The sequence below is a fragment of the Theobroma cacao genome, chromosome 2 (genome assembly GCF_053813885.1).
Source record: "Theobroma cacao isolate CCN51 chromosome 2, ASM5381388v1, whole genome shotgun sequence".
Lineage (NCBI taxonomy): Eukaryota > Viridiplantae > Streptophyta > Magnoliopsida > Malvales > Malvaceae > Theobroma > Theobroma cacao.
Window position 1 is genome coordinate 40,705,151 of NC_142640.1, and position 119,924 is coordinate 40,825,074.

Consider the following 119,924-nt stretch of genomic DNA (forward strand, 5'->3'; position numbering starts at 1 on the left):
TTTCAAGTTTGCTGGCATGAAATTCAAACTGGGTTATGGTAGGTCTTACAATGATAAAGAGAATCAAGCCTCATGGGGTTCGGCCCAAACACCATATTCTTGGGTTAAATCAACCCCACTGCCTGAGCCATAGACTAAAAGGAAACAAAGCCAAGCCCATATAAAGGCCCAGTCACTAACACAGTGCGACTGTATATAAACAAAAATCAGGTAAGGGAACCAAAAAAAAAAAAAAAAAACCAGTGGCAGAAGCCATGAAATTTCTACTAGAATTTGTTTTCGCTCTCCATTGCGCTTTCTAAAATTCCGCTTTGGCAGTTTTTTCTTCGATTAGGGTTTCATCTGAGTTCTTCAGGCTAATCGGAAAATTTCAAGTTCCAATAGTGGTCGTTTGGCCTGGGTTAAACCCTAGAAGACTCCTCGCAAAGCCTCGAGATGGTTAGTTTTCTTCTTTCTATAGCTTCCTTTTCTGCCTCTCAGTTTCTCTAAGTACTTTACTTATTTTTGTGGAATTTTCTGTTTTTTAATCAGATAATTGTTTTTCAATGTCTATACTTTTACTGGTTAATTTACAGGCAACTCTTGCTGATTCATTTCTTGCGGACCTTGATGAATTATCGGACAACGAAGCCGATGTTCTCGTAAGTTGGAATTATACTTCTCTTTTTCTTTGTGAATTTCAGCTTTTTTTAATTTTCTAATTAATGTTAATAGTGATGTTCATATCAATCTCTTAGGAGGAAGAAAATGATGATGTCACCAACATGGAAGAAGATGTTGATGGTGACCTGGCCGATATTGAAGCCCTTAACTACGATGAGCTGGACAGCGTTTCGAAATTGCAAAAAACTCAGAGATACATTGATATAATGCAGGTTGGTTTCAGGTCTTTACAATTGATTTTCCTTTCACCTTCGCTATTGATTTCTTATATTTAGCATGCTTGGTTGCCTTATATACTATTGTTATAGGGATAAGCTCTGATTTTGTGTGTAAAATGATTTACTGAATCTTCTTGTGCTTAAGTTTGCTTTGACTATTTCCATGCTTAGTTCCCTTTACCATAATGCAGAAAGTGGAAGATGCACTCGAGAAGGGTTCTGATATATCAAATCAGGGAATGGTATTGGAAGATGATCCTGAGTATCAGCTGATTGTGGACTGTAATTCACTATCGGTTGACATTGAGAATGAGATTGTTATTATCCATAATTTTATACGTGATAAGTACCGGTTGAAGTTTCCTGAGCTTGAATCACTTGTACATCATCCGATTGATTATGCTCGTGTAGTGAAAAAGATTGGCAATGAGATGGATTTAACCCTGGTTGATTTGGAAGGACTTTTGCCTTCGGCTATCATTATGGTTGTTTCAGTTACAGCATCGACTACTAGTGGCAAGCCACTTCCAGAAGATGTTCTTCAAAAAACTATTGATGCATGTGATCGTGCTCTTGCTTTAGACATGGCAAAGAAAAAGGTTCTTGATTTTGTAGAAAGTAGAATGGGATATATTGCACCAAATCTTTCTACTATTGTTGGGAGTGCTGTTGCTGCTAAACTTATGGGTACTGCTGGTGGTCTTTCAGCGTTAGCTAAGATGCCTGCTTGTAACGTTCAGCTGCTTGGTGCAAAGAAAAAGACCCTTGCAGGGTTTTCTACTGCAACGTCACAATTTCGTGTTGGTTATATTGAACAGACAGAGATTTTTCAATCTACACCCCCGGCTTTGAGAAGTCGTGCTTGCCGTCTCTTGGCTTCAAAAGCAACACTTGCGGCACGAATAGATTCTACTCGAGGGGATCCATCAGGGAATGCTGGAAGAACTCTGAAGGATGAGATCCATAAGAAAATTGAAAAGTGGCAAGAGCCACCTCCCGCAAAGCAGCCTAAACCCCTTCCTGTTCCTGATTCTGAACCTAAGAAAAAGAGAGGTGGCCGTCGCTTAAGGAAGATGAAGGAGAGGTAGTTTTGTTATTTATTTATTTACTTTAGCATGCTCATTCTTTTTTTTTTAATCTTGTTGTAGGCATTTGGTTGTGCATTTTGCATTTTGCTTGTCTGAGATTATATATATTGTTTTCAGGTATGCTATAACAGACATGAGGAAACTGGCAAACAGGATGCAATTTGGTGTACCTGAGGAGAGCTCCTTAGGTAAAATTTTGTTTTTTACATTTTCTGAAGATTAAAATTTTTAATATTATTTGTAGTTGTGATTGCTGAATTAAAATTTTTAATAGTATTTGTAGTTATGATTGCTGAAAGCTAGTTGTGGGTCTTCAATAGATGTGCAAGCTCTGATTATTTATATGCATGCTCACCTAATTTTTTACATTTTTTCTGTTTATCAAGTGTCTAATTCTGAATCATATCCATCAAGGAGTTAGTTTCTTGTTGCATTTTCTAGGAGGTGGATATGTTAGTAACTTGTTTGAGGATTCAATAATCTATTTCACACTAGTTTCTTACTGTTTAAGTACTTTTTGATATTAGGTGATGGACTCGGTGAAGGCTATGGAATGCTTGGTCAGGCTGGGAGTGGAAAACTGCGTGTATCAGTTGGTCAGAGCAAACTTGCGGCAAAAGTTGCTAAGAAGTAGGTTTTGCTGTTCTGTTTTCTCTTCTTGTTTTAAGACTGCAAGTTTGGAAGTCATTTGTTTTTTCCCTGATCATTTAGTTTCGCTGGGTAGTTTTGGTATTCATTTATCAAACTCAGCCTCGCACATTGTTCTCTTGGGTGATATTTTCTCTTTCCTTCAGGTTCAAGGAAAAGCATGGCGGAAGCAGTGGTGCTACCTCTGGACTGACTTCAAGTTTGGCATTCACACCTGTGCAGGTATTTAGCTTCTTCTAGTTAGACCATGAACTGACAGAGATGTCAGTATTCTGTTGCCTCTTTTTTTTTTACTGCACATTTGACATAGGAAAGGTTTGAGAAGTTTGCTTGCATGGCTTTTATTAGGTGCAAGAAAGGTTTAGTGTTTAGGGCTTAAAACAGGGGTTAAAGAGTTCAGGTTAAGGCTGTTTAAGTTGCTTGAAGCGGAGGTGAAATTACAGAGAAATCCAGATGGGACTAGTTCTTTAAGTCGGTGATTTTACTTTGTTGACTTCAATAATTGGAAACAGTTGTGGGGTTGTGGGAGACCTGCTGTTACAAGGGGAGGGTTTTGGTTAATTTGAAGCAGGTGGCATATGTTATATGTAGAATGTGTTGTATGTAATCAATTTTTGATGATTTATCTTTTAGCCTGAGCGATGTGTATGTAATTTACCTCACTAATTTGACTGCATCTTGAGATGTAACTCGGATGCTTTTAAAATATTGAACTTTAACTTTTGATGATGCTTTTCTCCATTTTCCTTGGAGAGTAAGAGAGGGTCGGCAAAAGTTAAGTTGAACTTCATTTTACATGAATCAAACATGCATTATTTCTTGTGTGTTTGTGTGTCTTGTGTGTGTGTGGCTTAATGATTGGTGTCTGTATGTCTTAGGGGATTGAGCTCACAAACCCTCAAGCTCATGCACATCAGCTTGGCAGTGGAACTCAAAGTACTTATTTCTCTGAGACTGGAACCTTTTCGAAGATCAAAAGGACATGAAGCATACTCCATAGAAGCTCTTGCTGACTGCACACATCATTAGATGGCATCGGTCTAAGGAAATCTGTGTAAATTGTGAAAGTATCACGATTCCTTGAGTTATAGTTTAGCTGATGTTTGATTATGCTGAAGTTACCCATTTGATAGAGTTTAATAGACTGCTATAAAGATGAATCTTTAGCTTAAGGTTTGATTAGCTGCTTCAGTGACATGGAATGTTTGTCCTGCATGAGAGCTGCTGTTCATTCTTTGGCAGTTAATTTTGAGAACACATATTGTAGCCAGGGGAGTAAGAGATAGATCGTGCTTTGCAGGTTTTTCTGGTTTGAGGTGGTTACTAACTGGGTTTTAAATTTGACTTTGTAGCCTATTGAAGTTGTATACTTAATTGTTTCGTTTTGCTGCTGAAGTTGCCATCTTAGACATATATGGCAGCGGAGGGCAATGAGACGGATACCATTGCTATTATTCTCCTTTTTTTTTTTTTTTTTTTTTTCTCTTTAGCTTCCATTATATCGGTTTATAAAGATGAGAATGTTGCAGTCGTAGATCCCTTTCTTTGTTTCATTTGTTTCTAGTCCCTTTTACTCATGACACCAATTTAGCCTTTGACATTATACATCAGTGTTAAATGAGAAATAATTAATATATGTTTATTTAAGTATATGATTAATCGATTATTGTTAGTTACTCATTGTCTACAATTGGGGTTTAAAAACAGTAGGGCTTACCTGTGTTTTATTTGTTCATACATCTGCGGGGCAATCACTTGTCAAGATTGTAAGAAATTGATTATTTTGGGTACATCATATGATATTGATTATCGTGAAGAATAGTGGCTTAGATGGAACTTCATCTTCTCTTTGATCAGGAGCTTCACAGCTGTCGTTTATGTTATTGGAAACATGTTTTAACATTGGTGATGCAGTTTTTAAATTTTGTCAACCGAATTATTTATATTTACGCAAATTGATAAATAAATTAATTATTAAATGAAAAGGTATCAATGTTTCTTTTAATTTTATTTATATAATTTAAAAGCTATGCTGTCAGTGTATATAACAAGATTAAGAGCACAGACGATTATCATCATGATGCCACAAACCGCGAAAAGTTGCTGTGAAACGACAAAGTCCTATATTTTTATGTTTGTCAAATAGATTAAATTACTAATGCCAGCTCGTGCTCCACATGCCAATCTCTCTTTCTATTACTTTTGTAGATATCGAGGATTACATCCCAATTTTTTTTAACTTTCCAAAGTCCCAATCCCCCACTTTTTTGCTACTACCACTCTGATTTGAGTCGGTTCCTTTTTACTTTGGCTAGGCTTTGTAGGTGGGCCCAAAAATCTATGGGCTTTTCGTTTATGGAAAATTTAAAATAGTACGTTACGTGTATATAGAATTTTTAAAGTGGCCGTCTGTAGATGTAGTTGACTATCCGATTAAGGATGGTTCTCCTCATTCCACGTCAGAAGAAGAAACAGAGTACCAACAACATCAACATATTCGCCGTTTCTAGTGGCGTCCCCATTGGTCCATCATTCGCCGACGCCATACCCTATCCAAAACTCCCAGAGTCCTGTTCACGCCGTTTTTGGTGTCCTTTAAACTTATCCGTAGTTGATAATTCCACGCACGCTCCCAAACTCAATAGAATCGTCAGAAATCTGAAAAGCGCCACTTTTGTGGGGATTTGACTTCTACTTCTCTTTTTTTTTTATTCTTCGTTTACACCTAAACCAGACCATCCTCAGCTTTGACTTCCACGTGGCACCATTCACCTGCACAACTAATTCTGAGAAATGTCACCCAACTGTCGCTTTACTGTCCCCACTCCCCCTACGTTCTTCCTCGGCCTCGGCCTACTTAAAGTGCCTTCTGGCATTGCAGGTTGCTCATGCGATTCGCCAGTAGCCAACCCCTCGTTATCGTCTATAAAAACGGAAAGAAAAAAAAAAATAGGACTAATCTCGTTTCTAATCTCTTGATTGTTAGTCGTTAGATAATCGAGCATGGCGGCGTCTATGAGCATTTCATCGTTGCTTTCTCGTTCCTTGGCTGCTGCTGCTTCTTCTACTCTGCGTTCTAAAGGTTTTTGTATTTGGATTTATTACTTTATTTTTCCGTCCATTTTTTTTCATTGTTTTCTATTGTCTTTTTTTTTTTTTAAAAAAAATTTATTCTAAAACACTGGAAAGTTGAACTCTGACTTTTACGAGATATGAATGTTAGCTACGATTGATCTGATCTTTTTTCGACTTTTGAGGTTCGGTGGAGAATTCTTTTTATTGTGTTTGTTTGGTTGCTCAGAAAATGTAATAATTAGAAAAAAAAGGAAAATCTTTTAATTTTTAAATTTTGCAACGCATTCTTCTATATATCTCTACAATGAAAAGTCTAAGGAACGTGAAACTGAACACTTACATGGAAACTTTCTCCGTAAAGTAAAAAAGAAAAAAGCTTTGATCGAAAGTTTCCTAAACTTTCATTCCCTTTCATTAGTTAAATTGTACCATTAGTACTGCAGATTTGAACAATAAGTTTTTAGCAACCTGATATGTCAAAAAGAATTTGATATAGTAGTGACGAAGTTGCATTTTTTGCATCTGCTTAAAGAGCTAAAATTTTTTTTTTATTGAGTTCTGATTTCTAAGACGCACAGTTAATTAATTTGTATGCATGGAGTACTTTCAAGATTCCAAATTTCTAAAGTCACACATCTTCTTTTTTATTTTCCTGCTAACTGAAATGAACACGTTACGGCAACTCAAGAGCGGGTACCCTTCCCAACCTAAAAGAAAGAAAGAATCCTGATGTAGTAATGTGGAAAACAAGTGCAACTATTACTACCCTGCTTTCCCTTTTCCTTTGGTCTTTCATGTTTTGCAATAAATTTATTGGTTAGTTCTTTTTATTTAAAAGTTTTAATTGCTGTGAGCTGAAAATTAAAATGGGTGTTGACTTGTTATTTTTAGTTCTTCCTCATTAATAAATTATTCTTAGTCAATTGTTGAAATATTATTTTTGTTTTCAGGTAGGATCTCTGAAGTGGGCAGAGTGGTTTCTAGATACGGCACTACTTGTGCTTCTGTGGAGAACCCAAATATTCCTGTCAAAGTGAACCACACTCAGCTTTTGATTAATGGGAACTTTGTTGATTCGGCATCAGGTGAGTTTTTTATTTATTATACATTGTTGTGGATGTAGCTGTGATTGTTTCATGTACGCATGTTACGATTGCTATTCTTCAGCTAATTGTTTACCAAACCTTGCAATACAACAGGGAAAACTTTTCCAACATATGATCCCAGGACAGGGGATGTGATTGCTTATGTTGCTGAAGGTGATACTGAAGATATAAATCGAGCAGTTTCTGCTGCTCGCAAGGCATTTGATGAAGGACCATGGCCAAAGATGACTGCTTATGTAATTCGTAGTTCTTACTTCTTCTGTCATATTAAATAATCTGCAACCCTGTTAAACTCTGTCTATTATCTTCCAGGAAAGATCAATGGTATTGTTCCGATTTGCTGATCTTATTGACAAGCATACAGAGGAACTTGCAATACTTGAGACTTGGGATAACGGAAAGACATATGAACAGGCTGCTAAGATTGAACTACCAATGATCTCACGTCTAATTCGGTACTATGCTGGTCAGTAAAGTCACTGAAAATCACACCCAACATTTTTGCTATCTCCGGTAGTTTGCTAGTATTTTGTTCGCTTTTATGCAATATCTTACGCACTGTATTTTTTGGGTTATTCAGGTTGGGCAGACAAGATTCACGGTCTTACAGTTCCAGCTGATAGTTCACACCATGTGCAAACCATACATGAACCTATTGGTGTTGCTGGTCAAATTATTCCATGGAATTTTCCTCTTCTCATGTTTGCTTGGAAGATTGGGCCTGCCTTAGCGTGTGGCAACACTATCGTTCTTAAGACAGCAGAGCAGACACCATTGTCTGCTCTTTATGCAGCCAAGCTAATTCACGAGGTAGTTTCTTAAGTATATAACCTTTATTTACTTCTTTATCACCACAAGGTTTAGTACCTCATTTTTTTTTTTTTTAGATTTTACCATCAGCACAACCTTAGGCCATGCTTCTGATTTTTAATTTTCTTAAATTTATATCTTAATTTAAATACTTTGATTTCAGATAAACAGTACTTAAAATTCAGTGTTTATTGGTGGTGAAATGTGCAAATATTGTTACATTATTAAGAATATAAATGCAGGTTTTTTAGTGCATGTGGTTGGATAACTTGACAGTTGAATTCCTCAAGTTATGCTTAAACAATTATTTATTTATTTATTCTTGATCTTTCATTCGGTCATTCTCACTGGGAATCATTTTCACAGGCCGGACTTCCTCCAGGTGTTCTAAATGTGGTTTCAGGTTTTGGTCCGACTGCTGGTGCTGCTCTTGCCAGTCATATGGAAGTGGATAAGGTACTTTACATCTTTAAAAGAACTAATCAGTCCTACATTAATTCATGTTTCCTGTCACGTAATCTTGAAGGATTATCAACTTTATCTTTTTTGGGTTCACATACTAATGTCTGCCATGATGGTTCTGAATTCCCTGTCTTTGCATGTATTTTTTTTTATCATGACAGTCATAACTAAGCCAATCTAAAATTAATAAAGCGTTGTGGTATATATATGACAAAATATTTTACCATGTTTTAGCTGATCAATAGCAAAAATATGCATTACAAATATCTATGAAGTTGGAGAAGGAAAGTTTTGTCAGTAAGCTGTTATCATCAACTCTCTTTTAATTTGGCACCTTTGGAGTTAAACCTCAAGTAACAGTTTTCCAGTTGTTGTTTTGTGTTCATGGTTCTTGAAAATCATTAGTTTATTGATTGAAGGAACTCAGTAACAAAGATTGCAATTAAGGCATGCTGAATTCCCCCCTCAACTGTCTCTTTCTGAAGAGTTGATTTGCCACTAATTACTACTGGACAAGTTGATCTCCTTAAAAGATTGGTACACTTGTGGAAATAAAACTATCAACCCTGTGCTAAAATTTCTATATTTTCTGTGTCTGTCAGATAGAATGGGAAGACATGTAACCCAAGTAATATATATTTCATTCCATGACTATTTTAGTGTACCACTGACATCAATGGTTACCATTTACAGCTTGCTTTCACTGGATCAACTCAAACTGGAAAAATTGTCCTTGAGTTGGCTGCAAAAAGCAATCTTAAGCCCGTAACATTGGAGCTCGGAGGAAAATCCCCTTTTATTGTATGCAAGGATGCTGATGTGGACGAGGCAGCTGAGCTGGCCCACTTTGCTCTGTTCTTTAATCAGGTATGTCTGAGTAAAGGCTCTTATAACACCAAACTCAGTTTTGATATCAAGATTTTTTATTGAGGGTAGTTATAAACCATTTGTAGGGACAATGTTGCTGTGCTGGCTCTCGTACATATGTACATGAGAGTGTGTATGATGAGTTTGTAGAGAAGGCAAAGGCACGCGCATTAAACCGTACTGTTGGTGATCCATTCAAGGCAGGAATTGAACAAGGTCCTCAGGTAAATTGACAACCATTTCTTCATGTAGCAGTTCTTATGTCAAGTGACTTTTGATATGGACACTTAAATAGCCTTCAATTTGTAAAGAAACCTCATCCAGAGTTTCTTTTTCTGCATGCGGTCTGTGAATGAGAATTTCCAGTTTACATTATCTAGAACAATGCTAAGCCGTACTTAAGCACCCTTATCTTGAATAGCCAAGAGGAGAATCAATCAAAATGCAGTGTTAATGTTTTGGATTTCTCTCTTGTATTCTTCCATGTTAGCTAAATAGACTGATATGGCTGCATACTTAAATCAGATTGATTCAGAACAATTTGAAAAGATCCTGAGGTACATAAGATCTGGTATTGAAAGTGGAGCAACTCTTGAAACCGGAGGTGAAAGGATTGGGAGCAAGGGCTACTATATTCAGCCCACCGTCTTCTCCAATGTAAAGGTATATTATTTACAACTTCAACTGGAACCAGATTACCAAGAATGCTATTGAAAGATGATACTGGAGATAACTGATAAAACTTTCACTTTTTATCAGGAAGACATGTTGATTGCACAGGATGAGATATTTGGTCCAGTTCAGTCCATCTTGAAATTCAAGTGAGCAATCACCCTTGCATCTATTTTATAAGGGAATTTCGGGTCAACTGATCTTATAATGATTCCTTAATTACAGGGACATCAATGAGGTTATTCGGAGGGCAAATAGTACGAGTTATGGACTGGCTGCCGGTGTGTTTACCAAGGACATAGACACTGCTAACACCGTGACCCGGGCATTGAAAGTGGGAACAGTTTGGATAAATTGCTATGATGTGTTTGATGCAGCTATTCCATTTGGTGGGTACAAGATGAGCGGACAGGGAAGAGAGAAGGGTATTCAGAGTCTTAGCAATTACTTGCAAGTGAAGGCCGTTGTCACTCCCTTGAAGAATCCAGCTTGGATGTAAATCCCTTAACGACTTTGGTCTTTCTTTCTTTCTACCTTAATAATTGAGCTGCTGATGATTCTATCCTAATTCATGCCGAAGAAGCAAAATTCTGTCATAAATTTCTATGCTGGTTGTAGAGAATTTAATGATTCAAAATAAATAATAATTTGTTTTGAGGCCTCCGTCTCCGATTATAGTCAAGCCAGCTGTGCCCAAGGACCTGACGTCGGACTTGCTTATTTGGTCTCATTGTAGCTGGAATCAACCTAATCTGAAAAATGTTCTTTTCTTTTTCTTTAAAATTTTGACACATTTTTTCAATTTGAGATACACATGCTATGTCACAGATCGGAACTTAAATTTAATTTCGTACGATTTTAAATTTTGAAAATAGATTTTAAAAAAGTTTACAAATCACGAGTCTATGTTTTCAAATTTTAATATTAAAAAATATATTCGATAAATGATAAAAGATTCATGTTTATATATATTCAAAATTTACCTATTCTTTTAATAACGCGATATTCATAAGAGTTTTTCTTCTGTTGTAGTGTATATTTTTGTGATAATTACATCAAAACCATCATAACTTCCTTGATGTTACAGTTCAGGCCTCTAGCCATTCTTTTTTTTCTTTTCAAGTACCGCTAGTCTAGCCTGTTACTCAAGATTGAATGCTTCACCACAAGGATAAGGTTGGGCAGCCCTTATGGCCCTATTTAACCCCACTTTATTGTGTCACTAATTGTTCATAATTCACCTGCATCTCATTTACTTATGTTTGGTAAGGGAAAAAATGAAAATAGATGGAAGGAAAAAGATGAAGAAAGAAAAAAATGAATAAGAGGAAATAAAGTTGTGTTTAATAGAAATTTTAGGCTTTATTTAAGTTTATTATAAAAGATAGATTTCAATTTATGAAACAAAATTAGGGTTCGGAAGCAGAAATCTACACACAAAAAAAAATTAACACCCTCACAATATTCATTCAAAAAATAGTACAAATTAATCATGCATTATTTTATTTTAAACTTTGATAAACATATTTGATTTAATTTCTTTAATTATTATTTTTATTGTTCTTTCTCTTTCTTTTTTTTTATTTTACTATTTTTTAAATATTAGAAATTTTTAAAAAAATTTCTGAACACTTTTGATGGAATTTAAGGAAAATTTCCTCACCTTGAGAGTACCCAAAATCTGGTCTTTTATGAAAAATGTTCTAATTTAATCCTTTATTTTTTATTGTTTCCTTTTATTCTTTTCTTTACCATCTATTTTGACGTAATATGTCACGTGAATAAGAAATTCTAATTAGAATTAAATTTGAGGATAGTTAATTTTTTATTAAGATTAATGGTTTGTTTGAGTATAAAATCGATGATTAAGGGATCGTTTGGGTATGATAACATATTAGGGACTTAGTTAAAAAATGACTTTAATTTAAGGCTTTTTTTTGCTATTTAAGCCTTTTGGTTAGAAAAGAAAAGGAGAATGGCTTGAGGATTGTTGACTGTGAAGGAAGTGTTTTTTTTTTTTTTATTGGGTTTTTCTTTATGAATTGTTTGTGACTCGGCTGGCCTGAGTCCTGAATTAAGGTCAGCAATGAGGGAGAGGTGGCTGTTGGTGCAACTTGCCTGCTTTTTTCGTCTTCTGGTTCAGCACTGGACCTGTTACTTTGGTTGGAGGAAGGGACTAGAAGATTCTCGTTTTCTTGTTCAACATTGAATCCACTCAAAGGGGCCAAATCACGTCTCTCATATTTGTTTCTGTAATTTTAATAACCTCTTTGAACTTCGTTGGCTCCAAGAAAACGTCCAAAGGGACCAATGGGATTCATGAAATTATGTTTTAACAAGGTCCAAAAACAAAAGAATGTACAATGAAAATTCAATTGGGTCCAAAAATCTTTGGATATGAGACTTGCCCTTGATAATGTGGCCCAAATCAAGAAGGCCTAAAGACAAAAATAGGTACGACAAATATAAAATAAAATTGGAAATGGAAAGATGATATACAATGAAAATACAAGAATTTAATTAGAAAAGGGGTGTGGATAATTAACTGTAATTGTAATAATAGTAATAAACACATTCCAACAAAATGGGGTCCCTACTGTTGTACTTGTAAGAAGTTTACAGGTCCACTTTTAATCAATTTGTTATGTGATCAATGTTGACATGACCAAATCTTAGAAGCTACATCTAAGTTGGATTCACATTCCTTTTATCTTTTTAATGCAACACATTGGAACTAGTATCACTTTCAACATTGTTTGTGAATTCCATCCTTTAAAAACCCATAAATCACAATTTTATTATTAAATTTAATCACAAATTTGGTAGTAAAATTTACAGAATAATCAAGAAATCTAAGTTTTGAAACAAAAATCAAGTTTCCACAAATATTTGGAACATAATAGTATTCCTCTAAAATAATAGTCCTCTTATGAGATAATTCCTAAACATGAGTTCCTGTGGAAACTACTGCAATTGTTGCACCTATTCCCAACTTCCAGATCACCTCTCTTTTACGTAGGAATATAAGTAGATAAAGTATTTGTTATTTTTTATATACTTGAATCCGAAACCGTTTAGATATCCAATGTCTAAATCTTATTAAAAACTGGCTAAAATTATAAAATACTAGCCAGAATTGAATCCTATTAGTGTATGGATACCTGTTTAATAACTTGGCCCAAAACTTGAATCAAAAATATTTTACATTAATTCATATTTATAAGAAGCTTTACGATATAAACTATAAATATTATACATAATATTTTGTATATGTATAAAATAATATTTATAAATACGTATAATATATTATATATTAATATAATAATATTAATTACTTATATATCAATATGTATAAGTTATACGCACGCTAGCATTTAACTTATTAGTTGGTGTATGATCTCCTTCTAAAAAGAGTAAGGTTTGAATCTTCTTCTTCAAATATATATATATATATATATATATATATATATATATATATATATAATATGTATAAGTTATATATTAATTTTATATAGTATATCAAATATATATGAAGTTTGTATGTATAATGACTAATAAACAATATATTATATAAATAAAGATAATTGATTTTCAAAAAAAATATAAACAAAAATAATAACTAATAAAATTATTAAGTATAGTCATATAAATAAAGTTTGTTATGAGTTATAGCTTCTATCTTTATTATGTTCTCATTTGTATACATAAAATAATTATGTTAATAGCAACACTTTGATATATTCTATTAACATAAACATAAATGAAAATATTAATAATTTTATAAGTTATAATTCTGTAATGTTAAGACAAAATAGAAAGTAAACATACCTATACCTTATAATTAAAAGTTATCTAAAGGAAGAGACAATTGACAGCAATTTGTAGTGCCACATCGACAATTCAATTGGTTGACATGTGTTGCTTTAATTTTGAGCTGAGAGAAACATAAGTCATGTTTTGCCTGATTTTTGGAGGCCTTTTTTTGTCTTTTCTCTTCGATATCCAAAACCTTCCTTCTCTTTGGTTTCTTTGCCTCTCTATTTTCCCTTTATTTTTAACCTTTAGAAGCTTCTCCTCATTCTTTGTGCTTCTTTTTCTTTGTTGTTTTCTTTCTTCTTTCTACTATTTTCTTCAGATTTTCTCTTTTTCTTCTTTTTCTTTGGTTTTTGGTTTTTGCTTTCTATTTGATGTTCTTGAAGCTTAAGAGACAATGGGTTTTTTCCTTTTAAGTTTTTTTTCTTTCTTTTTTATGGGCTCCTTTCTCTGTCTTTAGCTTGTTTTCTTGGTCATTTTTCTTTTAGTTTGTTGGATGCTTTTGCTTCTGATTCGATTTTTCTTTTGCTTCATCATTCAACTTGGTTGATTTCGTGGTTTTGTTTAGTTGTTTTTTTTTTGTTTTTCTTTGTGTGGTATTGCTTTTCTCATTTTAATCCATTTTTTTCTTTTTGTTTGTGGGTTTTGTTTCTATCATTTGTATTTTTTTACAAGTTATGGTCAATTTGCTTCACCATTTGGTATTTGGAGATTTATTATTTGCGTTTTTTTTTCTTTCGAACAGTTACGTTTCTTAGGAATTAGTTCTTTTCTTTGGATGTGTAAGTTTTCTTATAAGTTTCATTGTATCTTTTTGCAGGTTGTGCTCTTTTGTATATTACTTTAAGTTTTCATATTTGATTTTTTTTGTTTTAGTTGTGGGTTTTCTTATTGTATTTGGTTGTACTCTTTTTCTTTTGTTTCATGTGATCGTTATCTTTTTTATATTTTGTCGGGGCATTCATTTTTTGGGTTCTTTATTGTTTTCATTGTTTTTGTTGTTTTACGTTAATTTTATCTGGTTTGTTTGCTTTACCTTCATGTTGTGGGCATTTTGGAGCTATCTTTTTGTTATTGTTTCTTATTGTTTTCTGTTTGAGATTTGTTCTTAAGAGAGATTTGAAATTAAATGGCATCGTTTTGGAGGCAAGGGAAAATGAGTCATTTTTTATTCAAGCGGTGTTGCTTCAGGAAGAAATAGAAGCTGCAAAACGGTAACATTTTGGAGATTGACCAGTTGAATCCTTGAAGTGGGCCCGATTCTCTTGGGCCAATCCAAGTCCAAGGAAGGTATGAATATTTTCCTATGATTTTTTCCTTGCTTTGTGGGTTGTTATGTTAGGCTTTTGAAATTGTTATTATTCTGGCTATTATTTATGCTTTAAAAAATAAAATACATAATACTATGAAATATACTATTTAAATTATACCAATGATAGAATTTTTTAGCTTTAGATGTGAGAAGTCGCAATCTCAAGTTAACTTTCTTAGGTGGGAGATTTGATTAAAATTCCACCTGAACGATGGGAGGGTTTTAATCTTAAGTCTCAATATTTTAACCTAAATAAATATTTCTCTAAAATATTAGTAAAAAAGGAATATTAATAAAATGAAAAAGCATATAATAAAAATAAAATACAAAGAAATAATAAAGTGGTAAATAATAATGATAATGAACATATGGCATAAATAACGATTAATATTGAAATTTGTAGCCTACCACACACCATCTGTGAGACCTCAACCTCTATAGGCTTGTAACTAGGCATAGACGCCATAACACGGGTTAGGGGTAGTTTCGTCATTTCCTCTAATAAGCTCCCAGAATAAATTTTTATTATATTTTAAGGTCTAAATAGGCATAAGACCACATAAATGATGTGTAATGATGAAAACATGAAGAAAACTAGAAGTTTCAATAATTTTCACAATAGGGGCAAAATATTTATTTTTCACCTCAAGTAAAATTTTCTAAGTTTTCATGAACTCGAGCATTTCTAGACCATTATGGACCTTGTCCCAGTATCAAAAGAGTAAAAGATTGCATAAAGGATTGGAAGAGAACAAGCTAATTTGTGGAGGGGCATTTTCGTAATTTAAGTGAAGTGGATAAGCATGGGCTATAAATATCTTGTTCTTCTAGCAGCTTCTTCATTCTCCAGCAGCTTTTCTCCTTCTTCTTCTTCCATCTCACGTTACTTCCATCCTCCATGGAAGCTTGATATGAAACTTTCATAACTTTTTCTCTCTAGCTCTAATTTTCACACCTTTGTGCCCTTTTGACTATAATCCTTGTGCTCTTTCACTTTCTCACTTTAAAACCCTTGAAAAATCCCACTTCCATACTTTCTCTCACTAGCTAGGTGTTTAGAGAGAGAAAAAGAAAGAAAGCCCCTATAATAGCTTGGGAATTGTTGGAAAGAATTTCAAGGTTACAAAGCTATCAAGGTGAGTAGTAAACTAAAGTTGATTTTTAGTGTTGAGAATGATTAGTAAGTAGACTTGCGAATGTTTTGTAGTTGAGGTTATTGTAGACACTAAATTACAGATAAAAAACGGAGTAAAAAATATGTATATAATAAAATTTTAAAAAGAATAATAATAATGAAAAAATGAAAAATGAAAAAAAAAGGGAGAGAGGTACGACTGGCAGGGTGCGGACGCACCCTGCCAGGCACCTCTCTCACCTGCCAGACGCGAATTTTTCGCGTCTGGCAGGGTAGTGGAATTGCCCCCTGATGCCCGGGGACAAGGCAATGGAGAGTGCCCCCTCCAGAGCCCAGAAATCGGGTATAAAGGGGAGGGGGATCCGAGCAACCCAGGGGGGGGGGGGGAAATAGCAACAAGGAACCTGCAACAAAAAATTCCAGCAGCCACACCAAAAAAATCCACAAAAGAAATCGGAGGATCTGGCGCAAGGGGAAGGAGCACCAAACGGAGGAAGAGAGAGAGGAGCGGCGGCTGGCGCGGCACCAGATCTGGAAATGACGCAGTGCCAGCGATAGTGAGGATCCACGCCGCAAGGAGGAGCTCGCCGGCGGAGAAGGAACCAGACCATCGACGCCGCCAGATCTGCCGCTGGAAGGAAGAGCCGATCCAAGACAGCTGCGATGCCACCGGTTGGGGGAGAGCCGACTTGACCCACGCCGCAAGGAGGAGCTCGCTAGCGGAGAAGGAACCAGACCATCGACGCCGCCAGATCTGCCGCTGGAAGGAAGAGCCGATCCAGGACAGCTGCCACGTCATCGGTTGGGGAAGCCGACCGTAAGAGTTCGCCGGAGTGAGATTTCTTGCAGGTTGACAGCCAAGGGGGAGTTCGCCGGCGTGAGGAGGGGAAATCCGACAGAGGAAAAGTGTAGAGAGAAGTCAGAGAGTTTATAGGTAGAGAGAGAAAGTGAAAGGGAGAAATGGGAAGAAAAGGAAGAATAGGGGGGTTTTATAGTTAGTGCTTAAAGCTAAACGGTGTCGTTTTGGGGAATACGTTTGGGCAGCTCAAGGACATTCAAAACGACTGCGTTTTGGCTCAGGAAGGCTGAATACTTGGGGCATGCTCACGGGCTTTCTGCCGGACTGATGCGTACTGGGCTAAATCGGGCTTGAATCTTGGGTAAGTTTTAAATATTGGGCTTTTGTTGGTGTTGGTTATGATTATTTTTATATATGTAGCCTTTTGTTAGTAAGATAATGGGAACATAGTATAATAAACATGATTATGTAAATATAAAATAAAAAAAATCAAAAATCAAAATCAATTAAAATCATTAAAATAGAAAACATAAAAAATAGGTAGATAACAAAAACAATAATAATAAAATAATAATATAAATGAATGAAACAAATGGTAGGCTAAAAGATTAAATTAAGAAATTAAAAATTATTAGGTTAAGCGTTAAAATAATAAAATAGGTATGAGAATCAATATTAGAAAGTTAACTTTTTTGAAAATATATATGATTAATAAAATAATAGCCGATGATGGGATAATCGATCGGGATGCGAGAAGTCGCAATCCCGGGTCGATATTCCTTAGGTTTAGAATCCGAATCAAGGCTCCACCAGTACGATGGGAGGGCCTCGATTTCAAGGTTCCGAAATTCTTAATAAATGAAAAGTTTGACTATACCAAAAAAATTACTTGATAAAAATAATAAATAAATAATAAATAATAAATAATAAATAAATAATAATAATTCAAACATATAATAAATAATAAATTTGAAAATATAATATGCATGACATTAAATAAATGAAAATAAATAAATATATAATAGTAAAAAAGAACTAATTCAAAATTAAATATTGAGCATTAAGTGGCATAAACTATAAGAAATGTAAAGATAAAGATAAAAAAAAAAATAATAATAATAAATATATATATGTATAAAATAAGATCTTAAGCATTAGGTTTGAATAAAAATCGCTTATGAAAAATATAATAATAATAAAAATATAAAAATACATAAAAATAGTACGATAAAAAAATATATAATTTTTACTCACTAAAATAACATAGAATTATAAACAATTTGTCTAACTATAAGTGAAAAACAAAGAACTTAGAACAAAAAAATGTAAAGTATAAAAATAATAATAATAATAATAATAATAAATAATAATAGAAAATATGATAATAAAATATATAATAAAATAAAAATAATTAATAATAACAAAAAATATAGATAATTGCATTAGCATAGCATATACGTATTGCATCATACATATCATTGCACATAAATATTTCTGTTTTCGAGTCTAAGCCCCGATGATGGGATCTTTCAGAGATCCTGCGAAGGCGGGTATTTCTCGAAAAGTTCCTTAGGTGAAAAGATGTCCTCGGGTCCCATCAGTATGATGGGAAGGCTCGAGAACCATATTTAATAAAATGCTTTTGCCCGAATTAGGTTCATTATGCACAAAATATTATTTTAAAAAGAAAACGTACGATGACCCCGAAGACGGGAATTATTCGTCGAATTTGCGAAGGCGAGTTTCTCGGATAATTTCCTAGGTGAGAGAATATCCCGAGTCCCACCAGTATGATGGGCGGATTCGGAAAATATCCTCGATAAAAGGTTATTTGTCCGGCATTTTTATCTCACGCCATGCATTTCATCTCGCCACTCATTTGCGTTCCATTTTAGGTTAAATAATAAAAATAATAATTAAGGAAATCTAGTGAAATTAAAAATTAAAGCCCAATATGATGATCTAAAAATGGTACCGTTCATGGAACGGGCGTCCGAGGGGTGCTAATCCTTCCCCGGGCGTAACCGTACTCCCGAACCTAGATCCAGAAAATTGTAGACCGGTTTAAGGTTCTTTTCGGTGGGCTTAAAATTAATTTAAGTTTGCATCGATTAGAATCGAGTCAATAGGTGGCCAATCACACCTAGTAAAAAAAAGATTGGTGGCGACTCCTAGTTTAATTTTTAGTGAGTTTTCACATTCACGTCTAGCGGTCAGGTTCCCGGACCCTCACGTTACGACAGCTGGCGACTCCACTGGGGACCGCCGAGAGTCGAGCCATTAAAAGAATAATAGGTTATCCAAGACTTTAAATAATTCACTGTTTCCTTAATATTAATGATTTGTACTGCATATTTTGTTTGGTACATTAGTTTATTTCGCATTTATTACTTTATTGTTTCTAATACTTGTGGGGATTTAGGGTAAAAAGATGTGAGATTGTTACTTTGAACGCATGATTTCCTTCACACACACAGCACATTTTACATTCATGCATAAACCCTCCACCCGGGTTATGTCCTTTTAGGAGGGAGTTTAGTAGTTACGCTCTCGTGAGGTGATAACCTCCGCACGGGCTAGTGAAGACTCCCACTCAAATTGAACCTAGTCCGTTTGAAGCCTGTAATGGGTGAGGACCGGGGTGCCTTACTAGTCCGTGTGGACGACAGTGAGGAACGATTTGGGAACTTTAGCTCTGTTTATAAAACCCCGCTCAGCATATAGAGTACCGAGAGCAGCTTAACCTTAAAAAGGGCCATACCCGTGAGAATATACCTTATAAATAGGTACACATGAAGGAATTTCTTCCACTCCCTCTATTTTAAATTATGCCCCGAGATAATAAAGTATCGTGGAGTAGACAATAATACCCATGATATTGCTTGTTATTCTCTCATTATTTTTAACATTCCATTATTTCTTTTTACCATACTAACTTAAGTTTATTTTGCTTGTCATGCGCATGTTACATGTTCATTTGCATACATCGTAATTGCATATAGGAGAAATATTGGCTACACAACATTCAACCTAAGAGATCCCAGTTATACCCATGGCATCGTCATCAGCAGGCCCGCTCAACATATACAGAAATGACTATGAGATAGAGTTACAGATGAGGCAGATTCAACAAGAAAAAGGAGATTGTTTGACCCAAGGACATATCTCAATTTTACCCGAGAGAATTCACTTGGATCTTCAGCAGAATGACTTTACAGAGATGGTAGGAATTTGGGAACAATGGAGACGTGCTCACCGAGACAATTTTCAGAACAAGTATGGACACATTGCATGGCTCCTATATGTACCAGTCGATGACCAGATGCTCCGAGCCATTGTCCAGTTTTGGGATCCCTCATATCGTTGCTTTGTCTTTAACAAGGTGGACATGACCCCTACCATAGAAGAATACTCCTCTCTGCTCCGGATAGACCATATGCAGCCTGACAAGATCTATTGGAGGGCCCAGAAGACGGGACACCGACGAAAGTTGGCCAAGTTGTTAGGAATGACTACGGTGGAAGTGGATCAGCATTTGAAGAAGAAAGGAGACACAGAATGCCTTCCGTGGAGTTTCTTGAACGGATATATTAAAAAACACATGGAGGATGAACAAGGTCTCTTGGCTTTTGCGATGGCAATTTACGGCTTAGTGGTCTTCCCGAAGGTTCTAGGTCATGTGGAGGTATCAGTCATAGACTTTTTTGATCAGGTGACAAGGAGCATCAACCCGGCCCCATCCATCTTAGCTGAAACCTTTAGATCCTTGAATTTCTGTCGACGCAAAGGTGAGGGACGATTCATTGGATGTGCTCAACTCCTAACCATATGGATCAAAAGCCACTTCGAATGCAAAGAGAGCAAATTTCGAAAGCTTTATCTGTCTGCGAGTTGTCCTATCCTTGAGTTCTGCGAAAGTGAATGGCCCGACTACAAAAGGAAAGAAGAGTGGGTCGCAAGGCTCCAGAGGTTAATGAGCATTGAAGTGACTTGGAGAGCTCCATGGATGCCACGAATGCAAGTAATGTATAAATGTGGGGATAAGCCATGGGTACCACTGATGGGACCTTGGGGAGCCATCAGCTATGCCCCAATAATGGTACGGAGACAGTTCGGATCTGAGCAGTTCGTGCCCATGACTCACCAGCTCGACCAGTTAGAGTTTACATATGGAGAGCCAGAGACGCTAAAGAGAATTGAGGAAATTGCTCAGGACTGGAAGAAAACTTACCGAGTAGATCAGGGAAGGGTTACTGATGAAGTCACCACAGGATATCATACTTGGCATGACCAAAGGGTGAAAAATGTCATACATCCCCCGAAGAATCCATCCAAATATCCCGTAAACCCAGAACCTCAAGACGTCCTGTTGGAGAGTGAGTTAACGAGGAAAAGACTTGAAAAGGAGATGATGAATATGAAGCGAAGACATGAGGATGAGCTAGAAGAAGTAAAGAAAGAGACTTCAAGAAAGGTACGGGTGGCTTTGAAAGAGCGGGATGAGTGGCAAAGCAAGTTTGAGGAAGTGAGCGTGGCAAATTCTTCTCTGTTGGCCAGAATACAAGAACTCCAAAGTGCCAACAATGCTTTGCAGCACGAGGTACGAAGACAAGGACAAACCATCCAAGAGTTGAAAAATGACTGCGACATGTTGGAAACTGCCATGGAGGGCTATAAGGCACAGTATGAAGCAATAAGGCAAGAATATTTCCAAATGAGGGAAAGAAACAATTCATGCACACAAAGCCTTCAAAGGAAAGAAGCTGAAATGCAATGGATACTGAGACAGATGAGAGAAGTGGCATTTAGAGCTCGAGTAATGGCAGACAAGACCGAAGAACTCAGGCGAGAGATCCTTCCCAAGGATGAATTGAGTGAGCGGTTGATCAGTCACCTCAAGATGGTTAGGGACCAATATGACAAAGTCGGTTTTTCTTTTTGATAGTTATGGATGGTTTCAGACAATGATGTAATTGGATATTTAAGTTTTATGGATGCGGATTTTCTTATGGTTAATGTTGGATGGCCAATATTTTTCCTATTCAAATACATTTCATTTGCATCATAATGCATGATTCAGATAAAAATAATAAATAATAATGCACTCAATATAAAATTCTAACTTATTCCTTGAACTAATAGAACAAAATTCCAGAAAAATAAATTCTCCACAGATACAACACAAGAGCTCGTTCTAAGATCATGGGGGACGAGCATTCAGAGAGGATGGATAAGATTGAGAAGAAGCAAGAAGAAATCATGGGTCAGTTATCAAAAATTTTGGAGTTAATATCTACAGATAAAGGAAAGAAAGCGGCAGGGAGTTCTGGTACACCAGAAGACGTTCAACAGACAGAAACCAATACAGACCCCGTGTATCCACCAGGATTTACACCTCCACCTGCAAGGAATGCTTCTATTCCCATGCCATCCGTGGGTCAATATCCATTTTTTGGGATGCCAATAGGACCACCACCGACTTATGCTCAACAAAGGCCAATTGGAGGGGCAAGTCCTTCAGATCCCATCTCTGTACCTGATTTGGATGATCCAAAGGAACAAGAGAAGCTCAAATGTGGATCCGTTGAATCGAAAGATAATCTCGATACTCATCAAAAATTTGACCTTTTTGAGGAAAGACTGTGCATGGTAGAAGGAATGAGAATGTATTGTTCTATGGATGCAATTGAGCTTTGTCTGGTTCCAGATGTGGTTATATCCCCAAAGTTCAAAGTTCCAGACTTTGAGAAGTATGATGGAACCAAGTGCCCGGTCACACATATCACCATGTATTGTAGAAAGATGGCCGCATATGCTCATGATGACAAACTCTTGATACATTGCTTCCAAGATAGCCTTACTGGTGCTGCAGCAAAATGGTACGTCCAACTGGACCGCAATCGAATCCACACGTGGAAAGACCTTGCTCGGGCGTTTGTAGCTCAGTATAAGCACGTTACAGATATGGCTCCGGATCGCCCTTTTTTACAAAACATGGAGAAGAAAACCACTGAAAGCTTCAAAGAATACGCTCAAAGATGGAGGAATGTGGCCTCTCAAGTTCAGCCACCATTGATTGAGAAAGAAACCACTGTAATGTTTGTTAACACCTTGCGAGCCCCTTACTATGAACAATTGGTTGGTAGTGCCACAAAGAACTTTGCTGATATGGTGATTTCGGGAGAAATGATAGAAACTGCCATTAAGCAAGGGAAGATAGAAGGAGGTGATATGGCAAACACAAGGAAAGGGGGAACTTTCAAGAGGAAAGAAGGAGAAGCCCAAGCCATTACTTCAGGACAACACCAAGGAGGAACATACAACCCTTACCAGCCATACCTACCATACCCCTATTACCCAGCTGTGCACAACACTTCACAAAGCCCATACCCATACCCGCCTATGCCAAATGCCTTCCCTAACCCGTACCCATATAATCCCATCCAACGGACACCTTACCCACCTGCTTCCACACCTGTTACAGCTTCAACCACACAACAAACAACACCTTCAAACAACCATACTACCGGTGAATCAAGAGGATGGCGAAACAAGCAAGAGAAAGTGCAGTTTGAGCCAATTCCAATCCCTTATGCTGAACTCTTCACTCAGTTAGTTGCAAACCATCTAGTAGCACCCTTATACATAGAGCCATTAAAACCTCCGTTCCCGAGATGGTATGACACTTCCGCCCATTGTGATTATCACTATGGAATCGAAGGTCACTCGATTGAGAATTGCACGGCATTCAAGCATAAGGTGCAAGGGTTGATCAAGGCAGGAATCCTGAACTTTGAAAAAAAGACAGAACAGAATGTTAACAACAACCCACTGCCAAATCATGCTGGGGCAGGGGTAAATGCAATCGAAAGGGAGGTGTATGTTAAAAGGAACATTCGGGAAGTGGAAACCTCCATGGAGAAAGTATTTGAAGCCTTGGTAAAAGCCAATATGCTCGAGGTGTGGCTTGAATGTCCTAATGTGAATGACTCACGAGATATCCAAAGACTATGTTGCTTGTACCACAAAGGATGTGTGGGACATTCAATCCAGGATTGTAGTTCTTTCCGGAAGGAAGTGCAAAGAATGATGGACGAATCAAAGATCGAGTTTTATACGGAAGCTTCAGAGTCAGCAGTAAACATGATATCCAAGGAATCCACTCACCCAATGAAGATAAAACCTTTGACCATTTTCTACGAACCAAAAGGGGAGTTTGTGGAGGACAAAAACCGTGCCAAGATGATCATCGAAGTCCCTAAACCCTTCCCTTACAAAGACAACAAAGCTGTCCCATGGAACTACAACTGCAATGTACAAGTGTCAGAAGCGAAGAAATGGATAGCTGAATCTCAAGATGATGCTGCCAATATAACTGGCGTTGGAGGGATTACCCGCAGCGGACGCTGCTATTCACCGGAAGCATTCGAGAATCTCAAGAATGAGAAGGGAAAGGAAAAAGAGCAAAGTCCTAGAGGAGAAGAGGTACAACCTCCGGAATCGACAGATGGCTCAAAAAGATCGGTGACAGAAAAAGAAGCTACAGAGTTCCTCAAGTTCATCAAACATAGTGAGTACAATGTAGTCGAGCAATTGAACCGGTTGCCCGCTCGTATTTCACTACTATCTTTGCTCCTCAGCTCAGAACCACATAGGAACTCTCTGATGAAGATTCTGAACCAAGCATATGTGGATCATGATATCTCAGTTGAAAATTTGGACTACATTGTTGGGAACATTTCGGTGGGTAACATAATATCCTTCAGCGATGAAGAAATCCCTTCTGGAGGTAGAGGAAATTACAAAGCCTTGCACATCACTACCAAGTGTAAAGGTTGTACCGTCGCAAAGGTACTGCTTGACAACGGATCGTCCTTAAATGTGATGCCCATGAGGACCTTGGCCCGTTTACCCATCAACATGTCCTACATGCGAAAGAGTCATATGATCGTAAGAGCTTTCGATGGAACAAGGAGAGAAGTAGTAGGGGACATTGAGATACCGGTAGAAATTGGCCCATGTACCTTTACCATTGAATTCCAGGTTATGGATATTGCTCCTTCATACAATTATTTGTTGGGAAGACCTTGGATACACATGGCTGGGGCCATACCTTCATCTCTTCATCAGAAGGTCAAGTTCATCGTGGAAGGGAAGATTGTCTGTGTTAACGGGGAAGAGGACTTACTCATAAGCAAGCCAGCAGATACGCCTTACGTGGAAGCGGCGGAAGAAGTGCCTGAATGTTCCTTTCGATCCTTCGAGTTCGTTAACACCACGTATGTGGGAGAAGGAACCACACCGCCTATTCCGAGGCTTTCCAAGACCACCAAGATGATTGTCAGTCAGATATTAGGAAAAGGATACCGAGCGGGGGCAGGATTGGGAAAAGAACTACAAGGCATTAGAAGTCCCATACGTACTACCAAAAATGAAGAAAGGTTTGGCCTGGGGTACAAGCCAACTAAGAAGGAAAGAGAAGAAATGATAGCCGAAAGAAGAAAAGAAAGGTTGGCTCGCTTTAAGGGGCATGAGTTGGAAATCCGAGGAATGACATATCCTCATCTTTACAAGACATTCCGATCTGGAGGTTGCATCTTTCCTGAATCACTCACCGTTGGGAACCAAGAATCAGTGTCAGCTTTAGGAGGGACTTTTTCTGATTTATCAATATGTGCAACGGAGGAAGGTGAAGAACAGTCAGGAAATGTGGATGAGATTCCTACTACATACCTTGGGCCACCGAATCTAAAGCTAAGCAACTGGACCACCATGAGTTTACCAGTCACTTGTGATTCAATTTCAAAGTAATGCAAACTAAACATCCATGCTTATGCCCAAAAGCATTAGAATTTTATGTATCGGGCTTTTTATCATTTATCATTTTAATAAATTGACATGCGTAGTGCATTTCTCATATCTCTTCTCATAATTAATCATTTCCATTAGTGTCATTTCATCCCTTTATTTTAACTATTTACCTATACAATAGCTCTACATATTTCAATTCCCTTTACCTTCCAGGATTCCAAATAATGAATGCAAAGATGATAATGACAGTGGTTTTGAAGTTGATTTTGAAAAAGGTACAAGTGTCAGTGAACTTGACAATACAGAAAACGTGGAGGATTATGATTTAACTCCAGACTTGTTAAGACTAGTAGAACAGGAGGGGAGACAAATTGTCCCACATCAAGAGACACTTGAAACAATTAATTTGGGAGATGAAGAAAATAAGAAAGAAGTTAGAATTGGTGTGACGTTGGTGTCAATGGAAAAAGAAAAACTAATAAAGCTACTTCATGAATATGTAGATGTGTTCGCATGGTCTTATCAAGATATGCCAGGACTCAACACAGACATTGTAGCCCATAAACTGCCTTTGAAACCTGAATGCAAACCGATTAAGCAAAAGTTGAGAAGAATGAAACCTGAAATGTTGTTGAAAATTAAAGAAGAAGTGAAAAAGCAGTTCGATGCAGGATTCTTGGAAGTAGCTAAGTACCCTGAATGGGTTGCAAATATTGTCCCAGTTCCTAAGAAAGACGGGAAGGTGAGAATGTGTGTGGATTATCGAGACTTGAATAGAGCTAGCCCAAAAGATAATTTTCCTCTTCCCCACATTGACACCCTTGTTGACAATACTGCCCGCCACTCCATGTTTTCCTTTATGGATGGCTTTTCAGGGTATAACCAAATTAAGATGGCACCAGAGGATAGAGAGAAAACTACCTTCATAACTATGTGGGGGACCTTTTGTTATAAGGTAATGCCATTTGGTTTGAAGAATGCCGGGGCAACTTATCAGCGAGCTATGGTGACTCTCTTCCATGATATGATGCACAAGGAGGTTGAGGTGTATGTGGACGATATGATTGTAAAAGCTCGCAAAACAGAGGACCATGCGACCAATCTTGAAAGATTATTTAAGAGGTTACGAAAATTTCAGCTCAGATTAAATCCGGCAAAGTGCACTTTTGGAGTCACTTCAGGAAAGCTACTGGGTTTCATCGTCAGTGAAAGAGGAATAGAAGTTGACCCAGATAAGGTTCAAGCAATCCGTGATTTGCCCCCTCCCAAGACGCAAAAAGAAGTTAGAGGATTTTTGGGGAGATTAAATTATATAGCCCGGTTCATATCACAACTCACACTCAAATGTGACCCGATCTTCAAACTCCTTCGCAAACACAATCCGGGGGCGTGGAATGAGGAGTGCCAAGTTGCTTTTAACAAAGTTAAAGAATATTTGTTGAGTCCGCCAGTATTGGCACCACCTGTGGTCGGGAGACCCCTCCTCTTATACTTAACGGTAAATGAAGGATCCATGGGATGTGTGTTAGGGCAACATGATGAAACTGGTAAGAAAGAAAGGGCAGTTTACTACTTGAGCAAGAAGTTCACTAAATACGAGTCCAAGTATTCCTCGTTGGAAAAGATGTGTTGTGCTTTAGCATGGACGGCGCATCGACTCAGGCAGTACATGCTATATCATACCACTTGGCTCATTGCGAAGTTGGATCCGATTAAATACATCTTCGAGAAACCTTCTTTATCAGGTAGAGTGGCAAGATGACAAGTGTTATTGTCTGAATATGATATTGTATATGTGTCCCAGAAAGCTATCAAAGGAAGTGCAATAGCAGATTTTCTTGCAGAAAGGGTGGAAGAGGATTATGAACCAATGGAGTTTGAGTTTCCAGATGAGGACTTGATGTCGATATGTCAAACAAGTGGGGAGGAATCAGAGAAAGAGAATTGGAAGATGTTTTTCGACGGAGCTTCGAATGCCTTGGGGCATGGCATAGGGGTCGTGTTAGTGTCACCAGAAGGAGATCATTATCCCGTTATAGCTAAACTCAACTTCTATTGCACCAATAATGTAGCTGAATACGAAGCTTGTGTCATGGGCATTCAAGCAGCAATCGAGAGGAAAATTCACATTTTGGAAGTATATGGGGACTCTGCTTTGGTTATTTATCAGTTGCGAGGAGAATGGGAGACACGTGACTCAAAGTTAGTTCGGTATCACAAGTATGTATCAAAGCTGATTGAAAATTTTGATAAAATTAGCTTCAATCATTTGCCCCGAGAGGAGAACCAAATGGCCGATGCATTAGCCACGCTGGCGGCAATGTTCAAAGTTGGTACCAATGTCAAGATCCAACCCATCATGATTAATCTTCGAGAGTGCCCCGCACACTGCTCTAGTGTAGAAGAAGAAATAGATGGGAAGCCGTGGTACCATGATATTGTGCATTATCTTAAATTTCAGCAGTACCCGGATCAAAGCTCAGAAAATGATAAGAAAACCATTAGAAGGTTGGCAATGAATTTCTTCTTGGATGGGAACATCTTATACAAGAGAAGTAGGGATCAAACGCTTTTGAGATGCGTGGATTCAACCAAAGCTCGGAGAATAGTTGAGGAAGTTCACGAAGGAGTTTGTGGAGCACATGCAAGTGGACATAAGTTGGCGAGACAGGTCATGAGGGCAGGGTATTACTGGCTCACGTTGGAAAAGGATTGTATAGACTTCGCTCGAAAGTGTCACAAGTGTCAGATATATGCGGACCGAATCCACACCCCTGCTAATTCACTGCATGTATTGGCATCACCATGGCCATTCTCAATGTGGGGCATGGATGTGATTGGGTTGATAACCCCGAAGGCATCAAATGGGCATCGGTTTATTCTGGTGGCAATCGACTACTTCACTAAGTGGGTAGAAGCAGCATCTTATGCCAATGTGACCCAGAAAGTGGTATGTAAGTTCATTCAAAAGGAAATAATATGCCGCTATGGTCTCCCAGAAAGGATCATCACGGATAACGCTAGTAACCTCAATGGTTCGATGATGAAAGAGGTTTGTGCCAAGTTCAAGATCAAGCATCACAATTCAACACCTTATCGCCCAAAGATGAATGGAGCAGTGGAAGCAGCCAACAAGAACATCAAAAGGATAATTGAAAAGATGACAGATATATACAAAGATTGGCATGAGAAGTTACCTTTTGCTTTGCATGCTTATCGCACAACAGTCCAAACTTCCACGGGAGCTACACCGTTCTCTTTGGTGTATGGGATGGAAGCAGTTTTGCCAATTGAAGTGGAAATTCCTTCCCTTCGGGTCCTTAAAGAAGTACAGTTGGAAGAAGCCGAATGGGTTAATGCTCGTTATGAGCAATTGAATCTCATAGAAGAAAAAAGGTTGACAGCACTTTGCCATGGGCAGTTATATCAAAAGAGAATGATGAGGGCGTATGACAAGAAGGCACACTCTCGACAGTTCCGAGAAGGAGAATTAGTATTGAAAAGAATTCTCCCGAACCAGCATGATCCTCGTGGGAAATGGACACCGAATTGGGAAGGACCATTCGTGGTGAAGAAAGCTTTTTCAGGAGGAGCACTAATTTTGGCGGAGATGGATGGAAGGGAGTTTTCCAACCCAGTGAATGCCGATGCTGTCAAGAAATATTTTGTATAAAAAAAATAAAAAAAAAAAAGAAAGAAGAAAATTTTCAAGTTGAAAACCTGAAAAGGCAGCTTGAATTTGGGAGATGTGATTAGGGCGAAAACCCGAAAGGGCGGTCTAGACACAAAAAAGGGCCAAATACTACAAAAGCTTAACACAGAAAGGGTGAAGATCATGATCCGAGATGTTCATGCAAAAGACAAGGGAGCTGACAAATATGCCTATTTCGGGATAAAATTTTGAGGCTACTGTTAATATCTATCGAAACAGTCATTAAGAAAGGACTGTATCCCTTTTGTATTAATCAATTTTCCCTTGTTCCTTGTCATTATACTTGATTGTGGAAACTTCACTTTTTTCTAATGAAAAATAGCCTTTCACTCCCAACAATGCCCTCATTTCCATTCTGCCAAAAGAGGAGATATGAGTACATTGCATTGCATTTGCCATAAAATTAGAATGATACTTAATAAAGAGCATGATAAAGTAAGAAACGTTTGCAACATTTTGAAAAAAGGATCGTAATTGACAGGGAATGAAATGGAGTCTAAGAAGAGAAAGAAAGGAATGGAATTAGCAATAGAATGGAGCACAGTAAAAATGTGAAGAGTGATTGGACCATGCATATGGTAGAAGAAGAAAACAGTTATGAGCAATGAATTGAGGAAGACGAGAGATTGGAAAGGAGATCGATTCATCCCCCATTGATCAAAGAAAAGGCTCTAAAAACACTAAAAAGGGAAACTGGTGAAGATGAATTGACATGTTCAAAGTTTTAAAACAATTGAAAAAAAGGAAAATTTATCTCTAAAATCATATGAATTTCAGATGAGGAATTGGTTATTTTTCACCATTTCAAAAAAATGAAAAAGTTTCGTTGCCTCAGTTTTGAGGAGTTTGTTTTAAAGTCTCGTTGCCTCATTTTTGAGGAGTTCATTTTTAAAGTCTCGTTGCCTCATTTTTGAGGAGTTCATTTTTAAAGTCTCGTTGCCTCATTTTTGAGGAGTTCATTTTTAAAGTCTTGTCGCTTCAGTTTTGAGGAATTTATTAAAAAATAAAAAAATAAAAAAAATAAAAATAAAAATAAAAATAAAAAATAATAATAATAATAAATATAAAAAAAATATATATATAAAAAATAAATAATAAAATAATAAAAAATTATAATTAAATAATAATAATAATAATAAAATAAAATAAAATAAAAAATATATATATATATAATAATAAAAAGTTGATAAGGGAATTAAAGAATTTAGTCAAATACAGTGTCTACGTCTTTGCACTATTTCGAATTTTCGAAATGCTCAAAGAGGGGCAGCTGTAGACACTAAATTACAGATAAAAAACAGAGTAAAAAATATGTATATAATAAAATTTTAAAAAGAATAATAATAATGAAAAAATGAAAAATGAAAAAAAAAAGGGAGAGAGGTACGACTGGCAGGGTGCGGACGCACCCTGCCAGGCACCTCTCTCACCTGCCAGACGCGAATTTTTCGCGTCTGGCAGGGTAGTGGAATTGCCCCCTGATGCCCGGGGACAAGGCAATGGAGAGTGCCCCCTCCAGAGCCCAGAAATCGGGTATAAAGGGGAGGGGGATCCGAGCAACCCAGGGGGGGGGGGAAATAGCAACAAGGAACCTGCAACAAAAAATTCCAGCAGCCACACCAAAAAAATCCACAAAAGAAATCGGAGGATCTGGCGCAAGGGGAAGGAGCACCGAACGGAGGAAGAGAGAGAGGAGCGGCGGCTGGCGCGGCACCAGATCTGGAAATGACGCAGTGCCAGCGACAGTGAGGATCCACGCCGCAAGGAGGAGCTCGCCGGCGGAGAAGGAACCAGACCATCGACGCCGCCAGATCTGCCGCTGGAAGGAAGAGCCGATCCAGGACAGCTGCGATGCCACCGGTTGGGGGAGAGCCGACTTGACCCACGCCGCAAGGAGGAGCTCGCCAGCGGAGAAGGAACCAGACCATTGACGCCGTCAGATCTGCCGCTGGAAGGAAGAGCCGATCCAGGACAGTTGCCACGTCACCGGTTGGGGAAGCCGACCGTAAGAGTTCGCCGGAGTGAGATTTCTTGCAGGTTGACAGCCAAGGGGGAGTTCGCCGGCGTGAGGAGGGGAAATCCGACAGAGGAAAAGTGTAGAGAGAAGTCAGAGAGTTTATAGGTAGAGAGAGAAAGTGAAAGGGAGAAATGGGAAGAAAAGGAAGAATAGGGGGGTTTTATAGTTAGTGCTTAAAGCTAAACGGTGTCGTTTTGGGGAATACGTTTGGGCAGCTCAAGGACATTCAAAACGACTGCGTTTTGGCTCAGGAAGGCTGAATACTTGGGGCATGCTCACGGGCTTTCTGCCGGACTGATGCGTACTGGGCTAAATCGGGCTTGAATCTTGGGTAAGTTTTAAATATTGGGCTTTTGTTGGTGTTGGTTATGATTATTTTTATATATGTAGCCTTTTGTTAGTAAGATAATGGGAACATAGTATAATAAACATGATTATGTAAATATAAAATAAAAAAAATCAAAAATCAAAATCAATTAAAATCATTAAAATAGAAAACATAAAAAATAGGTAGATAACAAAAACAATAATAATAAAATAATAATATAAATGAATGAAACAAATGGTAGGCTAAAAGATTAAATTAAGAAATTAAAAATTATTAGGTTAAGCGTTAAAATAATAAAATAGGTATGAGAATCAATATTAGAAAGTTAACTTTTTTGAAAATATATATGATTAATAAAATAATAGCCGATGATGGGATAATCGATCGGGATGCGAGAAGTCGCAATCCCGGGTCGATATTCCTTAGGTTCAGAATCCGAATCAAGGCTCCACCAGTACGATGGGAGGGCCTCGATTTCAAGGTTCCGAAATTCTTAATAAATGAAAAGTTTGACTATACCAAAAAAATTACTTGATAAAAATAATAAATAAATAATAAATAATAAATAAATAATAATAATTCAAACATATAATAAATAATAAATTTGAAAATATAATATGCATGACATTAAATAAATGAAAATAAATAAATATATAATAGTAAAAAAGAACTAATTCAAAATTAAATATTGAGCATTAAGTGGCATAAACTATAAGAAATGTAAAGATAAAGATAAAAAAAAATAATAATAAATATATATATGTATAAAATAAGATCTTAAGCATTAGGTTTGAATAAAAATCGCTTATGAAAAATATAATAATAATAAAAATATAAAAATACATAAAAATAGTACGATAAAAAAATATATAATTTTTACTCACTAAAATAACATAGAATTATAAACAATTTGTCTAACTATAAGTGAAAAACAAAGAACTTAGAACAAAAAAATGTAAAGTATAAAAATAATAATAATAATAATAATAAGAAATAATAATAGGAAATATGATAATAAAATATATAATAAAATAAAAATAATTAATAATAACAAAAAATATAGATAATTGCATTAGCATAGCATATACGTATTGCATCATACATATCATTGCACATAAATATTTCTGTTTTCGAGTCTAAGCCCCGATGATGGGATCTTTCGGGGATCCTGCGAAGGCGGGTATTTCTCGAAAAGTTCCTTAGGTGAAAAGATGTCCTCGGGTCCCACCAGTATGATGGGAGGGCTCGAGAACCATCTTTAATAAAAGGCTTTTGCCCGAATTAGGTTCATTATGCACAAAATATTATTTTAAAAAGAAAACGTACGATGACCCCGAAGACGGGAATTATTCGTCGAATTTGCGAAGGCGAGTTTCTCGGATAATTCCCTAGGTGAGAGAATATCCCGAGTCCCACCAGTATGACGGGCGGATTCGGAAAATATCCTCGATAAAAGGTTATTTGTCCGGCATTTTTATCTCACGCCATGCATTTCATCTCGCCACTCATTTGCGTTCCATTTTAGGTTAAATAATAAAAATAATAATTAAGGAAATCTAGTGAAATTAAAAATTAAAGCCCAATATGATGATCTAAAAATGGTACCGTTCATGGAACGGGCGTCCGAGGGGTGCTAATCCTTCCCCGGGCGTAACCGTACTCCCGAACCTAGATCCAGAAAATTGTAGACCGGTTTAAGGTTCTTTTCGGTGGGCTTAAAATTAATTTAAGTTTGCATCGATTAGAATCGAGTCAATAGGTGGCCAATCACACCTAGTAAAAAAAAGATTGGTGGCGACTCCTAGTTTAATTTTTAGTGAGTTTTCACATTCACGTCTAGCGGTCGGGTTCCCGGACCCTCACGTTACGACAGTTATCCACTCATTTTAGAGTGATTAGGGTAGTGAAAATAGATAGCCATTTAAATGGCAATTGAAAGCTAGCTAAGAGATAGCTTTTAGGGTTTATAGTATGTGAATTAACATAATGGTGATGCTAATGTAATGGTAGGTTCCAACGAAGCTCTATCGCCCCATTTGGACCATTAGGGAAGTTAAAGTCGATTAAAGGTCCAACAACATACCGGTGAGTGGACTTGAATTTCAAAATTTATTTTGGGAATGTGAATGCAATTGTACAAATATTTGAAAGATTTTATCCAATTTTTCTTTAAAAATGTACCTTGGGAACAAGCCTTCGGTGAAGTGATTTTATATTGTGAAAATGTGCTATACAATGGTTTATGTGTTATCACAATATGATAATATGTATGATATGCATTGGGTGCTTCTTTGTATGTTAATGTGGACCTAGCTATATGCGAGTAGGAGTGCGCATAAGTCAATGATGACCTGACTATGTGCGAGTGGGAGTGCGTATAAGTCGATGATGACCCTACTATGTGCGAGTGAGAGTGCGCATAAGTCAATGATGACCCAGCCATGTGTTAATGGGGAGTGCACATGAGCTGATGATGATGGGAGAGTGTGCATGATGATGAATATATATATATATATATATATATATATATATATATATATATATATATATATATACACACACATGTATAGATATGTGTGTTATAGAAAGTTCATGAATATGTATATGGTTGAAATGCAAGTGAAATTTAACATGTTAAACTTTGGAAAATTATATTACTTTCATGTTGTGTTGGTCATGTGAACAGGGTGGCCTTTGCTTAAGGGAATGAGGAATTTTTGCTGGTGCCCTGTTTCTCTCTGCAGCGAGAAACTCCCGAGTTTGGAGGGGTGGTCTTGGTAGGAATCTCGCTGAAGCGAGAAAGTTACTGTAGCTCCTCGTTGTAGCGAGATTCATTCTCGTTGCAGCGAGAAACTTTCTGTTTTGTGACCAAAATTTTGCTGAAGCGAGATTGAATCTCGCTGCAGCAAAAAACTTTCTGTTTTGCTCTTCATTTGGTTTGGTTGCTATCTTATTTTTCATTTCTTTGGTACCATAGTTGAGCATGGACTTCCAACATTAAGGAATAAATGAATTAAGTTTAAAATGAGGAGGTTTGGGTAAGAAACCCTCGGCTAGTTGATAATTTAAGTCAAGTGTCGTTGCAACGAGAATGCTTTTCCACTGCAGTGAGGACCCGTCGTTTCATTGAACTTGTTTGTGTATTACTGAAGCTCTCATTCTTCAAATTCTTTGTTACGTATGGATTCATCATTATCAAGTGAATAACTATTTTAAGGGTCTAATGAGGGGTTTTACTAAGAATGAAACTAAATTGCATTGTTTTGAAATAAATGCATCATGATTTTCAAATTTTTCGTTATTGTTGCTTGTTCCCTTCCTTGTTCACTCACTAGGTTTATACTCACTGTTTTCAATTTCATATTTTCAGATCATGAGGCAGCTGGTAACTAGGTCGAGGTGTCTTCGTATATTCGACCCTTAGTAGGTGTCTTGGCATTCAACAGTTGTACATTCGTTCGAGTCTCTCCTCTGGAAGTTGAGTACTCTTTTGTTGTGTATAGACAGACCCAATGTAAATTATTAATACATATGTTTAGACAACACATGTATATTAGATTGTTAATGCCATTATGAGTTGGCAATGAATAGCATTATCTTGATTTTAAATTATGAAATATGACTTTAGAAATTTTGATGGAATGATAAACAGGTCATATCAGTAGGCTTGCTTGGGCTTAGTGGGCTACGTCCATTAGGCCCATGCACCTGTCATGGTCCGAAATTTGGGTCGTGACACCATCATTTAGTTATAAAAGATCATTTGCATCCATTTGGATATATTTTGTACGCGAGTTAAGGCTTTGATGATGGAACTTTTTGAGAAAGCTTGTGAAAGTGAATTCGCTTGGAAAATTCCTTAAGTGAAAGAATATCTTTGAATCTCACCAATATGATGGAAGGGTCTGAAGAATATTCTTAATAGAAGGCTTTTACTCGTACTAGGGTATGCATTCATGAAAATATTGTTTTTGCCTACAAATGATTTTCCCAATGATGAGATTTGCTTGATAAGCTTACCAAGGCGAGTTTTCTCAAGTAATTCCTTAGGTGAGAAAGTTTCCCGGGTTCTACTAGTATAATGAGCGGATTTGAGAAATATTCTTAATAAAAGGTTTTCATTTGACATTTATCGAGATTCATACCATGCCTTTCATAATGACATCATGTGCACATCATACCATGGTAGAGTGCAATCAGTCTATTTTCTTTAATGAGATTCAATTGCTCATAGTGGGCATTGACCCATTTTGCTTCCTCTAGTTTTACTTCTTTAATGGCTTTTAAAGAAAGAATCTTTACCTCAATCGGCAATATTGCTTCCATCCCATATACTAGTGAGAATAGGGTAGCTCTTGTAGATGTTTGTATGGCTGTAGAATATGCATGTAGGGCAAAATACAGATTTTCATGCCAATCTTTATACACCTCAGTCATCTTCCTAATTGTCTTCTTGATATTCTTGTTAGTTGCTTCTATCGCTCCATTCATTTTTGGGTGATATGGTGTCGAATTGTGGTGCTTGATTTTGAACTTAACGCATACTTCTGTTATCATCGACCCATTCAGATTACTAGCATTGCTTGTGATGATCCTTACTGGAATCCATATCGACAGATTATCACCTTCATGATGAACTTACATATCACTTTTTGCATCACATTGGCATAAAAAGCTGTTTTTACTAATTTTATGAAAAATATTAATTGCTACCAAAATGAAACCGATGTTCATTTGATGTCTTTGGGGTTATTAATCTAATCACATCTATTCCTTACATTGAGAAAGGCCATGGTGATGTCAAAAGATACAACCGGACTGAAGAAGTGTGGATTTTATTTGCATATATCTGGCATTTGTGACATTTTCAAGCGAAATTTATGCAATTTGCTTTTACGATAAGCCTACAGTATCTTGCTCTCATGATTTACCAAGCCAACATATGCCCACTTGCTATTCATGTGTTTGATCCATTGGAATATTCATGTGCTTGAATTAAAATATATATTCTTACAAGTTGAGATGTTAAAATACTTAGTCTAGGAACAATTCTTGAAAAATGTCTTATGTTTGTGTTTAATGATTATTTCAAGATTAACTTCTTGATTGTGCATATGAAATTATGATGAACTGTTTCAACTTCATGAGAAATATTCTTGGTTCATCTATCATTTTAGTCAAGTCACATACTTCATGATATCTTATCTTGCTTGACCTTAAGATTTAAAGTCTATAACTTGACTTTGATTATGCTTTTGAATGAAAAATTTAAATTGTCAAGTTAGATCATGATATATATTGTGTTGACATGGTTGAAGAATCTTTTGAATGTGCTTTTGAGTGTTAACTATGTCCTCCATGAGCTTAAATGATTACATGATTTGAATACTTGTGTGCATCCAACATTAGCTTACAGGCTACCATAAATGACTTAGTTTAAGATAAAAAATGACCTATAGCTTGAGTTAGCAATGAATATCTAATGAGCCTTAATTGAATACTTATTTCTTGAATCCTAACAGTTGGTATTCATTGATACTTGGATACTTACATTAGATATATTCATGAGTTGAGTGGTTTATTTATAATATTTCATAACAATTGGTATCACTCATGAATCATGGATCATAAAGAAATTGCATACATGAATAAAATTCAATGCTTGCATATTCTTGATAAATATATGTTTATATGTTTGGAAATTGAACCCTTGCTTGCATTTCAATGAAAATAATTAAAATCATAATTAATAAAGATGGCTATGTTATTACATGTGATCATACTTGTACCTACTTGATCATAAAATCCTCATATATTATTACAATAAGTGCAAAATGCCTTGACAATACTTCATTAATAATGATATTGTCTTGATGAGAAACCTTTCCCTTGAATTAATAGTCTTATACATATTTTGGATAACACTTAATTGAAATGCTTGTGTGAAAATATTGTGGAAAAGAGATTACCAAAAAAAGACTAAATGATGATATTCTCATGATAACATGCTATTGTTGAGAAAATTCTCTCTTAAATTGTTATTCTTATATAATTTAGAGAATTTCTTTAACATGTTTGATTGATAGTTCTCAGACAATGCATGATGAAAATTGAAAAAGATGCTCAATAAAAAATGATATCTTGGATATGCATTGAAACTAATGTGCATACACTTCTTGAAATAATGAGTATTTGAAACATATATTGAGTATTTATTTAAATACTCATGCTTTACTAGTTCTTTGAATATATGAGTATGAGATTGTTATATATGTTGAATATTCTATTTAAATACTCATCTATCATATGATCATTATTTATTCCCATATTTACCTCATAATCCATCTAAGGAAAAGTAAAATTATGTTTTGATGTGATTAACTATTTAATCTTTTCTCCTTGTTGGAATTGATCGAATGAATGGTTAAGGGAGAGTTGATCATTGACATTATCCTATGATTCTTAAGCACTAGAAATCTTTAATAATGAGCTTGGTAAAATCTCAATAATTGGTGTTCTTCTTTGTTGGTAATATCTCTTAAACACCATATTAAACTTGTGTTTAATAATGTATCACATTTGTACTTGAATGATAATTGCTATGCTTGTCACTATACTTGGTTTTTTTTTTTTTTTGAACTTAGGGGAAGAAGGATTCGAACCTTATTTTTTAAACAGGGAGATCATACACTAACCAATAAGCCAAATGCTTGGGTGCTCGTCACTATACTTGGTTGTAAACTTAATTTGTTTCCTTATTAATAACTTACATTCTCATGCTACTTGATTATTTGTTTGAATAAATATGTGAACATTCTAGTATATAGAGTTGCACATATATTACTAAATCATGTTCACATTATGTGTGTACTTATAAATGGCCTATAATGGTTTATGCTAATCTATATATATACATATCCAACTTAAACTTAAAGGATGAAATGTCTACACTTTGCTTATAAATGTATAATCTATATGTGGCATTCTTGATGATGACTTATATTGTGCCTTGATTGAAATGGTTGGATATACTTATTCACGCTTTATTTGAATATCTTGAGTAGAAATATGTTATGACTTACTTTTACATATTGCTCCTTGGATATGCTAAATAAGTTTATTTCCTTTTGCCTTGCATGAATATATATTGATTAGAAATATATCTTGATTTAATGCTTTCAAACTATGATGAATGAATATTTTTCTTGATCACTTAATTTAAATATCTTAAATGGAAATATATCATGACTTTGGATTGATGGTTAAGAATGTTGATTTTAATGCTTATTTATTTGATGATTATAATTGACCTTTATCTCTTGAGTTTAAGTGCTTAAAATTTGCTTTTCTTAACCTTTTTAATATAACAAGAAGGAGGAGAAGGCTTATAAGCATATCAAAATGCTCTTGAGTTATTTAAAGGTTGAAACTTATTTTAAAAACATCATGCATATGTTGAGAGGGAGATTCTTAAAGTTTTTACTCATTTCTTACCCTTCTCACTTGAATTTTAGTTTCTTAAATGTTTTCAAATAAAGGCATAAAGACTAATAGATTTACGGGAAGCTTTCAAGAAATTTCAAATGCAAATATGCTCATGATTTTGTCATATCAAAAAGGGGGAGATTGTTAATATTGAAATATCTTATGTTTTGATTTGACAAAATAGCATGACATCTTGGTTTTAATGACAAGTATTTGAAATTGTCTACATCATATTTTTACCCTCTTGACATCATACTACAATTGTTTGAAAAGCCATGGATCATTAAAAAAAAATCAAAAGCTTCCAAACATTGAATATTCAGTAAAGGAAACAAAGAGTAAACATGCCTTACCTTGATTTTAGATCACAAGGAAGAAGCAAAGATGAAATAGCTAAAGTGAAGCGCCAAGATAACAATAAATCTTAAGGAAATAAAGCTTCAGAGAATCCAAGAAGAGCATTAATCGATCCTATGGCAAAATGGGCAAGAATGGACAAGGAAACATGATATGAGACAGCCATAGTCGATTCTTTAAAAAAGGCAATCGATCCTTAAGTAGTGATCACATGAAACTTAAACATTTGTGAAGTTGTAGTCGATCTTCCTCGAGTGCCAGTCGATCCTTGACTAGAATAGAATGAAAATTCAAGTTAGAAGGAGCTCTAATCGATCCTAATCATGTAACAATCGATCCTTGAACAATAATGTCACATAAAACTCAATTTCAAGGAGACCTAGTCGATCTTCAAGGCATGGAAGTTGATCTTCAAGTCTATAACTTCAAAGTTGCACACTTTCTAGAGTTGGATCGAGCATATGATGAATTTAGTTGACTATAAAAAACTCTAATCAAAGATTTTTGAAGAACATAGTTGATCTTTGGAGCATGGTAGTCAATCCTCAAGCTTCAACAATAAGCAGATTTGATTCAAACTTGTGTCTAACAACTTTAAACATCCTTGGAACTATAAATATACTTATTTTAGTCATTTTGAAGGAAGAGAAGACCAACACTTCATTTGAAAACCCTAGAGAGACTTTTAAGCCTTTCTTTCTCTTTAACTTTCATCTTAGTCTTCCAACAAGCATTCAAAAACCATAAAAGCTCACTTACTCATTTGATAATCCTTGAGTTGAAATTTGTGAGATTGTTTCTTCTTTTTGTACATAAAGCTTAAACCTTTAACACTCAACCTTTGTAGAGGCATTCTTGCTATTCTTGTACTCATCTTGTAAAGGTTCTAGCTTAACCTTGAAAAGCTATTTGTAGGTTTGTATTGGAGTCCGTTAAAAACTATTCTTGAAGGGTTCTGCTTGCGCTCGTGAAAAAGCGTTGTTGAAGGTTTTGCTTGCTCTCGTGAAAAAAATATTGTGAGGGTTTAATGCTTGTTCTCATAAAAACACATTTCTTTAAGTGGATTTGAAATTCCTTGGTTTCAAAAGGAATGGATGTAAGCACGGAAGAAAATCAAACCACTATAAAATCTTTGTACTTGCCAAAAGATTTGATTTTTACACTTGTTTTAAAGGATTTTTTTTTTAAATACCAATTCACCCTCTCTTGATATATATTGCTTTGAGCTTATACTACTAACAAGAGTCATTTCTATTGTCAACCTTGTTTGCACATATACCAGAGGTGGGCCCATCAGTAAAGACATTCTATAAAATGGCTATGGTCTTATTTGAGGTGCTAAAGATTGTGGATTTCCTACTTGTGGTGGGGTAACTCCTATCGAATAAACAGGCTTTACATTGCCGCCATGTGGTTATATGTCTTTTGGGGTACTAGAGCCTCCTGCCACACTTTTCCTTTTGTCTGTGGATAACATTTCTAGAATCTTGGTCAAATGGCCCATAATCTCTTCTTGTTTTTTATATCAATTTTGTCCATTCTTTCTGATTGTTTGTCCCCTATGACCTTAGAATGGAATCTTATGTTGTATTTGTGAGGAATTTGGCTCTTTGGAATTTTGTTCTGTCAATTTATTCTTAATCATTTTTATAATTATGAGTTAAAATCTTTATTAGTTTTTTTTTCTTTTTAACCAAAATTTAGAAATTGATAATGACAATGGTTAAATTGTCGTATTTCTCTTATGCCCTTTATTGAGTAAATCATGCTAATGTAATGTTAATGCAAGTGGAAAATATTAGCCATCCAACAACAATTACTATAAGAAATCCTAGTCAATAAAAGTTAAACATCCAATTACATCCATCTTTAAATATTTACATCATAGATTTCAAAAGAAACGACTAGCTTGATTGTTTTGGTTTCGCACTAGCTTGAGGCGATCCATTAGACGCTCACTGAATTCATCTTTTGGAATAATCTCCCACTTGAGTGCCTCAATCTTGTTGGCCATCTCCCTTGTTTTGAAAGCCATTTCATTTATAATTCTACCTCATAATTGTTCCTATCCTTGTTGAGTGAGCTTGCCGATGATGAGGCCATAGATGTGATCAGAGTTCATTCGGTTAACAGTTGTTGTATGGCTAATACTTCCCCTACATGCATTATGATTGATGCAAATGAGTGTATATGAAACAAAAATGACAATGAAAATAAATTCAAGTTAGTATGGTGAATATGATCAATGGAAATTAAATTAACTTGCATTTTGAAAAAATTGTGATTAATATCATGCGGATTTATCACACCGTCAGATGCTATCTACTCCACGATTCTTATTATTATAGTTCATATGTGCCTAATTTAAGGGTATACTCTCACGGGTGAAGCTTTACTTAGGGGAAAGCTACTCATGGCATTCTATATGCTGAGTTTGGATTTGAATGGAGCTTAAGGTTCTCAAATTATTCCTCACTGTTGTCTACTCCACTGGAGATATCGTTTAAATACAATTAATTAACTAAACCGCCATCTTGTTCATGTTATAATTCAAAACAAACTAATTGAAAGATTCTAATAAAGAAGATTGGATAACATGAACCTAAGTTTCAACATCCATCTTTGCACCAAAAGTTTCTAGTACATTAATGAATGAAATCATCTTCAAGACATGTTCTCGAAGTGGACTACCTTACATCGTTTTAGTATAAATAATACTAGATTTTGTCTCATTCAGCAATTATACCTACTTCTTAATTTAAATTTCAATCTTTGTTAGATACTCTTACGAATGATTGTAAATGTTATTTATGTAATAATTAAAAATTATTTAAAATAACAAATGACGACAATGATAGTCATTATGTCTAAGCATTATTTTTTATTTACAAATGAGATAAATACTATTAATATTTGTAATGGCAACATAGAAGTATAATGAACAAATTATATGTATTTGTCAACAATTTTTTATAAATTATTAATATTTATAATAAAAAGTATTTTTAACGATAATCATTTGATACAAGTAGAATTCTTATTTACAAATTGAATAAATACTATTAATATTATAATAAAAATAAAAATAGCTATGGAAAAATATAATGAACAAATAAATATGTATTCTTCGATAAAAAATTTCTCCAAAACATTTGTGCTTTTACAAATATTGTAGATTATTTTATTATTTTCTTTCAATTTCAAAATTAATTTCTTGCTACATTTATTAGGTAAAATTTCATGAAGAAACATATAATATAAAACAAAGTTGTACATCTAATAATAAAGAAATTTAAAAATTGAGGGGTGACGGCCATCACCATCCATCACCCCCTTTACTTCGCCCTTGCTTAAAATGTAAGCATAGTAAGTTTATGGTGGGAAGATTCACGAAAAATGAATAAGACAAGAGTTTACTATGATAATACGACAAGGAAAAGAAATCTAAGTAAGATGATAAAATGTATTTAAGCGATATGCAATATTAATTGTATACAATATATGATCAATATTATAATATTCCGAGTCCAAGCATCAATATTTCTGAGTCTAAGCATCAATATTGACCCAACAATTTTTTAGAATTAAATCACATAATCCTCAAAATCTTAAATTCTAATTATTAATATATAATGACTGACTTAAATCTTTAAACAAAATTTAATACTCATGTTTACATTTGATATGAAATGAAATATCATAAATGTTTTTTCTTTACGCTAATATCGTGAATACAAAAATGTTGGATACATGCTTGATGGGTCATGATTAGTTAATTAAAGATATATATGTAGACACACACGTTTCGTTGGTTCATCAATTAAGAATTAATGTGTTTGGAGCTTGGGTAAACAATTTGTAATAAGTAGTAGCATCTTGTTAAGGAGTAACTTGAATTAGGATTGACAATAATAAGTAGATCATAGAGTTGAATATTCCCATTCCCAGTTTTTCTGGAAAAGAGAGAGAGAGAGCGGGTAATCATTGGACCAAGCGCCCAACTGTGCTATAGCACGAGAAGCTGTTGAAGAGAATTATGACAACTTGACTCTAACCTTACATTTACAATATGAAATGGCATGCTTCAATGGCGTTCAAAAGAAAAAAAGAAAAGGTGCATGTAGCCTGAGCACGGGGATCCGAACAAGCACAATTCCACAAGAAGAATAATTGCAACAATGATCGGCAGCAGAAAATTGAATCCAATGGAAACCATGTTTGAGGGGCCTATTCTTCGCCGACCAAAACCACGAGAGAGACAGCAGTGAGTGGAAGCTGGCCAGCTGGGGGCTGAGGGCCAGGCTTTTGGGGTGGGGAACGTGTAATTTTTGACTTTTGCCGCTCTCTTGCAAGTTAGAAAGAATCATCAACAACAGTGTATATAGTTGCACTGCATCTGCATGGCAGACCGATCCAAACTCTGTCAAAAGCTAATTTCTTGGAAGCTTATCATCATCAGTTTACACATACAACTTCTAGTGTTAGTGTGGGGTGTGACAAAAATCATAAAGTATGAAACCCATATACACTCAGCTTCCCTCTTTTTGGGATTTTGACCAATCATTGATTCCTTTCGCAAACATGCAGGTTTTTATGGTCAATAAATTTGGCCATGCATGATTTTTGTCCCTTCGCGTACGCCAAGCGTTCAGTTATCTAGAGCCTTGGACACGCCTGAGGAAAGTATTAATATTTCATGTGTTGATTAAGAAATGTTTTAAATTAGCGATTAAGGCATCTAAGCATCTCGAGGCTGCGCTCTTCCTATTTTCCTGCCTCAATTATCTTAAGCTTCAATTCCTAAATGTTTCGTTATATGTGTTATGTATTTACAAAAGCAAAGGTTGTTGCCTTTTTATGGCAGAAACTCACGTTCCAGCCTCCAGGCCTTGTCTTTCAACTTCCATTTCATATCAGACTAGATTTTGTATTTATTTATTCTTATAACGCTATCAAACTGTTTCTCTCTCTCTCTCTCCCCTCTTTTTTCATTCAATATTAAATTCATGCTCAAAGGTTTTAATTGTTCATTATTAAGTGTAACAATATGAATTTTAGCTTTTTTTTTAAAATTAGATTTGAATTCTCTTTTTTTCGAGTTGAAAAATAAATGATATGATAATATATATTGTCATTAAATTTTTTATTTATATAAATTAGAGGTGTCTATGAGTTGCATTGAACCTCTAAATCTTATGTTTGAGCTTCGACTCAACTCTACTCTACTTGCACAATTAAAATTTATTTATTATTAAAATATTAAAATATTTGAAAATATTTTTACATCGATATTTTAAATATATTTTATAATTAAAATTATCTAAAAACATTTATTTAATAATAAAATAATCTCGAGAGGCGAGTTGAGCCTAAACTTGGAAAAGACCTCACTCGAGTCAGGCCAGGCTTGCGGGCTTGACATGTCTAGTATAAATGGATATACAATAATACCATCAAATAAAATAAGCTCCTTATATTGACATGATAACTTTAATTAATAACGTAAAGTGCAATAACTTATTGAATATATCAATAATAGAGGAAATAATCTATGTGATAGTATGTCTTATTTATAAAAAATATTAGCATGTATTATCATTGAGAAAATCAATACTAAAAAAATACATAAGCCACAAAATGTCTTTCCTTTTTTCCCTTGAAAATGAAAAAAAAAATGTAATCATTTCAATTGTTTGCGTTAGGTAATATTTCATACATTACACATTTAATTTTTTTTATTCTCATAATCTTCTCATAATTAACTACTGGACACGTCGGTAAAGTCTATGTTTCTTAAAATACAAATGTTAGTTTTTTAACATATCAATTACCATTATTATGATTATGAAAGGGTTTTTTTTTGGTAAAAAAATAAATTTGAGATTAAGAAATTCAAATAAGCTTCTCGAGTCGAGAGAATTTATGCAACTAATATTGGGTCAAATTAATTAGGTATCATTTGTGAAAAATATTAAATGTTTGTGCCATGAATTTGGATGGAGATAAAGTACAAAAAGAAAAAGAAAAAGAAAAAAGAAGAGGAGAACAAAGGCAAATGGTGCATTTAGTGAATGAAATTTAGCTAAAAATTCAAAGGACAATCTAACAACACATGGCAACCTGGTCAATCACATGGAAAGAGTACAACTTGGCAAATATCAAATTGTAGGCAGGCCAAAATTTGTACATGGGGTGAGGACAAGTTGCATTAAGTAAAATTATAAAGAAGAGGATAAGGTTGAACCGGGTAATCCCAAGCTCCATGGGGTCCGATCCACATGCCGAATAGTTTATGCTCAATTTCTGTTAAAAGAAAATCCAATAAGGGCTTAGATAGGAACATAACATTGGCATCAGTGTGTGTTCACTGTAGAATAGTCTACAGACAAGGTCAAGGGCTTTACATTGCACCGATTCCCCCACCCATAGCCTTGATATTCTGCAAACATTTCACCCTGACATAAAGCAAAAAAAAGAAATAAAAATTCATTAATTCAGAACCAACCAAAAACCAAAAGGAAAAAAAAAAGTCATGATTTCATCCCAATCCCAAGTTCCCAACCCTAATCGAGGACCTTATCATTTTTATATTGTACTTTAAAAGGAATATATATATATATATATATATGTAATCTTTTTTCATTACTACTATTTATTTGTGCTTTCACACATGAGATTACTGTTAATTAAGATTACTTAAGAGAAAGAAAAGGGGAAAAGACGAAAGACGACAATCCAACCCGCACAAAAAGATGCGTCGTTTGCAAGCAGATTCGTTGTATGACCATATATTTTAACTTTTTCATTCTTTACTTCACATATATTCTGATATTATTCTATATTCTTTACCCAAAGCGGCCCAGCCCCTAGCAAGCATTTTTGCTTTATTACGAGTACCATAAAGGAAGACCAAGATTGTGTGGCCTCTCTCTCTCTGTTTCTCTCTCTGTCTCTCTCTCTCTCTCTCAGAGTAACAAACCCAAGATTTTTGTAACTCTTTTCTCTTTCTTTTATTAGGGCTTTTTGCCTTTTGGGGGTTTTTTTTTTCTCTTCTAAAGAGCAGGGAAAAAAAAAACTGTCTTCTCTATGGCAGAAGAGAGCGGTGCCCCTGTGAGTTGTTCGGATTTGCCCGTTAAAAGGCCGAGAGAAGATGAAGAAAACGGGGTTTCTGCAGCTGCCATGGAAACGGAAGGTGATAAAAGTAACGCTTCCAATAACGTTAAGGAAGCTGATGGGATATCCTCTGTTATTCCTGGATGGTTCTCTGAGATTAACCAAATGTGGCCTGGTACGTTTTTTCTACTCTCCATAATACCGTTTTTTTCCTGTCTGTTCTTCACGTTGTTTGGACAAAGGAGTATAAAAGGTTCACTTCCCTCCTTCTGCTTCGTTTCGTAACCAAACGAGGCTTCTTGGTTCTTGACTCTGTTTTGTTTCATTTTGGTCATTTTTTTCCCCTTACGGCTGTGGGGATTTTTTTTATGTATGTATGTATATGGTTATGCGATCTATTCTAGATGATGGGTGAGTAAATTTCTGTGCTTGTTATTTGGCTTGAACTGTTTTAAAAATGGATTTTTTTTGTTGTGTTTATTTATTTATATAAATTATTCATTCTTCTAACGATATAAATGATTATGAATTCATGGGTTCGTTTGTTTTGAGCTGTTTGAATATCATCAAGTTCTATTTCGTTTATGATATCCAGGGCATGAATATATGCTTATTTCCAAATTTGTTTTCCCCTTTCTATTGTTGTTTCTGAAGTTCCTGGTTAGCTGATATTCATTATCACTCTTTTTGGAAGTTTTTCTATATTGATATCGAGGATGGGATTTCTTCATGGATGTTAATTGTGTCCCACTCGTTTGCACCTCTCATTTAACTTTGTTGTCATTTCTGCCCATTTTGTGAATTCTCATTATCTATAATGAATTCTAGTCTAGGAAGACGACTTCAATAAGATTAACTTCATTTACTATGATAACACTATTTTTTGGTTAACAATCCATTAAAAATGTCAGAGATTCTTGCAGATTTTATTTCTTTTAAAAGACTCTTTAGCCTTGTTAGTAGCAACTAACTGCAGTTGCTTATCTGCAATTGCTTCTATGACAATTTTTCTCTACAACTCCCCTCACGAGGTGTCTTATTGATGTTTTTAGCTGTATATTCAATTGCTTGAATGACAATTGTTCAGTTGCATGTTGTCACTTATGTGTATTTCTTAATTGAAAATGTTTATTATCAGTGTAATAGTTGGGTTGGACTTATATTCAATCATAAATCAATATGTTAATCCATTACTATCTGTCTTGAGTTTATGGATTCTTTTTCTAGAACTAGTAGTTATTATGAGTCAGGTGGAGTCTGAGGCCAGTCTTAGGTTTGCAAGGTATGGGTCTTCTTAGCGAGCACAGGGATTTCTATGTTGCTTGTCATGGAGTTTGATCCCTGTTCCATACCTTAGGCTTTGTAAGTTTCCTTAATTTAAGATAGATATAAGGGAGCAAATTAGATGATTTTTTGCATAAAAGATATTTCTTTAAGTATTTAGAAGAAGACACTCTAATATCTTTTATGAATCATTTTCATACTGAAATATGCAGGAGAGGCACATTCTTTAAAGGTTGAAAAGATCTTATTTCAAGGAAAGTCTGATTACCAGAATGTTATGGTCTTCCAGGTATTTGATGCTCTGAGGAGAATATCACTTTTTTTGGCTTCTGTTTTCCTTGTCTAGTTTCTTCAAGAATTTCCTGTTTTAAAGCGAAATACTAAACATGGTAACTTTTGCAGTCATCAACATATGGGAAGGTCCTTGTTTTGGACGGTGTGATTCAGCTCACAGAGAGGGATGAATGTGCATATCAAGAAATGATTACTCACCTTCCTCTTTGCTCCATTCCAAATCCAAAGAAGGTCTTTCAGCTACTGTATTAGTGTTAATGTTTTATGCATCAGTAGATATCAAAGTCAGGCATTTAGCTGGTTTTAATTAATGAGTAATTTTGTAGCTGATTTTTATGTCATAACGGAACATTTTCAATGAATTCCTTGTCATGTTTTAGATTCATTATGGCTTGAATCCTAAAGTAGTCCTCTCTTTTTATATTCAACTATAGAGGATGCCTGTGGAAGGTGCAAGAGAATGATTGAAAAAAATGTTCGATTTTCATAATTGTATTGACAGGACCATATAATGATTATCGAGATCCATCTGAAATGATTTAATTTGTTTTTTTGACTCAATTTTTGGTTTATTGTTTTCTTTTTTAATTTTGTGGTAAACTTCATCGTTTTGTGTTTGCTATAAAGCCTACAATTATAGTCAAGTGTTAAATGTTTTCTTTTTCTCTACCTTTTTCATGAGAAAGTCTCCACTGCCTGAAGAACCTCTTAAGTTAAAGAAAATATATGAATTGCTGATATTTTACCAGTGAGGGAATTGTTTCTGTTTTATAGTTTTTAGTTGGACTTATTTTACTTATTTGCATAGTCTGTTTTTCCATTTAATGCGTGGCCTTCTGTTGGAGGGTTGCTTTTAAGATTACTCTACATAAGATTGAATTATTTGATAGGCACTGTTATCATACCTGCTTTTCTCTTCAATTCCAACTGATACATATATTTTTTTCACCAGGTTTTGGTTATTGGTGGTGGAGATGGTGGAGTTCTACGGGAAGTTTCTCGTCATTCTTCTGTTGAGCAGATTGACATCTGTGAAATTGATAAGATGGTAGTTGATGTGAGTAGTAAAATGAATATCTTTCTTGCCTTTCATACAGCCTATATAATTCATAATGAGTTGTAATTGATTGATGAAAAGTGGGCCAAGTCATGTTTAGTTCACTGACTTTCTTAACACATTAGGATTTTTCTGCAAAATGCTAGTTTGTCGTTTCTATAAATTTTTACTTAGGCTACAATAATTTAAACCAATTGGCTAGGAGTTTCCAATCATACCTTGACAGAGTCTTGTTCTTATAACAATATGCATCCTTCTCTGTGCTAGGTTTCTAAAGAATTTTTCCCTGATGTAGCTGTTGGTTATGAGGATCCCCGTGTGACCCTTCATATTGGTGATGGTATGGTCTACTATTTTTTGGTGCTTTTATACTCTATTGCATGATATCAATTATTAATGATCTTTTGTATTTCAGGAGTTGCATTTTTGAAGGCTGTTCCAGAAGGTACTTATGATGCCGTTATAGTGGATTCTTCTGACCCAATAGGTAATGCTATATTTGGAAATGGTGCATTGTCTTTTTTGTTCTGAATGGTTTAGCATCTTTAAAATATATGATTCATTATTTATCATCTCAGGTCCGGCACAAGAGCTCTTTGAGAAGCCCTTTTTTGAGTCAGTGGCAAAGGCTCTTCGTCCAGGTGGAGTAGTCTGTACTCAGGCAGAAAGTATCTGGCTACATATGCACATAATTGAGGATATTGTAGCGAACTGCCGCCAAATCTTCAAAGGCTCCGTTAACTATGCATGGACTACGGTTCCTACATACCCAAGGCATATGCTAATGACCTTTCCTTCATCCCATGACCAACTGCTTTCTTTTCTGATTATACCCCCCTCCCCTTATCTTTTCTCTCTGTAGATTTATGTTGTTAATGCCCTCAACTTCAAAGGAGGCTTTCCTCCTTTGAATGAGGGTATATCTTATGCACCCATATAACTATGTGGTGCATTTTCTTGTGTTTGCCTGTCATCATAGAGCCTTTTTTTACTGCCTGTCATCATAGAGCCTTTTGTTTTTGTTCCAGTGGTGTGATTGGTTTCATGCTTTGCTCAACTGAGGGACCTCCTGTTGACTTCAAGCATCCTGTGAACCCTATTGACAGTGATGATAGCTGCTGCAAATCAAAACGACCCCTAAGGTTTTACAACTCTGAGGTGTGACTCTGCTATTTTCTAAATTCCTTGTGCGAGAAAATAATTTGTGATTCACATTTTTTGGCTAAATCTTTACGTTTCCTGATTTCAGATTCATTCGGCTGCTTTCTGTTTGCCATCCTTTGCGAAGAAGGTGATTGATTCAAAACATTAGGGATGGAAATTTTGAAGATCATTTACAAATTTTGAGTTATTGTGGGAGCATTGGTTTTTATCCATGCTTGATGGTCTCATGTAGTGATGAACCTTGGATTTATAAGTTCAATTAATGTTATTGTTATGTGGAAGAGAATTTGTAGTATGATCGTTGAAGGACACTGGTCTTTCTGTTTTCTACCAGTCTACAAGTCCATAAGGGATAATGGTCATTTAGTTGATATAAATGGCTCTTCCTTGACATCATTCATCTGATTCACAACTTTGTGTTATATTCTTTTTTAAATATATACCATGGATGTTTGAGATCGTTCAGTTCTTTAATCAACTTCCATTTTTTTTAAAAAAGAAATATAAAAATGCGGAGTAAGTTAGCTTGGATCTCATGCTTTTCTATATCATATGCCAAACCACCTTCAGAGGTGTGCCTTCCATTCCATGCCCTCTGAAAGGCGAACCCCGAGGTATAAGGGGCGTCAATGGTTTAGGATCTGGAGTTTTTTTGTTCGTAGTCCATACTGATGAAAGGAACATCAACTGGTCTCATTCACATTTTGGGTCAAATATGTTGTACGTTCTTTGTATTACTTGTATGATAACATATTTGTATTTACAAAAGTTATTGAGCTACATCTTAAGACTGTTGGACCCCTGTTTTGCACCACCAGAAGATAAAGAAAATAAAATATTGCTTAAGAAGTAGGCAGATTATTTAAAAAATTTCATACACAGCTTCGACTTGTTTCCCTGCTTCTTCATCAACCCGGTGTAGATTGTGTTCTCTGCGATGATAGAAATGTATCACGCAAGCCATCCACTTCATCACATTCCCCATACAAATCAAGCTAACCTGTATAAGACTTGTCCAGTCTTTCTTATTGCATCCGCCATAGAAGCACACTAACCTTAAACCGGCACCCCATGTGAAGAAAATAAGCATCAACAGAATCCCTTGTCTCTCGCTGCCTCTACAAAAATAAGCCGAGAGTCCCAGAGCATTAGCCCCATGTATCTCCTCTAATATTGAAATCACAATACTCATGTTCCAGATAGCTGCCCATTCCAAGTATTTCGCTAGCAGAGCTATGCAAGTTACTCTAAAAAGTGCTGCAGTGAACACATTATTGAAAAAAGTCCTCACAATAATATAGAAGTTTGTCACTAACCACGCTAATCCGAGTAGGAAACAAGTTGATACCAAGTAAACATATGAAGATGTGACAAGAATGCCTTTACACCTTGCTTTATTGAGAAGTCTTTGTATCATCTCCTTGGGATTAGTTGGTTTCTCTTTGGTATATGTTTTTGCTGTCAAATCAACGGAAACCACCACAGCGCAGAGCTCCAGAAGATGAAGGGGCAGCAGGTGGAGAAGACCCAGTTGTATCAGTTTATAAGAGAAATCATTAGCCATGCTTCTGGTTGCATTGACTGGGATCAGCCAATGACTGAAATAAGCTGGGGGTTGTCGAAAAATCTCCGAGGTTGCGATAAGTGTTCTGTGGAGGATCATTTCATGGAAAAGCATGAAGCAAAGGAGGGGTAGGGAGGCGAGGAAAGAAAGTAGGATGAGGTTGGTATTTTGACAAGGGATTATAAGAGCTTGTTTAAGTATGCTAAACAACTCCAGCGTCTGGTTCTGCATCTCAATCCCTTTCACGTCCAATGGCTTGGGTAGTGGAGAGTTTGAGTTTTATCATTTATGTGGAGGTTTTCGGTCATATACCAGGAACGAGTGTCTTAAGGTCAAACCAGATGGGCATCGAAGCCATTGGTTAAACTCGATCAATTCTTTATTTATTGAAAAGAAAGCTCCATCACTTCCACCAACGAAGTCATCATCATCTAACCATAACCTCTTCTTTTTAATTTTAGTTAAAGTCTCACTCACGGTTTCAGTTGAGGTTTGACAATGTCAGACTTTCGTTGTAGTCGGTGCGAGTAATTGGTACGTAAACCCCTTTTTTCTTTTTTCTTCTTTGTAGTTTATATAAAAACTGCTTAATTTATAAGCTGAACCTATGTATGATCTCTACTTAAACATTTACCAATGTGAACTTACAGGTATTGAAAGTGCAAAATTATACCTTTTAACTTATCACCTCACTTGTCTATCTATATATAATCGTTAATTAATTAACTATATATAAAATTACCAACTTCAAAAGTGTAAATATACTGAATAGAATATATACCTTAACAATTTCTTAAATGAACTATATTATACTTAATTAACGATTTTCTTATTAAATTTAGCTACTTTAAAAACGAGAATCTTTATTCTGTAGTATCGTTAAAGAATAGTAGTGGGTCAGATGGGGATATAGGTAAAGGGGTTGCATGGGCACAAGTCTGGAGCCAAAACCCCTCAAAGTAGACATAGTAGCTTGAAAGTTAAGAATGGTGGGAGCAGGACAGAGAGCAATGTGATAAAGTGCCTTGCTTTATCAATAAATTTTATGAGTCTTCTAACCAAACAAAGGAAGGGTAAAATGCATTCAGACAGAGCAGTGGTGACCTCTGCCACACAAATAGACAATATCAAAGGGAAATAATAGCAATAATATAACACAAATTCTGGCTATTTCTCTTGTTATAACTCAAATAGACAGTATCAACTAGTATTCTCCAGCTAGCAGAGCCAATAGAGGGAAGTAGGAATGGCCCTGAATTCAAAGGGAAATAGTATAACAGAAATTAGAACGGAAAAGTGGTAAGATCTGTATGTAATGATTCAAGTGCTACTTTGCCACTAGAATGCTACCAACATCTCCCAATAAATTAAATGCTGCAACAAGCCATCATAATTTTTATTAGAATATTTAGGCATCTATAAAACTTTAGCTTCTTTTCATGACTGCCCTTTGGTTTCTTCTGCTAATTCCTAGTGCTTACAAAATGGAATAAGAACTTATACATTGACAACTTTACCATCACTCCCTACTTCCTCGTCAACTTTTTTCTCTAAAATCCTCTTCTTGCAATCAAAGAAATATACCACGCAAACCACCCACTTCATCAAATTCCCTACACAAATCAAGCCAGTGAATACAGAGGTGAACACAATGGCTCCAAGCCTCTCACTCCACCTCCCAAAGAGGCAGGGCAACCTGAAGACAATTTCCCATGCAACGAAAACAAGCATCAAAAGAAGTCCACGCCGGGTACTACCCCTGCTAAAATAAGTCGCGAGTTCAAATGCTTCGATCCCATACGTCTCCTCCAATACTGAGATCACAAGAGCCATGTTCCATCCAGCACTCCACTCTGAGTATTTCATCAACAATGCTATAAATATAGTGATATGGAATATGGTTATCAATGAATCCACAAAGTTGTTATTCGAACTATAATAATAGTAGTCTATTACAAAGCCCTTTGACAGAATATAGCAGTTGGTTACAACCCCAACTAATCCAAGTAGAATACAAGTTGACAATAGAAGAACATATATTGATGTAATGAAGGGACCTTTCAACCTTGTTTTCTGTACCAAAATATCTCTGAGGCTGATTGGTTTCTCTCCTGCATATATCATGGATGCTGCATTAACAGTCATGACTATGTTAAGGAGCCCTAGAAGATGATATGGTGCCAGGTAGAGAAGACAGAGTTTAATCCATTCACCAGAAAGATTCCCCCCAGATCTATGCCAATCATCATGCAAGGCAACTGATGATTCCCAGTCATAGTAAAAGGAATCTGAAGGCACGGGTGTGAAGAACTTGAAGGTTTTAAGCAACGTTTGCTGGAGGACAATCTCAAAGAAAACTGAAAGACCGAAGTAAGGAAAGGAGGTGAGAAGGCTGAAGATGATAAAGTTGATATGTTTATGGGGAATTGTAAGAGCTTCTTTGAGTATATCGAGGAATTCACGCTTCTCCTTGGACATAATTTGAGTGTAATCGATCTCCATGTTTCTCATTCTGTAGTTCTATAGCATCTTGAATCGTTTGTTGTTAAAGCAAGATCAAAGTCTTCTCTTTTGGTCTTGCACGAAGACTTCGGGGCCTTTGGGGAGACCCCAAAAGCACGCTCATACAAAGTTATCCACATCCAGTCATTGAATGTGGGTGGTAGAACTTGACTGACCAAACTTAACATACTCATACACTATATTACTTTTGACACCAAACATGATCAAACAAGACAAAATTTCTTTCCGACCCCAGTAAAAAAAAAAAAAAGTGTAAATATATTCTTGATCATATGTAACAGAATTTCCCTGGTCAGAGTTATTGGAAATTGCAATAGGTTATAGAATTTCCACTAGACTTGCACAAATCTACTTGCTGACATTCAGGCTGAATTGATACGCGTTAAAATAAAACCATGGGTCTAAACTGTTGGAAAGAAAGGAACAGTCGGAAGTTTGACTAAAAATTTGAGTAAAATGAGAAATATGTCATTGCAACAAGCTGATTAGACAGAATCATTGGTTCTGCCTAGCATTTCAAAGTTTCAAAGTATGCCGTGCCCCGGAGGCAGTGTGTTGTTGACTTTTGGTGTTACCAAAATGAACAAACCAGCCAACAAAAGTATTCCCACGATAAAGCAACAGAATTGGAGTCAAAGTTTGGAAGGTCTGAATTGTACAACAGACCTAATTCTGTTTTGGAAGCATAATCTGCAAATAGAGAGGAACGTTAATGCTGGCCAATTGTCTGTTGTGCCATTACTTAGGATGCTAACTAATAGTTCCATCTAGAAATTTAAACTGATACATTAGACGCACACAGAATTCAAGTTGAGATTAATTAAGGTGCTCAACAACCCATCATTCAAACTAAAAAATTAAGCTGATAAGTTACAATCATAATGAAATTATGACTCCTAACATTATTCATTTCCAAAAGCAACTTGACAATGTTAATATTCCCAAAATGCTCAATCATTTAACTGATCTAAACGGGGAACAACGAATATCCAGTGTCAACTCTTGCACAAGATTTAAGTACATACTGCTTCAGTTCTGTCAATGATCGACAAGTTTAACATCTCTTCCTACTTCCTCATCATCAACTTTCTTTTCTGAAATTCCCTTCTTGCAATCAAAGAAATATACAACACAAATTACCCACTTCATCGCATTTCCTAAACAAATCAAGCAAGTGTATATAGAAGTGAACAAAACGCTTCCAGTTGCAAGTTCATCACTGCATCCGTAAAAGATGCAGGACAGCCTAATGGTAAGTCCCCACGCAAAGAAAACAAGCATCAAAATTAGTCCTCGCTGGCTACAATCCCTGTTCATATATGCGGCCCACTCCAATGCTTCAATCCCATATTTCTCCTCCAATATCGAAATTACTAAAGCCATGTTCCATCCAGCACTCCACTCTAACAACTTAACCAACAGAATTGTAAAACCAACTCCCCGAACGATGGTTAGCAAAACGTCAACGTATGCGTGATAATCAAAGCTCCTCACCATAATATAGCAGTTGGTGAGAAATCCTGCTAAGCCAATTAGAATAGTAGTTGACAAGAGATGAATATATATTGATGTAATGAAGGGACCTTTTAACCTTGTTTTGCGTACCATCATATCTCTGAAGCTGACTGGTTTCTCCGCGGTATATATCATTGACGCCAAAGGAACAACTACGATTATGTTGAGGAACTCCAGGAGCTGATAAGGTATCAGGTAAAGAAGGCAGAGTTGAATTAATTTAGGGAAAAAATTCGTTGCCAATCTTTCATATTTCCCAAGATAATCGTAGTAATACGAGTACTGTGGACGTTGTTCAAGAAACTTGGCGGTTTCAAGGAATAGTCCCTGGAGAATGATCTCAAAGAAAACCAAGAAGCAGAAAAAAGGAAGGGAGGTGAAAAAACTGAAGACAATGAACTTCTTACTTGTGCACGGAATTGTTAGAGCTTGTTTGAAAATATCAAAGAACTTTAGCTTCTGCTTCAACATAATGCGGGTATAATCCTCCTCCGTGCCCCTCTCTCGCTCACTTTCTATGGCCATTCACTCGAAACAAACCGATTGCCGCTAAGAAAGCTGAAAGTTTTATCAGTAGTGGTTGGAGGACAGGCTAGAGGACTTGACTTTCTGGAGCAACACCTAGGATACGAAGGCATCCTCGCCCATTCATTTGGTCAAAGATGTTGACCTTTGGTGATGTAAAATCACCAAACAATAGCATGATCAAGCAAGGAAACTTCTTTCCTTCCTACCCAAGAAAATAAATTTAGATTCTCATTTTCCGGAATATGAACTGATTGTAGATTAAGACAAAGGGTTGCAAAGATCATTTGTTGCTACTTTTATGATTGTACTGATGAGTGCCGCCTATTGAGGTGCTTGGAGGGAATTTCAAGGAACAATTACTTGGAAAGTGCTCCGGCATTTCTACATCAAGCTTTGCACAAATAATTTACCTCTTTTCAACATCCGGCAAAGGGTTGAGGTAAAAATCAAGTAGAGATTTTTGTGTAGAATTTCATAAGGTTTTCAGTAGAATAAGCTAGTCATGGTAAAACAATTATGGCACTACTTCTTCTCCATGCCTTCGTCACTCACTTTCCTAACAAAATTTAGTGTTACAGAGAAGTAAGAAAGATCAAAGTTTTATCCTAGTGGTTGGAAGGAGTTGCAAGAAGACTTAAGACTTGTATTATAGTGGGGACACCGAAGAATACATTTATTGGTAATGGATTGTTGACCTTGACTGATCTAAACTCACCAAACATAGTCAAGCCAATGAAATCTCTCCTTTCCTTCCTACCCCCAGAAAATTAATGTAACCTCTTGCTTGCGGGGAACGAAAATGATGCTCCTGCTTAAACTAATCAAGTACAGACAAAAGCTTTCAGTGAAATCACGTGGGAAAAGTCAAGGTAAGGAAACAAGGATACATCACAGAGACGAGGGGAAAGGGGCAACTTTTAGTGCCACGGGGCATTGCTTCTTCTTAAGCTTTTCAACTATGACGGTTTGAAACACCATGACAAGGAATGTTGAGCTGAAATTTGCACGTCCAAATTTCCTTTCACAAGGTGAATTTTGAACTTGAACTACCAAGCATAATATTAGCCTTTCTTTTTTTTTTTTTGACCAAGTCCAAGCATATCATTAGTCCTGAAATATCAATTATTGTTATAGTTGTAATGTAAATGGAACAGCAGAACAATCAAATTACACGATAGAAATGGGCCGAAAGGGCAAGTCCAACCATTTACCATTAGCCATATTAACGTATCAAAATTTCTGTGAAATACAGCGGCCAAACGGAATAGCAAATATACAAGAAACCTCCACCCCCCCTCCTCTCAACCCAAATATAAAGGAGGGAAAACGAGGAAAGACACAGCAGAAGGCAGGACCGTTACTTACCACCAACTTTCCTTCAAGCCTTTGCCGATAATCATCACTTAGATGATCAACAATAAAGTTGGTGCAGGTTGTAGCAGCTTCCACGCTGAATGCAACCTTCAAAAACATGTTGTCACAATGGAGACAGAAAAGGTGCCATACCATCAGCTACCAACATGTCTCCAAGCAAATATATGAACATTTACCCATTATCAAAAAATTGTACTAGACAAGACCAAGATAAATTGGTATCGACACCCTCCAGATCAGCTACCATGGAAGCAAAGGTCAAAGCTAGATCAAACTCTTTGTTGCAGAAGAGCACATGCTAAGAAAGGGTCTGCTCTCAGTTTTTGGCAATTGCAGTTTCTAGCTGAATATGAAGCAATACTACAAGTAGATGACGAGAAGCAGAGAAGCTAATAACAGGAGACCAATTAACAGCTTCATCTTCTTAAAAAAATTAGAAGCTTTGTTGCAGATGCATACACCACAACAAGGTTGCAACCAAATTGTTGTTACTAGCAAGTAACTCAAGCTTTTACAATATGCAGGAGCGACGACGAGTAGATGAAGTGGTGCAGAGAAGCAATGAGTGGGGGAAACCATGTGCACTAAGATGCAGTAAAGTGGCGAAAGGATGCTGTTTTACTTCAAAATCACACCTCAAAACAAAACATATAAACCCTTTAGAATCTTCTACCTCATAAAGATAAACTTACCATAGTAACTAAGTAAACATAAAAACGTAACAGATAAATAAAAGTAGATAACAATATGAAGTAAGAAAGGGACCTCCAGTTTCAAATGCTGAAGACAGCAAGCCGACGCAAAACGGTGTCCAAGGCACCCCTTTTGGTGGCTGAAACACTTTGCAGAGTAGAAGCCATGCAAAACCACAAGTTCTAACAACCTCATTGTCACGAAATGAACATAAGTAACATAAATCTCTTTTGCTCACTGAACCTATTAGAACTACAGTATTGCATATTAGTTTGCCATAGATGTCATTTCAGATTTGCTTCAGCTCATGTCCACACTTTAATCTCTGCAAAGGAATGTAAGCAAGCATATCAGATTGACTCTACAAAGCAAGTATCAAAATTAAGATCTATGATTATTAATAATTCAGCACGCATTACTTACCCATTAGCATAAGGTGAATCACGACGAGAATGACGATAAGGAGGTGACCTGCTGTAGCTGCGACCACGACGAGGTGATATGCTGCGGCGCCGAGGAGATCTTCTCCCACGTGGACTATAGCTCCTGCCACAAGATACAAAAAATTTATGAGCAAGGAAAATTAGTTAGTAATTTTTTTCCATAGCCTGCATACACTTGCTCAAATGACCAATCATTAGAAACCAAACAAATTTTACTTAAAATAATAAACCTTTATCAAATTTATTCATATAATAGAAAAATAATAAGCCTTTATCAAATTTATTCATATAATAGAAACCTAGTTGGACACATAGATATATGCAGTACAAAATTGGTGTGCCATACACGTATTAACTAGACACAGATTTATTATTCTTGCAGAAATATGTATTCTAGCACATCAGGCTTCCAAAAAAGGCCAAAGGCTATTGATTCCTAAATTAGTAAGTACGGTGCAGGCATGACTCCAAGTCCACCTTAATAAGCCCTCTCCCAGTTCTCTTATGTTCACTTAAGTGATTTCTCATACAAATAAAAGCCAGGAGAGAAAAAAAAAGCCTTTTGCTTATCATAAGAAAAGGCATTTTGTAATGCACCCTTCGATATTACGGGCTCCTCTACAAACCAAAATGCATAGAAACTGCCATCCTCTACGACCTCCAACGGAAAAACTAAAAGAACCCCTAAACACACCTGCGCCCATACCCATAACTTGGACTCCTACGGCGACGAGGACTGGGGCTTCTGTGTCGCCCACTTCCCAGGCCTCGTGAACCAATGCGCAAGCGGCATTCACGAGCAAAGTGACCAGGTTCACCGCACTCATAACACTTCAAATCCTCACCCCCACCACGGCGACCACCACGGCCTCCGCCACCCTTCGAATTATGAGAAAGTTCCACACGCCAACCACTCTTGCCTTCAAGCAGAAAAAGAAAAATAGTTAGTGAATTTCTTTGAAATGTCAATAAAACAGGATGGATAAGAACTCAGATCATTTGAATGTGAGGATCCAAAAGAACTAAACAGAATTGAGCATGAACTTTAGAATTAATTGTTGGATGAACAACCACAATAAACTAAACAACTAAAACAACAGGCCACCAACTACTAGTAAACAATAGCAACTTGTGTAAATATCAAAGAAAATCAGTAACCAACTCAAACAGTTGGGACATATCTCTAACATATCGAAGCTCAATAGTCAACAGATTTGAAGCATATACAGCACAAAAAGTGAGAAAAACAAAGATAACCAAACATAAAAAAATAAAATAAAATAAAATGATCAACTTGTATAAGGACATATGAATAGAAAACCGCCATATTTCAAAAAGGTATGTGAAATAAAAGATATAAACAAAATAAACACGGAAAACATCAAGATTCATAGTAAAAATTGGAAGAAAAGAATTTATAGTTACCATCCAATTCACGGATTGCATCAATAGCATCCCTTCGATCATCAAACTCAACAAATGCATATCCTGGTGGCCTTCGAGCAACCCATACACTGCATTCATTTCATAAATAACTAACCAATGAAAAACTTGTTACAAATCTCTCAAAGACTTTTTGTCCTGTATGAAATTGTAGGACAAACTAAATAATCATTTAAAGTTAGCAAACCTGAAACTTTTCACAGCTACCATAGATATTTAACCAATAATTTCTGGCGTCTCCATCAAAATTCAATATTTTTCTTTGTTAAAAAAAAAAAGAAAAGAAAAATACCTGCGGAGAACGCCGAAAATCCTGAACTCGTCTTCCAGATCCCTCTCAGTGACCCGAGGATCCAGATTTCCGACATAAACACGAGACATTCTCGTAAATACACTGCACCAACCAAAATAATAATAAACACAAACAAAAAAAGGCTCTAAAGTGAATAACTTTTCCTGGATAAAGAAACAGAAAAATCAAAGGTTTTGAAAATCTATTAGGCTAGTTTAAGAGAGGCTATAGAAAATTAGGGTTTTGTAGGAAATGATCGAAAAAGGAATAGACGCAATTGAGAGAGAAGATGAACCTTGAGGGAATTCCTAGGGCGATTTGACGATAAGAGTGCGATCGAAATTCGAAACGAGGGTGATGAGTGACGGACTAATTAATTTGGCTTTGCTGCAGCCACTAGCAGAGCCCTAAACGTTTGGTTCGCGGAATAGATAGGAATAAAATAAAATAATTATTACGTGAAAATAGAATGAGGTGGGAATAGAATATAATAAGTATTATCTAGTTTGGTATGATAAATAGAATAGAGTAGAAATAATTATTATAATTTATTACAGTGTTTGGTTGGTAACAATAACTTTAAAATAAGAAAAGAATAGAAAATAAAAAGACAAAAATACCTTTTATTATATTTAATTTTTTTATTTTATTTTTTAAATATTAATAATTTATAATTAATTAAAATATTAATAATTAATAATTTAAATATCAATATTTTAATATAATTTAATTACTAATATTTTAATTAATAATATTTTATTTATAATTTAATATTAATATTATTATAATATTAATAATTTTTATTTTTATATTCATTAAAAATTTAATATATTAATAATTTAATAAATAAAACATTAATAGTTTAAAATATTAATATTTAATATTTTAATCATATTAATATTAATAATGTTTAAATTATATATAAAATATTAATATTTTAAATTTTATAAATAATTTATTCTTTTATTTTATTTTTTTCTTTTTTCTTTTTTTCTTTTTCATGGGCCGATCGCCGGAAAGGCGACCGGTGTAACAAAACGCCGATCTGGCTCACCATGTGGCCAGATCTGGCCACTACGGCGCCAGATCGGCGCTTCCCCGTGGCTGGATCTGGCTGTGGAGTGCCAGATCCAACCGTGGGATCTGGTCGGGAAGCACCAGATCTGGCCGTTGAGTGCCAGATCTGGCTAAATCTCCGGCGTAACCTGGTCCGACCATATTCGGTCATAAAATCGCCGTCACAGTCGCTTTCGTCGCAGTCGCCGTCGCTTTCGCTGCCGTCGCCGCCGCCACTAACAGCATCTCCGGCGTTGATGCCACTTAGAGAGAGAATAAGAGAGGAAAAAAAATGAGAAGAGAGAGAAAGAAAAAGGGAAAATGAGAAATATATATATATATATATATATATAGGTCTAGGGTTGTAATATTTTTAAATAATAAGGGCCATTTTAGTCATATCATAATTCAGAGCTATTCCCATGGTCACGAAATAGCAAAAACCATGGGGAACCTCGGGTTTAACTACGCCTGAGTTTTACCCCTTTTGAGAGAATAGCTATTACTAAGTAATAGCTATTCTTTGTGATATTGCCATACCAAACGGAGGTAAGCTACTCCTTTGGGAATAGATAGGGAATAGCTTAGCTATTCCCTGTACCAAACGTGCAGTCGAAGTTTTGTTTCTAATAGTATGTTTGGTTGGGGCAATGGCCTATATTGCTAAGGATTGGTTGTGAAATGGTACAAGGAATAGCTAATCCTGTCAAATAGCTATTCTTCAAAATATTTTATGACACGTTTGGTATAAAAAATAGCTATCTAACCTTTATTCTCAACTAATTTCTAAATTCTTGTTTGGTTTAAAAATTATATGAAGAATAGAAATTCTTCAAGAATCAGAATTCTTTAAAATGGAAGAAAAGTCTGTTTTAAGTATTCTCAACTCTCCTTTAGTTTTATCTATTCCGTGCATCATAAAATAGCTTTAAAATATTTAATGACTAAAATATCCTTATTAGATTTATAAAATTACAACTTGATCCATATAAAATAATTTTTTTCTCATTTTCCTTCTTTTTTTCTCTCTCTTCTCATGTTTTTTCCTCTTTCATTCTCTCTCTAAGTGGCACTCAACACCAAAGATAACGTTGATGGCGGTGACGACGGTAGCGGCAGTAGCGACGACGGTAGCGACAGTAGCGACGACGGTGGTTTCACGTCCGAATATGGTCGGACAAGATTCAAACGGAGATCTAGCCAGATCTAGCACTCAACGGCCATATTTGACCGCAAGAAGCACCGGATCTGGTGTTTCCTGATCAAATCCCACGGTTGGATTTGACACTCCACGGTCAGATCCAACCATGGGGAAGCACCGATCTAGCGTCGTAGTGGCCAAATCCAACACTCAACAGTCAAATCTGGCCGCGGGAAGCACTAGATTTGGTGCTTCTTGACCAGATCCCATGGTTGGATCTAGCACTCCACGGCCAGATCCAGCCATGGGGAAGCTCCGATCTGGCACGGTAGTGGCTAGATCCGGACATATGGTGTGCCAGATCGGTGTTTTATTACACCGGTCACCTTTCCAGTGATCGATGATGAAGAAAAAAGAAAAAGAGAAAAAATAGAATAAAAAAGAAAAAATTATTTGTAAAATTTAAAATATTAATATTTTATATATAATTTAAACATTATTAATATTAATATGATTAAAATATTAAAATATTAAAATATTAATATTTTAAGGTATTAATGTTTTATTTATTAAATTATTAATATATTAAATTTTTAATGAGTATAAATAAAAAATAAAAAATTTAATATTTTAATCATAATAATATTAAATTATAAATAAAATATTATTAATTAAAATATTAATAATTAAATTATACTAAAATATTGATATTTAAATTATTAATTATTAATATTTTAATTAATTATAAATGATTAATATTTAAAAATAAAATAAAAATAAATAATTATATATATAATAAAGGGTATTTTTATCTTTTTATTTTCTATTCCTTTCTTATTCCAAAGATATTATTACAAACCAAATACTGTAATAAGTCATAATAATTATTCATACTCTATTTCATTCATCATACCAAACTACGTAATATTTAATTATATTCTCACTTCATTCTATTCCCACGTAATAACTATTCTATTCTATTCTTATTTATTTCATAAACCAAACGTGCAACTAATATTAAAAAATAGCTAATATCACATTCCTTGCAGTATTAGCTATTTCACAATTAAGAAATAAACTTAAAAAGTAATAAAGATTAAAATACCCCTTACAAGTTTAAAAGATTACATTTTTATTTATATAAAATATTAGTTTTCTCTCTTTCCTCCTCCTTTCTCTTGATTCCAATTTCTAATAAAATATTAATAGTTTAAAATATTAAAAATTAAATTATAAATAAAATACTAATATCTAAATTATCAATTATTAATAAAATAAATTATAAATTAGTATTATTTAAAAATAAATAAGCATAATAACATTTAAATTATATATAAAAGATTAATAATTAAATTATCAATTATTAAAATATTTAAATAAATTAATATTTATTAATATTTAAAAAAAATATTAATCATAATAAGATTGAAATTAAATAAAATATTAATATTTTAAAATATTAATGATTAAGTTATAAATAAAATATTAATATTTAAATTATCTATTATTAATATTTTAAATAAATAATCAATTATTAATATTTTAAATAAATAATCAATTATTAATATTTAAAAATAAAATAAAATAAAAATTAATCATTATAATATTTAAATTAAATAAATTATTAATATTTTAAATATTAATGATTAAATTATAAGTAAAATATTAATATTTAAAATATTAATTATTAATATTTTTATTAAATTATAAATTATTAATATTTAAAAAATCTAATAAAAATAAATAATCATATAAATAATAAAGGATATTTTTGGTTTTTTATTTTTTATTCATTTCTTATTCCAAAGTTATTGTTACTAAACAAATACTGCAATAAGTCATAATAATTATTCCTATTCTATTCCATTCGTCGTACCAAATTAAGTAATAAGTATTTTATTCTATTTTCACCTTATTCTATACCCACATAATAACTAGTCTATTTCATTCTTATCTATTTCGCCAATCAAACATACTCTAAAAGTATGTATATCGTATATGTGATGGCTCGGATCTCGTTGATTAAATTTTGAAAATAAAGCTTAACTATTTTTATAAATTATGGGTACATATTTCTAATTTCAAAGACATATTTAATAGATAATGAAAAATTCATATTTATATATCTGAGACCCATCCTACTTATTATTGATGTGAGATTCGTGATATTCTACCCCACTAATTGTGTGACACCCTCATTGCACTGGTTTTTTATTCATAGAGGATAGGGACTCTTACACTAGTATGAACTTACCTCAATCCTTGTATCTCTTATAAGAGTTCCATATTAGTGAAGATTTGAATCTACTTTAATATCAACACTCAACCTCGTGCGGCTTTAAACTTTACCTTCAAAACCCATATTTATATACCTGAGACTCACTACATTTTTTACTGATGTGAGATCCATGACATTATACCCAATCCAATTGTGTAATGCTTCCGTTGCATTAGCTCTTTATCCGTAGAGAAAAGAAACTCTTACACTAATTCGGATCTATCTTGACCGTTATATCTCCCATGGGAGTCCTATATTAGTGAAGATTTAATTGACTCTGATACCAAATGTTATGAGTTTGAATTTAAGCCTAACATCGTCTTGTGTGGCCTTAAACTCTAAAAATAGAGTTTAAGTAAGCTTATAAATCACAAGACCATGTTACCAACCTAAAAGACATGAAAGATAGATGGTGAAAGATTTATATTTATATACATAGGACTCACCGTATTTCTCACTGATGTGGGATCCGTGATAATATTATTATAAGAATGTGACAAGGGGTAGGGCAACTTCCTTCATTTCCTTAATTGCTATTGTTTTTGGGCCTTGTTTTTCGTTGTTGGGCTTAGATCATTTTGATTGGGCTTTTAGGTCTTTAGCTTAAGATTTTAACCTTTTACCAATAACCACTTTTCATTATTTTATTCTTTAAAGGTAATTTTTTTTTACAAAGTTTTGATCAAAATAACCAAAGAACAACCAAATATAATTTAAATAGTTAGACTTTTGATCTAGCATGTTAAACCACGTTCAATGCAAATGGTTATTATATATCTACTAAAACATTTTTTTGTATATTTTTAATAACACTTTTTGTAAATTTGACTTTATTATATAAATTTTTTACATTATTATGAATAAAAGGGTAAAATCCCAAGACCTTCTAATCACTTTAAAAAGATACTTTGGTCCCTCTTGTTTTAAATTATACTTTTGATCGTTTGATTGTTAACATTGTTAGTTAACAATTAAAAAAAATAAGGATTCAATATCACATAAATATTTTAAAACACAAAATGACCCTTATATCATTTTTTTTTCAATTTAGGCATATTCTTTTTGAAAAAAAAATTGTTCATCCTCTTCTAAAAACCTTGATAAGAAAAAAATAATTAATTGTTAAAAATAAAATTTTGAACACAAACAAAAACTGAAAAAATAAAATAAAAGAAGAAAAGAAATGAAAGACCTTGACAGAAGTAACTTCCATGATATCGATGTTAATGAATCTTTTCCTTTTCAAATGACAGAGGCCAAGAAATATCAATAATTCTTTTGTATTTTTTTTCCCTTTCAAATCAAATTTCCTTTAGTTAAGAAAACTAATATGATTTATCAAATCAAAATACTAGTGGGTATTGTCTCTTTCTCTAGTATTTAGGTAGCAAGTTTGATTTGTCTATAGGTAGATGGTGGATCTGTATGATCTTATAGTAGGTTTTTTTTTGTGCGTGGGTTTAATTCTTGTGATTTTTGAAATCAAATGAAATTTTTTATATTGGTGGAAGGAGGCCTTGTTGATACTATAAAATATTTAAAAGTCTACATAACATGTGGTCTTGTTAATGAGTGGTATTATGAATGCTGTTATTAGGTTTGAGTTTGACAATCATCTAATTGTGATAATATTGGTTTTTTGTATTGACACAAATAGTAAAGGGTGTGATAATCTTTTTGTAAATCACATTAAGCCTAGGTATCCATTTTGCAAGGCAATTAGCACTCACACTGGTTCAAGTTTCTATAGTTTTTTTAGGGGTTGTAGGTTGCGATGCAAAGTCTTTAAACAAAATTAGTGAAAAGTTGAAACAACACTTTGTAACTTCTCCCCAGATGAATACAATAATCTTTATCTTTCAAAAAAAAAAAGGTAAAGTAGTAAGAAAAAGAAATCTAAAAAGAGAAGAGAAAATTATTCAAGTTAAAGAGAAAAGAGGAATTCAAAAAAAAGATGTTGATTATTACAAAATTCTTCAAGTTGATCAAAATGCTAAAAATGAAAATTTGAAAAAAAATGCATTAAAATTTATTTAATTATTTTTATTAAGGTTCTCGGAAGAGTAAAGAGAAAACATATTTTTTTAAGGTAAAATACCCCCACCCCTTTAACTTTTAAGTATAATTCTACGCAAGTCCATTAATATTAGAAATGGACAATTCGTCCTAGAATTCTAAACGCCTTTAACGGGAAGTATGAAATGTTGAAATTACCCACGTATAAATATATCTTAATCTTGTGTTAATGTTTGTTAATCATTGTAGTCCATTTCTTTCCTCGTTCTCCCTATATTTCCTTTGGTTCTCTCATTAATCGCTACATCACTGATTGATTAGGGTTTTTTTTAGCCTTCTACTTCGATTAGCAGCTTCATCCCACAGCAAAATAACCCAAAATCAAACCGTTGTTTAGAATCCTTTAAACCCTGACCTAAATTGAGAAGGTGTAAGATTAGGGTTCATCAATCGTCAAACACTTGTAAGTTCTGTTGTTGTGTTAGGGTTAGTTTTGTGGTTTAGGGATGTTGTTTTTGTTAATGTGGTCCTCATGTGCGGGAATGGGTCTTGTCGTTTAAGGATGGTTTTTACTGATGTGGTCTTCATGTGTGGGAATGGGTTTAGTGGTTTAGGGTTTTTTGTTTGTTGCTAATGTGGTGAGGGTTCGAAAACAAGTGTGGATTAAGGTTTAGGTTTAGGGTTGGGTTGTAACCCATATCTAGAACCTTAAAGTCCTAAATTGGGGAATTAGGATTAGGGATTTTGAAATTACCTGAAATTGAACCCAAACAACTAACCCTAAAACCCTAATTTCCATATCCCTAACCTTAATTCTCTAATTTCCATAACCCTAACCTAATTCCCTAATTTAAGACTTTAAGATAAGGTTCTAAAATTGGAGATTTAGGGATGTTGTTTGGGTTACTTGAACCCATTCAACATCTTTAAATCCCCAATTTTAGAACTCTAATCTTAAATCAATAAATTAGGGAATTAGGGTTTAAGGTTCTAGAAATAGGGATTTTCATATTTGAATTTAGGGTTTTCAAAGTATGTTTTAATTTGGTTGGGGTTTAGGGTTATCATTCAAGTTCAAGTTTATTGTTCAATATTTTAGAGTTACTAACTTATTCTAATCGGGTTTTTCAGGTCTAGACATGGCGTAGATGCTGTATGACTTAATAGTGCACCATGAGGGAAAGGTGATGACCATCAGAGATGTTGATCTAAACAAATATTCCTACATAGAGCTAACGAATGATGTCTTTGAAGTGTTGGTGGACAATTGCAATGTTGGAGTTGGAATGGGTGTCTCCATTACTACAAGGCACCTTAAATCAAAGGAAGTTATAGATTTGAAGAGTGATGGTGATGTGTTGAAGTTGTTTAAAGTTTATAAAGGAATTAAGGAAATTTATCTGTACTTGGACCTGATTCTTGCTATTCCACTACAGATAATGGGATCTGGTAAGTTTTCTGTTGCCAAAAATGCTAGTGCATGTGCCTCTACTAAACTTGTGAATGCTAGTTTAGGTGCTGACAGAGGCAAAATTGGTAAGTCTAATTGTATTATGCTTGATGACTCTACTTCAAGTAGAGATAGTGAAGGCAGAGTTGAACTAGATAGAACTTCAAGTAGAAGTGGTTTAGGTTCAAGTACAAGTAGAGGATTTAGGGTTAGAGGTAGAGATAAAGTTGGTAAAGGCAAAGGTGGTGAAGTACCTTCTGCTACTATTGGTATTAGTAATGAAAAAAATATTGATAAATAAAGTAGTGATTCAGTTGATGGAAATGATGTATCTAATGAAGATATAAACTAGATGCATGAGACAAAAAATGGGGAATCTCAAAGCAACCAGGATAGTGATGTAGAGAATGTTGAGGTTGAAAAAGATACAGAGAATGATGTTTATTCTAATATTGGCATTGATGCAGAGGAAGGGAGCTGGGATAGTGATGAATTTGACAAGGAGGGTCAAGCAATAAATTAGTCCCTAGGCCATACCTTATGTTCATAATGAGAATGAGAATATTGTATTGGCAGAGAACATGTTGTTTACAAGTGTGCAACATTTTAGAGAGGTGATGGTTGATTATATGATCCAAGAAGGAATATAGTTGTATAGAGCAAACAATGAAAAAAATAGATTCAATGTTTTCTACAAAGGAAAGGGCTGTGAGTGGATTGTTCGAGCAAATGTATGTTTAGATAGAAAAACCTTTAAGATCAGGAAATGCATGTACGAACACTTTTGCTTTAGGATCAGTAATAATAATTTTGTTGCTACAAGTGCTTGGATTGTTAATAAACTTGTTGCTTAGTTGTAGTTTGACCCAAATGTGTCATACAATTTGATGCAGTATGAATTACAAGAGAGATATAGAGTGCATGTTTATTCTAAAAAGTTGTATAGGACAAAGAAAATGGCCTGAGAAAAGTTTGAAGGGACTCATGGTAGGTCACATTCTTACATGCACCTGTATGCCCAGATGGTGAAGAATACAAATCTTGGGAGCATAGCCATCATGCAACTAAAGAGGCCTGAGTTGATTATGTACCCAACTTTCAAAAGGTTTTTCTTGTCTTTTGATGCTTTAAGGAAAAGCTTCGACAAAAGGTTTAAGCTTTTCATTAGGCTTGATGGCTACCACCTCAAAGGCCATGTGAAAGGGCTTTGCTATCTACTATTGCCATTAATGGGAATTGTGATATGCTTTTTATTGTTGTTGCTGTGGTGGAGTTGGAGAATGGTGACTCATGGTCTTGGTTTTAGAACTTGGTTAATATTACCGTTGGGGACTTCAACAAACCATTGGTAGTGATGAGTGATGGGCAAAAGGTAAACCTTAAACACCTACTATTTTACATTTAATTAGTTAATTTCAATTACTTATTAACTATTGCTTATTCTTATATGGCAGGGCCTATATGATATAATTATGAAGATAATGCCCCATGCCACTCAAAAAAGGTGTGCTAGGCACCTTTATAACAATTTTAGGCAAAGGTTTTTAAGGTTGGACATGAAGGTGAACTTTCTGAAAGTTGTAAAAACATATAACTAGTGGGATTAGAATAAAGCCTTGATGAAGATTAAAGTTGAAAAAGCAAAGGCATACAACTAGTTGATGGAAAAACCACTCAGATTATGGGCAAGGCATACCTTTGACGCAAGTGTGAAAAGTGACCATGTGACCAACAACATGGCTAAGAGTTTCAACCACTAGATTGGGCTTGTGAGGAGTAAACCTATTCTAGTTTTGTTTGAAGAACTTAAAGTCAAAATAATGAAGAGGTTTTTAATCAGTATGAGAAGGCCTGCACATGGGAAAGGCCAGTGATACCTAAAATTAAGAAAAAGTTGGTTTTGGCCAAGTATAGTGGTAAGTTTTGTAGGGTTGTGTCTACCTCCGATTTTGAGTTTAGTGTGTTTCAAAGTGGCAAGTCGCATGCTGTTAGCTTAGGGGTGAGTAAGGTAACTTGTCCATGTGGTGTTTGGAATATTTCAGTAAGGGTTTAGGAACATATTTCATGTATACACTGATTGGTTGCATATTTCTGAGTTTACTAACTTGTGTTTGGCTGCATTTTAGGTATTCTTTACAAATATGCAATAGCTTAAATAAGTCACATAAGGGGTGATTTATATCAATATTGTTACAACTACTGCTCTAAGGAGAAGTTCATGCAGATGTACAATGAGTACATTCACCCTATACCTAACATCACCATGGCTGAGTTCAGAAAGTAAGTAGATCTAGTGGAGCCTCCACTGCTCCGTCATATACTTGGCAAGCCAAAAAAGAACAGAATAAAGGAACTCAGGGAAGGGCTAGCTAGACATGGCAATGCTAGGAGGAGTAGTACTGTTAAGTGCACTTTATGCTCCTTACTAGGTCATAATAGAACGACTTGTTCTAGGGTTCACATGCAACTTAATAGAAAGGTAATTTATGTTAATTATGCAATTTAGTATTTTACATTACATATGCAATTTAATGCATCTAATACATTCTTTGCATTTTAAATTGTAGCAAAATACCTTGCTTTGATATTGGTCTGTTGGTAATGGTCCATATTTTTTTCCAAGCTTCATTTTGTAAAACTTCTAGTGCTCATGTGCACAAGAGACTTGATGGAATATTGTATAGGACATATTGAAAATCAACGTAAAGACCAGTCTACTTGTTTGCTAAAAAAGCCTTTGCATTGATTGTTATAACATTTGTTATGTTCAAGTATATTATGATTAATTCAAGATAATTGGCAAGACAAAAAAACTCAAGATATTGAAATGCTTGTCTATTTTTCTATCCATTCAATATTTCAATAATTTTGCATTTAATATTTCAACAACTTACAACTTTTGCATCCAATATTTCAATAACTTCCAACAACTTTTATTAAACAAATGACATTTAAAAGCCTGAAACTTTTCTTATTTTTCCTACTCATCTCATCTCTTTGGGGTATTTTACCAAACACCATTAGGGAAGCCTTTTGTAAGTTAAATTCTACTACACAAGTATATGCATCGAATAGACAGTATATAAGCAAGCAGAGTATTAATCCCACAAAGAATTGATCTAAAGTTTTATTAAGTACTAAAATTAGAACAATTTAATCTTATTCAAACAATCAATATCAAATAACTAAATTAACAAACTAAAAATACTTAACCAAAATTTAAACTAAGAAAAATCAAAATAATAATAACTTGAGTAAATATCAAATCAAACAAGCCTAGGACTACAATATCCCTCACATTTCATCTAAATCTTACCTCTCTTCCTTAACTTATTTCAATAAGTTGAATTGCTAACTTAGAGTCCTAAATTATTTATAAAGGTCTCTCAACTCATCTTATAAAAAAATCTATTTTAACCAAAATATAATATCTCCATGTGAATTGAAATTAAAACAGATTCATTAAGTGCAGGTTCTAATCTAGTTACATATGGCCTATAAATATATTCCTATCCTATACGCAAATCAATTAATATGATCATATTTTATCTCAATTTTAGTCTACACTAAACTCCCTTTCCCAAGTTTGTTTAGGTTCCTAAATCAATTTAATTGGTGGCTAAGCAATTAAAAGTATTAAAAACAAATTAGAATAAGCAATTCAATTCCATTAAAAATAAATAAGAAAGAAATTAAAAATTCAAATTACATGTGAGTTTAATTGTAATCCTATAAAAAGAAAATTAGCTACTCATGATTGCAAAGACAAATAACATTATATAAAATTCAACCATTGCGAGTATCGAGAAAAAAAAAGCTAAGGAAGAAAACAAAACAAATATTTACAGCTTTTCTCTCAAAGTTTCAGCCTTGACTTCTAGCTTCTTGAATCTCCAAAAGTTGTCTAACCTAATGTTCTTAAAAAATCCTATTTATACTAATAAACTTAACCTATAGTTCCCTAAGTCAACCTATGATTTAATTAGGCTTAAAAATGTAATGAGAGGCCCAATAATCAATTGTCAGTCTCTAAAAATTACAATTCGCGCCACAATACATCCAGCCATTTTCTAACATGATTTTCTCTATTTTCAAAGCAGAATTGGGTAAAGTACCATTCATAAAAGTTGTAGCTCTACCTCTTAGCTTTCAAATGGTCTAAGAATCGTATTATTTGGAGTTTTGTAGCACAAGTTATGGCTAAAACACTGAAGCATATACATGCAAACTTTCGGATTTTTCAACACCTTACTTTCCAAAATTAAGCCCAATTCCTTTAGTTCCTACAAAAAATAAAAAAACTAATAAATAATAACCAAATTAAAAGAAATAATATAAAATTAAAATAACTCACTTTAAAAAAACTAATTATAAAAAAACTAAAAATAACTAAATTATAATTAAAAATTAAGGACTTAGCTAATATTTAATAACAAAATCGAACTAAAATAATTCTATAAAATAAAATTATCACACCCCCAAACTTAAGATTTTACTGGTCTTCAAGCAATAGAAATTCACAAAAAAAAATGAATATAAAAATCCTTGAACGGGAGATAGAAGTACTAAATCATGATTTCCCAATTTTTTCCTCAGAAATTAACTCAAATTCCAACTTAAAGTAACATATAGCTAATCTCTAAAGTCATGCATCAATTTAAGTGAAAACTTATTTTTCAAATGGACTTTTTGTATGTGTGTGAATAATATCTTACAAAGAATATCATGTAATTCGAATTAGTTTATGCTAAATCTAAGTATAGATTAGTACTAGGACCCCATAAGTTTGCTTTTCATCCCTTTCTCCACTAATGTAGATTAACACTTTTTCAAGGATTAGTAGGTCTTTATGAAGGCCGTGGCACTAAAACATTCTGTTTCAAGGCCGCAGCTCTGAATTTTTTTTTATTTTTTTCTTTTATTATTATTATTTTTTATTTTTTAAGGAATTACAAACATAGACACCTACAAAAGGAAACATAAATTAATTAGAACAATAAAATTACTAAAAAAATTTAAATCAAAAGAAATAAATTGTAACTTGAAAATTAAATAGAAGAAAGATTAAACTGAGTAAGGTTGAGGGCATCCAAGCATTTGGCTCATTGGTTGGTCATAATCCCCCTACCTAAAGAGTAGTGTTCGAATACCCCTTCCCCCAATTATAAAAAAAAAAAAAGTTGAGTAAGATTGAGGAGCTTGTTGGCTCTATTAGTTTTTTATGATAATAAAACATTCCCATTTCATTTGTGTTTAACATTTCCACCTAAGTGTGCAAGACAAAAAGTCATATGGAAATAATAAATCAACCTTTCAAATGTGTATATCAAAAATCATGAAAATGAAGAAAAAACGATTGATCAACAAAAAGGAAGGTATTTAGTTAAATAATGAAGAATGTTGGTTGACTAAAATTTAAATTGGAGAAATGACGGGTTGAAAAGTATTGAGAAATAGAACTGACTTAGTCGACCAAGATGTGAGTTAGTCGACTAAATGCTCTCTGCCAAAATCTGGACTTTAAGACAAAGCCAACTTAGTCGACCAAAAAATGAGTTAGTCGACTAAATGCTCTCTGTCAGAATCTACGACCAGAAAACAAAACCAACTTAGTCGACTAAAAGCTCTTTGTCTGCAATTTGAACCAGAGCACTAAAAGACAGATTAATGGCTAGAACCAACTTTCAACTGTTTTCAACGACCCAAAAACTGCCAAACTGCCATCAGAGTTGTTTCTCCATGTATAAAAGGGTTTTCTAACGGTTAGAAATTAGTTTTTGGAAGTTTTGAAAGAGATTTGAGTCATTAAAAGCTGAAAAACTAGAAAATCTTCTCTGCACCTTTCTGCATTTAAACGCCTATTCTTTGTATTTGTATTCTGCACTCAACCTTGTACCATTTAGATCAACCTGTGATCATAGGTACTTTCTTTTACTTCTCTTCTTGGATTCTTAGAGTGAAGGAGTCACTCTAAGTGGTTGTTTCAAGCTAGGTTTGCTTGAATGTGTTAAGGTTCTAACTTAGCCTCAAAAAGTTAGGTGTTGGATTTTAGTTTAGCCCGTAAAAAACTATTGTGAAAGGTTTTGGCTAAGCCTGGTAAAAGCTATTGTAAAGCTTTTTGAAAGCTTGTGAATTTCACCGGTTCTTAGTGGAATTGTTTAGAAAATTCTTGGTTGGATAATTAAGGTAGTGGATGTAGGTTTTAGACCGAACCACTCTAAATTCTTGCACATTGTCTACTCTATTTTTATTTTCTTTGTTCTGAAAATTAGTTCCTCATCTTGTCAAGAGTCAATTTGTGCTATTCACCCCCATTTAGCACATACAAATGGGACCAACAAAGCTTCCATCTCCAATCTTGAGAAGTGGTCTGCCACCTGATTTTTTGTTCTTTTTTTGTCACGAATCTCTAGATCAAACTTTTGTAGCAAGAGAATCCACTTTATCAATCTTGGTTTAGCATCCTTCTTGGCAATCAAATATTTCATAGTTGAATGGTCAATGTATACTATCACCTTTATCCCCACAAGATAGGAGTAAAATTTGTCAAAAGCTAAAACTACAACCAAAAGCTCCTTTTCTGTTGTGGTATAATTTTTCTGGGCCTCATTCAAAGTCTTGCTAGCATAATAAATGGAATGAAAGATTTTATCCTTCCTTTGTCCCAAAATAACTCCCATCGCAGTCACTTACATTACATATTAATTCAAAAGGGAGAGTCCAATCAAGACTAATTATAATAGGTGTATATATTAATCATTTCTTCAATTCATCAAAAGCCACAAGACATTCATTATCAAAGTTAAATAGCACATCTTTTTCCAATAAACTGAAAAATGGTTTATAAATTTTTGAAAAGTCTTTAATAAATATTCTATAAAAACCAGCATGACCAAGAAAATTTCTAATACCTTGACATTTATTAGGGGTGGTAATTTCTCAGTTGTTTCAATTTTTGCTTTATCTACCTCAATGCCGTAACTAGAGATCTTATGTCCAAGGACAATACCTTATCGCACCATGAAGTAACATTTCTCCCAATTAAGCACCAAATTTGTTTCTTCACATCTCTTGAGTACCTAGCAAGATTTAAAAGATAATCATCAAAATTATTTCCAAAGATAGAAAAATCATCCATAAATATCTCCAAATATTTCTCCACCATGTCTGTGAATATGGCCATCATAAATCTCTAAAAAGTGGTAGGTGCATTACACAATCCAAATGGCATTCTTCTAAAAGCAAAGGCGTTATAAGGACATGTAAATGTACTCTTTTCTTGATCTTCAAGGGCAATAGCAATTTGGTTATAACCAGAATAACCATTTAGGAAGCAATAATATTCCTTACCAGCCAAGCGATCCAACATTTGATCAATGAATGGAAGAAGGAAGTAATCTTTCATTGTAGTTTTGTTGAGCTTGCAGTAGTTTGTGCACACTTTCCATCCAGTCACAGTTCTTGTTACAATAAGGTCATTATTGTCATTGTCAACCACAGTCATTCCCACTTTTTTAGGAACATATTGAATTGGACTTACCCATGAGCTATCAAAAATAGGATAAATTATTTAAGCATCCAACCACTTGATGATTTCTTTCTTGACCACTTCTTTCATGATTGGATTCAATCTTTTTTGTTGTTCAATTGTAGTTTTGTGATTTTCCTCAAGGAGAATTTTGTGCATACAAAAAGAAAGGGTAATTCCGTTAATATCAACTATGGTCCACCCTATTGCTTTCTTGAATTCTTTAAGTGTCCTCAATAACTTCTCCTCTTGCATGTTAGTAAGAGAAGCTGAAATAATAATTGGAAGAGCATAAGATTTTCCAAGAAAAGCATACCTCAAGTGTGTAGGCAGAGGTTTGAGTTCCAAAGTAAGTGGTTCCTCAATGGAGGGCTTAGAAGCTGGCATCAAAGAAACTGAAACATCTAAAGACTCAAATTGATGATTAGTTCTAAATATGGAGTGAGCATTTAACAAATTTGAATATTTAATAAATTCATCATCATCCCTATCAAAATTAACAACTAAACATGCTTCAAGAGGATCATTGGGATATGCTTCTAAGAAAACATTTTATGTAAAGTCATTTACCACACTCACAAGAAAATAATCTTCAGATGTCACAAGCAATTTTAAAGCTTTGAAAATATTTAATGTTACCTGTTGGTCTTAAACTCTCAAAGTGAGCTCACCTTTTTCAACATCAATCAATGCTCTAGCAATTGTTAAGAATGGCCTCCCAAGGATGATTGGAATTTGCTTATTTCTTCCATGTCAAGAATTGTAAAATCAATTGGAAAAATAAATTTATCTACCTTGATAAGAACATCTTCAATAATTCCCCTTGGGTACACATAAGAGTGATTAGCCAGTTGCAAAGTAACAGAAGTGGGTTTGCATTCCCCCAGACCAAGTTTCTCAAAAATTGACCAAGGTATTAAATTGATACTTGCACCTAAATCACTCAAAGATTTTGAAAAAAATAAATTACCAATAATGCAAGGAATTGTGAAACTACTTGGATCTTTAAGTTTTGGTGGCAGTTTATTTTGGAGAATTGCACTACACTCTTCTATAAGGAAGACAATTTCAAACTCACCTAGCTTTCTTTTTTTAGAGAGGATGTCCTTCAAGAACTTGACATAGTTGGGTATTTGTTCCATAGCTTCAGTAAAAGGAATATTTATATGTAGTTTCTTGAAAACATTGATGGACTTTTGAAATTGCCTTTCAAGCTTTTACTTTTGAAGCCTTTGGGGAAAATGTGATGGAGGATTGATGACTTGAGAAGTTCCTTGATTTTCAACCTTGTCATCTTCTTTTTGCTCAACTTCAAGCTCTTTCTCACACATTCTTTCCTTATCAACATGTTCATTCTCATATTCAATTGCTTTTTCATTCACGCCCTCAATTTCTTTTCCACTCCTTAAAGTGATTGCTTGGCATTGTTCCTTACCTTTAGGATTGATTTGTGTGTCACTAGGTAAAGAACCTTGAGGTCTATTGTTTATGGAATTTACAAGCTGTCCCACTTGGGTCTTAAGATTTCTCAAGGAGGCTCATTGACTTTGAATTATAGCATCAGTTTTTGATATATATTGCAAAAGAAGTTCTTCCACTTGAGACTTTTTTTCAAGAATTGGTGGTTTAGCTTGTTGTTGAAAACTAGGAGGCATGATGGGTTTTAGATTTGAAAGCCCTGCATTGTTGTTCCATGAAAAGTTTGGGTGGTTTCACTAACCAAGATTATAAGTATTGGAGTATGGATTATTCTGTTATCTATTGAAGTTCCCCACAAATTGGACTGATTCAAAATTATAAGGACATTGATCATTCGAATGGCCATCTCCACACATCTCACAAACTACAAATGAATTTTAAACTGTATGAACTCCTAATGTGTCAAACTTCTTGAACAATGCAGCCACTTGCGCAGCTACTTAAGCAGTTAAGGTGCCAAGTGCATCAATTTCATAAGCTCCAATAGCTTTCCTCGAACCTGACCTTTCTAAAGGCCATTGGTAATTATTTGAGGCATCTCTTCCAATAGATTATAAGCATCTACAGCATCCGTACTCATTAATGCCTTACCAGTAGTACCATCAATTGTGGCTTTTGTTAACCCAACAGCCCATTGTAAAATGTCTGAACTTGTAACCAATAAAAAATCCCATGATGTGGACATCTTCTCAATAGTTCTTTAAACCTCTCCCAAGCTTTATACAAGGACTCACCATCAAATTATGTGAATGAGGTGATATCGTTCCTCATCTTTGTAGTCTTGGCAGACACAAAAAATTTTGCTTGAAACCTTTGAGCCAAGTTTTCCCATGTAATGATAGACCCATTGGGTAATGAATTAAACCAACTCTTTGCTTTATCCCTTAGAAAAAACGAAAACAGTCTCAATCTAATAGCATCATCATTTACTCCATTGTATTTAAAGGTATCGCAAATCTCCAGAAAATTTACCAAATGAAAATTAAGATCATTATTAGGTAACCTACCAAACTAGACTGAAGACTGAATCATCTGAATGTAAGCTGGTTTAATTTCGAAATTATTTGCATTGATGGAAAGTCTCTTAACGCTTTGGTGCAAACCTTGTTCAAAAGGAACAACATAATCTCGTAGTGCTCTATTTGCTTCGAGAACCAGATTAATGGCATTATTGCCATTGTTATTTTTATCCTTAGCCATTGTCTGATTTAAAACTGCAACTTGCAAATTCTCCTTTCAACGTCTTCTGAAAGTTCTTTCTATCTCAAGATCAAAAGGAACAAGATTCAAGTTATTTCTTCTTTGCATACAATAACCAAAGATATTTACAAGCAAACAAAATCTAATATTAAAACAAGAAAAATAAAATTTGAAGTAAGATTAAATTGCTTGGTATTAATATTAGTAAAAATTCTAGAAACAATTCCCCAGCAACAGTGCCAAAACCTTGTCAATTAAAATTCTACTACTCAAGTAAACGTATCGAATAGACAATATATAAGCAAGCAAAGTATCAATCCCACAAAAAATTGATCTAAAGTTTTACTAATTATTAAAATTAGACCAATTTAATTTTATCCAAACAATCAATATCAAATAACTAAATTAACTGACTAAAAATACTTAACCAAAATTTAAACTAAGAAAAATCAAAATAATAATAACTTGAATAAATATCAAATCAAACAAGCCTAGGATTACAATATCCCTCACACTTTATCTAAATCTTACCTCTCTTTTTTAACTTATTTCAATGGTTTGAATTATTAATTTAGAGTCCTAAATTATTTATAAGGGTTTCTCGACTTATCTTATAAAAATATCTATTTTAACCAAAACACTATATCTCTATATGAATTGAAATTAAAACTGATTCATTAAGTTCAAGCTCTAATCTGGCTACTTATGGCCTATAGGTATATCCCTATCTTTTACGTAAATCAATTAATGTGATCATATGCTATCTCAATTATAGTGTACACTAAACTCCCTTTTCCAAGTTTGTTTAGGTTCCTAAATTAATTTCATTGGTGGTTAAGCAATTAAAAGCATTATAAATAAATTAGAATAAATAATTCAATTCTATTAAAAATAAGTAAGAAAGAGATTAAAAATTCAGATTACATGTGAATTCAATTACAACCCTAGAAAAAGAAAATTAGATACTCATGATTGCAAAGACAAATAACATTTTATAAAAGTCAACTATTACGAGTATCAAAAAGAGTAAAAGCTAAGGAAGAAAACAAAACAAATATTTGTAGCTTTTCTCTCCAAGTTTTAGCCTCAACTTCTAGTTTTTTGAATCTCCAAAAGTTGTCTAACCTAATGTTCTTAAAAATATCCTATTTATACCAATAAGCTTAACCTGTAGTTCCCTAAGTTGACCTATGATTTAATTGGGCTTAAAAGTGTAATGAGAGGCTTAATCATCAATTGTCAATCTTTAAAAATTGTAATTCCCGCCACTAGACATCTAGCTATTTTCCAATATCATTTTCTCTATCTTCGAGGTAGAACTGGGTAAAGTGATCTCATAAAAGTTGTAGCACTGTCTCTTAGGTTTCTAATGGTTTAAGAATCGTATCATTTGGAGTTCTGTAACGTGAGTTATAGCCAAAACACTGAAGCATATACAAGTAGACTTTCGGATCTTTCAACACCTTACTTTCCAAAATTAAGCCAAACTCCTTTAATTCCTACAAAAAAATATAAAAACTAATAAATAATAACCAAGTTAAAAGAAATAAAATTAAATTAAAATAACTCACTTAAAAATAAATTAATTATAAAAATAATTAAAAATAACTAAATTATAATTGAAAATTAAAGACTTAGCTAATATATAATAACAAAATTGGACTAAAATAATTCTATAAAATAGAATTATCACCTTTCAACTTTCATTTTCTCTTCCCTCCAACCTTCATTTTTTTTTTCCTCGTTTCTCAAGTTTCACTCCTACTTTGAAATACTTTGAATCAATTCAAGAACCACAAATGTATGTTATGGAGGAGTTAGAGATCATTTTACAGCTTTTGTTTTTTTAAGCTACCATATCCACTAATTGTTCCATAACATCCATTCATGGTTTTTGAAATGAAAGTTCTCTAGCAAGACTGCTGGCAACAAAAGCTTGAATGGGAAAATCCATCTCTAGTTCTTACTCCTTTTCCTTCATTACTTTTGTTTATTCTTTTGTGGAGTACTAAAAATCAGCAAAAAATCTTGAGCATTTCACCAATAAATTTTGATTTTTAGCTTATACTCTATGGTTCTTGAAATAATCTTTTTCCTTGATTAGTTTCATTATTTTTTTTTTTGTGGAGTGTCAAAAATCAGCAAGAAATCTGTAGCATTTCAACAAAAAATTTGATTTTTTAACTTCTGGTCTGAGGGACTTCTTAGTTTCAACAAGAGCACTTAAAAAGAGGTAAAATTGTCATAAATTTCATCAAATAAATGGAGGTTGACAACAAGACTAACGGTAGGATTTCTTTGTTTAACAGAAGAAAATTGTTTGGGACTAAAGGACTTGCGTGGACCTTTTTTTCATAAACGAGGGTATTTATGTGTAAAACATTTATGTGATATTGACTAACAATGCTAACAATCAAAAGACCAAAAGTATCATTTTAAAATAAGAGAGATCAAAGTATCATTTTAGAATGATTGGAAAGGGTTTTTGGATTTTAACCATGAATAAAATATAATTATAAAGATTACATATATTAATAATCATTGAATCTTAATATTGCTATCAAATATAAACAAAATGCAAGTAAAAGTTTAAAAATAATTGCATTTCTTGAGCTCTTTTCTCCCCCTCCCTCCATGACAAATAGAGTCCAAGAAATAAGTCCAAAAATCATCAAGGCCTAAAAGGGAAGAATAGAGAAGAAGAACAAAAGAATGAAACTTAGGCCAAGAAGAAGAAAGCTAGACAAGAATCGCAAAGCGCACCGTTTCAATTCAAGAGAGCATAGTCGATACGTAACATTTAGAGAAAGAATAGACATACACTAAGTGAAACACATCGTTTCATTAATTAGGATTTAAAAGTTAGTTAAAGAAGTTAGTTATTTTAAGCTTGTACAATTAGCTTTTATACTTGATTAATTAGCCATTGCCCTATGTATATAAGACTGTGAAAGGCATTTTCTTTTCTATAATGAATAAAAAAACTTTCCGTAGAAATTCATGCATCGTTTTACCTTTTTCTTCCATATTTGTCAAGGTATTAGAGCAGTACGACTCACAACCAAACAAATAAAGCATTAATCAATAATGAATTCTTGGACTACTTTGTGCTATTAATATATATATATACATATATATATACATATATACATATATACATATATATATATATATATATATGTAAGAGTATTGATTCTTGTCTTTTATTCCTTTCATTTGTTCATTTTCAATCTTAGCTTGCATCTGTTTGCCTATTAGTTGAGAATATGTCTGAATCATCTGAATCTACACCACGAAGCACTGCTTCTGCTTCATTCACCGAGCTATTACCAACAAATGACCCCCAATCACCATATTACCTACATTGCACTAACCATCCTGGTACAATGATTGCAAACCCCAAACTATCCTCAAACAACTATATAACTTGGAGCTGTTCTTTTTTATTAGCTATATCCATCAAGAACAAAGCTGGATTCATAAATGGCACTATACCCAAGCCTTCAGTTATTGACCCTCTGTATTCAGCATGGAACAAATGCAACAATGTTATAGTGGCCTGGTTATTGGACTTTATCTCTCAACTAATAGCTTCTACCATCTTTTTCATGGATTTTGCTACTGAAATTTGGAACACTTTGAAATAGAACTTTGCCCAACCTGATGATACCCATGTTTGTAATATTCGATATACACTAGGAAGTGTAACTCAGGGAACTAGGACAGTAGACAACTATTTTATAGAATTAAAGGGCATTTATGAGGAATTAAGAAACTATAAGCCACTATCACATTGTGAGTGTGGAAAATGCAATGCTGATTGCTTCAAAAAGTTCTCTAATCAATACCAAAAGGACATGATATTTAGGTTTCTAAACAGTTTGAATGAATCTTTCTCGACCATCAAGTCTCAAATTACCTTTATAGACCCTATACTTATAGTAGACAAAGTTTATAGCATGGTCCTTAGAGAAGAGGCACAAAGAAACATGTTCCTTCAATCTCAACCTTTTCTTGAATCCTCAGCAATGCTTGTAACCACAAATGTTAAGAAGAAACCAAGAAAGGACTTGACATATTCTCACTATGGTAAAAAGAGCCCTGTAAAAAAGAAATGTTACAAGCTAATTAGTTTTCCAAAAGATTTCAAGTTGATTAAAAGGAAGCCATATGTTAAGAAAGGAGCAGTTGTGAATAATGTTTGTGCAGTTACTAAGTAGCAGATAGATGACACTCAAGCTAATCATGTGGGGGAGGAAGGAAGTTCTAATTCTATGTCTCAAATGTCTATGTTTAAGCAGCAGGTTAATAGGTTAATGGATCTTTTAAACGAGAATGGTTTGATCAGCAATGATGGTAAGAGTATCCTGAAAAACACTCAACCCAGCAAACATTCATTTGTCAATTTTGCCTTTGCAGGTATAGTATCTGATCTTCCTTATTTTAACACACACAACAACTTGCCAAATGCATTCAAGCATGTTAACACTGTCATGATTAAACAAGGATATTGGATCATGGACTCAGGTGCAATTGATCATATAGCTTATTCCTTAGACAATTCCATCCAAGTTAATCTAGTAGAAAATTATTTTGTTCAATTACCTAATGATAGGAAAACATTAGTTTCTCATGTAAGGTTAGTCAGAATATGCTCTTCATTGGTCCTATATGATGTCCTCTATGTCTCAAGTTTTAAATTCAATCTGATTTTAGTAGGAAAACTTACCTGCACCAAGAAAAATTGTGTACTATTCATTGACTCACATTGTATTGTTCAGGACATTTTTTCTTGGATAGTGATTGGGGTTGCTAGGGCATCTTCAGGGTTATATCTGATGCAAAATAGAAAAGATGATAAAGACATATCAAAATTTTATTTTGATAAAGTTGTAAAGTTTCCCTCAGTGTTTTTTGTTAATGCTTGTGAACTAGTGGACATATATAAAGGGTTTGATCTTTGGCACTTTAGGCTAGGCCATGCACTTGTAGAAAGAATCAATGTGATTCATCAACTTTATCCAACTATCAATTGTTCAGATGATTTAATTTGTGAAATTTGTCTCTGGCAAAGCAAAAAAGACTTCTTTTTCCTATTCATATTCAGAGTACAAATGTTCCTTTTCAATTGATACATGTTGACATTTAGAGACCCTATGAGGTGCCAACCCTGTTAGAACAAAGATTCTTTGTAGATGACTTTTCTCGTTTTACTTAGGTTTTCTTAATGAGAAACAAGTTTAAGGTTTCAACAATCATTCCTTATTTTAACATTTACGTGCAAAAATATCTTGATTCATCAATTAAGTGTATAAGATCGAATAATGGAAATGAATTTAGCCTTACTGATTTCTTTACCAAATTTGGAATCATTCATCAATTATCTTGTGCAGATATCCCCCAGCAGAATGGTGTGGTTGAAAGAAAACACCAGCACATTCTGATGGTGGCAAGAGCATTTCTACACCAATCAGGTATTCCTTTTCATTTTTTGGGAGATGTAGTCCTTACAACAATACATTTAATAAATAAAGTGCCCACCAAAATACTTAACAACAAATCACTATTCGAATTGTTATATGGAAAACTAACTGTTTATGACTACTTCAAGGTCTTTGGATGCCTATTCTTTGTCTTTACTTTAACAAAAAATAGAAAGAAGTTAGACAAAAGAGTAAGTAAGTGCATATTTCTAAGATATCCAGCTAATGTCAAATGGTATAGGGTATATGATCTCTCTGCACAAAAGATTATGATATCAAGGGACATTGTTTTTCATGAACATGTGTTTCCATTCCACTCATCAAACCATGACTCACAACTACATGCATTTCATCAAACATATGGTGTACATGAAGAATATATTGATTATTTTGATTCCAATACACCATATCAACCTTACCTACACCATATATCACCTGAATTACATTCATTTAAATCACATTCATTTTCTGCAAAACCTTCGGCATCTAATTCAACGATTTTTCCCAAAATTCAGCTTCCAATGATAGTGTGTCACTACCTATAACACTAATAGTACAAATGTAACCAATGTAGAACAAATACAAACACCTATCAGAAAAAGCACAAGACAGAAAGAACCTCTTAAGTGATGTTTATTTTGTTAACTAGCCGTCCCAAACCAATTTTATCACCCTTTATCCAATCACCAAACATCTATCTACTAAACAACTATCACCTGCACATAAGGCATTCATTATTGCCCTATCACATATACATGAACCAAACTCTTATCATCAAGCTGTGAACTATTCTCATTAGAGAGAAACCATGAACCTTGTACTGAAGGCTTTACAAGACAATGGCACTTGGAGCATAGTACTTTTGCCCTCTAACGCATATGTAATTGGCTGTAAATGGGTTTACAAGGTCAAGTTGAAAGCAAATGGTGAAATTGAGAGATATAAGGCAAGGTTGGTTGCCAAAGGGTACAGTCAAGTGGCAGGCTTTGACTACCAAGAAACATTCAACCTTTTAGCAAAACAGTCAACTGTTAGAGTATTTTTTGCTTTAGTTGCAGCAAATGCTTGGTCCTTGTCACAACTAGATGTTAACAATGCCTTCTTTAATGGAGATCTGGATGAGGACATATATATGGAGATACCTCAAGGTTATCATGTTTAGGGGAAGTGTCCTAGATAATCTAAACTTGTCTGCAAATTACGCAAATCATTTTATGGCTTGAAACATGCATCCAGGCAATGGAATGCCAAGCTTACAACATCTCTTTTACAGTTTAGTTTCAAAAGGTCATCAATAGACTGTTCCTTATTTACTATGAAAACTTCTAGTAGAGACTTCATAGCTCTTTTAGTTTATGTAGATGACATCTTGATTAGAAGCACATTTATTCTTGCAATAGCAGAAATAAAGCAATTTCTAAACTCACAGTTTAAACTCAAGGATCTTGGTGACGTCAGATACTCCTTGGACTCGAAATCATGGATATACTAGAAGGAATCACTATAAGTTAAAGGAAGTATACCTTAGATATTCTTGAGGAACACAATACGCTAGGAGCTAAACCAATAAGCACCCAAATTGATTATAATCGCAAACTATAGAAAGCATAGGATGAAGATATCCTTACAGATCCAACCAGATACAGGCAGCTCATAGGTAAACTGCTATATCTCACATTTAGCAGACCTGACATTTCATATGTAGTACAAATGTTGTCACAATTCATGGAAAAGCCTGGCCACATACATCTCATGGCAGCCCATAGAGTGTTAAAATACTTGAAGAATGCTCCTGGACAAGGGATTTTGATGAAGGCAAAGTCAAATTTTCATATATCAGCTTACTCAAACAATAATTGGGCAAGATGCCCTCGTAGTAGAAAATCAATCACTGGATTTAGTGTGTTTATTAGAGACACTTTTGTCAGTTGGAAGTCTAAGAAACAAGCTGTAGTAGCTCGAAGCTATGCTAAATCAAAACATAGATCTATGGCTTCAACATGTTGTGAATTAATATGGTTGAAACATTTACTAATTGATTTTGGGATAAATCATGATGATCCAATTGTTCTATATTCAGACAGTCAATCTGCCATACACATCAGTAAAAATCCAATGTTTCATGAAAGAGCAAAGTATATAGAAATGGATTGCCATTTCATCAAAGAGAAAGTGTTGGCAAGTATAATCACTCCAGCTTACATACCTACTGACTTGCAAGTAGTTGATATTTTCACCAAGGTTTTGTTACCGAAGAAATTCTACTAGCTACTAGACAAGATGAGTGTTCATGACATTCACTCCTCATCTTGAGGAGTGAAAAATAGAGTTCAAGAAATAAGCCCAGAAATCATCAGGCCTAAAAGGAAGAACAGAGGAGAGGAATAACATAATGAAACTCAAGCCAAGAAGTTCAAAGCTGGACAAGAATTGCACGACGCACCATTTTAATTAAAAAGAGCATAGTCTATACGCAACATTTGGAGAAAGAATAGACATACAATAAATGAAACACACCGTTTCACTAATTAGGATTTAAAAGTTAATTGAAGAAGTTAGTTAATTATTTTAAGCTTGTACAGTTAGCTTTTATACTTGATTAATTAGCCATTGCCCTATGTGTGTATAGAACTTTCCTCAGAGATTCATGCCCCGTTTTGCCCTTTCTTCCATATTTGTCACTCCACATGATTAGTTAATTTTAGCTTGCATATTTCTGAGAGGATATGTAAAACTACATTTGTTTGCAAAAGGCATATAACTTGTTTCCTCAAATTTCACAGAAACTGGGTTGGATCGTCAATTAGAAAAGACGTTTTATCAGTCTTCAAATCCTGGTACGTGGCCAGTAATGGGAGCTATGAGTAGTAGGTGAAGTGGTGCAGAGAGCCAAGCAATCATTGGGGGAAGAAACTGTCAGCACTAAGATGCAGTAAAGTATCATAACAAGGGAGCTGTTCCGAAAGACAAGACAAGGAGGTAAATAAAAGTGGGTAAAACTTAGGTAGATCGCACTAAGAAATGAGCAACAGAGCTGAGCTCCCAATTTCATATGCCTAAGACGGCAAGCCAGAACAAAATGGGGACACCTTTGGCAGCTGAAACAATTTTGTAGAGTAGAGGCCACTCAGAACCGATGTTATAAGTTCAAACAACCTTATTGTCAAGAAACAAACATAGAACATTAAATCTCTTTACTCACTGTACCTATTCCAATTACAGTATTGCAAAAACATTATCCAAGGATGTGGTTAACCCAGACTTGTTTCAGGTCAGGTTCTCCCTGCAAAGTGATGTAAGCAAGCGTATCAGGAAAGCATGACAAAGTAAACCCTTCATCTTCCAGTTTACATGGCTAAGCCTTGTCGGTCTTCTTCCGGTGAATGTCAGCTTCAGTCTTCTGCTTTGGAATTGGCTGAATTCGCTGATAAGGATTCCTAGTCAATGTCTCTCCCCTCAAAGCAGCTACATATCGGTCATTGGTATCCTCTTTCCGCTGGAGCTCCCCAAGGTATTCCGCCAATCGCTCTTGGTTTACTTTCCCCATCATCTGATTAACCCAAAAAGGAAAGAAAAAATTGAACTACCAGTAAATACTATCATGGAAATTTCTCTCTATTTGAACATGGGGGGACATATGTTTCAAGATTTGCTAATGAGACAGGCAGGTAAGCATGAATTAAGTTATGTAAAACATTTAATTGATAACTAGTCGAAGAATTAAGCATGGATCTAAACCAAGTTTAGGTTAGACAAAAAGGGGGCGCTTACCAGGGATTCGGGGCGGGCATTTTGGCGCAGCTGGGCCTCCAGCTGAGGGTTGCGGGAGTTCGTGAGCTGCATGACGCCGTAGCCTATGACACCCGGAACGACGCCGCATATGGTTGCGAAGGCCCAGAAGAAGGGCTTCGAATCCCTTGTCCTCCTTACCAGCCACCGCCAAGTCTCGCTCTTTTCCCACAGTATCGACATCCCTCTTTGTCTCTCCCTCTCATCTCTCAGTTGGTCCTTTAATATCCATCCCCAGAGGCCCAGACACTTCATAATTCATAAGCCCATGTGTGGCCTTTTCATATTTATTTTTGTTCAACAAAAATATTGTAGATAAGTTCCTTGGTTACTTAAGCTAGGCAAACGTATATCATATCTCAGGATGATTACGTACAGCAAAAGTTGAGCAAAATTATTTTTGGATAAACGGGATTCTATTCATCCAAAGTTGTAGGCAAGCCTAGTACGGTATGTACAAGCTGCTTATAATAGCAAAATAACGTGTAATTACATCTAGAGTAAAACCAAAAACTATACAAACATGTGTTCCTCTAATCCCCAGACTTGTAAACCGCAACCTGCAATCTTTTTTTAAGCTTTCAAGTCTGCATCTTACCACTTCCTTAATATGATTCACCAACATTGAACTGGAACTAGCCTTTACATCATGAAGCCTCCTATTTCTCTCCAACCAGACAAAGTAAATGCAGACACTCCAAGCTAGCCTGAGCCTACGTGCTATAAATGCCTTTCCTTTTAAGTCTTTGCTACACACATTTGAATTCATTAGGCCAATCTCCAACATGTTTATGAATTCCATACAATTTTAGAACTTGAGCCCCTACCTACTTAGTGTGAGTGCAATTGAAGAATAGTGCTTCCAGGTTTCCAATTCCTTTAAACACAAAAAACACAGTTTATGTTACCATATCAGATTCCTCTTGAGCACATTTATGCTTAGCGGGAAGTTTGTCCAAAATAATCATCCAAGCAATTATGGAATGCCTAGTAATAGCGTATTTGACCCATATAAACTTGCGCCAATCCACTTTCATCAGCATATGCTTGATTTCATCCCAAGTTATGGCTACATAATACTTGGGAGTGGAATTGATCCAATCCCCATACTCTGGACAAAGGGAAGGGTTGTGTTCCTTGGTTTGAGCGATTTCTTCCAGCCCCACCTACTAAAATAAGAAGGTTGAATATGCCATAAGGACCTACCCTTGAGAACATATGCTTGCATCTAAGCGATCCAAATAAATCCCGACTGCGTGAGTAGTGCCCAGAGACTTCTTAAAATGCATGCAATATTCCAAGCCTTAAGATCCTTAACCCCAAACCGCCTTCCATTTTAGAGTGACAGATTTGCTGCCAACTCATCCTTACACAAGTACTCTGCTTATCTCTTCCCTTATAAAAAAAAACAACACACATTTGATTCACTTTTTGAATGATTTGCTGAGGAAGTATAAAATTCCTGCACCAAAAGTTCTGTAAGGTGAATAGCATTGACTTTATCAACTGCAACCTTCCAGCATATGAAAAGGTTCCTCACAGTCTTAACTATTAATCTTGCTTGAAATCTTCTCCAAGAGAGAACCATAGTCTTTCGCAGTCAACTTCTTTGTGGTTAAGGGAACTCTTAAATATCTTATTGGTAAAGTCCTTAGCTTGAACCCACTGCTTAATCTGAATAATTAAGCACAATATTCTGACTTGGACTTGTTAAGTTGAAGACCAGAAACAAGGTAGAACTTATGAAGAACTTTTTGAATGGCTAAAATTGAACTCAAAGACCCTTTGCAAAAGACAATGAGACATCTGCAAGCACAAATGAGTAAGCTGCACCTCCCCCAGTTAAGAGAATCAAAAGCTTTCCTTAAATCGACCTTCAAAGCACATCTACGAGAGAGATCTTCCTATGATAACCATTGACAAGCTCTTGTGCCATTAGAACAATATCAATAAAATCCATACCTTTCACAAATGCACTTTGATTTTTACTAATTATAGCACATAAACATCGCTTTTGTCTATTAGCCAAGATTTTGGATACACATTTGTATAAGATGAAGCAACAAGAAATAGATCTGAAATCAAGTAGGCTACTTGGATTTTGGTTTTCTAGAACCAATGTGATAACTGTAGAATTGAAACCATGTAGCAAATATACTGAGTTAAAAAAAATGGAGAATAGCAAGAATAACATCCTCACCTACAATGTACCAGGCTACTTTAGAAAAGTGAGTATTGTACCCATCTTGTGCTAGAGCCTTGTTATTATGAAGTTAGAATATAGTGTCTCTAATTTCATCTTTAAATATATCATCGACCATGGATGACTTCTTATTTCCAAGAATAGCCCTAAAGAGAGTTTATTCAAGGTTTCCATAGAATTTTCGAGGACATTTGCATCAACTGAGCCGAGCAACCTTTGATAGTACTAAATTGCCTGGTTAAAGATGGATTCAATGGTTCTCAACCTATTTCCAGCTTCATCAACCAAGACCTTCAGAGTATTATAACTCTTTTTAACTTGGACTACCTTATGAAAGAAACCAGTGTTCTGGCCACCCCCTAATTCTAGATTTTTTCCTAAAGAAACTTTCCCCTACTCCTAACAACTTAAATAACTCAGCTGAGAGATGTTTTTCATGTTCCACCATCTCAAAAGTAAGAGATTGGGAAAACATGGTGACCTGGTGAGTTTCTAACTCTCTTGTCAATAACTTTTTCGGATATATTATTAAAATGAGTTATATTAAGGTGCTTCAATTCTACCCTTTTTTTTTAACCAGTACATGAGGGTTACCTTAAGTGGAGCTGCCAGTGATATCTCTATAATATTTAAAAAATTGGATGTCTAGTCTAGAAATTAAAGAACTTGAATGGTTTTGGTGGAGAATTATACTGAGCTTAGAGAGAATTGGACTATAATAAAAAAATTTCAAGAGGAAAATATTCCATAAATGAATCTATCCAACCTTCATTTATATGCGCTCTGTCAAGTTTGCCAGTTAAAAGCTCCTCAAGCCTTTTGTTGCTAGAAGGCATAAAAAATCCAAAATAAGGATGATCAACCGGTTCTACTTATTGTACACATTGCTAAAAATCCAAGATATCAGACCTAGTGGCTTAAGTGCCACTGAAATCAAAACTTTCACTTGGACACAAAATGACACTAAACCCAGTAGCAATCAACCAAGGAGTATTAAACAATGTAAAGGGGTTCTTGTGATAGGAAGAAGAAGCGTTGAAAATAAGTAAAGGATGTATTGGAGGCGACGAAGAGGGAGATCAGAGCAATTTCTGAAGTATTGAGTGTCATGGCAGGTGAAAGAGAATAAGTAGAGAATGTATAAGAGGGCTAGAGAGAGAAGCTCTAAATGAGAGCAACGTCATTTCCAAAAGTGAAGTTCAGGAATTAATTGTGAAGGCTTTATATGTAGTGTAAAAAGTGACAATTACAAGAAAAGGCTTTAACACACGTAATGAATGATATTTTTAAGGAGAGTTTTAATGTTAGGTAACCATTATTTAAAGTTAATGTCGAGTAATGGTTAAATACTCTTTATGTGACTGTTGAAGTAATTAGATGTAATAAAACTTGTGTCACAGCCCAATCTCGGGCCATGACGGGCGCAAGAACCCAATAGGCATAGCCCACTAGGCCCAAGCAAGCCTTCCTATATGAATATGTACATTAGTCCATTTATCATTCATATTTCTTTAAGATCTATACTTAATAATGTTCGAATGCTAATTTCTTTGAAGACAATTTGTAGAACCCAAGTAAATACTCGCACTGGCATCATAAATTAAAATATACATAGATAGTTTGTCAAATGTATCTTAACAATTCACATTAAACATATATCTGCATATACAAAAACCTTAACTGTCAGCGAAGTGACTCTGGGCGACCTACCAAAAAATAGATAAGAGGAAGCACCTCAGCTGAGGAATCCAACTACCTTCGAACCTGAAAACTAAAACATGAAGTTGAAAATAATGAGTATAAACTCAGTGAGTGAACTTAGGAAGGGAATAAGCAAACGATACGGAAAGATTTTGAAAACACGATGCACTTATTTTAAAAATAATGCAATTTAGTTTAATTTCTTGTAAAGCCCTTAATTCAACCCTTGATTATTTAATCCCTTAAGGTGAAGGATTTATAATACACAATAAAGTTGAAAAGAGTGAAAACTACAGCAAATATTCAATCAAGACAAGCAAAACAGAAGGTTTCTCACTACAGCGGAAAGACATTCTATAACATATAGTACAATCACATTTTTAGTTTCATAACTTGTCTATAGCATATATATATATATATACATGTACACCACCGCCGCCTTACTAAACTCATGTGCACTCCCTACATGTACAAGGCAATATCATCATGTGTACTCTCTACACGTACATTTTAATATCATCACACGCACTCTCGCCTACATCATTACCGGCATGTGCACTCCCACACCGCACACCACCGGCATTGTCACGTGCACTCCCACACCGAACGTGCATGGTTATAGCTATTATACAACATTATCACTCAAAGCATAACACACATATCCACATAATATAGGAACACATGAGCTCATCACATTCATATTTCACAACATAAAAACATTTCATCAAGGGCTTGTTCCCATGCAAATTTTAAAAAAAACTAATAAAATATTTCAAGTAGTTCAATCAAGTATATAATCATTTATTCCAAAACATGTGTGAAGTTGTTATAATGTGCAAAGTAATTGTTCTACTTGTATTAGTTGTTTCACATTGAGTAGCTCTCTGCTTATTTTAGTTGTTCATTGTGAAGTAGTATACTTTACTTATTTTAGTTGTTCTACGTGAAGTGGTGCTTCACTTATAATAGTTGTCCTCATTATTCTCTGTATAATATTATGCTGTAAAATAATTCTTTAGAGAATAGGTATCAACCAAAATCAAGTATCTACATTTACCCATTGCATAAGAATTCTTACTTAAAAATAATTCTTATGCATTAATTTAGAAAAAAGTTTTATTTTGTATTATAATGTATTGTACAGTAACACTTCGGGTACTAACGTCATAGATAGTGGCACCTTAGCTAGTAATGCTTCAGGTACTAACATATTATTATCTTCTGTAATATTTGATTGATCATATAACAATATATTTTTCATAAAGTAAGATTCTCAAAATATAAATCATAAAAGGAAAGTTAATCATTGTTTATAAAAACTTTGATTTTATATGCCCTATAAATATGAAGCTTGTATGAACAATTTTCTTCATTTAGATTCCAAACAAAACAAAATTCAAAGAAAGGTTTGCTCTTTTGCAAATATTTTTGAACAAGTAAGTTTTGCTTCTTCTTCCTATAGTTTCTTGTTTGCTTTCTCTTTCTTTTTTTTTTATTTGTATTTTCTTGCTTTTCAAAAAAAATTGAATTTCTTTTGGTTGTTGCCCCTTACATGAAAATTTTTTTTAATTGAAATATGAGATAAGAAAATTTTTAATGCATGAGATTAGGCTTTTTGATTTAAAGAGAATTTGTGTGTGTGTGTGTGTGTGTGTGTGTGTTTAAGTAGATAGATAAATTGTTTGATTTTAGAAGAAAAGCTCAAAATAAGAATTATTTATGTTTCAAAAGAAAATTATCTTGATAAGTAAAAGGAAAAAAAAAATCTTCTTGAAACATGAATTTGTTTCAAGTCATGATTTATAATTTGTAGCTAAAAGTAAAATTACAAAAGCAAAAGTGTAAAAAAACAAGCAAACACAGTAAGAAAATTTTTTTTATTTAATTGACTTTTTGTCTTAAAGCTTGTTTTAATGTTCTTGTTTGTTTTTGAAACTCACAGCCTAAAGCCATAAGCTTTTTCTTTTGAAGCTCCTTTTTGTTTTGAAGTATAGCTATTATTTTATTTTGAAACTCTTGCATGTGTAGCCTTTGATAGGAAAGAGAAACATTAGAATGAAAGAAATAAATAAAAACTAGAGTGAAAGAAGTAAATAAAAGTTGGCCTAGATGTTAGCCTTTTGTTTCTTTTTTTGTTTGCTTACAGCACAAGTTACGGTTCTCTTTCTTTATATATATATAATTGGGTTTTTGAATGTTGAAGCTTGCAACATGCTACGAGCTCTTTCAATTGAAGTGTTACGAGTTTTTTTAAGTACATGTCGCGAGCTCCTTTAAATATATACCGTGAGCTCTTGATCTCTTTTTTTTTTATTTAATCGACTTTTTAAATACTGTATATTTTTTTGGTTTTATTCATTTGTTATTTTTTTATTATATATATAGTAATAATAATAATAAAATCTATAATTTTGATAAATTTTGTTGTTTACTTTGCTAGTTATTTTCTTAACAAATAAATAAATAATAAAAATTATTACGTATGTACACTTATCTCTTTTTCCATAATCATGTTTGTAGGCTTCTTTTTCCATCTTCCTCTATGCTTAGGAGCTATTTCCCTCAAAAAATCCATTACGATCAGCCTGAAAAGTTTGTAACAAGGAAAAAGATTACTTCACATAAAAGGAAAAATAATGATTCTGAAGTAATTCCTCCCAAGAAATTAGAGTAGAAAAGATTGGTGAAATTCTTTTTGTCCTTGAAAATTGGGAAGATGAAATTATTAGAGTGAAAGGAGAAGATCATTTTTAGGAAAAAGTTTGTGCCAGACAAGTTGACGAACATCCCTTTGAACTTGTTAGACATAATTGGAATCGTATATGCTCAAAAGCACCTCGTCTTAAAAGAAGTGGTATCCCAAAACTATCCATTCTATAGTTCAGGTTTGAGCATAGTAAGTTTCCACTTCCTACTACTAATCTAGGCTCCAATTCTCAATTTGTTCATGACTGGGATAAGCTAGTAAATAAGGTGTTGAAGAATCCTACTTATGTTTAACTTCTCCCATCTGTTGGAATACTTGATGTTGTATGTGTCACTTCCAAGCTTAACATTCGTAGAGAGAAAAAGATGGATGTATGGCATGTTATTCTTTCAAGGTGGAGCATTTTATCTCATATTATGATTACAGCATGGGGGGAATTTATTTTCACTTTGGAAGATGTGTGTCTTCTCTTAGAACTTCCTTGTATGGGGAAACATGATTTTCACTCTATCAAGCTTTCTGAAGATGTTGTATTTATTCAAGACTTTTTCTTTGATCTACTCAAAAGTCTAAGTAAAACTTAAAAGGTTGCATGATTCTTTAATTGGGTAGGGGTTCTTTTATAAAAAGTTCAATGCTAAAGGAATTGAAATTGGTTCTCTTGAGTATCCAAACCATGAGCACGAGCTAGTGGCTTTAATAATCTTTTGGTTGGCACGACACATACTCCCAAGGGGTCCAGATGATGATATCTCTTCAATAGTTGTTCCTTAAGTAATAAAAATTGTCAAGGAAGTATGTTTTCCTCTAACTTCACCGTATCTAGGATATTTATATAAAAGACTAGACTTGTACCGACTCAAAACTGTCAAGTCAGCTGGGCATTATAAAGTTTTGACTTATGTAAATGCTTCCTTCATTCAGATGTGCTTGTGGGAAAGGTTTGGTACTTGCACTCTTCTACCTAATGAATATCCTTTGGCATCTTTTTCTGTGAATAACTCTTTATCCAAGAACAATTATAGAGATTGGGCATGGCGTGATTAACTCTCAAGAGGTAATGTTCTTGAAGTGATGGATGTGACAAAAGAATTCAATCTTAGACCTTATGTGCAACTTGTAAATGGATTCGGTGATCTTGGAATTTATTATGACCACCATCCTCTACAATTTGGAAGAATGAGCTCATGAGATATTAACTTTTGTATATGAGTAAATAGTTCCCAATTGCCTTTTATGATTAAGAGTTCTAGTTCTGAAAGAGATAAAGACTTTTGTGCTGTTGAGGTGTATTTTTCCTATAGAATGGCACATCAATTTGGACTTGACCAACTAGCTCCACCTTACTTTTCTTTATCTATCAGTTTTTCTTCTTGTGTTTCTTCATTTCTCATGGCAAGACTTCAATTCCGTTTAGATAAACTTAAGATTTATATTGTCCGAGATTTTGATAGAGTTGGTATCCACACTTCTGGATGGTTTGCTTATTGGAAAGAGTGTTTTGAAGAATAAAGATCTTTTAAGGTGACATTAATCAATTTCAAAGCTCGTCTCTGCACCTCATGTAAGTAATACCGATGTATCCTTGCACTTGATTCTTCTTAAAAAAAATGAAAAATATAACTGAAGAAGAAAATGTTACTCTTCATGCTCTTACTCATCGAACAAAAGATAAAAATGCATATTGAAAGTAAGTTCATATTTTTTTTCTACATTTTTTTTAATCCATTTCCTCATTTTGCTTGTTTTTTTTAAAGAGAATCAATTGCAAGAGTGGAATTTAACTCAATTGAAGAGGAAGAAACTCTTGAAATTAAGACTGGGGAGGAATTATTTGACTTTGAACGTAGTGACGAATCCAATGATGACTCTATTGATGTTGATGAAATTGAAGTTGAGGGAGAGCCAGCCCCTTTTGATGATTTCATTAATTTGGATGTTCTATTTCCTTTTCATGTTCAGAGCTCCACTATAAACTAAGTAGAAACATATTACTATGTTCCTCTAATTGATGTTGTTTCACTTTTTTTCAAACTAAAATCATTCTTACTCCCAAGTTATTCAAGATGAGGTTGTTCCTAACATTGCGGTTATTCCTAGTGTTGAAGTTGTCTTTGAAGCTACTCTGAATGTTAAGGTTATTCATGATATTGGAGTTGATATTGATGATGCTAAAGCTACTCCAATTAATCCTCATGCTTCTTCCTATATAGTGCTAGAATACAAAGATTTCGTTAGTGCTTCTGGTGCTCAAGTGGCACCTACTGAACAAAGTGGTAGGAAAATCAACTTTCATGGTTTTCAAGTTTCATCGAAGTATTTGGAATACTTTGAGCATATTTTCAATATAAAGGGAGAATTTTGGAGTATTTCTTTTGTAAATAATGTAGATGTCATTTGCTTAATGCTGGAAGTATTAGGTAGAGCTTTAGCCATTTTCCATGCTCTATTAATGTGTACTTTACCAGAGGAATTGCAATAGATGTTATGGGATTTTGATGATGCTTGTAACGTTGGATTCAAGTGCCTCAATGGTTGTAGATCTAAAGCCATGGTTTTTCTCATCAAGTCTTCCTTGGAAAATGAGTTAGAAGACATTGCAACGAAGATACCTTCACTAAAAAGGCGTGAAGCTGAAGCGCGAGAACAATTAGATGTATTTGCCAATAATAACTCTTTTATATGGAATAGAATATGTAATTGGCTAGTTTTTTATTTTTTTTATTTAGTACTTTGGTATTGGCATATCATATTTCTTTTTCTTTTGCAATAATAATAATGTTATACACACATTGTGTACTTACTCACGTTTCATATTATTGTATGCGATCAAAAGGTCGTTCTTGTGAGACCTTGTCAAGCTCGATTAAAAGACGATATTATACCGAGTGGTACAACTAAGTTAAATCGAGTCTTGAACTAATTCAAATAGAAATTCTAAGAGAAAATTGAAAATTTTGAAACCCACATAATGGCTTAAAATAGTGATTCGGAGTTCAAGGTCCAGTTTGGAGTCCATCAGGAAAATTGACCGATTAGGGATAAAACGGTCATTTTACCATTTGATGATAAAATGGAGATTTTTAGCCAAGATTTGATCACATTTGACCAAGAGTAATTATATGAAATATAATTATGATTATTGGAGTATAAAATGATGTTTAGCAGTGAAAAAATTATGATTTCGGTACATTTTAGAGTATAGGGGCAAAATTATAATTTTTCCCTCTCAGGGCAAATCGGTAAATTTTTCACCCCAGCACTTGTCAAGGTCAAGGGATTTTATTCATCCTGTAAATGGATAAACATGAGAAATGTGTGGTGGTGAGAGATTGCTTAATGGCTAAGTATGACACATGGACCAATGGAATGGTGACATGTGTCAAAATCTCATCCATTCATTATTTCTTTATAAAAGGCATAAAAATCAGCCCATTTCTCCCATAGTGATCAGCCAAACCAGAAGAGAAGAGAAACCAAGGAAGAACAAGCCCTAGGTGGGAAAAATCAAAGAGAAAGTGTTGGAATTCAAGGAAACAAGCTAGGTAAGTTCAAATTTCTTTAATTCTCCTTGATACCTAGCTTACCCATGCTTTTGTTCTTGATTTTCATGGTTGAATATTGAGTTATAATGATGAATTCAATTCTGAAAAATGGGTATGGAAGAGGAATTGTTGTTGGAATAATTTGATTTTAGACTATGTTAGTGTTTAGGGATAGTTAAGCATAGTTATGAACAAAAACACAAAAGAAATATTCAATTTCTCTAGGGTTCCTTGTTGGTCGAACCATGAGGGCTGAATATCAATGGGGGATTGTTTTATTTCAAGGAAAATGGCTTGGAAAATGATGAATTAAGGTGAAACGGTTATGTAGAAAAATTTTCGGTGCTAGTGCACCAAATGACCGAATTTTTCTATAAGGAACTGTGAGGGTTCTAATGCTGAATTTGGCTTTATTTAAATGGTATGTGGTAAATTAAGGTATTAGAGGAGAAATGGATTAATTTGGAGTGAAATTGGATGCATTGGCCAATTTATCGGATGAAAAATCGACTTAGGCCAATACCAAGTCTAGATGGCTACCCGTGCATTTTTCATTTCATATCATATATATATCGAGCCTAAAATAGCCTCTGACTGTTAGACACAATTTAATTGGAATATGTGTCATGGATTATGGCTAGGTGGTGAGCTATAGGATGCCGGTAAAGGACTATACTCGCGGACTGAAAATAGGAGTATTTTTACTCCTAATACAAGGTGAATGGACTTGCATTTCAAACTTGTTTTGGGGAATATGAAAGATTCTATCCAACTTGTCTTAGAAAATGTACCTTGGGAACAAGCTTTTAGTAAAATGATTTTATATTGTAAAAATGTGCTATACAATGGTTTATGTGTTATCACAATATGATAAAATGTATGATATGCATTGGATGCTTCTTTGCATGTTGATTTGGACCCGGCTATGTGCGAGTAGGAGTGCACATAAGCCGTTGCTGACCCGACTATGTGCGAGTAAGAGTGCACATAAGCAGTTGTTGACCCGACTATGTGCGAGTAGGAGTGCACATAAGCCGTTGCTGACCCAGCTATGTGCGAGTAGGAGTGCACATAAGCCGTTACTGACCCGGCTATGTGGGAGTGAGAGTGCACATAAGTCGTTGCTGACCCGTCTATGTGCGAGTGGGAGTGCACATAAGCCGTTGCTGACCCGTCTATGTGCGAGTGGGAGTGCACATAAGCCGTTGCTGACCCGACTATGTGCGAGTGGGAGTGCACATAAGCCGTTGCTGACCCGGCTATGTGCGAGTGGGAATGCACATAAGCCGTTGCTGACTCGGCTATGTGCGAGTGTGAGTGCACATAAGCCGTTGCTGACCCAGCAATGTGCGAGTGGGAGTGCACATAAGCCGTTACTGACCTAGCTATGTGCGAGTAGGAGTGCACATAAGCTGTTGCTGACCCAGCTATGTGTGAGTGGGAGTGCACATAAGCTGTTGCTGACCCGATTATATGCGCATAAGCCGTTGCTGACTCGGCGATATGCGCATAAGTCGTTGCATATGAGATGATGATGATGGGATGGTGTGCATGTTGATGATGGGTATATGGTTGTAAATGCAAATATGTAAGCATTTGTTTTGTTGAAATTTGGGAGTTTACATGTGTTACATGTTGCTATTGTTATTTTAGCAGGATGACTTGTTTTAAGGGAAAAATGAGACTTTTTCCTTGATGTTCTGGTTCTCGCTGCAGCGAGAATGAAGTTCGCTACAGCGAGAAACTTTCTGTCCATTTTGCCAACTTGTGGGTTTTTGCCATATATCTCATTTCTTTGGTACCATAGTTGAGCATGGATTTTTGTAAAGTGATTTACTCATGTGGGGTTTACATGAGGGGTTTAAAGGAGCTAAAACAATTGCATGGTTTTGAGAAAATGAATGCATCATGATTTCGATAAACATTCTTTATGGTATGCTTGTTCCCATATTGTTCACTCACTGAGTATTGTACTCACGTTTTATTAAAAAAAATTCATGTTTTCATATTAGGTGACTGTTGGACCCTAGATCAAGGAGTCCCCGTAGTGCATCTCCTGGGTATGTGTCTGGCATTCGATAGTAATCCTTTTTATTGTAAATGTCTCCGCTGGAAGTCATGGGTCCTTTTGTAGTGTGAATACGATCTAACAATGTGAATATGTGTATGCAATGTAAATTGCTAAATACATGACTGGTATAGTGCATGTATATTATTATCGATAATGCCATTGTGTTTTGGCTATGTTCACACCCGGGAAAAGGTGTGTGTGTGTGTGTATGCATGATATGATAGATTTGTTAAGCAAAGGTAAATGGATAAGCTTGCTTGGGCTTAGTGAGCTATGCTCATTGAGCTCATGTGCCTGTCATGGCCCTGGAAATTGGGTCGTGACAGCTCTTACCTTTTCATTAAGGAGATTAGCTCTAACCTGATGTGAAGGAGATCAATTCAACCCTTCAAATAAATAAGCGTAAGAATTACGGCCAATTTATGAGTAATAAGTTGGAGCCAAAGATGAGTGATAAAGCTTACAGCCAATAACATAATATTATTACAGCTAAATTATGAGCGATAAGGCTAGCGACTAAAACCTTCATGATAAATTATGGTCAGAGAATAAGCGATAAAGCTTGCGACCAATAATATAATATAATTGCAACCAAAATATAACCAATCAAGCTAGTGGCTAAAATATTGATAATGAAACACAGCCAATATAAAAAGCGGTAAAGCTATGGTTGGAATGATTTTTGTTTAAATACTTAAGATGATGAAGAATCAAATCATTTATTTTGCATATAAGAAAATAGTGAAATAGGAATCTCATACATGATACTTTTTTATATATTGAAAATTGATTAGAACAATCACGGTGTTGTTCTTTGGATTTATGAATTTGTAATATCTGCTCTCATTCACCTCGTGAACAATATATGGTCTTTCTCATTTTAGGCTGAATTTAGAAGGTGGAGTTCCTCTTCTAATATGCTTAGCTACATATAGTACTGGATCACCTTCTTCAAAATTCCTCATATTCACTAACTTGCCATAAGCTCTACTCAACCTCCTTTAGTAGACTGATAAGTTCTTCTTTGCTTTATCTTTTCTTTCCTCTAACGCTTCCAATTCTAACATCTGTAAAGTATCATTATCAAGTTCAACGTCTAAGGCTAATTTTGTAGATGGAACTAGAATTTTCGCAAGTAATACAACCTCTGTCCTATATACTAGTGAAAAAGGAGTTGACTTTGTAGGTCCATGCTTTAAAGTCCTATATGCTCATAATGATACTAGAAGTGCATCATGCCACATCTTTGGTTTTTCATGCACCATTCTACTAAGTACTTTGAGTAAAATCTTGTTAGTAGCTTCAGCTTGACCATTTCCTTTTGGGTAGCAAGGAGTAGACTTTAGATGATCCATATTGTAAAGGGCAAGAAATTTCCTTACACTAGCATTAATGAATGGACTACCATTAACTGAAAGAATACGTCTAGGTATGTCAAACCTGTAAATGATGTTTTCCTTGATAAAATTTGCTATCGCTGGACCAATCACATTCTTCAAAGAAATAACTTCCACCCATTTTGTAAAGCACTCAGTTGTTACTAATATCCAAGTATATACTTTAGAAGAAGGATTGATGGGTCCAATCAAATCAAAAGCCCAAGGGTGGAAAAGCCAAGGAGTAGTGACATTTTGAAGTTGTACAGTTGAAACATGTATAGCATTCTCATAAACCTAACACGAATAACACTTCCTTGCATAATTCACTGAATCTGCTTCCATAATAAGCCAGTAATACCCAAGATCCAAAAGCTTCTAATAAAGCTTTCTTCCACTTTCATGTTCTCCATTGCTACTTACATGCGTTTCTTCCAACAATGGATTGACATCAACTGGGGAAACATAAATCAATCGTGTTCCTACAAATAAGAGTCTGAACAAGTCATTTCCTTTGAGGAAGAAATGTTGAGCTCTTCTCTTGAGTTGTCTTGCATCTTAAAAGTTATTTGTAAAATTCCATTTTGAAGAAAATCAATATAAAGCCTACATTAATCACCAACACTTTCAACAAAATGGCATTCTTGTGCATTTAATGGTTCAGAACATCTAGTGTAAGACTTTTGATGTTGTAAAGCATCTTTAGACATAAAAGGCCAACAATATCCTGCTTTTGGGAGTAAGCGTTGTAAAGGTGGTCCTTCCTCCCCGCACCATTGCTCATAGGCTATTCTTAATCTTTCTTTTGCTTTTTCCTCAAAACACATTTTGTTAGAACTCCATTACTTCCTTTATAATGAAGTGCACCGTGAATCAAAATGTAGTGTTTTAAGCATCGAATAGCAACAGAACTTGGATTAAGCAACTCTTAGATGATAAGTTTCTGCCAATCCTTTTCCTTATAAATTGAAGGCTATAATAGTTCACTATATGGACATGGGATAGTCCTCTTAAGTACAGTTACAGGAATACTTCATTTTTTCTTTGGAATGTGGATTTTAGAGGCAAAGGTAGTAAGTACATCTACATAACGGTTCGCTGTTTTGGAATATGTTCAAATCTCACCTCTTGAAATTTCTCTAACAAAGATTGAGCAAGAGTTTTGTAAGAAACAAGCATAGGCTTTTTCAAGGAAAACTCACCATTGGTCTATTTTACAATAAGATTGAAATCTCTAAGAAAGCAAAGATTGCTTACTCCAATTGTTGTTGCCATATAAAACCCTAAAGCTAATGCTTTATACTTGGCTTGATTATTGTTGCATGGGATATCTAACTTGAACACTAAAGAGATAGGTTCTCTACTTAACTTTAAGGAGTTTAACTCTAAACCTAGAATAAAAAAGTTCCTATTTTTACTTGATGCTTCCAAGGCATGAAAATCTTTTCCTTCCAAGGAGATGTGACTTTTACTCAAATGAGAAGAGATTAACTTATAACTTTGTACCAAGGAGTTATCTTTTCTACCTAGTGGAATAAGAACTATTTTAGCACCTCTTCCAAAATTGTTTAAATAACCATTAAAGTATAGATTTCACTCCCATTCTTTTATATTCACTGAACATACCTCTTCATGAAATTTGGCTAGAATGGTATTTAGAATAATTTTTTTCAAACTAAGATAGAAAATATGCTAACAAATTTAAACGAGCTTGAGACTTAATAGCTTTTGGCTGGACAATCGATATATCAAACTCTCCCTATAGAAGAAGCCAATTTGCTATTCTTTAAAATAAAGCCGACTTAAAAACTAAGAACTTGATGGGGTTTGACTTTGTCACTATTTTGAGCTTGTGAGCCAAGAAATAGTGTTGGAGTTTTTAAGTTGCGTACACCAAAGCAAGACAGTATTTCTCCATAGATGGATAATTTAACTCACGTGTAAGCATCTACTAAGGTAATACACATGTTTTTCTTCTCCCTCCACTTCCTATACAAGTAAGGCACCAATTGAATATGGAGTAGAAGTCAAATACAACATCATTGTCTTTCCTTTAATAGGCATGATCATCATTGTAGGAGACGTAAGAATTTTCCTCATTTTCTCAATTTCTTATTGTTACGGTTCACCCCATGTGAATGGAATACCTTTCTTAAGCAAGATTTGGAAAGGAACAATGATTTCTCCTAGAGTGGAATGAATCTCCTAATATAAGAAACTTTTCCCAATAAGCTTTTGAGTTATTTTTAATTCACAAGGGATGGCCTGGATTAAATAGCCTTTATCTTTGCACGATCAATATCTATGCCTTTTCTGTGAATCATAAAACCTAAGAATTTCACAACTGTTACTCCAAATGCACACTTCAAAGCATTCATGAGGACATTGTACTTTCTACACCGTTCAAATACTCTTTTCAGGTCTTCAAGGTTATTAAAAGCCTTCTTGGACTTCGCCACTATATCATCTACATAATTTTCCATACAGTCATGCATCATGTCATGAAAAATAGCTGTCATGGCAAGTTGATAGGCTGCACCTATATTCTTTAATCCAAATGGCATTACAGTGTAGTAGAAATTAACATATAGAGTTCTGCAAACTATTTTCTCTGTATCTTCCTATGCCATCTTTATTTGATTATATCCACTAAACCCATCCATGAAAGAAAACATCTCATGACCAGTTGTAGCATCCACTAAAGTATCAATATTAGGAAGAAGAAAGTCATTTTTTGGGCATGCCTTGTTCAAATCTTTGAAATTTACACACACTTGAATTATTCCATTATTCTTCTTCATAGGAACTACATTTTCTAACTAAGTAAAATAATGTATGGGTTTCATGAATCCAACCTTAAGAAGTTTGTTAATCTTTTTTTTTATCTGGCTCTCTATCTCATCATGAATACACGAGCATATTGCTTCACTAGCTTACTTTGTTGAGAAATATGTAACTCACAAGTAATGAGATTCTTATCCAATCCAGGCATTTACTCATAAGTCCAACAAATACATCTTGGAATTCTCTCAATAACTCAATTAATGCAACTCTTTGCTCACCAAAAAGACTCTTACTTATGAAAAGTGGCTTAGTTATCTCTTCTTCTTCTTCCAGCACATTTATTTCCTCCAACTCATCACCTTGAGCCTTGAGTTGATTTTGGAGTTCTTCATCTATGAGTAATACCTACTGTATTTTTTCTTTCTCCATTTCCACTTGAAAACATGATGGTTATGCATCTAGGGGCTCTTAAAGTTTTGGGTAAAAAGAAGATGTTTCTCTAAACCCTGCGTCCTATCAAAACCAATACGTAATTTTTCCATCTTCATGTGCATAGGAAGTTAACCCACTAGATGTCTTTTTTGTAATTACTTTCTTATCTGTAGAAGCGTTTCCTCATCTTCTCTTCCCACCTCCTTTCTTTTTGCCACTGCTCTCTGCCTTATTCCCAACATACTTTTCTCATTGCGAGAGTGGAACACCCACAAGTTTACCAAGCCTTTGTATAACTCACCTTATGTCGTTCAAACGGAGCTTTAGTGGCTGAGATAAAGATCTCCTCCCCTTTCAATGTCCCTTAATACATTGATGGCGTAAGGCAGGAATGATATTATGCATGTGCAAGAATTTTCTTCCAATTAAAGCATGATAAGCCACATTTGAATCAATAACATGGAAACATACCTAAACTTGAATCGACTTTATCTTAAAGTTCACTATCACTTAACCCAAATTCATGATCTCTTTATTATCAAAAAAAGTGATAGTCATAACACAATGTAAACTCTTCAAATCTATGTTTACAGCCATCAAAGTGGATAGAGGTATGAGAATCACAACGAAATCATCATCAATAAATGTTTTCCTAATGGTATATCCATTAATAGTGCTTTCCACGTAGAGAGGCTTATTATGATAAGGAGGGGTGTATAGATGTTTGTTTTTGTGAACACAATAATATTTTGATTTGCGTTAGCTATTTTCCACATTGGTCATCTTACTGAGTTACACTCCCTATACTATTCTCCAACTATCTAAACTAGCGATATAGTCACTTTTTTCCTTACTTCTTCTAAAAACCCAAGCTGGTCAAAGAAATGCTTGAAGCTAAGTGTTTTCATGAGTGAGTTAGCAATTGAAGAAGTAACCACAGTAGCTTTCTTTGCATCATTGAGCTGAGTATTTGAAGAAGAAGGGCCATCATGGTGAGCATGAATTATTGTGCTTACTTGCCCTTGAGGATTTAGATGAACAAAAAGAAAGTTAGTCTGGACTTTGTTAATTTCAATCAGTACTTTTCCTACTTGCACTTGTAGATGGAACATTCTCCGAAGGTTTTTGCATTCAGTAAGTGGATGACTAATTATTCGATGATAATCATAGTACCTTGGGTTAGCTTTTTCTTTTGTTGTTGATGGTAATGGGGTGTAAGGTAAATTTATATGTCCATCTTTGACCTAATCCTAGAGAAGAGCTCTCACTCTATCTAGAGGTAATAAGAATGGTGAAGAAGAGTTATTCTCTTCATCGAGCTTTCTCTTTGAGATATCTCTTCTAAGACACAAATTTGTTTGGATAAGACCCTTTCTTTTTCTATGTCTTTTTTGAATGGCATTCACCATTCAGGTATTCCTTCTACCAAAGTGAATGAGTTCTTTCTGTCTAAGAATCGTATTATTGGTCCTTCATGTAGTTTCCACCAAGTTAGCAAAAGGTTGGAAGAGGTAGGTTCTTTAAATGTAGCCTATCCTTATCAAACATCCCCTAAATGAACATCTTTGCTAACTCCTTCCCATCGTAAGATTCTTGTATGTCCAACACCCTCTCTTTAAAGCATTGGCTATATTCCATTAAGTCATCCCTAGACTTTTGAAACTCTCTTCCAAGATCAACAAAAGTAACTTTCTCTTGAATAGAAAAAATTTTTCCCTAAACATCTTACACATCTGATTCCAAGACTAAATAAAACCAAGAGTGAGGTTAACATACCACTTATAAACCTTTCAATGAGAAACTTAGAGAACTCCTTCAACTTCAGGTCATCATCTAGTCTAGCAACTTTAAAAGTCTCCATAGGTTTCATGACATGTTCTTATGCATTTCTAGTCTTTCCATTGAATTGTTTGAACTTGGGGTTAGTATAGTCTTTAAGGTATGGTTTTGCAGCTACACTATCAGGGTAAGGCAACTTGAGATCAAACTCAAAAAAATTCAAGCTTTTGTTCTTCTGATCTAACAGCCTTTAGAGTTTTCCCATTGTCACAAATCAATGAGTAGGAGCAGGTGGGATCACTATAGTAAAGGTAGTTACTAGTGTGACTACAGTCGTAGAGTTGGTATGATTAAGGTTTGCAACAACTGTTGAATCAACTACACTTTCTTCATTTCCTCCATTTCTCTTAATGTTTGTAACTAGAGGAATGACTCCATCAGGTGCACTCTTATAAAGGTGCACAGGTTGGGTTTGAGAAGTGGTGGCATTAGAGGACACGAGTTGGGATATAATCTCCATCATTCTCTTTTTATTGTCCTCCAACATTTGCATCCTCTCTTGAGAAGCTTAGATCATTCTCATCAAATCTTGAATGTAAGAGGGAACAAGTGTACCTTGGTTGCTAGTGGAACTTTCCATCTTTTCCCTGTAACACAAAGTTGTTGTAGTAAAATTCTTACTTAATGCAATCCCTCCTCCCTAGTGGAGTCTCCAAAATGTAAAAAGGTTCTTGTAATAGGAAGATGAAGCATTGCAAATAAGCAAGTGATGTACTGAAGGCAGTGGAAAGGAATATTAAAGTAATTCTTGAAGTACTAAGTATTGTGGCAAGTGGAAAAGAATAAAAATAGAATAGGTAGAGAACGTATAAAAAGGCTAGAGAGAAAAGCTTTGAGTGAGAGTAAGGTCGTTCTCGAAAGTGAAGTTTGGGAATGATTGTGACAGCTCTATATATAGTGCCAAAGCCGATGGTTACAAGAAAAGGCTTTAATGCACGTAATGAATGATATTATTAAATAGAGTTTTGATGTTAAGTCACCGTTACTGAGAGTTAATGTCAAGTAAGGGGTAAAAACCCATTATGCGACCGTTGAAGTAATTAAGTGTAATAAGACTTGTTCTCGAGTAGAAGCTAACAAAGAAAAGCTTTATGTTAAAAGGTACAAGAGAAGAAGTTGTATGTGAATAAGTACAAAAGAATAAGGTAAAAAAGGGAAACACTTGTACTTCAAGAAAAGGTTAAGAGAAAGATCTCTTAACTATTTCTACATCTGAGCCACCAAGCCAAACTCTAAGGAATATCCCAAGATGAAAGTTACCCATGAACTCTACTACTTATTATGGGTTACTTTCACTATCATCCATGTGAAGTAGTTATTCTATGCGAAATAGTTATTCCATATGGAGTAGCATTTCACTTATTTTAGTTGTTCCATTTGAAGTAGTACTTCATTTGTTTTAATCATTCTATGTGAAATGGTGTTTCACTTGTAATGGTTGTTCTTATTATTCTTTGCGCAACATTATGCTATAAAATAATTCTTTAAAAAATATGTGTTAACCAAAATCAAGTATCTACAAACAACATAATCTAAAAGTCTTGAATTTGATTTCGTAAAGACCTTTATTCCATTTCCTTATTAGTCCCATAAATACAAGACAAAGCAATTTTATATTGCCAAAGGAAATAAAAAACCAAGTTACCATCTAGTCAGAACAAGATATACATTGCATGACCATATCCCAAATTCTCCTGTTATAGCATAGGCATAATTTTGCACTAGATGCATATAGCAAATTACTTATCAAGAATTGACTGCATATTATTCTGCTTAACTCGAGTTTCAATCAAACAAACAATATTTACATGTATAGAATAAATTAAACTAGCCACTAATTTTTGTTTTAGAAGATCAGTCATTCCTCTAACATTCCACACTAGCATATTCATTGAAGACAAGAATAAGAAGGATTACATCCATTGGCAGGATTCCCTACTAATACGATCTTATTCTTGCCTTTAACTTGCTAGTTTTTTTTTTCAAGGTTTAATTTGATTAATCACCTCAACAACTCTTAAAATAATAGCTTTCTACTTCTTAGGATATGAAGGAATAGAGTAATCAACTCCAACTGAAGTAGCCATAAAATCATCTACCTTACATGAAAGAAATGGAATACTCTCAGGAGAATCAATAGTATTAGTAGTAAAGTCTAATATAGCAAACCCGATTACTATCTCAAAAATGAATTCCTTATCGAAATCTTTAGTACAAAAGCTTTTTTTCCATTCCTCAAGCAGTGAAGTAGTTAATGTTAGATATACAATATAAGAGAAACAGTAACAAGGCTTGAGGCATCTTCTTACACACTATCTTTAAAGAGTTATTACCTTCTATATGGATTTGCAAACAAGTTTATTGCAGAATGCATTTGAAAGATGAAGTCTGATATGGAAGTACATTCCGTTTTATAAACATTAAAAAGTTGTATCTATTGTATTTCAACAAATGTGCCTATTGAAAACATTGAACAATAGTAAGTGTATTTCAACAATTATTTATTTATTTTAAAAGTTATGTTTTAATCTTGAATAGTCACATCTGAATTAGACTTCCAATATTACAAACTATCTAACAATTCTCCATCAGTTTGTAATATTAAAAATATTAGGCATAATAAAGTATCTTGAAGAGTTGAATGTTCTATTAGTGTCGAAATTTTAAAGTTAAGACAAAGTTATCGGTATCACAGGGGTTGAACCACAACTCCTTATGCCATAATCGAAAATATCACACACATAGCATTATTTAATCGCTTTAAGATTTTGACAACTGCTTTAGCATTTATATGTCCTTGTGCTAATCCTAGTTTCATGAATATTTATAAGAGTAAACCCTTTTAACTCTTATTTGATGCAATACCACTTCAATATTCGTATAGGTGGAATTTATCATTATAACCCTATTACTACAAGCATTCAACATTTCTATTAAAAGCCTTTTTCTCATCTCTCCTTGTAATAGTTGCACTGAATATTCTAAAATGAAGCTATTTAATATTAAAATTTAGTGCATAAAACAACATATAGTAACTTGCTATTATCTTTTGAACTTTTATTGTAAGTTTTTGTAACTCAAAGTTAGGTTTCCATTACTAACAAGTTTAAGTCAAGGGTTTTAGTCCCATTCCACTATATGTTGATTTTACAACCTCTTTTGGTAATGCCTTGGTAAGTGGATTAGCCAAACTTTTGCAAGATTTAACATAAACTATTGTTACAACACCATTTGATTTTAATTCTCTTATGTAGATATGTCGTAGACTTATGTGTCTAGACTTTCCATTATAAATCTTGTTCAGAGCTATACATATTGTAGCCTCACAATCACAATATATGGAAATAGTTGGCATTGGTTGTGGCCACAACTTTATCTCTAATAACAAATTTCTCAACCATTTCGCTTCTTTTCCAGTAGCTGTTAATGTTAAAAATTCAAATTCCATTAGGAAATGCATAATACAAGCCTACATCTTAGATGCCCAACTAATGGAACCACCCCTTAAGGTAAAAATCCATCCTGATGCAGATTTATTGTCATCAATACTAGTTATCCAACTAGAATTAGAAAATTCTTCCAAAGTACTCGAAAAACCACTATAACAAATTTCCAAATTTTTTTTGTTTTGTTTAAATATCTAAGGATTCTAGTAATAACCATTCAATGATTTTTGCTAGGTTTACTTGTAAACCTTAAAAGTTTTCAAATGGCAAAAGCTATATCTGGTTTACTACAATGTGCAACATACATTATACTGTCTAAACACTGGCATATTCTAATTGTACCATAACTCTTTAACAATTCTTAGTCAACTTTATATTAGAATCTCTTTAATTTCCAAATGACTAAATTTGTAAAGAATTTTCTTTATGTAATGTGATTGATTCAATGAAATCACATTTTTATCTCTTTTAACTTTAATTCCTAAGATTGTATTAACTTCATTGAGATCTTTCATTTTGAAAACCAAAGTCAAATATTTCTTGGTTTCAACAATTCTAAGCATATTTATATCAAAAATCAATAAATCATCTATATAAAGACATATGATTACACCATAGTCTTTTGTAAATTTAAAGTAAATGCACCTATCTGCATTATTATGTAGAAATCCATTTGAAAGTATAATACTATCAAACTTTTCATGCCATTACTTTGGAGCTTGTTTTAGTCTATAAAAAGATTTAATTAGTTTAAAAACCTTCTTCTCATTTCCAGTAAGTATAAAACCTTCAGGTTTCTTCATATATATTTATTCATTAAGATCTCCATTTAAAAAGGCAGTTTTAACACCCATTTGATGTACATGTAATTTATAAATAGACACTGTCGATAGTAGATTTTAGTTAACACTTATTTTGTAAATAATTAGTTTACACTATATGTAGAACTTTCACAATTCATTGGAGAGACTTTTTCCAAACTACCTTACTTTCACTCAGAGCTTCTCTCTCTAGCCCTTTTACATATTTCCTACCTTTTCTCTTCTTATTCTCTTCCACTTATTATGATACTCAACATTTCAAGAACTGCTCTAATCTTCCTCTCTGTCGTCTTTGTACATCTTTACTTGTTTGCAACGTTTCCTCTTCTTATCACAAGAACCCATTTACAGACGCTAAAGCCAAAATTGTTATTATGGATGTTATTCTTGCTATCGGAGCATAAGTATCAAAATAACCAATGCTTTCTTTTTGCGTAAAACCTTTGGTAACTAGTTTAGCTTTAAAAGTTTTTACCAAACTATATGTGCTATATTTCCTTCTAAATACCTATTTACAATCTATGGGTTCTGATCTAAGAGGAAGATCAACTAAAACCCATGTTCTATTTAACAAGATTGAATCTATTTTATGATTTATTGTTTCTTTCCAAGAAGCTACAACCATTGAAGACATCGTTTCTTTGAATGTTTTTGGATCATTTTCAACGTTTAATAAAATTGACATCTTTTTATACATTTTGATTCTATTTCCTTCCACAAGGAATGCTAATGCTTATGGGTAAAAAAATTCAAATCTAAATGTTTTCTTTTTCTAGCTCTTTGACTTCTTTTAAGCTCAATTTGAGTATCATTCCTTTTTCTTTCAGTACTTGTACCATGAGAAATCATATCACTTTGGTCACAATTTGGAGTTAAAACATTTTGTTCCCAATCAAATTTATTATTAAAGTTATAAAAAAAATTTATTTTCAATAATCTCAACGTGTATAGACTTTATAATAACATTGGAATGAAAATCTAAATTTCTATATGCTTTAGAATGTTATGTATAGCTAGCAAACATGCCTTTTATTGCTCAAGGTCCAAGCTTTTTGTTCTGTAGTTCAGGAAGTTTATAAAAGGCCTAGTACCCCACACTTTAAGATATTCCAAGTTTGGTTTTTTTCAATTTCAAAATTCATAAGGTAAAATCTTAATACTCTTAGAAAAAACTCTATTTAGTATATGACATACTGTTAATAAAGCCTCACCCCATAAATCATAAGATAGATGTGCATTCAATAACATATAATTTATCATGTCAACCAAAGTTCTATTTTTCCTTTCAACCAATCCATTTTGTTGTGGTGAATGTACTATACTTTTTTTATGTATCAAACCTTGTTCTTCATAAAATTTATTAAATTCTGTAGAAAAATATTCTCTTCTTCTATTCTTCTTAGAATTTTGATTTTCTTACTTCTTTGATTTTCCACAATAGATTTATATTCTTTAAATTTCTGAAAAGCTTCATCTTTTATTTTAATTCAATATATATTAGCAAAACCTAGAATAATCATTTATGAAAGTTATAAGATATCTTTTTCTTCCTCTAGTTAATTTTCCATTTAATTCACAATATATCAAAATGCACACGATTTAATATTTCACATTTTATACACTACAAAAAAGTTTCTTTGTCATTTTAACTTGTATCCATATTTCACACTTTTCTAAGTGCTCATATTTCCATGCAATATATCCATTTTTAATATATAAATCTTATGGAATCAAAATTCAAATGTCCTAGTCTAGCATGCCATAATAAAGAATTAGACTTAAAGTATAAATAGAAAACATATTTACTTCATCAATGTTGAATTTGTACATGCTATCACAAAAGTATCTTTTTCCTACAAATAGGCCATCCTTGGATATTATTACATTGTCAAATTCTATTACAACTTTAAATCCTTTCTTTGCAAGCAAACTAGCATAAACTAAATTCTTCTAAATTTCAGGAACATGGAATACATTGAGTAATGTCAACTTCTGTCGAAAAGTAAATTTCAACTCTACAGTCCTTTTTTTTTTTCAACTTTGGCCATAACATGATTTCCCATCAAAACATCTTCTAGTTTATTAACTTCCATGTAAGTTTTGAACAAGTTTCTGTCATTGCATACATGAAATGTAACATCAAAATCTAGCCACCAATCATTACTTTTATTGGAAGCAACAGTCATATTCAATTCTGTTGCCATTCCAGTATTTATTATAGAAACCATGGCAATTAATTCCTTACTAGCCTTTTCTACTACATTTGCTTTTTTAGGATTTCTTGAACCAAAATTCATTCCTGCCTTTCTTGATTTACATCAATGAATCATATGGCTTTTCTTTTCAGCGTGGAAACAATTTATATTTTTCTTATCTTTTTTCTTAAAGGCCTGTCTTGAAACTTTAAGCGCAAATGACTTGGATTTTGTAAAATTGTAAGAATTCTTATTCATTCCAAAGTTATTGAAATTCTTACTCTCATAATTCACATTAGAATCGCATCCGAGCATTTGGCTCATTGGTTGGTGCATGATCTCCTACCTAAATAGTAGGGTTCAAATCTCCTTTTCCCTAATTAAAAAAATTCACATTGAAATCAAATGGCTGAAATAGTGCATTAGAATCAAATGGCTGAAATAGTCTCCAAGGCTACCCAAATTTCCTTTGGATTCTTTAAATTGGAGTAAAGGTCATATAGATGATTTGTCAAAATGTTTAGGATATGCCTACGACATATCAATTAGTTCTAGAAGTGCAGTAAAACTCGGATCTAGAATATAATAAATATTCATGGTTATGAGCAAAAACACCATCTTATCCATCCAACAGGTGAAACTAATAGTAAGATCATATAGAAAATCTATCAAAGTGTTTAGGATATGTCCATGACATATCAGTTGGTTCTGGAATTGTAATAAGACTCGGATCTAGAATGTAATAAATCTTCAAGGCTAAGAGCAAAAACACCATCTTATCTCTTTAACGAGTGAAATTGATTTTATCAAACCAATTAAGTTTGATGAACTCTTGATTCATGAGTTGAAATCTTGAATTTAGATTAGACTCTATTGAGAACAACTCTTTAAAATTATTATATATATAATATAAGAGGAGTAAACAAGCTTGAAGTGTGTTGTAACATACTCTATTTAAAGAGTTGTTGCCTACTATGGAGATTTGCAGATAAGACTTTTCAAGACACAACAAGCTTACCACAAAATGCTTTTAAAAGATAGAGTTTGTTTTAGAAGTACATTTCCTTTTATAAATACTAAAATGTTATGTTTATTGTATTTCAACAAATGTGTCTATTGAAAACATTGAACAATTAATAAGTGTACTTCAATAGTTATGTTTGTTGAAAACACTTTTCTTTATTTTAAAAGTTATGTTTTAATCTTAAACAGTCACATTTGAATAAGACTTCTAATATTACAAACTATCTAATAGTTAAACTCTCAACATGTTGCTTAATAGCAATAGTCTAATCTCATGCTACAACAACAATCTTATGCATCCATTTCTAGATCTCTTTATTTGAAGATCAAGTAGATTAAGTTGTTTTCAAGTGTCTAAAAAATTTATGGGTGTAAAAATAAATAGATTTCCAAGGTATTTCAATTGAAACAATAAATTGAAAACCATTTTACAACTCAATCTCAATAGTAAAAGAGATGGATACTATGTCCTTTACTTAAATATAGACCTTGGCAAATGTCAAACGAGATCAACTAGCTAGTAGTAACTTTGTCCATGTAAAGTGGATTCTCAATGCAAATATAGCTAAGACCAATGTTAATGTAAAGCTCCAATGGAATGTTCCCAACTTAAACCATACTCAAAGTTTGGAAAGGTCAAATTACAAAGATTGAAGTCTAAGTATCCATTTACAAAGCACCATTGGTTGATTTTAAATATCCCATGGTCCAACCTTAAAAACCTAGTCTTGTGTTTCAACAAGTTATGGCCAACAAGTTTCACATCCATAATATCATTTTTATCCCGTAAAAGATTCACAACTTTTTATTTTACCCAAAAACTGAGCCACCAAACAGTTTTGCCATTGCACTACTCTTTTTTCAATCACAGTAGAAGGTAGTATTACCCTAATCTTACCATTGCTTTATTGGAGTAGGATCTTGTGGATTAATGTGATTGTGTAAATCATGGATCTTTAACAAAGGAAGCAAGCAATCCAATTACACAAGCGAAAACACACATTATTATTATTATTGCAAGTAATATAATCACATCCAAAAAAAATAAAATAAGAATCTATTAAGTAAGAAAACCATACCTTTATTTTGAGATTCTTATTTTTTGACAATACCACACCAATGAATGATTTCTCGACCAAATAAGTTTACCACTTATTCTTCAAGAATACTTTCAACTTGAACCTTGAACGGACAAGGTGTGGAATGCAAGGTTGTAAGATGGCAACTAAGTTTATTCTCTTTTCTTTAGAAAAGCTTGGAGGAGGAGAAGAGAAGAGATGACTGAAACTTTTTTAAGAAAAAGTACGTTCTCTTCTTTTCTTCCAATCTCTTCTCTTTTTATTAAAACTCTTGCTTCAAAGGTTTAATCAAAATGAAACACCTTTGAATCAATCTTGACCATCCATTCAGAGTTATGAAAGCATCAAACATGCTCCATAATTATCAAAATATAAATTAAAGAATAAATAATTTAATTCTTTAATTATCATTTAGAGTTCTTGATAAAATAAAAGTCCTTATTGAATAATAACTCTTATTTTATTATTATCTATCTTTATTTTTTAAAAAATAATAATAAATAAAAGAGTAATAGTCAAACATGGAGTCTCTTTTTATCAACATGGATGTCTAGATTCATTTTGCAAGAATCCTCTTAAAATTATCTTAATTTAAGATAACTATTGTCTGTAATCAAGACAAAAAAATATTTATCTTGTCTAAATTGAGACAAATATGTCAAAGTTGTTAATTTTGTACACAATTTAATTAAACAAATTAAAACATGCATTCCAACTTAAACAAGTTAAATTCTATGAAGCTAAGTGGGGAATCTATTTGGACATAGATATTCCAAGCTCCAATAAACTTAGAATTATTCTTAATCTCATTAAAAATAATTCAAGCTTATTAATCATGAAATCACTCCACCATAGATTCATGGTTGCACTCTTGGATTAACTATAATTACAAGAAATAATTCAATATTTGATATTAATTATTAGTTGTCCAATTGCAAGCCTTATATTGTGAACCATCATAACCATCCAATGACAAAATGTGAAATTATCGTTTTACCTTTTATGTCAATTTTGTCCCCTAGTCTCAAATTTCATCCAATTAGTAATTCAATACTCTAGATTTAATCTTTTGAGTATCCAGATGTGATGAGAGCTAATTCATCAATCCACTAAGCCCAAATTAATCACTAATCTTCTAGAAATCACTAGAAGTGATGTTAATGCTATGAACTCCATTATCTGGATATATGTTCCCAAATGTTCATCTCAATTATAATCTCAAAAAACGGAGTCTAGATCAACGCTTTATGATGATCATGCTCATGATAAATCAAAGATTATAAGGAGATCAAACATAAGTCCACTATCCATCAGGATTTCGGTTCTACTATAAGCAAATGCATAAGTGCAAGATCAAGATTTAGGTAACGGTAAAACTTAAATTTGATTCTCACATGATTCCAGTTCATGTTATAGTGTTATTACTTGAAGTCAACCATTTCGATGATTTGAGACTCATCATTCCCTTGAAATGAATCACATTCGTTTCGTTGGAAGTAATCTGGACACTACAACCTTAACATAATAAAGTGACCAGCTTTATTATATGGCTGTGAATAATTTTTAGATTCAATTAAAGTACATGTCTCTTATGTATGACTCTTCATACAAATGTATTTTAATGTCTCAATAGAATCTTGGTACCTTAATAACTAGATAATGAATGCTTACTAAAACAAACTCTTCATCTTATTATCAAAATGTACTTTCATTACAAATAAATTCAATGAATTTAAACATGAGAATATACTTGCTTTCTAGGGCACCATGTTCTCAAAATTCCTAACCTGCTCTTAGTTGGAGGAAAAAAGTATAAAGATTGCAATGAAGAAAAAACAAATAGTCCTCTATAATCAGCACTTGTTTTCTCCTTTGTAATAGCCACATCAATAGAAATAGTTATAACTACCTCAACAATAGGATCATTCAATACCACGCATTATTTCTTTGATTACTTAAGCCTCCATAGACAAAGCTTCTTAAGTTATTATAAGGTCCTAGGATGCTTTGTCAAGAACTTTAGCAACCATTGATGCTCTTGATCTTTTGAAATCCAAATTTGTAACCTAGAGCCTATTTTGAAGAAAGCATAAGGAATCCACTCCAAATTCCAAGTGAACAAACCAAGAAACTAAGGAAATTGATGACCAACACTTAAAAGATTGAGAAAACTGAACGAAAATCAATGACACCGATGGAAAAACCATTAAAAAATGGTGAAAATCAATGAAGATATGAAGCAAAATGAAAGGAAGTTGGTTGCTGGCAAATTAACCTACTAATGTGCATGAAGAGAATAAAGCAAAGTCTAAGTAGGATGATGTAACGACCGCTCCTCGATCGTTACCAACGTCCGAGTCTTGCGGGAAAACCTGCCAAGTCCCGAACAAGCCTTATTCGAAACCTTTGTATAACAATAAATCGATTCCACCGATTTATTTAATTACTTGAAACATATATCCATTATGTAACATAACTTAAACAATAGCTATGATAACTCAACTCAACTTTTACTCAACATAATTGTAGAAGCACATCAAGGTCTTTAATATCTAACCATACATTTACATTAATACTATTTACAATCAAATTATGCTACGAATGACTCGACCTCTAGCAGCAAAGTGACTCAGAAAGAAATGCTATGAGATGCCTTTACCTATTCGTAGTGAACCATAAGTGCCAATGATTGCACGCTAAGCCGATCACTATATGCAAAAGGGAAATAAAGGGGTGAGTCTCACAAACTCAGTGATCATCGACTCCGTAAGTAGGGCGTAAATGGGAAACAAGCATAAAGCAGATAAATTTGAATGATAAAACCAAAATAAGAATAATAATCTTAGAAAAATCAAATCACAAGTCAAAAGTTTGTGCCTTGTAAAAAATAATGCCGAAAAATCATAATACAATATTTTCCATCAAAATATGAATAACAGTATAAAGGTATGCAAACTCCCAAAATATGTTGTAAGTAAAGAAATCAACGTGTACATCCACATAAACCAACTCATGATTGTTAAGTAAGCACTGAAAGCTTTTATCTAAACAAGAGGAGTTGCAAAAAAGTCTTAACTCTGCACCATGCAAAAGAGTACACGTCAAAAAACTCACAAGGCTCTCAAGTAGGTAAGCATAGTAATCACACGTGGACCCACTTCCACGTAATAACAATCCGAAAGCCTCGCTCCATCGGATTCCCACAGCCATGACAATCTCAACGATGTTGGCCGACATCAGAGAAATCAAGCAGTCGCAATCGCGTATTTCACTGATGGCCTAGCCATGTATATATAAATATATATATATATATATATCACAGGTCGTGGCCCCCGCCACGCCTAATAGCTCGACAAAGACCTAAAGGTTCTCTAGCTAGAGCTCCCTTGTGCTCAAGGGTCACATTATACCGATGTGTCATTCGACCTACTCTCAACGTTCTTGGTTTGTCAAAACCATTTTCAAAATCAAATTGAGGTTTCCAAGTCTTTCATGTAAAATTATTTGAAAACAAGTTCGATAACCTTTCAAATTGCTTTTCACGTAAAAAGCCATGGTGTATTCTCTTATACAAAGATCAAACTAGAACCAGTGCTCAAAACTTGCATTTTAAAATCATCTAACAATCGCATTTAATTATGCATATCACACAAAAATTACAAGGCACGAATTTTGATGCAAACATCATAAAAAGGCTTGTTTCTCGATTTTTAAAACACTTTACACTTATAGCTTATCTATAGATATATCCAACACAACTTTCAAAACAACTTGCATCCACAAATTCCTATGATTTCTACCAACTTATGCTTTCCACAATCATAATATATTAATCATTGTAAATCCATTTTAAGATTGCCTGTCAAGGCTAACAGCTCGAGCTATCCACAATTGCGTCTAAGAAAACCGACAATGTTTATTATCGTAAATTCATATATAGCGGGAGATTTTGAAATAGGCACCCCCTACTCACCGTACAATAACGGGATACTACATCGCTATTGACTCGAATGCGTATCTAGTTAATTTTACTTGTCGGTCACCCATTACCTCGTCCGATACGCCACCACTTCACACTCTCTCTACTTATACACCTCATAGTAACCATTCAAACCCAATACACTTGATTGTGCTCATACACGGGCAACACATAAATCAACAATTCCTTAATCAAATTTTATAGTTTTCATCAATATTATCCACAATCATTGAACACCCAATCCACACACTCTCAACCAACTATAGTCAACACAATATACTATACTCACATAGCATGCTCATCTTTCAGTTTTAGCTTGAGTTCCATACACCTAGTTCATAATTTCTTCACATCCATGGTCACCATCGCTGCCACAAACATAAACCATTAGCACACATCTCATTTCTCCTTTCTACTTGTGATTTCAAAACTAAAATACTTACCCATAACTTATCTAGCTCAAAATCACCATGGATTCAAAGATTGACCCACAAGCATGCATCTATTTCTTTCAATTCTTGGAGGACCTTTGTTGCCACAAACATTCTCACACAATTACCAACTCATTTCCTCAAAAAAATCACAACTAAAATCCAAGTTCTACTTACCTTCCGTAGATTGGATCCACCAACACGAAC

At 34.2% G+C, this 119,924-nt stretch overlaps 7 protein-coding genes, 1 long non-coding RNA gene, 1 other non-coding gene and 1 pseudogene across 12 annotated transcripts; 6 read left to right on the forward strand and 4 right to left on the reverse strand.

Annotated features, from left to right (window-relative positions):
* The first annotated feature begins 241 nt into the window (after positions 1-241).
* Positions 242-3,789, forward strand: LOC18609397 (U4/U6 small nuclear ribonucleoprotein Prp31 homolog). The gene is given in 9 exon segments (XM_007044486.3): positions 242-438; positions 576-641; positions 738-875; positions 1,073-1,965; positions 2,087-2,157; positions 2,497-2,599; positions 2,764-2,839; positions 3,496-3,558; positions 3,560-3,789. Coding segments are annotated over 9 exon segments (1,500 nt in total). The 5' UTR covers positions 242-435; the 3' UTR covers positions 3,647-3,789.
* A 1,709-nt stretch (positions 3,790-5,498) lies between these two features.
* On the forward strand, positions 5,499-10,270 carry LOC18609398 (aldehyde dehydrogenase family 2 member B4, mitochondrial-like). The gene is made up of 11 exons (XM_007044489.3): positions 5,499-5,699; positions 6,643-6,777; positions 6,892-7,034; positions 7,111-7,264; positions 7,379-7,608; positions 7,975-8,064; positions 8,764-8,937; positions 9,024-9,161; positions 9,463-9,600; positions 9,697-9,758; positions 9,835-10,270. Exons 1-11 carry the CDS (start codon positions 5,621-5,623, stop codon positions 10,106-10,108), a joined length of 1,617 nt encoding a protein of 538 aa, XP_007044551.2. The 5' UTR covers positions 5,499-5,620; the 3' UTR covers positions 10,109-10,270.
* A 3,531-nt stretch (positions 10,271-13,801) lies between these two features.
* LOC18609399 (uncharacterized) lies at positions 13,802-35,120 on the forward strand. The gene is made up of 3 exons (XR_016024743.1): positions 13,802-14,712; positions 33,547-33,621; positions 34,907-35,120. It is a non-coding gene; the product is annotated as an uncharacterized LOC18609399 (long non-coding RNA).
* Positions 35,121-46,322: 11,202 nt separating this feature from the next.
* SPDS2 (spermidine synthase 2) lies at positions 46,323-50,686 on the forward strand. Its single transcript, XM_018116336.2, has 9 exons — positions 46,323-46,666; positions 47,988-48,064; positions 48,178-48,300; positions 49,022-49,126; positions 49,394-49,466; positions 49,542-49,613; positions 49,705-49,900; positions 50,155-50,284; positions 50,376-50,686. The coding sequence occupies exons 1-9, from the start codon at positions 46,465-46,467 to the stop codon at positions 50,436-50,438; spliced, it is 1,041 nt and encodes a 346-aa protein (XP_017971825.1). The 5' UTR covers positions 46,323-46,464; the 3' UTR covers positions 50,439-50,686.
* A 306-nt stretch (positions 50,687-50,992) lies between these two features.
* LOC18609401 (uncharacterized) lies at positions 50,993-52,196 on the reverse strand. Its single transcript, XM_007044492.3, has one exon. The coding sequence runs from the start codon at positions 52,083-52,085 to the stop codon at positions 51,153-51,155; it is 933 nt and encodes a 310-aa protein (XP_007044554.2). The 5' UTR covers positions 52,086-52,196; the 3' UTR covers positions 50,993-51,152.
* Positions 52,197-53,221: 1,025 nt separating this feature from the next.
* Positions 53,222-58,677, reverse strand: LOC18609403 (uncharacterized). 3 transcript variants are annotated; one of them, XM_088803394.1, is made up of 3 exons: positions 56,300-56,969; positions 55,983-56,072; positions 53,222-53,707 (listed from the first exon to the last, which is right to left on the reverse strand). In XM_088803394.1, the coding sequence occupies exons 1-3, from the start codon at positions 56,415-56,417 to the stop codon at positions 53,352-53,354; spliced, it is 564 nt and encodes a 187-aa protein (XP_088659520.1). In that variant the 5' UTR covers positions 56,418-56,969; the 3' UTR covers positions 53,222-53,351. The 3 variants fall into 3 exon arrangements, with proteins under 3 accessions (XP_088659520.1, XP_017971461.1, XP_007044556.2); XM_007044494.3 differs by lacking the exon at positions 53,222-53,707 and adding an exon at positions 55,257-55,897 and having other exon boundaries at positions 56,300-56,639; XM_018115972.2 differs by lacking the exons at positions 55,983-56,072; positions 56,300-56,969 and adding an exon at positions 58,560-58,677 and having other exon boundaries at positions 53,222-55,067.
* Positions 57,588-61,116, reverse strand: LOC18609404 (serine/arginine-rich splicing factor RSZ21). 2 transcript variants are annotated; one of them, XM_018115973.2, is made up of 6 exons: positions 60,961-61,116; positions 60,666-60,767; positions 60,356-60,444; positions 59,637-59,850; positions 58,911-59,033; positions 57,588-58,812 (listed from the first exon to the last, which is right to left on the reverse strand). In XM_018115973.2, exons 2-6 carry the CDS (start codon positions 60,752-60,754, stop codon positions 58,806-58,808), a joined length of 522 nt encoding a protein of 173 aa, XP_017971462.1. In that variant the 5' UTR covers positions 60,755-60,767; positions 60,961-61,116; the 3' UTR covers positions 57,588-58,805. The 2 variants fall into 2 exon arrangements, with proteins under 2 accessions (XP_017971462.1, XP_007044558.1); XM_007044496.3 differs by having other exon boundaries at positions 58,506-58,812; positions 59,625-59,850.
* An 8,512-nt stretch (positions 61,117-69,628) lies between these two features.
* Positions 69,629-71,191, forward strand: LOC148764280 (uncharacterized; annotated as a pseudogene).
* Positions 71,192-78,280: 7,089 nt separating this feature from the next.
* On the forward strand, positions 78,281-78,387 carry LOC148764281 (small nucleolar RNA R71). The gene has a single exon (XR_016025013.1). It is a non-coding gene; the product is annotated as a small nucleolar RNA R71 (small nucleolar RNA).
* An 8,931-nt stretch (positions 78,388-87,318) lies between these two features.
* Positions 87,319-88,294, reverse strand: LOC18609407 (centrosomal protein). The gene is made up of 2 exons (XM_018114618.2): positions 88,068-88,294; positions 87,319-87,846 (listed from the first exon to the last, which is right to left on the reverse strand). Exons 1-2 carry the CDS (start codon positions 88,266-88,268, stop codon positions 87,652-87,654), a joined length of 396 nt encoding a protein of 131 aa, XP_017970107.2. The 5' UTR covers positions 88,269-88,294; the 3' UTR covers positions 87,319-87,651.
* Positions 88,295-119,924: the final 31,630 nt, after the last annotated feature.

Coding starts and splice junctions, on each gene's coding strand:
- LOC18609398 (XM_007044489.3), top strand. CDS start 5,621: ATGGCGGCGTCTATGAGCATTTCATCGTTGCTTTCTCGTTCCTTGGCT. Junction 5,700..6,642: donor TTCTACTCTGCGTTCTAAAG/GTTTTTGTATTT, acceptor TTTTGTTTTCAG/GTAGGATCTCTGAAGTGGGC. Junction 9,601..9,696: donor CCGTCTTCTCCAATGTAAAG/GTATATTATTTA, acceptor ACTTTTTATCAG/GAAGACATGTTGATTGCACA.
- SPDS2 (XM_018116336.2), top strand. CDS start 46,465: ATGGCAGAAGAGAGCGGTGCCCCTGTGAGTTGTTCGGATTTGCCCGTT. Junction 49,127..49,393: donor TTGATAAGATGGTAGTTGAT/GTGAGTAGTAAA, acceptor TCTCTGTGCTAG/GTTTCTAAAGAATTTTTCCC. Junction 49,901..50,154: donor ACGGTTCCTACATACCCAAG/GCATATGCTAAT, acceptor TTTTTGTTCCAG/TGGTGTGATTGGTTTCATGC.
- LOC18609401 (XM_007044492.3), bottom strand. CDS start 52,085: ATGCAGAACCAGACGCTGGAGTTGTTTAGCATACTTAAACAAGCTCTT.
- LOC18609403 (XM_018115972.2), bottom strand. CDS start 54,365: ATGAGAAACATGGAGATCGATTACACTCAAATTATGTCCAAGGAGAAG.
- LOC18609404 (XM_007044496.3), bottom strand. CDS start 60,754: ATGTCTCGTGTTTATGTCGGAAATCTGGATCCTCGGGTCACTGAGAGG. Junction 60,445..60,665: donor ATTTTCGGCGTTCTCCGCAG/GTATTTTTCTTT, acceptor AAATGAATGCAG/TGTATGGGTTGCTCGAAGGC. Junction 59,851..60,355: donor TGCAATCCGTGAATTGGATG/GTAACTATAAAT, acceptor TTCTGCTTGAAG/GCAAGAGTGGTTGGCGTGTG.
- LOC18609407 (XM_018114618.2), bottom strand. CDS start 88,268: ATGTCGATACTGTGGGAAAAGAGCGAGACTTGGCGGTGGCTGGTAAGG. Junction 87,847..88,067: donor ATGCCCGCCCCGAATCCCTG/GTAAGCGCCCCC, acceptor TGGGTTAATCAG/ATGATGGGGAAAGTAAACCA.